The 141,149-nt window shown below is 44.9% G+C and overlaps 16 protein-coding genes across 19 annotated transcripts in view; 4 read left to right on the top strand and 12 right to left on the bottom strand.

Annotated features, from left to right (window-relative positions):
- Positions 1–1,442: 1,442 nt before the first annotated feature.
- Positions 1,443–2,375, top strand: LOC310801300 (odorant receptor 131-2-like; the record flags this gene model as incomplete). Its single annotated transcript, XM_083665295.1, has 1 exon — positions 1,443–2,375. The coding sequence occupies one exon, from the start codon at positions 1,443–1,445 to the stop codon at positions 2,373–2,375; it is 933 nt and encodes a 310-aa protein (XP_083521421.1).
- Positions 2,376–13,589: 11,214 nt separating this feature from the next.
- Positions 13,590–14,522, bottom strand: LOC310801301 (odorant receptor 131-2-like; the record flags this gene model as incomplete). Its single annotated transcript, XM_083665296.1, has 1 exon — positions 13,590–14,522. The coding sequence occupies one exon, from the start codon at positions 14,520–14,522 to the stop codon at positions 13,590–13,592; it is 933 nt and encodes a 310-aa protein (XP_083521422.1).
- Positions 14,523–20,935: 6,413 nt separating this feature from the next.
- LOC310801302 (odorant receptor 131-2-like) lies at positions 20,936–21,868 on the bottom strand (the record flags this gene model as incomplete). The annotated part of the gene is made up of 1 exon (XM_083665297.1): positions 20,936–21,868. The coding sequence occupies one exon, from the start codon at positions 21,866–21,868 to the stop codon at positions 20,936–20,938; it is 933 nt and encodes a 310-aa protein (XP_083521423.1).
- Positions 21,869–25,004: 3,136 nt separating this feature from the next.
- diablob (diablo, IAP-binding mitochondrial protein b) lies at positions 25,005–28,681 on the top strand. The gene is made up of 6 exons (XM_083665548.1): positions 25,005–25,046; positions 25,307–25,439; positions 25,600–25,725; positions 26,732–26,842; positions 27,120–27,216; positions 27,410–28,681. The coding sequence occupies exons 1-6, from the start codon at positions 25,006–25,008 to the stop codon at positions 27,610–27,612; spliced, it is 711 nt and encodes a 236-aa protein (XP_083521674.1). The 5' UTR covers position 25,005; the 3' UTR covers positions 27,613–28,681.
- A 5,153-nt stretch (positions 28,682–33,834) lies between these two features.
- Positions 33,835–52,899, top strand: nectin3b (nectin cell adhesion molecule 3b; the record flags this gene model as incomplete). The annotated part of the gene is made up of 7 exons (XM_083665298.1): positions 33,835–33,842; positions 34,003–34,187; positions 47,158–47,505; positions 48,328–48,627; positions 49,072–49,189; positions 49,452–49,603; positions 52,223–52,899. 7 exons carry the CDS (start codon positions 33,835–33,837, stop codon positions 52,897–52,899), a joined length of 1,788 nt encoding a protein of 595 aa, XP_083521424.1.
- A 17,587-nt stretch (positions 52,900–70,486) lies between these two features.
- On the bottom strand, positions 70,487–75,642 carry LOC310824082 (ras-related protein Rab-4B-like). Its single transcript, XM_083696960.1, has 8 exons — positions 75,488–75,642; positions 75,044–75,124; positions 74,661–74,775; positions 74,204–74,266; positions 73,821–73,975; positions 72,685–72,780; positions 72,258–72,424; positions 70,487–71,658 (listed from the first exon to the last, which is right to left on the bottom strand). Exons 1-7 carry the CDS (start codon positions 75,501–75,503, stop codon positions 72,306–72,308), a joined length of 645 nt encoding a protein of 214 aa, XP_083553086.1. The 5' UTR covers positions 75,504–75,642; the 3' UTR covers positions 70,487–71,658; positions 72,258–72,305.
- A 1,035-nt stretch (positions 75,643–76,677) lies between these two features.
- On the bottom strand, positions 76,678–80,940 carry rtn2b (reticulon 2b; the record flags this gene model as incomplete). Its single annotated transcript, XM_083665299.1, has 7 exons — positions 80,893–80,940; positions 78,154–78,364; positions 77,820–77,958; positions 77,505–77,574; positions 77,236–77,282; positions 76,993–77,051; positions 76,678–76,786 (listed from the first exon to the last, which is right to left on the bottom strand). The coding sequence occupies exons 1-7, from the start codon at positions 80,903–80,905 to the stop codon at positions 76,678–76,680; spliced, it is 648 nt and encodes a 215-aa protein (XP_083521425.1). The 5' UTR covers positions 80,906–80,940.
- Positions 80,941–83,131: 2,191 nt separating this feature from the next.
- Positions 83,132–89,048, top strand: ppm1nb (protein phosphatase, Mg2+/Mn2+ dependent, 1Nb (putative); the record flags this gene model as incomplete). The annotated part of the gene is made up of 6 exons (XM_083696947.1): positions 83,132–83,543; positions 84,054–84,625; positions 87,513–87,630; positions 88,314–88,425; positions 88,641–88,689; positions 88,801–89,048. 6 exons carry the CDS (start codon positions 83,132–83,134, stop codon positions 88,828–88,830), a joined length of 1,293 nt encoding a protein of 430 aa, XP_083553073.1. The 3' UTR covers positions 88,831–89,048.
- A 3,207-nt stretch (positions 89,049–92,255) lies between these two features.
- Positions 92,256–94,548, bottom strand: kcnk12l (potassium channel, subfamily K, member 12 like; the record flags this gene model as incomplete). The annotated part of the gene is made up of 2 exons (XM_083665301.1): positions 92,256–93,289; positions 94,215–94,548. The coding sequence occupies 2 exons, from the start codon at positions 94,546–94,548 to the stop codon at positions 92,256–92,258; spliced, it is 1,368 nt and encodes a 455-aa protein (XP_083521427.1).
- A 3,021-nt stretch (positions 94,549–97,569) lies between these two features.
- Positions 97,570–98,894, bottom strand: LOC310824093 (uncharacterized protein). Of its 2 annotated transcripts, XM_083696965.1 has the most exons (4): positions 98,626–98,894; positions 98,226–98,357; positions 97,839–98,012; positions 97,570–97,806 (listed from the first exon to the last, which is right to left on the bottom strand). In XM_083696965.1, the coding sequence occupies exons 1-3, from the start codon at positions 98,683–98,685 to the stop codon at positions 97,872–97,874; spliced, it is 333 nt and encodes a 110-aa protein (XP_083553091.1). In that variant the 5' UTR covers positions 98,686–98,894; the 3' UTR covers positions 97,570–97,806; positions 97,839–97,871. The 2 variants fall into 2 exon arrangements, with proteins under 2 accessions (XP_083553091.1, XP_083553090.1); XM_083696964.1 differs by having other exon boundaries at positions 97,570–98,012; positions 98,626–98,893.
- A 622-nt stretch (positions 98,895–99,516) lies between these two features.
- Positions 99,517–100,918, bottom strand: sdhaf1 (succinate dehydrogenase complex assembly factor 1). The gene is made up of 2 exons (XM_083696967.1): positions 100,738–100,918; positions 99,517–100,410 (listed from the first exon to the last, which is right to left on the bottom strand). The coding sequence occupies exon 2, from the start codon at positions 100,296–100,298 to the stop codon at positions 100,050–100,052; it is 249 nt and encodes an 82-aa protein (XP_083553093.1). The 5' UTR covers positions 100,299–100,410; positions 100,738–100,918; the 3' UTR covers positions 99,517–100,049.
- Positions 100,919–102,824: 1,906 nt separating this feature from the next.
- Positions 102,825–105,777, bottom strand: qpctlb (glutaminyl-peptide cyclotransferase-like b; the record flags this gene model as incomplete). Its single annotated transcript, XM_083665302.1, has 7 exons — positions 102,825–102,970; positions 103,326–103,442; positions 103,828–103,927; positions 104,044–104,205; positions 104,673–104,975; positions 105,162–105,308; positions 105,547–105,777. 7 exons carry the CDS (start codon positions 105,775–105,777, stop codon positions 102,825–102,827), a joined length of 1,206 nt encoding a protein of 401 aa, XP_083521428.1.
- Positions 105,778–123,304: 17,527 nt separating this feature from the next.
- On the bottom strand, positions 123,305–128,814 carry itpkca (inositol-trisphosphate 3-kinase Ca). The gene is made up of 7 exons (XM_083696942.1): positions 128,031–128,814; positions 126,920–127,019; positions 126,472–126,685; positions 126,159–126,363; positions 125,014–125,115; positions 124,831–124,902; positions 123,305–124,430 (listed from the first exon to the last, which is right to left on the bottom strand). The coding sequence occupies exons 1-7, from the start codon at positions 128,490–128,492 to the stop codon at positions 124,224–124,226; spliced, it is 1,362 nt and encodes a 453-aa protein (XP_083553068.1). The 5' UTR covers positions 128,493–128,814; the 3' UTR covers positions 123,305–124,223.
- An 817-nt stretch (positions 128,815–129,631) lies between these two features.
- On the bottom strand, positions 129,632–134,286 carry ccdc61 (coiled-coil domain containing 61). Of its 2 annotated transcripts, none has more exons than XM_083696928.1 (13): positions 134,065–134,286; positions 133,552–133,738; positions 133,380–133,462; positions 133,127–133,287; positions 132,754–132,906; positions 132,153–132,360; positions 131,830–131,912; positions 131,467–131,687; positions 131,124–131,202; positions 130,698–130,898; positions 130,560–130,593; positions 130,402–130,468; positions 129,632–130,168 (listed from the first exon to the last, which is right to left on the bottom strand). In XM_083696928.1, exons 2-13 carry the CDS (start codon positions 133,697–133,699, stop codon positions 130,074–130,076), a joined length of 1,533 nt encoding a protein of 510 aa, XP_083553054.1. In that variant the 5' UTR covers positions 133,700–133,738; positions 134,065–134,286; the 3' UTR covers positions 129,632–130,073. The 2 variants fall into 2 exon arrangements, with proteins under 2 accessions (XP_083553054.1, XP_083553053.1); XM_083696927.1 differs by having other exon boundaries at positions 131,467–131,690.
- Positions 134,287–134,810: 524 nt separating this feature from the next.
- LOC310824071 (cysteinyl leukotriene receptor 2-like) lies at positions 134,811–136,508 on the bottom strand. Its single transcript, XM_083696953.1, has 2 exons — positions 136,458–136,508; positions 134,811–136,017 (listed from the first exon to the last, which is right to left on the bottom strand). The coding sequence occupies exons 1-2, from the start codon at positions 136,483–136,485 to the stop codon at positions 135,011–135,013; spliced, it is 1,035 nt and encodes a 344-aa protein (XP_083553079.1). The 5' UTR covers positions 136,486–136,508; the 3' UTR covers positions 134,811–135,010.
- A 1,023-nt stretch (positions 136,509–137,531) lies between these two features.
- LOC310823991 (transcriptional regulator ATRX-like) overlaps positions 137,532–141,149 on the bottom strand; it is a 19,021-nt gene continuing 15,403 nt past the window's right edge. Inside the window, exons 26-35 of one of the 2 annotated variants that reach the window (XM_083696906.1) lie at positions 141,098–141,149; positions 140,874–140,974; positions 140,642–140,750; positions 139,944–140,121; positions 139,470–139,664; positions 138,853–138,996; positions 138,465–138,578; positions 138,250–138,345; positions 137,998–138,126; positions 137,532–137,892 (exon numbers count right to left, since the gene is read on the bottom strand). The exon at positions 141,098–141,149 is cut by the window's right edge and continues 105 nt beyond it. In XM_083696906.1, the coding sequence (XP_083553032.1) occupies positions 137,779–137,892; positions 137,998–138,126; positions 138,250–138,345; positions 138,465–138,578; positions 138,853–138,996; positions 139,470–139,664; positions 139,944–140,121; positions 140,642–140,750; positions 140,874–140,974; positions 141,098–141,149 (1,232 nt within the window). In that variant the 3' untranslated portion in view covers positions 137,532–137,778. Of the gene's footprint in view, positions 137,893–137,997; positions 138,130–138,249; positions 138,346–138,464; positions 138,579–138,852; positions 138,997–139,469; positions 139,665–139,943; positions 140,122–140,641; positions 140,751–140,873; positions 140,975–141,097 lie in introns of both variants that reach the window. The other variant, XM_083696905.1, reaches the window with a different exon arrangement.

A 141,149-nucleotide genomic window follows, 5' to 3' on the forward strand; every position in this document is an offset into this window, starting at 1 on the left:
ATCGTCCCCACAATAGATGTGACTGTGGGGTAGAGTAGCAATTGTAAACCTGCATAAACGGTCATTTAAATTGTTTATTGTTGTTACAGTGTGATGTATTTTTTGTTGGATTTGATTGGGGATGAGAGCTGCAAGTTCTGTTCCATATGTATAAGGGGACGCCAGACAAAACATTAACGTTAACAAAAATTGTTACCTGCAATGCCTAATTTCCATAAAGATAATACTTCCTGTTTGTTCATTCGTTTCTTTCCATCTTCTGATCTGTCTAGTGATGTATATGTTTGCTGTGACCAGAGTTTACCGTATTGTCCACATGCATTATTGCTTTGTCAATCATCACATTGATCACCTGTCTCAACCTGGCTGTGATGTAACTCCTACTCGAAACTTTCAGGTTTCCAGGTATACCACGTGACAAACACCAGCAATCACCCCTCTGGAGGCGGCCTTTAACAGCCCCAATACTGACAATGAATAGGCCACAAAACCTCAATTGTATCTGCTAAGAGGCAGTCCCAGACCACCCTGTTACTCTGTGATTGGTAGCTAGATTGAGACATGTGATGGTGTTATGAATCGTGGGTGTGTTGATGTTGATGTTGATGTTATATGAGGGTCAATCCTACAGCCATCTCTCTCCATTCCACACAAACTCAGAGAGACACACCAACGCAGAGACACAGAGCATGAGCCTCTGACTGTGAGTATGTCTGTAGACTCCTCATAAAATAATAATGTATTGATGATAGAATTAATCTTTGGAATGTATCTGTTTGTTTCAGAAATATGGCAATGTTTATGTTTGGAATTCTAGATCATCCATTCAGAGAGGGAAAAATTAGAGGGCAAAACCTAGTCCACAGTTGAAAAGGCTCCGGGTACATAGATGTATACAAGATAGAAGGTCTAGTCGATCTGGGGGTTCCTTGCATGTTGCATAACAATCCATTTTTAATTCACTTAAATGGTTGGCTGTCCACAATATCACAGAATACGATTATATTATACATCTAAAGAAGATTTGTTGTCTGTTCTACTTTTTCAAGATTCAAGATTCAAGATTCTTTATTTGTCACGTGCATACAAGTATACAGTGAAATGCAAAAGTGACAGTGCCACAGAGGAGTGCAACAATACGTTTTAAAATAGAATAAAATAAAATAGAAGTACTAAAAAATATAAACAGTATAAAGTATAAGGGGGAAGAAACTTTTACTTTTAACCATGACTGTAATAAGATAGGATTATCTAAAAAGGATTTGGTCTCTGTTCTTTTTTTATTTTTATTTTTTAAAAACATAATCAGTAAACCATGACTGACAAACCATTTTCCACCGCCCATTCTGTTTGAGTTATAAATGATATAGGCGTTAGGACATGGCAAATGGTCACTTCTCTGTCTTTATCAGTGTTGTTTCTTTACAGATTCCTGTGAGACCATGAATAACTCAACAGGAGTTACCCTCCTGAAGCTGTATGGGATGCCTATGAAGGCTGTCTTTTCCATGACACCATGTCTCCTCTTCCTCTATGTCAACGGGGTCATGCTATTCACCTTGATGAGTAAGCCAGTCTTTCAGGAGACTTGCCGCTACATCCTGTTTGCTCATTTGCTTTTCTCTGATTCGCTCCACCTTCTGATATGTATGGTGTTGTACCTGTTTGCTGTGACCCAGTTGAAAATGATTAGGTATGTGTGTGTGACTGTTGCTTTTCTTGCCGGAACCATCGCATCGGTCGCCCCTCTCAACCTGGCTGTGATGTCACTGGAGAGGTATGTGGCCATCTGTTACCCACTGAGGCATGCTCAGATTGCCATCAGTGGGAGGACAGGTGTGGCCATTGCTGTAGTGTGGGTACTGGGCTCCCTACACTCTCTCATTGAACTCATTGTGTTTGTCTCCATTGAGTCCACATCTGTCACTATGCAGGTCTTCTGCTCCTGGTACACACTTTTACAGTTAGAGATATATGCAGACCTGAATAAAGCCTTCAACACTATCTACTTTGTGACAGTAGGAGTAATCATTATCTACACATACATTGCCATTTTGGTAACAGCCAAGTCTGTTTCCTCTGAAAAAACTACTGCCAGTAAAGCCCATAAGACAGTGCTGCTGCACCTGATTCAGCTGGGCCTATGTCTGTCCTCCACCCTCTTTAACATGATTAACTCTGTGGTGCGCTGGCGGATGGACCCTTTGACTGTCTTACATATTCAGTATGTTCTGTTTTTAGGCCTAATCATCTTCCCCAGGTGTCTGAGCCCTCTTATATACGGCCTGAGAGATCAGACTTTCAGACACATTTTCAAATACTATTTTACCTTTGGCCTCAGAAACCCAGCGAAGCCAGTGGTGATTGTAACATGATATACTGAGCTTAAAGTTACATTTTGGAAAATTTTGCCTCGGGGATGCGCCTAAGCCAAAAGGGGTCCCCTAAATAGTCTGAAAATCCTAAATGCCCAGAAATTATCTCATTGGTCATAAAAAAGGCATACCTCCCAATGCCCAAGAACATACCAGTAAGCTTATTTTGCCAAGATTTGTAACAACGTTGTGGTTTAATGAGTAGGGCCCAGATAAATTCTTGACCACCTGTCATATCACTAACATGTAATTCAAAGCTTAGCCTCAAGGCACCGCTGCATGAGCTTCCTCAGTTCGACAGTTCCACAGTTTTCCTTCTGTGCATGCAGCGACACAAAAAACATAACATTCTATATAGACTGGGTGCGTGAATACAAACCTGTTACGTCTAACTCCTGTTTCTACCTGGTGTCTTGAAATGTTTTGAGACAGTGCTATATATGGAACGACCAGAGAAAAAACAAGTTGAGAATTTCTGTGGGCCTTATTAATGATGCAAGAAGTGTATTGATATTGTACATCATGGTAGTATAATGACTATACACTCAACACTCAGGCAAATATTTTAGGCAAACAATTAACAATTAAACTTCCTTATCTTTAATATATATATAATAACTGTTGCTTTTATAACTATTTGTGTAATTTTTCTCTGTGACCGTTTAAAATGTACAAATGAGATGTTGTTGCAAAAGGGGTAATGAGATTCACAAAAAACAACACAATATTATGGTTACGGTTAAGATGGTCAGGTGTATATTGCTTGCCTTCTCTGTTCACTAAACAGTACAGTAGGCCAGAGTTTAAAAGGTTCATGCTTGTGCGACGATATCACCAGTAAATCTGCATCGTCACTTGCCTAATTTGTGAGCTGATATTAATTTTATATTTTAATTGAATTATTTTTATTGGTTTTATTGGGGTTTTTTTCATTTTGAATTAACAATAATTGGAACCCTGGATGAATTATATGAATATGAGTAGTTTATGAGTTGTTGTTTCAATTTGGAAAAGGGCAAATTATTGTCTCGTCGGAAAAAGTCAAAATTATGTCCTTGGATAGCTCAAATCGTTTCCCATTAACCAAAAAAATGTATCTAGCCAATCGTCTTTTAGAGATGAATTTCAAATCCAGGCCCACTCCCCCCCTAGAACAGTAAAGTTCTTCATTTAACGAATTATGTTGACAACCATTGACTTTACTGTAGCCAAAATGTTGCGTAATGTCCCCAGTGATGAAAGAAAGATGTTTGATTGACCAGTATTTTACATTGAGTAGACGAGAGAAGGCTGCCCTTGCCCGCTGATGAAAATTCTGACATTCCCACCCTATTATGACATTTTTAATGATAACAACTGTAGGCTACTTTTCTATCCAGTTCCAGTCCCACTGAAACCCAACACCCTTACTCCTGTCTTGCATGAAAATCCCTCACTTCATTCTGTAATAAATACGCTGTGTTATGAAAGCAGACTCGCACTTATTCATGTCAGATTGCACAAAAACATTTTCCCCGCTTCTTTGCACTTTGAGAGAATGCGTGATGACGGTATGAGAGTAGATAGGAGTTGGTGCCATTGCTTGGTCCTCATTAAGATTATCTGATATTTAAACCACTTCCACTCTTCATCTCTATTATTCATGAGCTGGTATATATTAAACTCGACTTTGCCAATCTATCTGATAAGGCAAGCTGATAAGGCAAACTATCATTCTCTATCTCATTTTTATTTTAGTGATGAGACGGATGGATCTTTTCAAACATCATTCACAGCTCTTCAGAAGCACACGTCTTCACAACTTGTCTGCTGAGGCAGCAGCATTGAGGTAGACCACCGTTGCAATGGCAGTATGAACTATTTAAACACTGGCCTACTGTAGTAGTCAGGGAATTAAATTCAGTGGGAGAAGAAAAATAGATAGTTTATATAGCTAGAAGCTTTAAAATCTATTGCTATCGTACATTAACCTCACCAACAGTATTTGGTAAAAGTCAACTCATTGCTAGCCATGCTCACTTTAAAACAAACAACATGTGTGGATGTTCTCTGCATTAGGTGCGTAAAGTTAGATGCCATAAGTTTACTATTTATGACTGTATTTATATATATCTTTCATGACAGCATAATGAAAGCTGGAGAGTAAAATGTTACCAAACTAATTCATGTTTTCACTGTAAGAATAATGAAAACAATAACCCTCTTTGTCATTTTGAATATCCTATTAAAGCAATCATATTAAGCCAACATTTGTGGTTCATGTTATTGTCCCAGAACTGTATTGTTTTCCTATGGCAGACTAACCCAAGTGCACATGATCTTAAAAATAAATATCCAAAAATAATGGACATACATTTGAAAGGTTACACTTTTCAACAGGAAATGAATGACAACATCAACAAGACCTCCACCTATGACAATATGGTGTGTCAGTAGGCGTTATCGTCATTGACAGTAGAGATACAGTACTTGTGTTTGTTTTTCTGAAGTTAGGGGATGTAAAGCTTTTGCTTGTGTTAACTGAGCCCCCAATCACAACACTGTAAGATTTGTATAATGAGAACAATTGACTCCACAATACTCAACAATGATTAAAACAATACCCTTTCCAGCATCCCTGCACCAGCCTGTTTTGGTTTGAAACCAGCCATAGACTGTCTTCTTCTGTATTTTGCATCTTCTAAAGTCTGTTTGTGCATGATGAGTGAGTGAGTGTGTGAGTGTGTGCGTGCGTGCGTGCGTGCAGGCATCTAATACAATGCCCTGAGTAAGTAATGGAACAGCGAAGCATTTTTATACATAGTCACCCTATTTCAGGGCACCAAAAGTAATGGGACAATTGGCTTGACAGGTGTTTCTGGTGAGTCGGGTGTGTTCCGTCACATCATTTGTACAGGCATAAGAGAGTTGTCAATGTCTAGTATTGATTCTAGGCTTTGCATTTGCCTTTGGAGTCTGCTTTTTTAGAGAGTAAAGGGTAGACCCCGTCTCCTGTTTTCCATATTCAAATGGGATGAGTTTGCAGGGTACCTCAGGGATCAGATAACACAGAAAAGGCTGGGTATTAGTCAAAGAAGACTTGATGTTTGATGATATGTACCCTAGGCAACCATGCACAGGCACTATGGACTCATTTTCCCTGGTTGATACAAAAATGCCTGCCTCCTCAATCCTATCCCCACTGCATATCTGACAAAGAGCAACTAATTGTTAATCATTCCCTTTTTACAGTCACTTTCCCAACTGCACTTAAAGCTGCCATGGTGAAACCCCTGCTGAAGAAAAGTCATTAAGATTCTTCTGCTCTTAGCAATTTCTGGCCAATCTCCAACCTTCCCATTTTAAGCAAATTGGTATTCAAACAGCTTAATGATTTTCTTACTGTATTTTTGAGAAATTGCAATCTGTTTTTTGTGCTTACCATAGCACAGAGATGTCTTTAGTTACAGTGACAAATGACCTTTGAGTCAACACAGATGCCAACAAGCTTTCTGTCTTCCCCTTGGATTTGAGTGCAGCATTTGATACTGTTGACCAAGATGTCCTTCTGGACAGACTTGAGAAGTGGGTGGGCCTCTCCGGTTTGAATTAAGTTGGTTTACAACCTATTCAACCACCATTGGTGACCATAACTCTGAGAAAATATACTTCCAGCCGGCGCAAAAAGGACAGGTCCAAACGCAGGTGTATTGGCAATTTGTGTCGGTGGAAACAGGTGAAATGACCACAGCACTGGAGTGTTGCCTCACCTGCGCTCAGGTGGGTGGAGTAGCGGTAATAGAGACGTGTCTATAACACAACAAAACACATTTCACTGTACCAAGAATTATGCAGGGTACTGTATTTGTGTACAAAACTTCAGGAAAATACAAAATATTTTAATAATGGAATTGTTTTGTTTTACATATTTTGACTGTCATGTTGTGGTTTCACTCTTTAGGCCACATGAAAGTAGAGAAATGACATGAGAGATCTTCTTTTCATCCAACTACCCAGCCTTTTCTGTGTTATCTTATCCCTGAAGTATCCTGCAAACTCATCCCATTTGGATGTGGAAAACAGTTCACAAAGGTTTGCAGGGGTAGGATTTATCAGGCCATCAAACAGTAGATGGGGTATACCCATTACTTTCTAAAAAAACATATGGATTTGGATTGTTCTGAACTCATTCTTAGGCCTCAGTTACCAGCCTATAGTCCATCAGCACTTGTTCCAGAGGTAGTCAGTGTTTCAAGCAGAAACAAGAGGGAGCCCAGAGGAATAGTGACTCCTGTCATTAGCAGATACATTAATTATTAACACCAGGCCTGTCTGTCTTATTAAGCCTCTACCTATCCTGTTGTGTGTCACCTGTGCTCCTCTGTGTATAATATATGATCAGCTGTGTGCCAGCTGGGGGTTGATTCTGCTGACCTCTCTCATGGTTTTGAACAACATAACATAAACAGGGCCAAGACAGACAGGCAACCAAAATATTTACGATAGGACACATTTATTTATATCACTAATGTGTGTAGTTAATGAGGGGCAGGGGAGTATTGCAGCAGTAGCAGCTCCTTGCTCTCATGACACAGGCAGACACCAAGGCCTGCTGCAATACAGCCTCTCATGTGTCACCAATTGTGAAGTAAAGAGATTGCTGCATTTCCAGATCCTGTACTGGCCACTTACTGGTTATCCCATGCTGCCAGTTTTCCCAAGAGCTCTTTTCCAAGCTGAATGGCCTCCAAGACTCCAACTGAAGTGCATTTCTGAACTGGGATGAGTTCATTTTAAATGACTTGGGACAGAAACTGATGGCTGTGTTGTTAACAGCTTGACCACCACACTCCTATGATGAACTGTATTGAACCTTGAACTGTTCAAGTCATCGCCTGTTCGCCCCAGACTATTTAGCCAACTCCTATTCGGAAACACTGTGTGAATTGTGGGTTAAACATCACAATTTCATGACCTAGGAAAAACTATTGAAAAACTATGCAAAAGTTACTCCACTGTTTCGACTTGCTGAAAACAGAAGAGAGATCAAACAAACGGATAGTTCACTACTTTACACCTTATAGTCATATGGTTCCATACCCAAGGGCCAGGATAAACTGTAATCCATGGTACAGAGTTTAAATAGCCATTACTAAAAACTTCAGCCACCGCTAACAAAAAAAAACAATGGCAGTGATTGGAGAACAAAAAACAGGTTAAACACAACAGGACTCTACACTGAAGCTGTATGGGATGCCTGCGAAGGCTGTCTTTTCCATGACTCCTCTTCCTCCACCACTGGATATATCTGTGTTACTTTAGTCTACTAGTAAAGTTGATGACTGCAAACCTTTCATTGTTGATGACTGCAAACTCCTGCGTCCTTCTTCCACTTGGGTCCACACCATACTACCCCGTTACAGTGTTGTACCTGCTTGCTGTGACCCAGATGAAAATGATTAGCTATGTGTGTGTGACTGTTGCTGTTTTTTGTGGGAACCATCGCATTGATTGCCCCTCTCAACCTGGCTGTGATGTCACTGGAGAGGTATGTGGCCACCTGGAGTGGAACAGGTCCAGGAGAGATGGCAGGTTGCAGCCGATGACAGTTTAACCCTTTTAGACGTTTTCAAAAATAAAGTAAGATTATTGTTGCATTTACCTCTGTCTCTGTATCTGTGATGGTGTGGCCCAGGATCCTAGAACCTGTACAGTGGTACAATCCTGTGACATTGACAGACACCAATAGCAGCCTAGAATCAATACTAGACATTGACAGCTTTTCTATGCCTGCACAAATGATGTGATGGAACACACCTGACTTACCAGAAACACCTGTCAAGCCACTTGTCCCATTACTTTTGAAATAGGGGGACTATGCATAACAAGTGTTGTAGTTTCTGAATGGTGAAACCAATATATACACAAATACCATCAAATAAAAGCTCAGAATCTTTAACCTCACAGTGTTTGATTTCAATTCAAGCCTTTGGAATGTAGAGCCAAAATAAGAAAAAATCCTTCACTGTCCAATTACTTGTGCATGACTCACAAAATGAGTTTTAGAACAAGCATGATGTGGGGATCTGGGCACGATCCACCCAGGGATTGGCAGCGTCTTCAGCCCTCTTCAAGGGTGTCTGTGATATGTGCAGCTGGGCTTCTCCTCAGACCGTCCAAAGGTTCTACAGCCTAGCCGATACCTCCTTTAGCAATGGTTCGGAGACTGCGTGATGTAGAATGCGTACATTCTTTTGTCCGTACAGGTTTCCAATTCAGAAAAGGCAATATGGGAGTTTTGTAGGGTGAATGAAAGATAACTAAAGGTTCTCTGAAGTAGATGAGAGAGATCCCTCACCTCATTGCCCCTCTCGTGCTGAGCTTGTGAAGAGTAGTTCGCTGGATGAAATGGTGCGCTTGCTGTGTCCCTTCATCAGGGCGGATGATAAGTGGGTCCATCACTTGCAAGCGTCACCGGCCTACACCAGGTGTGATTGAATAGGGGTCTTCAGCGAAAGGTACCCAAGATTGCGTGTCCCATAGTGAGTGGTCTCATCTCCTTCAGAGAACCTGGGTTACATTTGTAACCTTTAGATTTGTGTGCATTAGTCTCCAAATACAGAGTATGATAGTTACTGATTTATCTATTCAAGAGGGTAATGAACAATTGGGGTGGTAAACTCAGTCTGAATATCAGTTCCCCTATGACCAGTTGAAATTAATAATCACTCCTTCTATTTACATTTATTAACACTATCATTGAACAATGGGACACAACACTTATATTCCCTAATGCCACTATTGTCAAAGTGGGGTACGTGTACCCCCGGGGGTACATGGATCGATCTAGGGGGTACGTGAAATAAATCATAGACCCCTATGGTGCTAGTTTGCATGGTTGAGTTCATGGCCTGAACCATGAATAAGGTGACATTTCACTGTCTTTTTGGAGCTACAAGACTTTTCTAAAGCATAGCTGCTGCTGAGGCAACCCAACACAGAACTAAGTGCTGAAATGTTGTGGCTACCTAATACTCACTGTCAAACATTCCACATAAGACACAGTCTCTCATACAGTCCTCTGATGGGTACTGTATGAAAGGGGCCCAATGTGGCGTTCATCACAGGAGTGTGGTGACACATGAGAGGCTGTATTGCAGCAGGCTTGTTGTCTGTCTGTGTCATGAGAGCAAGGAGCTGCCCCTGCTGAAGAGTTCCCCTCTGACCCACTCCCCTACCCCCTCATTAACTACACACATCAATATTTAATGTGATGATTCAACTTCTAATCCTAGGTTCTAAGCCAATGTTTACATCATTAGGCTATGATTGTCAACTGGGAATCCTGGCTAGTCTGTAGAGAAGGGGTGCTGTTTGCACTAAGGCTGGAACTGTGTACTGCTGACCTCTGTTGGGGCTCAGTGAGACAGGCAAATAGGCCTCTGTCACAGAGATTAGAGTTACCAGCAGTGACCCTCAATACCTTTAACTATGGACCTAACAATTCAACAATTTATCATACCCCAAGTAATGAGTGTCTGAGTTACAGTAATTACAACGTTGATTACCCCCAAGCGCAAACTGTCTCTCCTCACTGATGAAAATGCCATCGAACTCACATTGGAACCGTGAAAAAAAACATTGCACCAAACAAGGCAGAATAGCAAGGTGGGAAAGTTTGTTTTATGCGGCCCCGGTCTGGAAGTGTCTTACTAACAGGCTACTATTTAGGCGGACATAGGGAGATAAGGGCATGGATACCCTTCTCCCAACTTCAGCCATGCCCCCATTCTGTTTGTCATAAACATAGGCCAACTGTAACGCACGCACAATACCCAAAACTGACCAGCCTGTATTAATTCTAAGAAATTCGAGCCAACCCAAACACAATCTGTTGAAATATTGGAGCAGAAGGACCAGGAGGAGGATAGGCGCTGATGAACAAACACTGATGATAGTGTAAAGGCGCATAGCCAGCTTGGGGGTACAGTCCAATATGATAAAAAAATAACTTGTATCTGGTATGCATTTACACGTCTACACCTTGTAATTATTGCTTTACATTATTTTGAGCTAGTTGTCAAGCGTTATTGGAGCTTCTATCTGTGCCCTGGTTAGGTGAACATGCGGGTTGAGGTAGAAAACATTTGGACTTCTCTTTATAAAAAAAGCTTTGGCTATGCAGCGTGTAGAGAGCTGTTAGCAAGTGATAGTGCAGAGGACCCAAGTGCGGAGAGATACTCAGACGGACAGCGTAAAGTCAAATCAAGGAAGGTTTTAATAGGATAACTGCGCACGGCACACAAAACAAACACTGGGGGAAAAGGGGAAAATAAAGGTGGAGAAAACCAAGCTCCGTATAACAAAAGTACACACTTAACAAGTGGAATAACTTGAACTTTAGAAATACTAGTCTCGAAGTAGGGCAACGGGGTAAACAACTGGGATCGCGGAACCGACGGGCAGACAGGGTACTTACAGACATACAGGGAGAATCTCCGACAAAGACATGGGGAACACACAGGCTATATATAACAAACACGAGACAGAATACACAGGTGAAACGAATAATGATAGATTGGGAGGGCACTGGCTCCGTACCGCCAGAGGAGGGCACCAGAGTCACCAGAGAGCAACCTCAGGTGTGACAGAGAGCTGTGTAAAGGATGGCCACATATCGTTCTCCTCTTTCCCCTAACCCTAACCCTGCGCGGAGAAGGGCAGAAGTGGGACAGATTCGTTCCACCCCTCCCATTTTTGCTTGGTCACAGAATAATAGGGCACATTGCACTTGTTATCAAGCGTTATTGGCGCTTCTATTTGTGCCCTGGTCAGGTGAACTTCGGGGTCGGGCAGAGGAGGTCATAGGTCAACATCAGAGTTTGGTGCCCCCGCAGCCATTGAAAGTAAATAAAGACCTATAATATAGAAGCGTAGTAGTAGTGATCCTGAGCAATAGGCCACAAGCTGACAATGATAATTGTAATAGTGATAGATCACAAAAGCCACAGTGATGGACCAAATATAGCAATAAACCACACTGATTTGTCATGATTGATTGATGCTGTGTTATAACCTGATTATTGCAACACATCCTTGGAACACCATATACACATATACCCCTCTATGACCATATGATAATGAATCCTAACATTCCAATATTTTTACTTTGTCATATTCATGAATAACATGTTTGCTCACACAATGGGTCTCTGTCTTTTATCGTAGAAATGAAGCCACCAAGTGCATTCCCAAGTAAAGTCCCCTGGGAACAAAGGCCTCTGAAGGCCAGAGTGAGAAGGGTCCATTGTACAACTGTGTTATTAACAAGTTACTTTTTATCTGTTGGTTTATGGAATGCATTAACAAAACTGATGTTATTGGCTGTTATAAGGTTGTCACCAGGAAGTAGGGCCAAATATGGATTAACCGGTCAACTGAAATCGTATACAAAGGTGTTACAATAGGCAGAATTTGATAAGGATAAGCAATTATACTGTATTGCAAGGTACATTCTGGCAAAAATCTAAGTACATAAGGTAAGGCACAGGGACATTTTTGCTCTTTGAAAAAAGACTGAATACTTGTATGCTTGAATACTTGTCATAAAGAGTTTCTCCCGGACTTGTTTGATTAATAAACATCATCTATAGGAAATTAAAACGTGTCATTTTTGGCACCAAATATCGGATTTTTGCAGGATTTAAAAAAAAAAATGTTTATTCACCCAGTCAGCTGACAATTTAAGTAGAAAAAGAAGTTCCAAAAGAAACGTTGTCTTATTTTGGTCGTGGAAAAAGTTTAAAGATGGTTTGGATGATAGATTTGCTGGGTAGTTGAAAGAAAGTGAGATCGTAGGATGGATCAATAAAAGATGGTCAGAGGGTAGCATATGCAGATAGATGAGAGAAGGCTAGATAGATAGATAGATAGATAGATAGATAGATAGATAGATGAAAGATGGGATGTATAGATGAAAAAGGGGAGGGATAGATAGATCAATAAGTATGAGTTATACTGAGTTATATCTATCTATCTAACGTTAGCTGGAGGAAATCCTACCACTTTCCAGGTGTTTAGAGCCTTGTGGTAAACAGCAGGACGTTCTTTGTTCCAGGTGTTTAGAGCCTTGTGGTAAACAGCAGGACGTTCTTTGTTCCAGGTGTGATAGGAAGGTGGGGAATCTCCCAGAGCTGTCGAAGGCCTTTCAACAAAAACTGGGTTACATGTCTACTGGGGGATGTCTTGTGACGACCTGGATTTATAGACTTCATAAGTGGAGGTGACCTGGTGTTTATAACTCCAGATTTACCTTAATTGGTCAGATCAACTGGGCATCACATTCAACATTTCATTCTAATTGTCTCTATTATTGGTCATTCTGTGGAAAATGGTATCTTGTACTTTCATTTAATACATAAGATCATCTATCTCCGTATTTCTGTAACATTTAGATATCAGACAGTCATTTTGGAGTACATTGTATCACATTGTGTTCGTGGAAATATCCTAAAACATAACACACATTACACATACTTTCCAGAGTTCAGTTCTCAAGACCATGAGGTCTTTGGGGGACAACTTTCCTGTGTGAGGTTATCTACGAGGAAAGTGAGCTTGCTAGAGGTTTGAGGGGGGAAGGGGAAACTCAGATTTGGTTTCTCCCCCTTCACTTTAAACATTTATTACGTATAATGATACACTACAGAAGTTTGATTACTAATTGTTTACCTACATTTTTTTACTTGAGTTGTATACATTTCTATGGCCCGCAGAAATTCTTGACTTGTTTTTCTCCATTAGTTCCATACCTATGCACTAAGAGGCCGATATAGCACAGGCTCAAAACATTTGTAGACACAAGAGTTAGACATATGTATCATTATACTCACCACCCAGTCTATATAGAATGTTATGTTTTTTGTGTCGCTGCATGCACAGAAGGAAAACTGTGGAACTGTCGGACTGAGGAAGCTCATGCAGCGGTGCCTTGAGGCTAAGCTTTGAATTACATGTTCGTGATGTGACAGGTGGTCAAGACTTTATCTGGGCCCTACTCATTAAACCACAGAACGTTGTGACACACTTGGCAAAATAAGCTTGGTATTGGGAGGTGTGGCGTTTTTTTTATTTTTTTTACGAATTAGATTAGAGGGCATTATTTCTATTTAGGCGACCCCTTAAGTGCACCCTCAGAGGCTAAATCCTCCAAAATGTAACTTTAAGCTCAGTATGTCATGTTACAATCACCACTGGCTTCACTGGGTTTCTGAAGCCAAAGGTAAAATAGTATTTGAAGAAGTGTCTGAAAGTCTGATCTCTCAGGCCGTATATGAGAGGGCTCAGACACCTGGGGAAGATGATTAGGCCTAAAAACAGAACATACTGAATATGTAAGACAGTCAAAGGGTCCATCCGCCAGCGCACCACAGAGTTAATCATGTTAAAGAGGGTGGAGGACAGACATAGGCCCAGCTGAATCAGGTGCAGCAGCACTGTCTTATGGGCTTTACTGGCAGTAGTTTTTTCAGAGGAAACAGACTTGGCGGTTACCAAAATGGCAATGTATGTATAGGTAATGATTACTCCTACTGTCACAAAGTAGATAGTGTTGAAGGCTTTATTCAGGTCTGCATATATCTCTAACTGTAAAAGTGTGTACCAGGAGCAGAAGACCTGCATAGTAACAGATGTGGACTCAATGGAGACAAACACAATGAGTTCAATGAGAGAGTGTAGGGAGCCCAGTACCCACACCACAGCAATGGCCACACCTGTGTTCTTGTTGGTGGCAATCTGAGCATGCCTCAGTGGGTAACAGATGGCCACATACCTCTCCAGTGACATCACAGCCAGGTTGAGAGGGGCGACCGATGCGATGGTTCCGGCAAGAAAAGCAACAGTCACACACACATACCTAATCATTTTCAACTGGGTCACAGCAAACAGGTACAACACCATACATATCAGAAGGTGGAGCGAATCAGAGAAAAGCAAATGAGCAAACAGGATGTAGCGGCAAGTCTCCTGAAAGACTGGCTTACTCATCAAGGTGAATAGCATGACCCAGTTGACATAGAGGAAGAGGAGACATGGTGTCATGGAAAAGACAGCCTTCATAGGCATCCCATAGAGCTTCAGGGGGGTAACTCCTGTTGAATTATTCATGGTCTCACAGGAATCTGTAAAGAAACAACACTGATAAAGACAGAGAAGTGACCACAGTGATCTCCATTTGCCATGTCCAAACCCCTAATATACTGTAATTAATAACTCAAACAGTAAATGCGGTGGAAAATGTTGTCAGTCATGGTTTAAATAGAACAGAGACCAAATCCTTTTTCGATAATCCGATCTTATTCTGTGGTATTGTGGACAACTATTTATGTGAATTAGAAATGTATTGTTGGGGGCGCTTAGTGGCGTAACACGCTAATGCGCATACCACGTAATCGCAAGGTTCCTGGTTCGATTCCGACCCTTGACATATCTTGCATGTCATCCCTCCTCTCTCTCCCATCCTTCCTGTCAAGCTCTACTGTCTCTATCCCAATAAAGCAGAAATGCCCTAAAAACATATTTAACAAAAAAAGTATTGTTATGTAATCGACTAGACCTATTGTCTAGTATGTACATCTATATACCCAGAGCCTTCTCAACTGTGGACTTAGTTTTGCCCTCTAATTTTTCCCTCTCTGAACGGATGATCTAGAATTCCAAACATAAACATTGCCATATTTCTGAAACAGATACATTCCAAAGATTAATTCTATCATCAATACATTATTATTTTATGAGGAGTCTACAGACGTACTCACAGTCAGAGGCTCATGCTCTGTGTCTCTGCGTTGGTGTGTCTCTCTGAGTTTGTGTGGAATGGAGAGAGATGGCTGTAGGATTGACCCTCATATAACATCAACATCAACACACCCACGATTCATAACACTATCACATGTCTCAATCTAGCTACCAATCACAGAGTAACAGGGTGGTCTGGGACTGCCTCTTAGCAGATACAATTGAGGTTTTGTGGTCTATTCATTGTCAGTATTGGGTCTGTTAAAGGCCGCCTCCAGAGGGGTGATTGCTGGTCTTTGTCACATGGTATACCTGGAAACCTGAACATTTCGGGTAGGTGTTACATCACAGCCAAGTTTAGAGAGGTGATCAATGTGATGATTGACAAAGCAATGATCACAATAATACGCATGTGGACAATACGGTAAACTCTGTTCAAATCAGAAGTTGAGAGAATCAGAGGAGCAAGTAAGCAAAAAGATGTTGTGACAAGTTTCTCGAGAGACTGGCTTACTCATCAAGGTGAATGAGCATGACCCTGTTTACATACAGTAGAGGAATAATAATAATGACATGTAATAAAGTATAATTATACATACAGTGCCCTGCGTAATGGGACAGTGAAACATTTTCTCTTCTTTTGGCTCTACAGTCCAAAAAAGTTTGGATTTTAAATCCAACAATTACTATGAGGTTAAAGTAGATATACTCAAGTCAGGTGTGTTCCGTCACATAATTTGTGCAGGCATATGAGCAGCAGGGTGGGAATTTCACGACGGCCACGACGGCCATGGCCGTCGTTGCCCCGCACTTTGGCCTTGATGCCCTGTGAAAAAAATTTCAATTTACGGCCAAGGTGGCCTTTGTGCCCCTGTCAAAGTTCCAGTGTAAACAACGCTAGTGACGCGTGGTGGGCTTTTATGGAATTACAGCCACCCTAGTGCGCACAGTAGGCTAGTCCCGTGTCTGTGGATCAGAGCGATGCTTTGCTGTGATTGTTCCAAAATAGAATTTGCGCAACTTCGCGAGCCGCGCAGGTGAAGTATCAACATCACATGCAAGAAGAACGTCAACAAAGCCTCCTCCTCAGCCTCTCAAAACGGGAGCAAGACAAGCACAGCCTATTTAAAGTCGACTCGTTAACGTTACATTTTTTTTGCGTCATGAAAACTAGCGATAGCTAGCTAGTTGGGATAGCGCTAACGTCTTCCCTTCCTCAGGGAAAAGGGGTCGACATCTAGTGTTGCTTCTACTAGCAGATAGCTGTCAGCTTTGAATCTAGTATTTTTCTTGCTAAGCGGTTTTGATATAATACATGACTGACTTATGTGGTTTATGGCTGAACTTAACGTATACGTTTAAGAAACACTATTGCTATTCAGCCATTTGTAATCTTAAAACGACTGGTGTTGACGTTAGTGCTACACTTTTCTGTCATGTTGATTGACTAGCGATAGCTGGTGAGCTATCACTAGTTAAGATATGTCTCTTTTTGGAGGGAAAAAAAAGGTCGGCATCAAAAGTTACTTGAACCTGTGAATTTAGCCATTTCTCGCCAGTCCAAATACCCACAGTTGACCAAATAAATTTAATTGTAGCTCACTATTGTCACTCCAATATCTGACACTTGCAAAATGCCAAGAGGGTTACCTAGGCTACTGCATCTGACAGCTGACTGACTCCTGCTGTAAAGTAAACAATAGTTGCGTTCCCATCAAACATCTTAATGCACGCAGATGCACATTTTCTGTAGCCGAATTTTCACGAATGCAAGATAGAATACGTGAATGAGCTGGATGGAAACGCAACCAGTGTTGGGAAGTAACTGAATACATGTATTTGGGATTACGTATTCAGAATACAAAATTATGAGTAACTGTATTTTGTTATAGTTACATTTTCATTGAGTGGTATTTAGAATACAGTTACTTTGGTCAATTGTAGGGGTTACTTTTGGAATCCTTCTTATATGAATTTCTGGGCTTTTTGAACTCAAATTATGACATTTCTTTTGTTTTTCAATGTTTTTAAATTAAAACAAATGTTTTAATACATAATTAATGTTTCTTGGTGAATGAGAATGTTAAGGTATTAGTCTGAAAGGTAAAACCAGCGTAATTTAACCCAACGGCCTTTGTGCCCTGTCATGTGGCCTTTGTGCCCTTAAAAAAAATGTGAACGGGAAGGCCAAATGGCCTTGCCCCTAAAATGACGAAATTCCAAGCCTGATGAGCAGTCAATGACTAGTATTGATTTTAGGCTTTGGATTTGCTTTTGGAGTTTGCTATTGGTGTCTGTTAACATGAGGACCAAAGAGGTGTCAATGAAAGTCAAGGAAGCCATTATTAGGCTGACAAATCTGAAACATTAAGCAAAACGTTAGGCTTGCCAAAATCAGCAGTTTGTTTAAAAAATAAACAAAAGCACTGGTGAGCTTCCACAGTGGATGATCGAAGATTGCTCACCATAACTAATAATAACCACCAGTCAGAAGAAAGACGCTTCACTGCAAGGTGCAAACTCGTTATCCTAAAAAAGGATGGTCTGGAAAATGGTATCGTAGACAGATAAGATTAATATTAGTATAGTACAGAGTGATTGCAATTGGACATTTTCGAGAGAAAAAAGGATCTGCCCAGGATTTCCAGCATACCGCCTCATCTGTGAAACATGGTGCAGGGAGTGTTAGGTTTGGGCATGTATAGCTGCCACTAGAACTGTGTTTGTCTTATAAACAAAGTATATTTTGACTTTGGTGGTGGAACTTCTGTCTCGACTAGTAAAAAAAAAAAAAGATTCAAGCGTGTTGGTGAAGTCATTCTGCCAGAAGCCTATAGGCTGGAACTACTGCTAGTTTCTGTTGAGAGACTGTCATTTAAGCCAATCCCTGTAAAGTACTGGTTGTTAGGTGGGAGGGGCTGCAACTCTTCTAGGTCATCGGCAATTATAGTATCTGTACTTCTATCCTGACTGTCTAAGAGCGACAGCCTCTTCTAAGCCTCTTGACACGAAGACGCCAGACACAAAGACGGGGGGGTCTATCTGTGGGAGTCACAAAGTCTACCACCTGACGGGCTTGTGCTAGCGGGGAAAGAACAATGGGGAGAAAGAACAATGGGGAGACTTCCTATGATATCCTATTGATCAATCAGCGTTGAACATTTCACACCTATCCACCTTCCTGTCGGCAAGATGTGTCTGTTCTTTTGTTCTCTCTCCTCCACCACTTGTCCAGATAGATTGTTGAGTTGTTAGGTCCATAGTTAAAGGTATTGAGGGTCAGTGCTGGTAACTCTAATCTCTGTGACAGAGGCCTATTTGCCTGTCTCACTGAGCCCCAACAGAGGTCAGCCGTATACAGTTCCAGCCTTAGTGCAAACAGCATCCCTTCTCTACAGACTAGCCAGGAATCCCAGTTGACATAATCATAGCCTAATGATGTAAATATTGACTTAGAGCATTCATTAAGCCTAAGATTAGAAGTTGAATCATCACATTAAATATTGATGTGTGTAGTTAATGAGGGGGTAGGAGAGTGGGTCAGAGGGGAACTCCTCAGCCGTAGTGAAGAATTGGAAATAAAACACTGAAGAATAGAGGACGTGTTAAGAATAAGACATACATTCATTCCCAAGTACAACTTCAAACGGTTATAAACATGATGAAGAAAACTCAACAAGAGTGGTCACATGACCAATCAACACAAGTTAACATTACGTTATATCTGACTCCAAAATATATTTTATGGTTAATAATGATTCACAATGCTTTGCTCATCCCTGTGTGACAGACAATAGATCATATCGGTTGTTAAATGTTCTACATAAATACTGAATAACTTAGAGGTAAAACAAAAAGAGTTTGAGAATTTATTTATCTAAAAAAAAACTGGGCAAGCTGGATGGAGAATAGGGAAAAAGGTTGTTCCTGAACCTTCAAGATAGAATTGCTACCAAAAAAAGGATATACTGATTGAAGGAGCAAAATATATAATTGTTTCCATTTCAAGTTCCTCCAACTTCACTTGATAAAAAGTTTTGTGACAATTTGTTACCTAAAAACCATGTCAAACACAACACAAAATAGATAATAGAACTCTGGTAAGCAATTGACTCCTTTCAGACAGGGAAAACACCAGGCCTGGAGGGCATTCCAATAGAGGTATAACACATACTTTATGATTTAATCAAAGATCCACTATTAGCATGTTTTAATTAATCATAGCAGACAGGATTCCTACAAGGAAGATATATTAGAGATTACTTTAGACAACTACTAGAAACCTGCCTGGACTTTTTCAACTTCAGAGAATCTCTCAAAATATGGCTAAAAGTCATGTATTATGGAGAAAAAAAAAAGTTTCAGCATTCAGAAATTACAACACTTTTTTGATATTGTCCCCGTATTTTAGGCCACCAAAAGTAATGGGACAGGTAATTTTGCTTAAAATCTTATCATTTGGAAGTGAAATGCATGATAAATTGAATTTGATTGAAAAAAAGATTGACTTTACACTTTTTGGGTCATTGTCTTACTGTATGATGAAGCGCCATCTAATGAATTTGGAGGCATTTGCTTGTACTCCAGCAGACAAGATGTTTCTGTACACTTCAGAATACACTCTGCTACTGCCATGAGCAGTTACATACTCAATTAAGATTAGGATTAGTTATATATATATTAGTCAGCTAGCCAGTTCTTGTGGCAGATATACATACCCTAACATTAACACCCCCTCCACTACGTTTCACAGATGAGGTGGTATGCTGTTGACATTGGGCAGTTCCTTTTTTTCTCCACACTTTACTAACCCCCCTCCCCCCGAAAATTATTGCTTATTGATACTAATCAGGTAAACCGTTCCAAACTAAACTATAAAAACCTCAAAACTATTTGCCCCCCTACAAATAGAAGATCATTTACAACAGTATACAGTACATTTCTTCAGTATACATCTTTATTTTTTTATGAATTTGATATAATACACAACATGTTCCACTGTATGTTTAATTTATTTGCAAACTAACTGATATCTTTAAAGGGGCAATCTGGGTTTCAAACAACAACAAAGTGATCACCCAGCCACTTAAACAGCTACGGGCCGGAAATGCAAGCTCTCAAATTCGGACGGAGCTATGGACTGACCATCCATCCATGAGATCAAAATTATAGTTAAACCATGATTTTAAGCTAAACAGTGTTTGTTTAAATTTTTTGTTATTTACAAACAATGGAGTAAAACAAGCTTATATTTTGGGTTCTGATGGGGTAAAGCGGCATTGTTTTTCAATGGAGGATGTGGCTGCACTTACTAATCAGCTTCCCTAAGTGGCCGCAGAGGTTTGAGATGCTGTTGTGTTGAGTCCAGCGCATGCCTCTCATCATGTGTAGTCGCCATTAGACAGTAAACTAAGCTCATGAGGCATTCATAAGTCTTCAAGAGTCCATGGCTATGTAGTTTATTTATTTATACAGATCCCCCATTAGCTGTTGCGTACTTTTTGTTAAAAAAACAAAAAGTAAATATATATCATATATTTATAACATTAATATCATATGCACTGATTTGATTTAGATAGATGAGAGGTGTTGTGCTGCAAGATGTCTCCTGAGTAGTTTCTTAATTAATTTGCTTTTTTTTTTTAACACAGATGTTTCTCATAAATCAATCATTTCAAAGTCATAGAATTGATGTACCAATCCCCTTTATCCACAAAGAACAATAACACAACAAATAACAATCGCAAGAGCACCTGCAGTGGTCTATGTATCATAACAGTACATCATGATACACTGACTGCTGGCTTTACCTGGTTTCTGAGGCCAAAGGTAAAATAGTATAAGAAAATGTGTCTGAAAGTCTGATCTCTCAGGCCGTATATGAGAGGGCTCAGACACCTGGGGAAGATGATTAGGCCTAAAAACAGAACATACTGAATATGTAAGACAGTCAAAGGGTCCATCCGCCAGCGCACCATAGAGTTAATCATGTTAAAGAGGGTGGAGGACAGACATAGGCCCAGCTGAATCAGGTGCAGCAGCACTGTCTTATGGGCTTTACTGACTGTAGTTTTTTCAGAGGAAACAGACTTGGCTGTTACCAAAATGGCAATGTATGTGTAGATAATGATGACTCCAACTGTCACAAAGTAGATAGTGGTGAAGGCTTTGTTCATGTTTCTGAAAATGTTGAGCTGAAGGAGAGTGTATCTGGAACAGAAGACCTGCATAGTAACAGATCTGGACTCAATCGAGACAAACACAATGAGTTCAATGAGGTAGTTTAGGGAGCCCAGTACCCACACCACAGCAATGCCCACACCTGTGTTCTTGTTGGTGGCAATCTGAGCATGCCTCAGTGGGTAACAGATGGCCACATACCTCTCCAGTGACATCACAGCCAGGTTGAGAGGGGCGACCGATGCGATGGTTCCGGCAAGAAAAGCAACAGTCACACACACATAGCTAATCATTTTCACCCGGGTCACAGCAAGCAGGTACGACACCATACATATCACAAGGTGGAGCGAATCAGAGAAAAGCAAATGAGCAAACAGGATGTAGCGGCAAGTCTCCTGAAACACTGGCTTACTCATCAAGGTGAATAGCATGACCCCGTTGACATAGAGGAAGAGGAGACATGGTGTCATGGAAAAGACAGCCTTCATAGGCATCCCATACAGCTTCAGGAGGGTAACTCCTGTTGAATTATTCATGGTCTCACAGGAATCTGTAAAGAAACAACACTGATAAAGACAGAGAAGTGACCATTTGCCATGTCCTAACGCCTATATCATTTATAACTCAAACAGAATGGGCGGTGGAAAATGGTTTGTCAGTCATGGTTTACTGATTATGTTTTTAAAAAATAAAAATAAAAAAAGAACAGAGACCAAATCCTTTTTAGATAATCCTATCTTATTCTGTGATATTGTGGACAGGCAACCATTTATGTGAATTAAAAATGTATTGTTATGCAACAATGCAAGGAACCCCCAGATCGACTAGACCTTCTATCTTGTATACATCTATGTACCCGGAGCCTTCTCAACTGTGGACTTAGATTTGCCCTCTAATTTTTCCCTCTCTGAATGGATGATCTAGAATTCCAAACATAAACATTGCCATATTTCTGAAACAAACAGATATATTCCAAAGATTCATTATATAATCAATACATTATTGTTATGCAGAAATACTCACAGCACAGGGAGTCAGAGGCTCATGCTTTGTGTGTGTCTCTGAGTTTGTGTGGAATGGAGTGAGATGGCTGTAGGATTTGCCCTCATATAAGACATCAACACACCCACGAGTCATAACGCCATCACATGTCTCAATCTAGCTACCAATCACAGAGTAACAGGGTGTAACAGCCCCAAGAAGGGTGATTGCTGGTGTTTTTCACGTGGTATGCCTGGAAACCTGAATGTTTTCGGGTAGGACTTGGCTCAGAGGTAACTTGACTCTAAGCAAGACAGTGAGCCTAACATACAGTATGTGCTGCTTTTGTTATTGCAGTGTGTGAGTGCAGCTTTGAGCAGATTCTTGTCTGAATTAATAAACCTTGTGGTTATCCCATCTGTCTCATGCCCTCTTCACATACACCTGAGTTGACTAAGAGAATTTTGATGAATAACTGATAATGACACAATGACCGTAAAATGTATGACCAGGATGTAGGCTAAAATCCACTGACTGCAAATGTTTCGTTTTCGTTCATTCTGAACATTGTAACAGTGATGAATGGACCTGGGTGTTTGTATCTTTCTTACCCTAATCATGACAGGCCCACAGTACAGGGGGCTGTATATGAAAGGAATCAATTGCCAGCAACCTGTGGTCTCCTAAAAAATAAAGCAGACAAAAGATTTCAAAATCTCACAGAAACATAATTAATTTTTCCTTTCTGTGTTACTGTTTCAAACTTAAAATTGTTTTCTTTCAAGGAAGCTTCAAGGAATACTTCAAGGAAGCTCTGCACATCCTCCACGACCACACCCTGCTCAACGTCCACCAACAGCACAGCCAAGGCCTCCACCTGGACCCGGTCAGTCCTCTCTACATAAGGACAATAATGACATAGAACCACTTAATGTGTTGCTAACCCTAAGTCCAAAATGTACATTCCTTGCCAAAATGCATGGAGCTGGCTAGCAAGCTAGCTAGTTCAAGCTAAAGCTGGCGAGCTAACACTTAGCAACGCCTGTAGATACTGTCAGCGGGTTACTTAGCCACCTAGCAGCTAAACATGCTAGTATTGCTTCTAACTGGCAAAATAGTCATTGCAAAAACAAGTTGTTAGATATGCGTCTACTTTAATATGTAATTAAATGTCACATACCCTCTTCGAAGTCGCTGTCGCTTTCCTCTTCACGATCGCAAATTGCACTGACGTTGCTAAATGTAATCATCAGTCTAGTTAATTTTTCAGTACCTTTCGTTGCTAATGCTAATGGCTTAGTGATGCTAGCTCTCAGAACATCAGCTGGCTTGTGTCGATGTCAACATCAGCTGAAGTGTGTTGTTATCTGGAGCGTATTGAACATTCCATAGAATCAATAACAACATTCTATGGTGTGTTCGATCCAGCGCTACTTAGCAACACACTTCTGTTGACGTTTACGTTGACGTGACCCAGCTGATGTTCTGACAGCCAGCATCAGTAAGCCATTAGCATCAGTAAGCCATTAGCATTAGCAACGAAAGGCACTGAAAAATTAACTAGACTGATGATTACATTTAGCAACGTCATTGCAATTTGAAAAGGTGAAAAACAAATCAGAAAAGTGGGAAATATAGGATTGTTGCAAATGGGGCTCCATTAGCAACGAAAGGTACTGAAAAATGCCTCGGTGTTTTTCAGGATCGGCTGTTAGAGTGCTGGACTGCGGACTGCCGTTTCTACGACAGGTTGTTCGTGTTTTATTTTTTGCTCCCCCTCGTTGAGAGGGCGGCGACTTCGAAGCGGGTATTTAATTACGTTTTACAGTAGACACAGTCAACAAATGTATCTATAATGGCATGACTATTAGTCCATTAGTAGCAATGGTAGCATTGTTAGCTTTAGCTTGAACTAGCTCGCTTGCTAGTCTCCTACATGCATTTTTGGACATTTTTGGATGATCTAACTATGTTTCAGAGATAGTCCAACTATTGTTATTGCTCATATGTATTGTTTATTCGTATTAGTGGGCTTGCCTCAGCAAATGTTTCTGGCTATTTTTTGGCTATTCCAGCCGTACACTTCAGATAGATGCTATATGGCAGGAAATAGCAGTAAATAGATTCTGGAAGTGTTGAGGAGTAGAGTGATACCAGAGATGTACTGAAATATATAGCTCTGTACAATCCATTATTCTGGGGCAATACCATTTCATAGTAATAATTAGGATAGAAGATCAATTACAAACCCTTCTGGGGCAATACTATACCAAATATTATATGGTTATGATTGATATATATTTGTTATATATCATAACGGCGCTATATCATAAGGGCGCTTAGTGGCGTAGCAAGGTTCGTGGTTCGATTCGACCTATCTTGCATGTCATCCCTCCTCTCTCTCCCATCCTTCCTGTCAATCTCTACTGTCTCTATCCCAATAAAGCAGAAATGCCCTAAAAAAAGATTAGCATATGTTTTGTGGTTCCATGACCCCTTATTTTGAAGAAATCGTCATTTACATAAAATGTACATTGACGGGAAATAGACGGGCGGAGTTCCACTATTGGAGCTCAGAGAACAGAGATTCGGATATCCCTATTTCTCAAGACAGCAGGCCCAAAATCTTGCTGTCGCTTCTCCCGGGGTAGTTTTATGTCGTCGCACCAACTTCCACTTGTTCCAGGCCAATATGGCGGCGTTGGGGAGGGGTGTGTTTTGTTTTGGTTTGAGGTAACTTGACAAACTATCTCATCAGGATTTCAAGAACAAATATAACTTTCTTGATTATACGTGACAAGTGTTCCCTAACATACAGCTATGCCTGTAGGAAAGATTTTATCCAAAAGAGCTTTTCCTCTCGCCTGTGACAGCTAGCTAATGTTAGCCTGGTGTGGTTCTCATGTTTACTCGTCCCTAGCAAGTGCTAAAATGGAAGGTTATTATAATTATTCAGTCCGTTAGTGGTTTAACATTTCTGTCATATGCTCTAGGTACGCTTCAAATCTTATGAGCGTCGGCGGGGTGTTGGTGGGTCGCCAAGTCGCGAAATTCCCCACGACAATTCGAAAGAACTGGATTTCCCTGACTGCTACTGGCGGGCTCTGCGCAGTGCCCTTCGCACAGGTTGATGCTTTATCACACATTTCAACTAGTTATTGTCATTACAATCATGCGGCATAGCAAGCCAGCAGTAGATGCATGTATCTGTTTCATGGTCCTGTTCAGTGGAACATTAAACGAACGCAGCTAACCATCCAACTCCTTCCCTCTGGCCTCCTCTCAGAACCAGGAGGGCCTGTCCCATGAGGCCCTGATCCGCAGGGCCTCCTCTCTGGTCACGGACAGCACCAACACCTTCCTCTCTCAGACCACCCTGGCACTGGTGGACTCCTTCACGCACTATGTCAAGGTAACCAGCATTTCTCAGCTGCCATTAGCCTGGCAGACTGCCATGTCACTGCATATGAGTTGAATGACACTTAGTGAAACGATATACAGTAGATGGTGTTCCATGGCAAACTGCAGACTCTTCCATTCATGTGTGTTCCACACAGCTTTTTTGTAGCCCTGAACATGCCATAGAGAAAAAGCATCTCTGCATGTTGCCCCCACAAAATCCTCTCTTAAGCTAATATGCTTTACCAATCTAGAGAACTTCCTTGGACTGCTAGCACCCTCAACTCTGTATCGGGAGTATGTTATTGTCCAAAATTAAACAGCAAACTTTTACGAGTCTACGATTTTGTCAACCGCCTCCTCTGAAAAATTGCACTGTTATGCACACAAGATGCTTTCCTTCAACAAAAAAGAAAGAGGGGTGTTCTAAAGAGGTCTTGATCGTATCCTAGAGACCATTGAGTCCAGAGTCATATTCTTGCAGGGAGCTGGCTGCTCTCTCCATCATGTTTTAATAACTGGACAGTGCCACCGTACATGGATACGTGTAGCCACAGCCATGCCAACTCCCATCTGAAAGAGTTTGGTCCATCTTTTTTAGGAGTAATGCAAGCACTGTGGAGGATAATTCTCAATCTTACAGAATTAGAGATTGATATTAAAGGTTGTGTCCCATTGAGCTGTGGTGAGGGCTACGCCTAGATCTTGTTCCCATCTTAGCTGTGTTGGAATATTGCTGTTGGGGGAGGAAGAGACCATACCCCGCCCCAAGAGCAATGCTCCCACACTCACTGTCCTACGTAGATTGGCCAATAACAATGCCCTTGGAGGCTGTCCTGCCTATTACACACTTACATTGATTGCATGTCAAGAAGGATGGATTTATTTTACCGGGACCCCTGGGGAAACATGCCTTTTGGTGCCCAGGCTTCAAAATCTCAAGACAGCAATGCACGCCTGGTTTGTGTATGCCTGTGTTGTTGTGTTGTGTCTGTGTTAATGTTGCTTTTCATTTCTAGGCCATACACACACTCGTGTCCCTACAGAAGCACTATATTGCCTCAGCCAGCAGGCTGGCCCCTGCAGAGGAGGAGGCTGTGTGGCAGGTTATTGTCCGTCAGCGCCAGGAGGTATGTGTCGTCAGAGCTGGCAACCTCAAGTTTCAAGTTCATACACGAGTGCAGGGAGTAAAATTCTTGGGCTCGGTTCCTTGACAATGCAGCATACAAAATACAAATAATACAGATAATACATCCCTGGTTGAATGTCTCGCTGCCCCTGTAAACATCCACACTCAAGGGCTCTATGTGTATAGTCGTTTCTGTCACAGGAATGGGCACCAGGTGCACTATTGTCTACTGATGTTCACCTTGTAAATAAGTCCCTGTCGTGCCTTTCCTTCTCTAGCTGAGTGTTTTGCGGGAGGACTGTAAGAGGTTTGAGTCTAACTGGATGATGGCCATCAACCTCTCTGAGCTGGCTGCTGAGACGGCATACAACGCAGGTATGCACCTTCTGCACTATTGGATAAGATAGAATGGTGTGTGTGTGCGCATGTGTGCATTATCTTTTATCACATTTTTATTGTTGATTGATGTTGATGTTGAAGAGCTGCTCTGCCCCAAGCATTTCGTTGCATTGTATACTTGAATCCCATGTAATGATAAATATACTTGAAACTTGTGTGTTGTTTTCAGGTGCCGACCAGGCATGTGTGACATCACGCAGCAGTCTCCATGTGGCCCAGTCTCATGTTGAGCAGGTCCGGCAGCGCTCTCTCGAGGCAGAGAAGAACCTAAAGGAGTCCAATGCAGAAGACGGCCAAAGGATCACGTTGCCTTCTGCCACTGCAACAGAGGAGGAGGAGGACATCCCAGAGGCTTATCTACGAGAGGACTAGCCAATTACGCCCATCCCCCTTCTATTTACCAATTTACACTCAACTCCCTCATTCTGCTCATACGGTATGATCTGTACCAGCCCACGTGAACTGCACTGTGTGTACGGAGGCCTAGTGGGAAGCATCAAAATGCCTCTGGTGACTTGGAGGGAAAGAAATTTCGTTTGTATGATCATATGTTGATGTCAGAAGGTGTGCCTAAATCATGCTAACGTGAATATACAGCAGAGCCAGAGTCTAATTTCCTCTAATAGGAGAAGCGTTTTTCTCCTGTTGCCCCGCCCATTGAGTACTGTCAAACAATATCACCAGGGTACCAGTTTACAGTCAATCAGCATTCATGCACCAGTCCCTGTGTGCGATGTTCATATCCAGTACGTGAGAAAAGTGTCATTCAGAATAAAAAAAACTATGAACTTATATAGGCCTACTACTGGGCTCTTCAACTTGAAATAATTTATATTAATTAAAGGTTCTTTACACGAATATAGTGGTGTTTGTGCAAGGTTTTACAAGTGTATACAGTTCTTGGGAAGAATAATCGCATGCATATGGAAAATGTCTGGCCCCCCTGCAAATAACATTTTGAAAATCTGGGCCCCTTAAGAATATAGTTGAATAGCCCTGATATACATTATACTGCTGTCACATGTTTGTGTATATTTGAAGGTAGACTCTGGGATCTGACGTCAGTGGAAGAAGAACGGGGTGACGCTACCTGAGATCGTCTCCAAACGGAGGCGATCAACTCCGGTACGCATGCACCGACTTATGACTTCCTTCAAACATCTTTTGGTCAAAGATGCTGTGATTCCTGGCTTGACATAATTTCCCAGTCTGCTGTACCTGTGAGAAGTGTGAGGTTGCAGCTTTAAAGCTGTCTTTTTTGTATCATGCAATAGTGAGCATATTGCAGGTGTATGCCTTTTACAAGGTGGTTGATAAATAGTGAAAATAAAAATAAAACTTTTTATCACTGACATTTTTGATTGAAGCCTGCCTATTTTCATGTGTACCATTAATGTTGTCACTTTACATGTAAATAAAATGATTATGTATGAAATGATAAAATGTACATTATTTTGTTGTGTGTGTCTATCTGGAACATATAGGACATAGAACATATATGCCTTTTTGCTAATTGCAAAATCTTTATTCTTTGAATAAAATATAATTTTAATTTTATTCAATTCTGTCCCTGCCCCAACCCTCCCCTAAAAGGGAAATTGTAATTATTATTTTTTATATATTTTTGCCCAATCCACTCCCCCCCCCCCCCCCGATCAGAGGACCTAAGTACTTGGTTTGTTTTGTTTATTTTAACAGTTATTGCAAATATATTTCATCGACTAGGTACTTATTTATGGTATTTTCTTATTTCTTTATTTTTTAACATGGTAATTTATGTCCATTATGGTATATTTGGTATTTTTGCTGTTGTTTTTCCTGTACACGCGAAGATATATTCCATTTTAATTGGTATAGTTCTTTGGATTTCTTTTCTAATTCCACCTCAGCTGCTCCCACCTTTCTCGATATACCACCCTCTCTTGGATTCCTTGTGCCATATATTTTTCAATTGTGCATAGTTCCTCAAACTTTCAATTCTTAGAGCCTGCACAGATTTTAACCTAAAAATTAATACGTTTTCTAAGAGTAAACAAGTCACTCAGCAAGTTGAACTGAGTGCAAGGATAATAGTTAATGTGATTTCGAATGAATAGCTTTTGTTTTTATAGTCTCTGCTTTGCATAGGAATCGATTACACACTGTGGATTAGGCTGTCACTACCAACTCAGCAAATGTAATAATCTTCTCTTGATCCTGACAAACTCCCCAGTCCCTGCCGGTGACAAACATACCCATAACATGATGCAGCTACCACTATTCTTCACACGAGGGATGGTGCGGAAACTGCATTGCATGTGCTGGATTTGCACTAAACTTAATGCTTTGTAGTAAAAACCAGATAAACACATTTCTAGCCACTTTCTTTGCTGCATCATTTGAATTCATTGTTGCAAACATAATTATGGATGTGAGATAGATTATTTTCCATTAAGGGATTATTTTGGCCACATGGTTATAGACCAATTTTGTAGAGTGACTGATGATGTTTTTTCCTCTCCACCATTCAACTTAGTCTCCCTAGGCCTCAGGGTAGCATTTCTGAGCAGTTTTGTTCCTCTCCATTTGCTCAGTTTGTAATTGATTCCTATGCAAATCAGAGACTCTATAAAAACAAAGATATTTATTCCAAAATCACCTGAACTATTATCCTTGCATTAAGATGGACTCAATTCAACTTGTTGACAACATTTTTGCATTTGAGCTAATTTTAAGAGTGTCATAGCATAGAAAAGCGTCTGAATACTTGTACATGTAAATGAGGTATTTCTGTATTTCAATTTTAATACATTTGGAGGATCTAAAAATGTGTTTTCACTTTATCATTATGCGGTATTGTGTGTGGACTGATGGCAAAAGAATAATAATAATCCATTTTAAATTGAGTCTATAACACAATAAAATCTGGAAAAAGTGAAGGGGTCCGAATACTTTCCTTTCATAAACCTGATGTCATGGGATAGGTACGTCAAATATCTGTTCCCAGTATTCTTGTATCCTATATGGCGCAGCAGTCAGAGTTTTTGATCTTAAATGAAACTGGTATACTGCTCTGTTTATACTCCAGCCACTGTTATATATATTCAGCCACTTCTCCTTGTCCAATTGTCCTCTTCCACTGTTGCGGCACGGCTGCAATCAGTTGGTTGCCATTTTGCATTGTGCACACAATCCCTTTTTCTTTTATTCATTTATGTGACATAATGTTTCCTGTAGATACTGTAAACTGAACCAGAGTGTTGATTTAAGTCTGTCCTTGTCTATCGACTCCTTTCAGAGTATGGAACCAAATACACTAAGGCCCGGTTTCACAGACAAAGGCTTAAGCCTAGTCCTAGACTCAAAAGCATCTTCAGTGGCAATTTGCCCTTGAAAGTGTGAATTAGTCAAGCACTAGGCTTACGCCTTGTCTGTGAAAAGTGTAAGTGATTTTGTAATTTGGCAGTTCCCAACAAAATCACTTTAATGAGAGCCAAAATCAAAATAAAGATGTCTTTTAATTACAGACAATTACACTCGACTTGACTATGCTTGCGAGATAGTTTATGGCACTTTAGATCAGACTGGTAACTGCAAATTGAGCCCATGTTAATTCAGTTTATCTTCTTTGAATATATCATTAGCCAGCAGATGTCGCTGTAAATTCACGAATGGCCCTTAGATTCCCTGTATCATGTGCTCATGGTGAGGCGCGCACAACTGGATAGATAAATAAAGACATGCTCATTAAGGAGGCTCTAGCGAATAAATGCACAACTTTATGATGTATTCACATGTGCACACTTTTATTCAGCACAGTGCAAACAATAAGTCAGAGGGGCCATTTTATACTCCTGTTCTCACATTGTCTCTCTTTCAATCTCCCTCTCTCTCCGAAATTAATCAACTCAGCACATTTGACATGAAACAGAGACATGAAATGAAACAGAGACATGAAATGGAACGATCAAAGTATCGACATAGCCTATTTAGCATAGCACTTCCTGTTTTGAGATAAGCCTAGACTGTATGGCAGTCTAGATAAATTTCCTTGTCCCTAACCATGGTTCTGATAGGACTTTTCCTTCATGGGAAAAGCAGACTGAAATGGTAAAAAAAAAAAAAAAAAAAAGTAACTTTCGGAACAGAGTAGTTGTCTGTTTTCCTAACCCTAACCCTAACCCAAGAAATACATCTTGTTCTCAGGAGTCACCCACAGGCTGCAGAGCAGCGTGGTCTGTATATTGCAGCACCCCACTGTAAAACAGAATCCCTGTATCACCTTATGTTTTGAAAATTACCCTGGCCTGGGAGATTTTAGATGGGGGCATGAATTAAATGTATAGGCTCCCTTCTCCATCTCTAATGTCCACACCCTCTACTTCATGAGGACCATCCACCATAGACCATACCACAGGGAGGGGGAGAACTGCAGAATAAAAGAGGGGGTATGCACTAATTTCACTATTCATCACTCCACCATACACTTACCCCTCTCAAGTCCCCCCGTCCCACGGTGAATAGCCCTTGAGGACTTGCACAACATTCCTCAGGAAAAGTGTTTGGTGACAGAGAACAATGTGAGAGGGAGAGCAGGGGGGATATTGTGTCCTGGGTGCAGACAGCAGAGAACATTTTAAACAAATTAATTAAAATTCAACATCAAATACGTCAGTTGTTATCTGTCTGGTTTTCCAGTGAATGACAGATCCCCTCAGTTCCTTTGCTGTTGTACTCCTCAGCTCCAGTTAAGTGTTTTTGCATCAGTTGTGTCATGGTCCCTGAGGGAAATTTGTGAACAAATGTGCTCCCTTGTCTTTTGACAATAGTGCTGTTAATAGCATTACGGCTCTGCGTTATTTTAATTAATGGCAGTGTCTCTCCCAAAACAAACCATTCATTTTCCTGCTAACGATATGCAGATTATGGAAAGGAACTATTTGGTCTTTCATTAGCAAACCTTGTGGGTAAACTAATGACAAGATTATGCAATGCAAAAGGCAAAAGAAAAGGCCCTTGCTCTAAATTTGATTCCAGATTATTCACTTGACCATAGATGTATGTGTCTCTATGATGATATAGAGAAGTACATGCGAGCAGAAATATGACACCATATTGATTTCTGGTTACACATCGGTTCCACAGACTTATAACTGGAGTTAATTCAATAGATCATCTCAGATCAGTCAGTCACCAACAAGGCCAGACTGTCTTTAGAGATCTTCAGTTGGTGTAGCAGTGTAATATACACACATTTTGCATTGGAAGGAATACAGTGAGAGAGTACACAGTTTAAAAAGACAGTGTTGAGTTGGGCTGAATGATTGCCTCTGTGCTCAGGCAGATCAAGGGCCTCCCGGGGATGTTCGGGCCACTGAGAGGATGCTCTTGTCATGACAGGCACTTGTTGCCCCGCGACCAGGGGTGGTGGGAGAGTCTGTGAAGCTTTAAAGTCATTTTTTTGGACATGGTGTCCAGTAGTGTGGGATAGGCATAGATCATGCAATAAAACACATCTGGCCTACTTTCTCCAAAATCAAAACCATCCACCAGACACCCTAAACAATAATGCTTTATACCAACTGTAGCACATGGCTGCAAGGCTTAAACGTCTGTCTGGTGTCACAGCCACCCCCCACCCCCTGCTCTGCCCTGCCTCACACTGTGCCAGGGTGCCTGGGTGAATGGGGTAGCAGAGTCATTGTGTCCCTTGTGGCTCTCCAGAAGAAACTAAAGCTCTGACCTGGTTAGCTTCCAGCCAACAGGAGTGGTGCCCCCCACATTTGCTGTTTGCAACGATTAGTCCGTTAATTTGTACACGCCCCAATTAGACTTGGGGTGGGGTGTGGGGCGCTCTCGTTGTTGAAAGATGGCAGGGGGGCAGATGCACAGATTGGTCTACGAGGAGGGGTTATGGAGGAGATTAGCAGTGGGGAACAGGGGATTAAGGCTGATACTGTGTCTGAGTTAAAACGCCTTCAGAGACGACAGTGCATAGGCCAAAACATGGAGGAACAGGAAAGCATTCAGGCAAGGGGAGCAGCCACCCAAATGGAAATAGACACATTATGTGTAATACTCATGTGTCAATCTCTCCACATTTATCCACTGCAATAATAGAATGAATTTGCATGAAAACTCTCCACTGCAACTCAAATCATTATCAGACAACATGTTATCACATTAGACACAGGTAACGTCACCTCTCTTGCCAGACCAACTGTGGGCAGAGACCACTGATCTAACACTGATCTAGAGACTGGTGTCAGGGAGGGGGTTGAGCATCCCATTCCAAAAAATAGTGCTTGTTCCAAGCAGTTAAATTAACTGTGTGGGAGAGCATGAGGTTGTCATACCTGACTCTACCAGAAAAGCATTCGTTTTATTCATTTTAGTCATTCAGTCATTTTGGAAAGTATGTTGATTTTTAGCATAGAGGCACACTTTTTACTTATTCAAAAGGACATAAGGACCAGAAGCATGATATGCAGACAGCCTGCCATACCAATACATTAAATGTAAGTGTGTAGGCATATCATTTAAAAAAAATTGTTTTATTATTATTATTATTATTTCATTGGAAACAACCATTTTCACAAACATTTACAAATAACAATGGGGATGTAAGTATACAATGATTATGTGCAACAAGAATGACGTAATCTATGAATTGGACCATCTTTTTCGAGGGTGTAGTAGAACATTTCTCCCCTCATTTGCCTGAACCGCTTGAGTCAGGTGAGCCCCCCCCTCCTCCTCCCCCCCCCTCCCCTCCCCCTGCAGCGAGGCCACAGTGGTACAGTCCAAACGCAGTGTGGAGTGGTTGCCGAGGAGGTTTCATAGTCCGGCGGACACACTCACGATAGAGGACGACGTTACTTTGACAATGTTCCTGCCTCGCTTCTGGAATCACCCGCTTCACCGAGGACACAATGCTTTATTTCTCTTTCTTCTGTACAGCATGACAGGTAAGCGGTGCATTTGAAGCCCGGCGTGCTAAAGGGAATACTTGTGCGGGGCTGGCTGACTGTTGCTGTACAGTACATTCAGAATAGGTTCTCTTATATCTATCCTGTTAGAAAGGTTAGGACTCGATAGCTTAGTGTTGTTTCTGCAAGAAACTGCTTTGCTGTTTTGGAAATGTTCGTGCAAGGCAACAGGCTGCATCACTTTTGTTGGGAAGTCGTGTAGTTGGAAAGTTGTTTAGTTGTGTAGTTGGGTGGTTCTGTAGTTGGGTGGTTCTGTAGTTGGGTGGTTCTGTAGTTGGGTGGTTCTGTAGTTGGGTGGTTCTGTAGTTGGGTGGTTCTGTAGTTGGGTGCTAGAACGGTGCCGCGTCGAGGATGGCGCGATCCACGGGTGCCATGGAAACATTACTCACATAGTGTTGCTAGTTCGTGTCGGCCCGGGCCAACTTTTAATGCAACCCGTTTTTGATCTGTCTTGGATTCAAGTCTTCCTTCTAGTGATCCGAACTTTTGGAAACGACGGAGGTCCTTGTCCTTGTCATCTCCACTTTGGTGATAAACTTTAGTGTACTGGAGAGCTAGCAAATCTTTTTTTTTATTTAGCTTTACCTGTCAGTGGACTTAGCGCATTACATATACATAAAAACTGTGTGTATATTTCAACGGGTAGAGCATGCAAGAGTGGAGGGGGCAGAGATAGAACACTCTGGAGGGGTGGGCTAGTCCTTGTCCTACTCTGGTCCTAGAAGCATGCTAGAAGACACCATATATTTTACAACTGTTGTCACTGTCCCTATGTCGTCTTCTCCTGGAAGGGACTGTGCAGTGCAAGATCGTCGGTCGGCAGTTGATAGGATTTGAAGAATGAGACAGAAAGCGTCAATAGGAGCCTCTCCATCTGTTCTACTGGTGGACAATCTGCTCACCTTTTTTCATCCAAGGTTGCATTTTATTTAGATGTTGCATTGCTGAAGTGGTTGCCGTGGTGTATGTAGTTCGATCTGGACATCTGTCTCAGTATAGCGTCAAGATCAAATGACAAAATTAAGCTAGGAGTTCTAATGCCATAACATAACATGTGGATAACATGTCTCACCTGTCGCTGGTTGTGTTGGAACAGTTGCTGTCAGGCCAGGAGGGTCATTAGGTGGTTGATAACCCACCAAGGTCTGTGCAGGTTAACCAGTTTCTGTTTTGATCAAAGGGCACATGCTAAACTCACTGCTGAACTCCACACACAGAGCAAATCTGATCAAACTGGTTAAACAGTCAGTAAGGGCTAGTCGATGAGGATGAAGTAATGCAGAAGATCCTGCTGTTTAGGGGTCCACAATTTAGGGATCCATTTTCTCTTTCTCTCTCTCTCATTCATTCTGCTGTCTCTCTCTCTCTCTCTCTCTCTCTCTCTCTCTCTCACACACACACACTCTCGCACACACACTCACACACACTCACACACACACACACACACACACGCCTCACGTATAGTCACACACAGCCATCCCCAGCATGTGACCTTGGGTCCGGAGAGGTGGGCCACAGCCCCCCAGGTGGCTATGGCATGGTGGCCGTCAGCTGCTGTGTTGTGACTGACTGATGGCAACAGGGGGAGAGGGGAAGAGGAGGAACAGTTAAAATACCACAGGGGAGCGGGGGGGGGGGGGATGGATTACTCCCGACATTCCTCTACAATCACCGGCGTCTGCTGTATCTCCGTTCACTCTGCTCTGGCCAGGATCCTGAAGTCTTCTTCTCGCCTTGATTTCAGCCTGCTATGTCATCTTTCCCTCCCTGTCAGTTTCTGTGCCTGCTTGCCTCGGATCAATGGGGGCTACTGATGGGACTTGGGAATTGAAACATTAGTAGCTCAATCCTTTTACCGACTGTCTCTTTCTCCCCTCTCGCTCTCTCTCTCTCTCTATCTCTCTCTTTTTCAAAACCTCACTGTTACTACGTTGTTGGTGCATACACTGTGTGTAAAGAATGCATCAGATGATAGTTTGAACCTGTAACATTATGAGTGTGGATGTTTTTCAAAGTGCAATAAACCATGGTTGCCTCTTTCTGCAGTGCTGGGAATACAAGCCCCACAGATCCCAATGTGAGAAGGAGTGTGTGGATGTTTAGCTGTGCAGAGCAGGGCCTTGCAGGGAGAAGGAAAACTGAATAAATCATGTCCTCTTTACATGAAGCCTTTCATCTGTGTACGTGTCAATGTTCCTGCAAACATGCGCCCACAGAGACACACACACACACACACACACACACACACACACACACACTTGCATGCACATATTTACACTGGAGCAGAACACCGACTGTGGGGTTGTTTGTGAGGGTTGGGGTATTAAGTTTGTGGTTGCACCTTCAGCTGTTGGTGTCCTGTTGTTGCTCGTTGGCCTGTAACGGGCCGGTCTCTCCCAGGCCCGCTGGTCCTGCTCCATGTCAGTGTTCTGGCAGTCGGGCCATGGGATCACGGTGGTCCTGAAGAGAGCTCCACCATATCAGTCCAAAACCCAGAGCCGCTCTTTGATGCTGTGTTCGTTCTCCCCGCCCACCCGCTCCCCCACCACAAGCCCCCTCTCCCCCCTAGTCTCCCAGCGCAGCTCCACTGCCTCTCAACATCAAAGCCAACTGACATGGGAGTGTGGTCGACCCAGAGGGAGAGAGGGAAGAGAGGGGAGAGAGGGAGATCCCACTGCTGACTGTGTTAAACTCATTAGACTGCACTGCCTACCTGTGTTAAACCCATCAAGCTGTAGGCTCGCTGCTGTGTGCAGCCTGTTGTAGATCTCAACCTGACTGGGGTTTAAATCAGGAGGTCAAATCCACTCATTCATCCATAAGCAGCACTAATATAGACACATTCACTTGTGAGGTTGGGCCTATTTAAAGATGGTCTGAACGAGGAAGACTATCGCTGAATAGACAACCTGCTTTAGTCTTACTTCTGGGAATTTACTGCAGCCTCTGCATGTGTGTTGTTGTCACCCAATGTCAGTGCCACAGCCCTTTTGTCACAGGGTTTGTCAAAAGCACACACACACACACACACACACACACACACACACACACGGGGACACGCGGCCAACACATTTGTATTCTCTGGTGATCCCAGGTCGTCATCGCTCAATGCCACTACAATGTTGTGTAAAGATTGACAAAAGTGTTCAGTCAGCAAGCTGAAGGGCTGCAGCTTCTCTCCATCTTCCTCCTCTTCAACCTCACCCCTGCTTTTGACTCGCTGCTGTTGCTTCTGACCCGACCTTCACCCAGAGAGAGAGGGGTAGAGGCAGGGAGGCAGCATACGCATGCTCCCCCTCTCTCTCTGGGGAGGGCTGACAGTCATGACAGGATGGCTGTCTCCAGAAACACACACCTGCCTCATAGGAGACCACACACACACACACACACACACACGCACACACACACACACACTCTCAACACGTCAGCATGGCTCTTGGCTCTCTCTCTAACCTTGTATGCCTCTTTGCAGGCTTTGTGTTGGATGTCTGGTGTTGTTTTTGGTCACAGTTCTCTTTACCTATAATGGAAAGACTCTGTGAGTGTAGATAAATGGTTCAATTATATGAGTCAACTCTCAGTCTGGGAAAACAAGTCAGGCTTACACAGGGTTGTACATGGGTTTGGATTAAAAAACAAGCCTATTTTTTTTCACCAATCCGAAGTGACACTCATTGTAAGAAACTACAGTATGTGATTGTAATGGCCTATTCTGTCCATTGTCGCTGGTGGTGTCAAAGGTACTGTACGGAATGAACATGAAAAAAAACATACTCCCCACTACCATGACCAACACCACTAATCAGACTACTAGCACACAAACATGTTCTCCTGTCTCTTCTGCTGCTTCTCTTAGCCGACGTGTTGACTAGTTGAGTCGTGAGTGGGAGGGAGAGAAGGACTAGAAGTGTCTGCATGCAGACCCCATCTCATATTTGGCCTTGACTAAATCAAATTGTTGCAAAGACTTTCCCCTTATGAATTTCTATTACCATTTCAACATCTTACCTCTCTCTCTCTCAAAAAAAAAACTCAGGCTAAAAGCAGTTAAAGTAGAGAGCATGAATGGTTTATGTCTACAATTTATTATATATGCTATTTTCCGCTCTAATGTAGTTTGTGGTTTAGAAAACTGAGTTTTGCTGTTGTTTTTTAAGAGTGAAAAAAAGAGAGTGGTATTTAAGTATGCCCAACGTATTTTTATTTTTGATCACGTCGACCCGCAAAAGCATTTTAATAGGAAAAGCAGCCTTGGAAAATGACATCTTTAACCTCAGCTAAAAATGTGCAGCTAGATGAGGAAATCTATGACCAGGAGATGCTTAAAACATTCAGTTTGACCAAAGAAACAGTCCTGAGCGAACTACCACTCATCTTTTACCTCCTCTCCTAAGCTCCTTCTCCTCTGTCCATCTTTATACTGCCCCCCCCCCCCCTCTTTCCTCCTCCTCCCTCCTTTCCTTGTACATGACCTGTAGTGCTGATGGCAGGTACAGTAGCAGCACTTTGAATCTATTATTCATCATTGGTGACTGGCTCTGATGCAGAATTCTGTAGGCAGCAGTGACCTCTCCCCCCCCGGTCCCCACCCAGTGTGTATGTATGGAGGGGACTTTAGGCCGGCCCTAACCCTGCTACTCAAGCGACAAACTCAATAGAGTGGAGCCGAGATGTGTAGGCCTAGACCCCACATCTTCTCTACCTTTCCATCCAGCTCTCTTCCTGAGAATCTATTATCAAGCTCACAGTAGAACCACATGAAATGGTAATTGTGTACTGAATTATTGATGTATCCTGAAACAGGAATGGCAGATGGCAGGTGTTAAAATATCTCCAGGGTTTTCAGGTAGAGCTTGTGTGGGTGGGTGTGTGTGGGTGTGTGTGTGTGTGTGTGTGTGCGCAGACAGGAGTGTGAGTGACCTCTCTGTATACGGTGTGTCATTCATGCTTTGGGTGCACACCGGTAGGCTAGCTCCTCCGATTCTCCTAGATGAGCTCTGTGTGTTTGGGAACGGATTGATGCCGCCTAGTTAATGTGTGGGGAAGGAACTCCGGTGGGGACCGGAGGTTTTTGGGTTTGAGTCCCTCTGTGTGAGTACGAGGCCTATCCATTCTGCCCCCAGAGTACAATCACTTAGCCGTAGGCGGTGAGAGTTTTGGAGTTCCTGTGACAGAGGGTGGCTATGAGAAAGTAGGGCGCTCTCATAAATTTGTCCATTGGGAATGGTGGAGTCACACACAGCCTATGGAGAAGCTTCCCCTGCTTACTGATACACTCCTGCAGTGAGCCTGCCAATGTGTGTGTTTTAGGTATAGTAGGCATGTTAGGAGTTGTATTCAAACAGATTTGTCAGCACGCCTATATCGCGCACCATAGGGAACGTGTGCGTGCGTGCGTGCGTGTGTGTGTGTGCGCGCGTGCGCACGCTGGAATCATGTAATTGTACAGCATGGGGCACTTCTGTGATGTCATTTCCTGCCAGTGGCAGCTCTGTGCTAGTGAAGGTTATTTAGTGGCGGTATTCCCCTGGTCGGTCGGTCGTGTGTGTGTGTGTGTGTGTGTGTGTGTGTGTCTGTGTGTGTGTGTGTGTCTGTGTGTGTGTGGCTCACCGCTCCCTCACCCTCCCTTTGTGTCTGTCTGTGGCCCTGGAAGGCTTTAATGAGCTCTTATGGCCATGTGCTACTGGAGGAGCGGCTTAGTGTTGGTGGCTTTATCTGTGTTGTGTTGTGTTGTGTTGTGTTGTGTTGTGTGTGTGTGTGTGTGTGTGTGTGTGTGTGTGTGTGTGTGTGTGTGTTTACCGCGCGGTGTTTACCACATTGGCTTTAACTGCATTATCGAGGGTTTAGTCAGACTTTACGTTACGATTTTAAACCTCTACCTTGAGGAGGCTCGGCGAGGGCAGGCCAGACCTTGTGATCATGTTAGCCTACCATGATGGTGGAGGTCTACTGCAGGTATGGCTGGATGAGTTAGGCCTAGGCTGCACGCTAACCCCAGGGAGAGATGGTGTAGGTCAATTAGCTACGAGACCACCGATCTACATCATGAAGTCATTGGGTACAACAGATAAGGAGGAGAGAGCCCTGGTGTTTGGCTGTAGACAGGGGTGCGTCTGGGTCCCATGTTTTCCAAACGTCACAAACAATGACTTTGTTCAGAGACGACATGTCGAAGTTGGGAAAAGGAGGCTTTCTGGCTGGGTGGGTGGTATGGCTTTTTGAGTCACCACAGTTCAAAACAAAACGGGTTTATAGAACTCAGATGAGGAGCGAGACAACTATTACTATTCTAAGTTCTGTCCCTATGGTTCTAGCCTAGATCTGCCGGTGTCAGATCACTCTTTACATGCCAACAAAGCTTGTTTGAGTTAGACTTTGCTGTAAAGTGAAAGAGCCTGCGAGAGACTCAGAGTGTTGTGGGAGGGGAAACCTCCCAGTGACCCACAGAAGGCTGGTGTTGTGCCACATCCCACCAAACTACATTTAGCTTGTGTGAGGATTCTCTCTCTCTTCCTCTAGTGCTCCCTCTCTCGCTCTCTCTCTCTCTCTCTCTCGCTCTCTCTCTCTCTCTCTCTCTCTTCCTCTAGTGCTCCCTCTCCCTCTCTCGCTCTCTCTCTCTCTCTCTCTCTCTCTCTCTCGCTCTCTCTTTCTTTCACACACACACACACACACACACACACACACACACACACGCACTCACATTCACACACACACACACACACACACGCACTCACATTCACACATAATTACTGTGGCTCTCCTGGCGACAGGCGTCTCTCTGCCTCTCTGTTTAAACTAGCTCAAACCACAGCCAATCAGATCAACCCACTCACCTCCATATCCACCAATCAACCGCTCTCAGGGCCTGACGGTCATTGTGTCTTACATGAGCAGACTACTCTTCTTAGATTGCCTCTGTCTTTACTTTTGTTCTCGGACTTTCTTTCTCTAACTGTCTCTCTCTCTCTCCTACTGTTGTTTTCTCCCAATGAGAAAGAATGCACAGACGGGCATCGTCTCTCTCTCTTTAAGTTCTACTCCTTAATAAACAATTTGAGAGCGGCTTTGGATGGCATGTAAACAGAAATGGTGGGGGCGTGTGTGTGTGGTCTGTTTGTGTGTAAACAGGGTGTGTTATAGATGAAAGTATCACAGATCTGAAAATGTGGAAGCGGAAGCATCTAGGGGGAAGAAGTAATTATCCACCAGGGGCGTCCAAAACCCTCTGTGCCCACACACAAACACAAAGCCTGGGCATCATGCCCCCCCCCCCCCCCCCACTGATGTTTTATGCCGGAACGAGATGCAGAAAGATCGGAAAAAGCTTTCCTCATTAGCAGAGCCCTTTTCCCTGGGATTGGGTCATCATCAAGCCTGAAGCATGACTTCTGTTTCTTTCCCCTACGGAAAGACCCTCTCACCCTCCGCTTCTGCCTCTTTCTGCAGACTCTTTTTCTGACTTTCTCCTTACTGACGAAGCACATAAGCCTCAGCTGAGCATCATTTGGCCATAGATTTTTCCACAGATACTTTTCGTGTGTGTGTGTGTGTGTGTGTGTGTGTGTGTGTGTGTGTGTGTGTGTGTGTGTGTGTGTGTGTGTGTGTGTGTGTGTGTGTGTGTGTCTGAGAGTTATGTGGGAACGGTCTTTGAAGGGGATTTTCCCTTCATGCACACAGCCAGATATCCTAGACAGTTTTCTGTCTTTGGAGTTCGGTCTCTTAATGTGAGCAGGCCCGTCGTGTGTTTTTAAGCGAATTTGGCTTGTTCGGGACATTCCCTCTCTGAGCAGTGTGTGGATTTATCATTTGCTTCACACACTCCATCAGCCTGAGAGGACTGTAGATGTGTGATGGAGCTATACCCTATATCCCAGGGGAGGCTGGTGGAGGTAGAAATCGGAGGACGGGTTTATTGTAACGCATAGAATGAGGAATGGTGTCAAACATGATCGTGTTTTGATACCATTCCTCCTTCCAATCCGTGCATTACAATGAGCCTGTCCTCCAATTTCTACCTCCCCTGTCGTATCCCCACTCTAGTGGAATGGCCCGTCACCCTTTCCTCTTGTGTGGCATAGGGATGTGGTAATGTGGTGTAGTGGTTGTGTCATCTGTATGGTTAGGGTCAGGGATGTAGTGGTTGTGTCATCTGTATGGTTAGGGTCAGGGGTGTAGTGGTTGTGTCACCTGTATGGTTAGGGTCAGGGGTGTAGTGGTTGTGTCATCTGTATGGTTAGGGTCAGGGATGTAGTGGTTGTGTCATCTGTATGGTTAGGGTCAGGGGTGTAGTGGTTGTGTCATCTGCATGGTTAGGGTCAGGGGTGTAGTGGTTGTGTCACCTGTATGGTTAGGGTCAGGGGTGTAGTGGTTGTGTCATCTGTATGGTTAGGGTCAGGGGTGTAGTGGTTGTGTCACCCATAGCATTCGGTACAAGCCCTTCCAGGGTTCATAGTCCTGGTTTGCTGAAGTGCACAACATTTCTCTGATTTCCCCACGTCTTGACGTTTTCATAAGTTGGACAGCTGGACACTCTAGTATGCGTGTAGGCCTATTAGGCCAGGCCAAATTAATTAGTAGAGCAACATATTTAGTGTTGTAGTCCACCGGAAACAAATGTTTTATATTTTCCCCATGATTTCCCCACAGCAATCGCATGTGAATAGCCACTGGTTGGTAATTTAACTGTTGAATTCTCCCACAAACTCATGTCCAGCGCAACTCATTAACCCTGTGTGTGTGTGTGTGTGTGTGTGTGAAAGCAAACATACAAGCACACACACACCCTTAGACCCTTAGTTGTGTGTGTGTATGTGCGCGCGCGCATGGTGTCTGTGTTTGACAAGCGCAGATGCAGTCAGTGTTAAAACCCAGTCTGTTCTGTCTGTCTGGAACACCTGCTCTCTGCTAGCTGAAGTGGCTCTCCAACCATGTCACCCTTCACATCCAACTCTCCACCACGTGATGACACAGCATGCCCCACACACACAGCTGCTCCACACACCTAACACAGGGTTCTACGGAGCTGATTTCACATAGTAACACTAACACTAACACTCCATATTGATTAAATGAAAATAAATCTGGTCCTTAACTCTCTCCTAAGGTAAGCCGTGCTCATTGGCCTATCCACCCAGCACCTAGCTGTCATTGGTTGGAAGGGGGGGTCCTGTAGTAACGCTACTGACACACACCTTCTGTCTGCAGATACACATCTCGAGGAACAGGAACAAGGCTCTCTTCCCTCCATGTTGGCCACCCCCCCCCCCCCCGGGAGACCCATAGTGGATGTCATACGATGCACACACACCCACATACTGTACACTGACTGCCAAAGCCATTAGCTAACTCACACACACACACACACACACACACACACATTGTACACTGCCTGCCAAAGCTGCTAGCTAACACACACACACACACACACACACAAGAGGCCTTAGATTAATAGCAAAACTGAAGTCATCTTCACTGTTATTGCTAGGCTTAACCGCAGGCAGTATCATAGGGATGGTGTTAGGGCATTCAGAGATATTATCTACACACACACCTGCTGCCACGTGAGTGGTATGTGTGAAGGTAGCGCTGACTGAGGGACAAGGAGCGGCGGAGTCTCCTTTGGGAACGCTGTGTCCTTGCTGCCAGGACACACAGTGTGTGTGTGTGTGTGTGTGTGTGTGTGTGTGTGTGTGTGTGTGAGTGGGTGCCTGCTAACCACAGAGGCTACAGTAGCTGCTTCTCTCTGGGGAAGATGTGTACTGTACCTAGCTACTCCTCCTCAAGGCTGTTGATGCACTTTGAAGAAGGACATTGCATCATTTGTTTCCCTGTGAGTGCTTCTCTAACAGCAGTTTATTTAGGCATATGGTTTCATTAAACGTCTGATGAGGGGAAAAAAAATGGTTAGGTGATTATTGGAGGTGTCCAAAGAGGCTCTCTCTCTCTCTCCCTCCCTCCCTCTCTGTTGTTATTTTTAGTCTGGGCTGAAAAGCATGATAGGATGATGGCTCAGATAGAACATTCCTCTAGTGGTCTGGTTATTAATAGGCCTATCTACCAATCTACGGCAATTGAATCCCCTCCCCCCTGCACACCATTATAAAAACCTCCATTTAAATATTCAATTCCAGTAGATATGTGTGTGAACACCCACCAGCTAGCCCTTCCCATCTCTGGGACTACGGAGGACATCTTTCTTCCTGTGTCCCCTCCTCAGGTATTTCAGATTGGTCTTTAGTGGAAACCACAATGGACGCAATAGCTCTGTTAGTGAATGGTAATCGGGGGCGGGGGGGGGGGGGGGGGGGGCACAGACATAATAGCAGGTAGGTTCTCTCACAGTGCACCATGGCTGGGAAAGTTAAACTGCTTTACCCCCTAAAGACAGGTAAGCTTCCCGCTCTGAAACAAAACGGTTTTTGAACTGTTGCATTCTTGAATAAAAACCCTGTCTCTACTCTGTAATGAGTGGGGCACTCTCATTTATACTCTTACTATCTCTTCTCTCTTTCCTCTGACATTCTGACAGTCTCTCACTCGATCTCTGCTTAGGGCTCAGGTCGGGGGGGCGACGGGGCGACGGGGGTTCCAAGGGGGAATACAAAAAAAAAACGGTTGTTGGGGGGGATGGGGGGGGGGGGGGTTGTCAGCAAGACAACAACAGAATGTTTGGAGTCAGTTGCCAAGCAATGCGGCGGGTTTTGATTTATGATGACGTCTTTCTCACTGGCAGCTTGTTGCAATTAGTGATGTCATTGAGGGTCTGGCCAGGGAGCGTGGTATTATTATGTTTTGCGTTTATTTATCTGTGACTCTATCATTCCAAAGTTTTTTTAAAAAAAAAAATTTTTTATTACAGAATCTAATACATTTCCTCTCATCTGTGCTTCATGTTACCCTCTCCTTCCTTTTGCTTTTCCTCTCTTTTATTTTCTCATTCCTTCTCACTCGCACTTTCATCATGTCAGCACATCTCCTCCCTATCTCTCTCTCTCTCTCTTTCTTTCTCTCCCTCCCTCTCTCCCTCCCTCCCTCTCTCTCTCTGTAAGAGGAGCTGCTGATCTCAATGCTGTGTGGACAGGCCATGTACATGACTAGAGGAGATGACAGAAGTTGAAGGGTTAGGTCTGATTGGACAAAGTATAGCTTCACAAATGGCTGACTTTAATTCCTGGATTCAGGTCAGTACTAGCAGCTCTGCTCTCCTCTTGGGAACACACACACCGAGGATCACGCTTTGTTTCAGATCAGATCAGCACAGATGTCTGGCAATACTTAGTTTGATGGCACTAAGCTGGTGTTTGGTTTCAGAATGTCTTACTGTCATACTGACGTCAGTGTGTGTGACGTCAGTAGGAACCAAATTCAGTTCACAAACCACTCGCACATACTAACTCACTAAAACAGGATTAATGCTGGTTGATTGCGCCACACAAGATGAAGGGATGATCATTTTCATATGACATGTGTCAAAGAACTGCGGTTGATGTGGTCACCATTGCAGTATACAGTATGAGACAGGGTTACTTAAACATTTTTTGTAGTAGACCTACTGCAGTTTGACGTTGTTCCCATGACTGATCGGTGTGGGTGTGGGTGTGGGTGTGGGTGTGGGTGTGGGTGTGGGTGTGGGTGGTGTGTGTGTGTGTGTGTGTGTGTGTGTGTGTGTGTGTGTGTGTGTGTGTGTGTGTGTGTGTGTGTGTGTGTGTGTGTTAAGGTCATAAGTGACACTGCAGCTGTTCTGCCTGCTTGTTTTCTCCATGTCCTCCACCTCAACCCTTGACAAGCAGCATACTCTGGAACACACTCAAGCACGCCATGATGCTCTGCAATATTGTTTCATGTACATGTACAGTATGTGCACTACTAGTTACTAGTATACTTGGACATGAATGGTTTTGAGGGGAAGTTATGTGCTCTTTGAGAGAAAGAGATTGAGGGTATATGGATGGCAGAGTCTTGCCACAGTCTCTCTCATATATTTTACTGAACAATGTTATATTTTATATATATATATATATATATATATATATATATATATATATATATATATATATATATATATATATATAGTGCCCTGCGTAATTTGCTATTGTAATTTGCTATTGTTTTTTATGTCCCATGCACCAACCTCACCAAGTCAATTTCCTGTATGTGCAAATATACTAAGAATTCTGATTCAAGAACTTTACACTTTTTTGGCCTTGAAAAACTCTTTATGCTATGACGGTATATTTTTCGGTCATTGTCTTTCTTTAGGATGTATACCAATGAATTTGGATGCATTTGCTTGTACTTGAGCAGACAAGATATTTCTGTACACTTCAGAATACATTCTGCTGCTACTGTCATCAGTTACAATCATCAATTAAGACAAGTTAGCCAGTTCTAGTGGCAGCTATACATAACCTAACATTAACACCCCCTCCACAATGTTTCACAGATGAGGTGGGTAAGTCTGTCAAGTTTTTGGCTATGTTTCTATTTTTCAGATTTTTCAGACTTAATAATGGCTTCTTTCACTTTCATTGACACCTCTTTGGTCCTTATAGTGCCTTCGGAAAATATTCAGACCCCTTCACTTTTTCCACATTTTGTTGTGTTATAGACTAAATTTAAAATGGATTAAATTAAAAGAATTTGCCATCAATCCACACACAATACCCCAGAATGACAAAGCGAAAACACATTTTCTTTTTTTCTTTTTTATTTCAGTAAATTTATTAAAATTAAAATATAGAAATACCTCATGTACATAAGTATTCACACCCTTTGCTATGACATGGAATATAGAGCCAAAAGAAGAAAAAAATGCTTCACTGTCCCATTACTTACGCAGGGTTATTACTGTATATATATTTGAATAATTGTCCCCATCCTCCTGCTTACACAGTAGGCTAATATATAATAAGGAAGCAAGTCAAATGGTCTTTGTTTTTCTCTGTGGTAGGCTTGTGGGCCAGTCAGGTGGTGGTGCCCAAGAAGGTGAGTGCCGTGCTGGGGAAGAATGTGACTCTGGGCTGCCGGGTGGAGGTGGGGACCAACCTGAGCCTGACCCAGAGTTCCTGGGAGCGGCGGCTCCCGAGCGGCTCGCTCACCGTGGCCGTGTACAACCCCGTGTTCGGCATCTCCATCCCCCCGGAATACGTCCGCCGCCTGTCCTTCCGCTCGCCCTCCTCCCACGACGCCACCATCGTACTGGAGGACGTGGGCTTCGCCGACATCGGAATCTACACCTGCAAGGTGGCCACCTTCCCCCTGGGCAACACTCAGGCCTCCACCACAGTCAGTGTGCTGGGTAAGTGTGTGGCTGGGCGGGTGTTTAAGCTCACAACATGCAAACACAGTGCTTCACCTCTAAAGTGTGTGTTTGTGTGGTTGATTGTGTAAGATTGTGAATGTAATTCTGTGTCTTTTGTGAAGTGCCTCCTGAAGAGATGAATTAATAATGCATGATGATATTGTGGGGGAGAGACATCCCACTTGCGTCACTGGGGCCGGAGGGAGAGTGGTAAGACAAAGTAGTGGAGGAAGAGAAGAGAAAGGGAGAGAAGGAAGTGGCTAGAAAGAGATGGGGAGAGATTGAGAGAGAGGCGAATGACAGACAGAGAATTGTAAAGAACATAAAGGAATGCAAAGGACATGAACACAGTGATTATTTAGGTACTTTTAAAAGAAATGGAAACGGGAGACTGTGAGGAGGGGAGCAGGAATGGCAGCCAGGGAGTGGTGCAGAGGAACAGGGTGCTATAATTAGAGCAGGAGGAATGCGGTGTGTGTGTGTGTGTGTGTGTGTGTGTGTTCGTGTGTTCGTGTGTGTGTGGGTGTGTGTGTGTGGATATACCCCTCTATTTTAAGGGATCTCCTGGGAGTGGGGGTCAGGGTTACATAGATGTATCATTTCAGGCAGAGCCATTGCTTACACACACACACTACACACACACACACACACACACACACACACACACACTTGGTTGGTTACAGGAAGTCCCTTAGCTACTGCTAAAAGGAAAAAAGAAAGTGGTGGCAAGAGGGGAAAAAAAGAGGGGTGGTCTACTCTAGAACTGACTAACATACACACTACCTCCCCCCCCCCCCCCCCCTCTCTCTCTCTCCTCAGTGGAGCCCAAGGTGTACGTGTCGGCGGGCTCCGTGGCTCTGGTGGACGGCGGTAACGAGACGACGGTGGCCACCTGCATCGCCGAGCGGGCCCGCCCCCCCGCCGACGTCTCCTGGGAGACGGACCTGTTCGGCCAATCAGAGGTCCAGCTTCAGGACGAGGCCAACGGCACCACCAGCACCCAGGTGCGCTACCTGTGGCCGCCCACGCGCCACGGCCAGGGCCACAGCCTCACCTGCGTGGTGCGCCACCCCGCCCTGCACACGGACTTCAGGATCCCCTACCAGCTCAACGTGCAGTGTGAGTGTCTGACAGGGCTTTTACACACGCAGTCACAGAAGCAGTCACAGAAGCAGTCATAGAAGCAGTCACAGAAGCAGTCACAGAAGCAGGACATTGTAAAGAAAGGACTGTCAGCTGAAACGCTGCTCCCAGTGATTTAATCAAGACGGGGACACAAACGCTGGAGCAGAATGTGTCTGTGTGTCTGTGTCTGTGGATTAAACACGAGTACCATGTTGCAATGTGTCTCCATGAGTCTCCATCCAACACATGTAAATCAGCCCATCCAGCGGTGTCACAGTGGAGGCATGCTCATCGTAATGGACTCACTGAACAATGAGTGAAACTGATTGATTGAAAAACTAATCGGTTTGGCTCTTAAAGTGTTGAGGTGTTTTGAATGTCTTTCTGAAGCCGTACCTGTGTGTTCTGAGTTGAACTCTGCCTGGCCTCTCTCTGCAGACGCTCCAGACATCACGGTGGTAGGCTACGACGGTGACTGGTACGTGGGCCGGGAGAACGTCCAACTGACCTGCAAAGCCAACGCAAACCCACCAGCCCACCACTTCAGATGGATCAGGTGTGTGTGTGTGTGTGTGTGTGCGTGTGTGCGTACATCTCTGCGTGTGTGTCTCTCTCTGCATGTGTGTCTCTCTCTGCGTGTGTGTGTGTCTTTCTGCGTGCATGTGTGTGTCTCTGTGTGTGTGTCTTTGCGTGTGTGTATCTCTGCATGTGCCGGCTGTGTCTGTGTCCACGGCAGATCGAGCATGTTGTTTATTGCTTCATCATGTGTGTTGTTTGTGTGTAATTGTGTACTGTGTGTGTGTGTGTGTGTCTCCTAGACTGGACGGGGACATGGCAGAGGGGGTGGAAGTGGTCAACAATACGCTGCTTTTCCAAAGGCCCCTCCTGAGGAACGACTCTGGGGTGTACAGATGTGAGGTGGCCAATGACATCAACCTCAGCAGCAGGGACATACACATACGCATACAAGGTGAGAGGAGAACTCTACCAGGCACACAGCCTCCTTCTATTCCACACCTGTTCTCTCGCTCTCTCTCTGTCTCTCTCTCTCTCTCTCTCTCTCTCCAGCTATCCTTGATGACTCACACTAAAAACCTCAGTGACTTTGTTGCTTGAGGAACAATGGCATACATGTAAGAGGAAGAATCACACACACACACACACACACACACCGTCTCTCTGTCTGTTCAGCATTTCATCATTCTAAATCCGAGTCTTTAAGCTCAGGCTGGCATGTCTGTTTGAACCGGAGTGAGGTAACATGCTGTATCAGAGCAGATTATTTGCGGTCCTCAGATGTTAAAGAGTCTTAATTACAGGCTCATTAGCCTTGATTAGGTCTCCAGATGTTCAACAGGAGAGCTCCACTGACCAAACCCATCTGCTCCTCCCTGACCGCAAACTCACTGTCACGCATCTACATGTATCTGCTCTGGAATCACGAGCGTGTCCCTTAAGGTTTTGTTAACCCCCACTCCCCCTAAACTTCTCTCTTCCTGAATAGAGCTGTGTGTCATACCGACCACATTTCTCTGGTCTTTCTTCGTGCTTCATGCTGTGAAAGGCAAAATCATGCAGCCTTGACTGAGGGGAGGAGGAGGAGGAGATGATGATGATGTCCCAGATTCATAAAACATTCACCAGCTCTTTTAAACTCACATTCATTATTTATTTCTATTTTCTTTTCCCTCTGAGAGGAGCTGTGTGTGTGTGTGTGTGTGTGTGTGTGTGTGTGTGTGTGTGTGTGTGTGTGTGTGTGTGTGTGTGTGTGTGTGTGTGTGTGTGTGTGTGTGTGTGTGTGTGTGTGTGTGTGTGTGTGTGTGTGTGTGTGACTCTGTGTGTCTCTGTGTGTGTGTGTGTGTGTTTTACTGTGTGTGTGTGTGTGTGTGTGTGTGTGTGTGTGTGTGTGTGTGTGCCCCTTGGTGTGTGTGTGTGTGTGTGTGTCACTGTGTGTGTGCACCCCTTGGTGGGTGTATGTGTGTGCACTCACACGTTCATGCAGCATCTCTGCATGGTGTCGCATAATTAATGTAATTCAACGGGAATTCATGGAGGCCGCGATGATGTCATCCTGTTGGATGTGAGAATGGGATCTCGTTGCCAGATGATCCTTTACTGCACATCTTTCCTGCCCCGCCTCTGTGAACCGGCTGTCATTTCACCTGAGGGTCTAAACATCTTCGCCTCAGAGCACATTGAGGAAGGACCTAACGTTACATCACCATTTATTTAAATCCGCAACCATAACGGTTAAATACAGAATCAGCGATGAATTAGTGACAGGGATGGTAGCAGATGGGTGAAGGGGAGGGCAGATTGACTGGAGTAGTGAGGTAATGTCCCCCATCTGTGACTGTAAGCTGTAGAGGACAAGTGTTCGATCGCGGCCTAAAGAACACACCGTGACCGTGTGAAGGTCTGGATCCGGTTGAAGGAAAGTCATTGACATGGCCATTTACAGCCGCTGTCTAAAACGGCTGGCCGATTGGCTCATTTACCCACATCTTGACCTGACTATTCCCTGCCCAGTCCCTGGCATCCTAGTAGCTCCCCCACCCTCTCCTCCAACCAACCCTCTCCTCCAACCAACCCCCTCCCCTCATCTCTCAAGTCCCTTCCATTAGCGCTTCCTGTCTTAGAGACACCCCCTTCTTCTTACCCATCTGTGGCCCTCTTGCATTCTCAGTGACAATGACGTATGTATCTCTTCATTTGAAATGGTAATCCATCTAAGCTGTTCCTAATGCCCTCATAAACTTATGATGCGTAACGGTTAGTTTATTAGAAACATAGCATGTCGTTGTTGTACGGCATTCTAAAAACCTGAACACCAGCTATTGTCATGGCAGCACAAATGTTATTTTCTTTGTGTGAATCAGTTTGAGGAAAGATTTGTCTCTGATCCATGATGAACAGTTAACTGGGCGTCGTGCAGAGGCAGTCTCTCTATTTGTTGTAGAATTGGGCATTGTTCACAGCTTCTATCACTTCAAATAAGGTGGAACGTACTGTACTGTACTGTACTGTACTGTGCACTTAACAAAAATGCTGTCAGACCTCAATGAATTGTTTTGAGAATGGGTTAGGGGCGATATTACTGCTCAGCCATCTTTGGTTCCTACTAGACTAGTAGCACATCCCTCTGCTCCCCCCCTGCCTTTCCACAACTGTGGGATTTGTGTACAGTATGCTCACTCCAACAGTCTCTGGTTTGCTGTTGCTCAGTCTAGAGTCTCGTTGCTAAGGACACTTTGTGTAGGTTTCCATTACCTCAATCCCTAATACATCATATCTTGAATTACCACATCTTCATATATATATATATATATATATGTGGTAATGGTTACGACATTTTAAGAATATCAGAAGCTTTTTTCAGACTTATTGTCAAAGCAAACCTGAGGCTGTTGAGAGCGTATACAGTCATTTTTAGATTTAGAAATGTAGTAGTTTCTTCATGTCAACCAATCCCTTTTTTAGTAATATGCTGATATAGTTGGCATTGACATTCTCTACTTTTCTGTCTGTCCATCCCTCCTCCCCTGACCCTCTATCCCCCCCCCCTCCTCCTCCTCCCTTCCTCCATTAGATCCTCCCACCACCTCCATGCCCTCCACCACCCCTGCGCCCGTCCTAACCGCTGCCTCCTCCTCCTCCACCTCTGTGGGTGACAAGCGGCGGGTCCCTTTCACCTCCCCCACGCTGGCCGCCCTCCCCGACAGCCACCTGGGCGCCATCGTGGGAGGGGCTGTGGGCGGGGCCTTGTTCCTCCTCCTGCTCCTGGTGCTGGGCGGGGTCTGTTACCTGCGGCAACAGCAGACGTTCCGCGGGGACTACTACACCAAGCAGTACCTGGGGCCCTCGGACATGCAGAAAGCACCGCAACAGCAGCACGAGCTCCATCCCACCAAGCCCGGCGGCAACCCCGTCTACCAAGACAGGGACCGCGAGGAGTGGGGCGACCGCGAGCGCAACCACGAGCGCGACCGCGAGCGCCAACACCTGCAGAACAACCACGACCACAGCCGTGAGCAGGAACGCAAGCACAACGGCCACACCAGGGCCATGAGGGAGGGCAACCATCACCACGACCACGTGCGCTACCCCAGCCCACAGCAGAGAAGCCACGCCCGGTACGCCCCCCCCGCACCGCTAACCAACGGCTCCCCCTACCTGTCGGATGACTGCTACGACAGTGGGGCGGAGGGGGACTACGTCTCCCACACGGACGGCTCCGTCATCTCACGCAGGGAGTGGTATGTCTGACCCGCGGTGCTCGCAAGCCTGCCAAGAGACTCCTCCGTCAGGGAGAAATCAGAGGGGGTTTATCCATTATTTAAGAAATGAGAACGCACTCTCACTTTCTGCCTCTCTTGCTCTCTCTTTTCTGTCTCTCTCTCTCTCTCTCTCTCTCTCTCTCGCTCTCTCATATGTTTGAACATGCTTGTGATCCTTCTACTGTACTTCCCTCTCATAGGCCTTTAGTTTTTTTTTTTGAGAAAGGATGTATGTTGTTTCTGTTGTTTCTCCCCACCACAGAGGCTGTGTGGATTAGCCTAGCCACACTCACAGACTGTGGACCTGCCTTCATTCTGCACTGGAGGACAAATGTGTGTCGTTTTGCTACTGTCAGTTAATGTGGTGGTTGAAAGCTTGAGTTCACAACATACTTGCAGTATGGCTTCGGCAGTAGCCAAAGCCCAAGCCAAGCCAAGCAAAGTGTGCACGCCATTTCAGTTTCACTTCTTTTCAAAAGAAATGTAAGAAAATTTTGGGTTTTTTATTTTTTAAGAGAAATTGAGAAAATGAACTATCCACATCAATGTGGTTTTGCCATCTACATCTACAGTAGTCAGGATTACAGAATATCAGCTTTGTGTTGCAACTCTCACCACCACTGCTTTGATCCTAAGAGGGCTTCTTGAGAGAGAGAGAGAGAGAGACCCCCCCCCCCCAGAGAGTACATGTAAGATGGACTGAAATGGAAGAAGAGAGACATCCAACATCTAGGGATGGAGGGTAATAATTTCCACGTCATTCCAGATTTAATTTCTGTTTGTCTGTGGTTTTGTACCCACAGAGAGGGGAAAAAAACATGGATTTCTGGCACATACTATGTTTTTGTTGCAGGAGAGCATGGATAACAGATTCACAGCATTTGTCATTTTTTTACTGTTCCACATGCGTGTGTATTTTGAGTGCCAAGTTCTTTAGTATTGTCAGGTATTAGATGCTGTCTTCGCAGCAGGATGTCATACGTTAGTCTATAATTGTATTATATGTATTGGTGAGGCAGTCACACTTTCAGATAATGGTATTGACTAATGAATAGTCATTGATTTATTAGTTACTTAACTTGTATATCATATTTTCATACAGAGATCTGCAGCTCTAAATTGATTGACAACGCATACATAATAGATCTCCCCATGCAATGCTGAGTTAAATACACAGGCACCTACCCCTGTTTATTTATTTGTGCTTTCGTGTTTGTTGTAATATAGCTGAAATGCCCAAGGTGAGATATATATATATATATTTTGAAGGCCATTTGGCAAGCAGTGAATAGGCCCAAAATACTTGTTTGACTGGACTTGTTATTCCATCCTTCATGTACTTGAAGTATGAAGAATTATAGTCATCATTCTTCCTGGCTTTGTGAGATGTCCATCACTGCTTTGGGTTCAGTCATGTGACCGGTGCCTTATGCCAAGTAAAGCAGTCAAGGAATTAGAAACTCTGTTAGCTATGTTATTATTTATCATTGCCATCACCTTTTTACAGACAGAAGTGCAAGGACTGGTCTGGTCCCCTACTGAAGGAAAGAGATTTGTTTGTTTTGCCTTTTTCTTTTCTTCTTTTCACACCTTATCTTGATTGTTGAGGGTTTGTCTTTCTGTGCCATATCCTCTTCTCTGTCTCAGCCATGGAACGTTTGACGATAGCATTATTTTTGCTCACACAATGACATTTGCAACGTCTCGAGTTGCAAAACACCCGAACAAAGTAATTTTGTACATGGTATGTAAGAGCAGTGGGGATTTTGGGGATTTCCAGATGATGAATATTGGTTTTGTTCTTGTATAAAGTCTGAACAGTGGAGAGCACTAGAGCACCCCACCCCACCCCACCCCACCACACGAGTGTCGACCTCCCGACCGACTCTTCACATTTTCCTTGCAAGCACCTTTCCCTTGTGTTCTTGTTTGTTTTGTACATAAGAAAAAGAGCTACTGTAAGTTAAAGTGATTTAATGCAAGAAGAAAAAAAATGAGAAAACAATCACATGCTGTATCAATGACAACAAGCATTATTTTGTAAATCTTTTTGAGATACTTTTGTTTTCAATAAAGCACCTTTTTTCTGTGAGCTGCATTTTGGGACTGTTTTTAGCTTCTGGACAGAAACCACATCACAGGCTTCCTCAGACGACGACTTGGACCGATCGGTCTCTTCTTATGCTCCTTAAGGTGATGTCATCTGTAACTCCTTCACTGATCATACAGCATGCTCCTCTGAATCATCGCTGAGCACACAGACGAATTACCTCACTGCTGCGACTAGTCCTCTGCCAACCAATATTGCGATGATATTTCATTTGATCTGGCCAGTTGGTCTTAGCCTTAGTGTTTTTTTTTGTTCTATTTGAATGTGTGTGTCCTATTCCTGTCCAGCCTTTCTCCACCTGCTTTTGTAAGAGATCAAGTAGAGATCAGGGAACCTTCCTCTCTAGTCTTGTCCTTCTCCGTCTCCACTGGTTCTCTTGTCCTCTGTTGGTTGGCTCTGTGACAGAACAGAAATTGCCCCTCGCTCTCCTCTACAGCTGGTCTCCTTTGTGAGTTCCCCCCCCATGCTTCTCTCCCCCAGTCTCTCTCTCAGCTGGTGAAATCAAACGCTCAGTGTTTGTCTGCCCCCGAGTCCCCACTCTCCAGGCCATTGACTCTGTCCCCATGGCAACAGTCTCATCTGGAGCTGGTGACAGAGGCAGTCTCCCTCAGGGCTCCACTGTCTCTACCTGCAGACAGAGAGAGAGAGAGAGAGAGAGAGAGAGAGAGAGACAGCAAGGGGGGGGGGGAGGCTGGGAGAGCAAGGTTAAAGGGGCTGTTGAAGGACAGGAAAATGAGAGAATCAGCCATTTGACTTGAAATGGCCCATTATAATCTGCTGCTCGATGGAGAGGTCTCACAGGAATAAATCACATGATGTCATTGTGACCTTGGCATTGTTTAGAGAGAATGTCATCATGACGTGTTATTTTCCAAAAACTATTTGCCTCTGCTCTTTCTTCAGTGCGACTCTCTTTGTCTCTTTTCAAGTTTTCCAAGGTCTCATTCCTTGTTCCTCATTTGCCCAGGAAAAGAAGCACAACAACAGCTCTCCAGCAGTAATGATTTTCAGTCAGTTATGCTTGAATTACTTTAAAAAACAACTCAATTTAGAGATCAATTCATTGATTTGACTTCTCTTTCTCCTTCAACACAAATTAACAGATTTGTAAGGACGAACCATAGAAAAAAAGGAAAAAAACCTTCAGTGAAGACAGCAGTATAGGGCACAATCTCAGTTAAAGTGTAAGGAAATACTTATTCTGTATATCAATTTCACAGTTGATTAAATGGAGCTGGATGGTAACAAGTATTGAGGACCCCCAGGTTTGGGGTTCTCCACTGTGCTGGTGTCTGATAGAGACAGAGGGTGATGTGATGGACACCCTGCCCCTGTCATTCTATCTCAGCTGCCCCCCTACATGAACATCTGCCCCTTCAGGGGGGTATGTGTTTGTCAGGGCAACGCTGCGACCCTTGACCTTGCGTTTTCAGGTTTTAGGGTGGATAAATGGCTGTCTCCTCCCACCCTCTGTTTGACCTCTGCAGGCCAGTCTGACCTGACCTGACCTGACCTGGATTAGGAACGGGAGTGGTCATAAACCTCTGCCTGCCTCTGTCCATTCAAGGGGGATTAGGATTGGGCTATGTCTGTTAGCTCTGTTCTGAGACCAGTGGATTAGAAGACAGAGGGGTCGGTGAGCCACTGAGACCCCTAGAAAGGACTAACCCTTCTATCTGGATCAGATTCCAGTTTAGGGGGCACCACCAGGGTGGGCCCTGTCCCCTATGTGTTTATTCACCTGCACTCCTCTGTTGGTGATTGTATAGTGGAGTTAAAGCATGGGCTCAGGACAGCAGGAAACCAGATCTCCATAATCACCCCTGGAGAGCTTTTCCTCTCTACCTTCTCAGACCTGTCATCACTAAACCTCCCCCAGCTCAGACGATGGACAGAGTCTGTGGTCAGGAGTGACCAGACACTGTTTTTAGGGTCATGCTGCTTGACTCATTTGAGAGGCTGTTGCCAAGGCTATCAAAGGGAGAGGTTATTGCGGCCCCTTAGAAGACTATCTGACTTAATAGCCTGCCTTTTGACTCCTCTGTCTAACTCAAGAGTGTCTGTTTTGCTCACTGTGAAGTGTGATCCCCTTCTGAGCTACAGCTAAGTCCAATACCCCCTACGATTGGTCATGTGACGAGTGCGGAGGGAGGGGGGGAGGGAGCGAGCAGGAGGAGGGGTTCCGGGGTCGCCCCAAGGTCCCAGGCTGTTTGTTCTGCATCGTAATTGAGATGTTACTTTGGATTCTCGTCTCAGTGTGTTATTGATTTTTCTACAGCTCAAGAACTAAGCAACTGGACTTGGCTGCCTCACTGGCCTTTCTCTCTCTCTCTCTCTCTCTCACACATTCTTACCCCTCTCTCATTCTTACCCCTCTCTCCCTGTCTCTAAAACATGGTTCTCCCAATGCCTTTTCACAACCACGGTATTACATCCCGCCTCGCCCTCATAAGGGTTGTGTGAATGCCACTGAGTTGTGTAACCGCCCCTGACTGGTTAGTTTGATTAATCTTAATTAATCTTGATTATTGCTAATCCCCTCTCTGGACCCCCGACGTGGAGGATAAGGAGCATGGGATCTAACCAACAGAGTCAACACGGAGGCTGCCAAATCACCTTGAGCGCAACATAGAGGGAGGGAGGGAGAGAGGGAGGGAGAGAGGGAGAGATGGAGGGAGGGAGGCTGAGGTGAAAAGTGAATGATGCCCAATGAAGTATGAGGAACCTGCAGGGGAGAGCCTCTAGCAGCAGGGCCTTAAGAGGAGCAGCATGGAGCACGTAATTACACTGAGTTAGTGCTGCGAGACAGAGCTAGCAACCTGCTACCATGGCCAACACACACACACACACACACACACACACACACTCTTACACACACACACACACTCACAGGCTCTAACTCTACCCTGAGAATGGTCCTGGATGCGTGAAGTGTGGTTCTCAGGGTTGCGTCTGTGTTGTCTTTGGTTCCCACTCTGCTCTGTGGTGCTGTGCTGTTCAGTGCTGTTTTATTGCTCTGCGTTTCTGTTCCAGAACAATCCCAGGAGCAGAGGTCCTCCTCTGTTGCCGTGGCGGGGGCCGTGATGGGGGCGGTTCTCGCCCTCTTCCTCATCGCAATCTTCACCATCGTCATCCTCACGGCTCGGAGAGCGCCGGTGGCAGCCTTCACGGACAAAGTGTGAGTCTCAAAGAAGTGGCGCTTGCTGCGACAGAATCTGAGCAATGAATCAGTCAGTTATTCAACGTCATAAACTGGTACTGTCTGTGACTGTCTTATCAGCATGTATACAGTAGGAACCCAAAGGTCAAACGACACACAGTGAGCTCTGAGTCATTTCTCTGCAGTACAAGGAACAAGGAATGGAGGATGTTGATGGTGGGGGTGGGGTGGGGTTACAAGGTTGAGTGGTGACAGGTAATTGCAGTCTTGGCAGGACTGTCTTGTCTTGTTTTGCTGAGTATGTTTTCTATGGGTAGACCTGCAGTCATGGTAACATTCAGGACAAGGAGACAGTACTTTTAGATTAAATTATTTACATGTCTTTGGTCACACCCTGCCCAAGAGGCCTTTGACTGACACAGAGTGCGTGAATGTGTGCGGTCTGTGGTGTGTGTTACCTATGCGTGTGTGTGTGTGGTCTGTGAGTGCGTGAGTGCGTAGGTGGATTCTAGCAATTGGAGTGCTCCAAATAAAAGGGCTAATATAATATTTTTCCTCCCGTATCTGTATCCTCCTTTCTCCTCTTCAGGATGCGGTTTTGAGTCAGACATACACACTCACACACACACACAAACACAATGGAAACTGAGATTTGGTCGATTCTCCATTCGAAAAGACATTTTCCCCAAACAGAACGCAAAGCATAACAACAGCATGTGGTTCTCATTGCTCTGTCCTCCTATTACACCATCGATACTGAGCCTCCATCCGGCAACATTATTCCCAAGAGGATTACATCACTGTTTTTCCTTTTGTTCTTCCAAGGCCTCTCCAATCCCACACCTCCCCTGTCTGTCTTCATTTCCTCACCATCCATTCACAGATTCACATTCTGAACCGATGATGAGCTGCCCAATCAGCCTCTCCCATGCACACAGTACCGGTGGGCAGCCACATCCAATCCTGCGCGGCGCTCATAGATGGTGTTCCTCATGAGGGAGACAGAGACGCACTAAAGGATGTCTGTTGTGGGAACAGTTTGTGGTTACTACAGCATTTATTGCCTTACAGACTGCTGTTACTGCAGGCAGGGGAGCCTTACGTTACAAAAAGAGAGAATGTTCTAGTATGTTGTTCTGCTAAGAGCCTCTTGTTTAGCCGTCATGGAAGCTGTTTCCTCAGCTTGCAGAAGCTGTGGGGTCGGGATGAAAGCATTTTAGGCGTGTGCGTGTGCGCCTGCTTGCCTTGCCTGTCGTGCGTGCCTCTGCTTGCGTTTCCATGTGCGCACAGTATAAGGCTGATCATTATTAGAGATATTATCTCTATCACCATACCTGTGTTATTGCCGCTTCTGATCAAGAGGACTGCAGTTAAGCCTGGCAATAAGAGCCAAGAGATCGTTTGTTTGGTTTTGTCTCTAAATCGAAGGTCTTTTCAGCCACTAAGGTAGCGGTCTTGTCGGTTTCGTACGTCTTTGACCTTGATTCCATGGCTCTCTTCTCACTGTCGTTTCGCATTTGGATTCCGCAGCCGTTTGTCCCCACGGCCTTGGAGTCTGTGAGAGCAGGTTCTCAGACTGACTGTGAGCCTGGACTCTAGTCCTTGACAGTCGGGCCAAAAGAAACAACCCTGATTTGAATCCAAGTATCAAACAGCTGTGTGTGAATAGAAAAAGACTTTCCGTGCGTCCCTGCATGCGTGTGCCTTACACTCAAACACACATACGCACGTACACACACACACACACACGCACACACACACACACACACACACACACACACACACGCACGCACGCGCACACACAGGTCCAGAGGGGTGTGTCTGGTCTTTCCTCGTCTGTATTCGATGCCAAGTCAAACCTGGGCGTCCTGTGTGTGAGTCTGGCTGTGTGTCCCTTAGGACGGCCCCGTGAGGCTCTCTGAACGGATCCCGGCCTCATCCTTCTCTGTCATCATACAGACATTACAGCCCTGTCTCCTAATGGATCAGGTGCACTCCCTGTCCCACAGCCTTCTGTGGGACACGCAGGCCTGAGCTCATTAAGAATACATCAGCCGAGTGGAGCCTCTCCCCCTATGTCTTATCCCAGAAGGAGAGGAGGGGGAAAGAGACGTGCATGAAGGGTGGAATGTTAACTAGAGATCTGTGCACGTAACTCCAATCGTGGCGTAAATTTCGTTAAATAAATGCGGGAATTCAGGTTTTTGGCCAATGCGAGAATGAACTCTGACCTTAGCTGCAGTCTGGCTCTCTGGAGAGAGGGGTTACACTACCCGTGATAGGGTGTCATTCTGGATATGTGGTTAGGAAGAGCAGAGAAGAGGAGAACATAGTACAGAAGAAGAAGAGAAATGAAAATAGCATGTTTTCTAGCACTGTGACTGCTTGTAGCACATATTCTTCTAGAAAGTCTTACTTGCGATGACTGGGATGTATTGTTTCACTTATTTTATCTACTTATTGTACGTTGCTCTGAATAAGAGCTTCTGCTAAATCACTCAAATGTAAAATGTTAAAAATTTGTTTATTTTGTTATAGGGGCTATAGATTGCAGTGTGGCATTAGTATGGGCTTGGTCTGTGTGTGTGTGTGTGTGTGTGTTTTGGTCAGAAGAGAACTGTGAAGTGGTTTCTGGAAGATGTGGGAGGAGATTAGGTCGATTGGCAGGTCAAGCGTGAGTTGAGCCTTGATGAGGGGACGGTTATTACGTTAATCACTCGATATAGCATGGCTTAGGGGCTGTCCATTTTAGCCTGTAATTGATTTTACTCAGTATAAACCATCCCTAATACAATTGTATTAATTTTGTTAAACCAGTGAGCAATTTTAGGACATGCTGTTGCATGCAACTTAGCAATGGTCAGCATGGAGGAATAAATGTGTTGTGTCTTTTCTCCCTTATCCCACTGCAGGATTGATCTCCCTCCGACACACAAGCCTCCTCCTCCCTACACAGAGAGACCCCAAGCCATCCCCCTGGCTAGCCTGGCTGGCCTGGCCCCACAGGTGGCCTCACTGTCTCAGGTAAATAACGCCCTATACACTACCCAGAATGTGGAACCAGGTTGAGATGGTAAACGTACTCCTCTAGTTGAAGTACCCCCAGCCGTGCCGTTGAATGACTAGCTTTTCCGTGGCATGGCTGGGTTAACATTTTAGGTATTTTAGTGTGTTGGCAATACAGATGACGCACGTTGGAGACTCATTTGAGCTCGCAGTGCTCAAATGAAGCTCGCAGTGGCAACGTGAAGCCTGTTACATATGCCACTTTATCCAAAGCGAATTTCAATAAGTGAGTGCATACGTCTTTTGTATATGTGGTCCCAGCGGGAATTGAACCCACAACATTAGCGTTGCTAGCACCATGCACTACAAACAAGACCACCATGCCGTGCTCTCAACAGGTCAAAGTTTCCATGAACCTTCTATCACCCAAAGCTCTGTCGCTGGTCTGGAGAAAACTAGCCAAATGGGGGTAAAGATTCAGTTGTGTAGCCAGAGTCAGTAAGCGGAAAGAGAAAGGCTTTCTTTAGAAGCTTGCTTGAATGATTCATAGCTCTGTCTTTGTGATCCCCACCCACCCATGCATTTTCTCTCTCTCTCTCTCTCGTCCTCTCTCTCTCTCGTCCTCTCTCTGTCTCTCCTCTGTTAGTGTTTCATCTCATTTACCGGTTAATTTAAGAGTGTTTATTAGTATTCAGGTCCATGAAAGGTCTGTAATGACTTTGGCAGTGTAGCCACAGATGCAGGGTTGGGTTGAGGTTGGGCTCAGTGGAGAGGGTTAGGGTCTCTCACCACAGCTGCTAATTGGATAGAAATGACTATTATCCCAGTAGCAGCAGTGAGACGGCAGCCATTGTTGGAACAACTAGACCCTGTAGGCCTACACACACACACACACACACACACACACACATACACACACACACACACCATACTGTAACCATTCTCTGTAAACTGTATTCTCTCCCTGCTGAGTACAGTATAGAGAGTGTGTGTGTGTGTGTGTGTGTGTGTGTGTGTGTGTAGGCCTACAGGGTCTAGTTGTTCCAACAATGGCTGCCGTCTCACTGCTGCTACTGGGATAATAGTCATTTCTATCCAATTAGCAGCTGTGGTGAGAGACCCTAACCCTCTCCACTGAGCCCAACCTCAACCCAACCCTGCCACTCTAGCTGCACATTAAATGTTGAACACTGACAGTAAATAAAGTTGATTCTCAGTGTTTGTATGTGATGGGAGGGGTTCAAACCCGGGTTTCTCATGCGGAGGGCACAAGCGTCTGCCATTAGGCCAGGAGGACATCCTCAAGGTCCCGAGGGCGGCACTTGAGTTTATATACGTCTCAGACAGGGCTACGTCATCACGAGAGCGTGATTCCAAATCACCTCTGCTACATCTACTGTCCCTCACTAACAAAAAGTCATGTGATCACGCCCTCCTCTGTGTTGTCGTGTTGTAGGCTCGCAGGGCTGAGCGCAGGCTGGAGATGGCTGAGAGGACAGCAGCCAGGCCCACGCAGGGGGCGGGGACACGAAGCCCCACTCACAACCAGCCTCTGTCTTATCAGGAGTGGGTCTGTCACCAGAACGGGGCCGAACGCGTTTACATCAACCACCGGGAACACTACGTGTGACAGAAACGTCCTGAGCAGAGCCCTACCACGCCAACACATCTGTCAATCGTACACCCTATCAAATGCCAAGCTCGCCGAGTCCACTCTATTCATCGTGAAGACCCCAGACAGAGAAACAGCAGACACACACACACACACACACACACACACACACACTCATCCTTAGTTCCCCAACACCTTTCTCCTAAACCACACGCACCTGTTCGAAACCACATGAATGAACAGAGGCAAACCACTACGCATGAGGATGAACCACACACCTGGAGCCACAAATAAACGATTGAAAGCACCACCACTAAGCTCTGTGATGTAGGCGGAGTCATTACTAATGGCTATAGTGATGTAATGATATGCTATTATCTTATCAACGGTATATATCTTTTATGGTCATATCATTGTTAGATGATAGTTATTCTAATTATGTGGCTATAGTTAACACTGGAGTCCAATTGAAGTGATAGGGTGATATTGTTCTTGCTTAGTCTATTGATTTATTGACTTCAATGCACGGCCAGCCCCAACGTTTCGGTGCTGCCTTTTTCAAGGGAAAACACTAGACGATAATGATACAGTTTTGTAGGACGCTAATTTGTTGTTTGCAAGATCAGAGAAGGTGACATCGAAGTAGAAGTGTTACCACGGGAATAACCCTTTCAGTGCGTATGAATCAGAAACGAAGGACTCTGTCGTTTCATTGAAATGTTCAGAAATGATGAATGTTAGTAGTGTCGTCCAGGCGCTTGGACAAGACACTGTAACTGAGTAATAAACAAGGGAAATACTCTGTACCTGAAATTGAAATGTGAATGACCCTTTTTTGTCATTGAGAAAATCATATTTTTTGTTATTTCATTGCAATGCTCTAGAGAGCCTTTCCAATTGTTTTCATGTGCCATGTTCATTTTTTTTATGTTTTTTTTTTTATGTTTTTTTTTTTTGGAGGGGGGCGTTCTCCCACTGTAGATACGATCAACTTTTATATTCTCATTCTTCCATTGTGAATTTTCTTGTTCAGTTTTTATATTAAACATGTTGTTTGTTCCACATGGATCAGTGTTGGGTCCTCATTATTGTCATTGTCATTGTCATGGTGGTGTGGCCCTGAGCGGCTCCATGGTCACACTGTCACATGGAGGCTAGGCGGCTCAGCGCCCAGCAGGCAGGCAGAGATCTACTAAGCTAGCTCACCCAGGGGGAGCTCCGTGTTAATGAGGTAGGCCTCACAAGGGGCCTCCATGGCTCTCCTGGCCTGGCTGGTAGGGCAACCAGTCTCTAGCATAGCTCACACTCACAATAAGGCCATTGTTTGTCTCCCTGTCACTGGTGAATAAGCTCTTAGGAATGTGTTAACTATTGAAATATAAAAATGTGTCAGTTCCCGGGCAATGTCCCTCTGTTTCCATCAGCTAACAAACTGCCCTGCTAGTCCAAGAAGTGTGTGTGTGTGTGTGTGTGTGTGTGTGTGTGTGTGTGTGTGTGTGTGTGTGTGTGTGTGTGTGTGTGTGTGTGTGTGTGTGTGTGTGTGTGTGTGTGTGTGTGTGTGTGTGTGTGTGTGTGTGTGTGTGTGTGTGTGTAAGAGATTTGAGTGATGTGGGTGATATGGACTGGATGAGTACTTTTTTGGACTGTATTGAACTGTTATGAGCTGTTGTGTCATACATTCTATTGGTCTGTTAGGGGGAGTGAGGTTACAATTGGACAGTAAAAAGTTTTACTGGTGAGGTTTACATTTTCTGAATGTTAAGTTATACAGTCTGTCTGTCTGTCTGTATTTTTCCTAAATAACCGAGACATGGCATTTGTAGGGTTAAGCATTGGTGGTTTGGGAGCTTGGTCTCAGCACATTTATGAAGACTGTGCTTAAGGATGTCAGCTCATTCATAGTTCAACATAATGTTTAATTTAGAATGGTCTTAAAGGGCGATGAGACATTTTTGGAATAAAACACAGACATTTGAACATTTGAAGCCTGCGAATGGTCACAGGGGGTATCTCCTCAGGTCAGTACGGGTGGACTGTGGAGTGAGTCACTCCTCGCACGCACGGTGCGGGGGAAATATCCTTCACTTCCTAATGTCTGCTCAGACACCTGAGGGAGAGCTGTGTGGAGAAGGCGGCCAGTGATGTGACCTCATCGGTCTCATCCAGGACACTTCCAGGCCACGGAGGGACTCACTCAAGCTGTCTGGAACGCAGAAACACAGCAGTAAAACGGTGACGCTGATTGTGCCCCGTAGTATTGGGCTGGACCTGTGAGGTGTTGTAAAACTAATGCTGTCGACATCTCCTTGCCAATGACTGGACTTGAGCTGTTGATGGCGTAATGTTGGATGGCCAATACTTCACTTCATGATGATTCAATTACAGAGCAGTTATCCCAACGCATTAACATTTAAACCCTAGTGGAAAATCCCTCTCTCTCTCTCTCTCCCTCTGTCTCTGTCTCTCTTTCCCTCTGCCTCTAGGCTGAGACATTGTCCTTAGTGGCTAGGTTGGCCACCTGCCATCCTTTTCTCCCTGTCAGACTGTTAGTCTGTGTGTGGGACAGTGGGCAAGGGGGAGGGGATTTAGTGCACTGTGGTGGTGGTGGTGGGGGGGGGGGCGGCGGCACAGGCAGATTTACTGGCCTGAAGAGGGGGGGCTGGGTCTTTTCTTCTTCCCCAGAGCTATTTGTCACATCGTTTATTTTCTGGGTGGAAAAGGTGGATGAAGAAGTGCAGTGCCATGGAGACGGGGAAGGGCCATGGAGTAATGAACAGCTCTGTGGTGAAACGGTGTGAAGACGGAACTGAGGAGGGGGAGGAGATGAGGGACACGACTTCACGCGGCCATTCAGGGGTGATCAGGGGCACCTTACACCACCAGATGGCACATCACAAAGTGTGTGTATGTGTGTGTGTCTGAGGGTCTGTGTGTGTATGTGTTTATGTGTCTGAGGATGTGTCTGAGGGTGTGTGTGTGTGTGTATGAGTGTGTGCCTCATTAAATGTATTGAAGTATTTCTGTTCCTGCTCTCTGGATGTCTCAATCACTTGAGCTCAGAGGCAGCAAAGCTCTGCCATCAGCGTACTGTACTACACCGTGCAGCTATAAATCCTACTAAGAAGAATGCAAACATGATATCACTGATGAATCCATCTCACTATTGATCTCTGTCCCTTTCCAGAGCAGCAGCAACAGGGAGCGGATTCTTCACAGAGTAGCAGGGAGACAAACAGCATTAGCCAAGTTCAGCCAATGACATCTCAACGCAAGAGAGAAGGGTATTGTCTCTGAGAGCTTATCTGTGAAACGCAGATAAGACACACACACACACACACACACATTCAAGCTGACACACCAAATCAAAGCTTCTCTTGGTCATAAAGTTAATATGATTTTCACTCAACAAGCCTTAATTAGCATGTTCTGTATAGAGTTTGACATTGTGAGTGGATGTTTATCCAATATGTTCATAGCTAAATAAACATAAAATGTTTCTTTTAATTTAGGGACAAAGAGTGTTGTATTTTGTGTCCTATGTAGGGTGCTGCTACTAACCTGTGACCTTATGAGAGGTCATGCTGAAAGTTTAAGGACAGACTGCCCCCGCCCACCTCTGATCCTGAAGTTAGGCGTGTAAATGTATGAGACATGTTTCAAACCCTCCCAGTGTAGGAATGAAACGTTTTTGCCCAGCCTTTTCCCCCTAATCATTATTTATGAGTCTGAAGCCTAGACTCATTCTGTACAGTGAGAAAAAGTACAACATTGCTTCGCAGGAGTACAAAAATAGCTGCCATTATTCTTAGTTAGTGTACGTCTAGACATTTGCAGGCTCTAAGCTACACCCTTTTGAGGCTCTGTGTGTGTGTGTGTGTGTGTGTGTGTGTGTGTGTGTGTGTGTGTGTGTGTGTGTGTGTGTGTGTCACACAGGGAAAAGCTTTTATGAAGGATTGATGCTTTCCAGTTTGACCATCCATCACCCTCATCTTACTTCGACCTGTCTCCCCCCCCATCCTCTCTTTACTTTCTTTCTGTCTCGTTCTCATCCCCTCCCATTTCCTCCTCCTCGGCTTTGTTCTTGTTTCCCCTCCCATGTACTTTTCCTCAGAGAGGAGCACACTGCTGACACTCTAAACATACAGTTTGTGATTGGATGGATTCGAACCCAGGTCTCCCACGTAAAAGACCCAAGTGTGAAGGTGACCGTTATGGTAGCATTAGGCCAAGAGGTTACCTTCAACATCTGGGGGTGACACTTGAGTTTCTATGTCTCAGACAGGGCTTCCTCCACTACACCATACGTCAACAGTGGGCATCGACATTAAACAAGGACAACGTGACGCTCAGCTCTTTTACATCCGCTTCTGTTGAGCTATTGTACCAGAGTCGCTAACCCCAGAGAATGGGAGAGGAAATATGTGTGTCGTTGCTTCAACCCATTTGTTCTTCCTTGAGAGCTCATCTTACATGATAGCCACTCTCCCCGCGTCGACCAGCGCGGCGCCATTTCTCCTTCCCGGCGACGTGGCTGTGGCGGCGTGGCGATTAGAGCTGGATTGGTGCGGCTCTGCTCAGACATGTCCATACATCAGAGTGAGAGAGTGGGGTTTCCTGCCCTCAGATTCTGTCTGACTGTCTACCGGACCCTCATCTGTCTGTCTCCGTGCTACAGCCACAGGACTGAAACATCTCCTCGCCGTCTCGTACTGCGGGCGTGCGTGCGGCGTGTGTGGGCGCCTGTCTACTTTTTGCTTATGTGTGTGTGTGTGTAAAAAGTGATGATGCGTGGACTGTTTGTTTGTGTCTTATTTATTGTGGTTTCGGTGGAGGCCCAAGTTGGCGCATTTTAGACACTGTTTAAATGTTATGTTTACACAACCATAGACAGAGACACATCTGAAGTAAAATTATACTTTTGATAATTAGTGTTCCTCTATTGGACATTTCTAGGTCATCAGACATCTAGCCAACATTCCTCAAACAAAGGAGACCAAGGCCTTCATGAAAATTGGCGAGACAAAATGATGAATATGAATTAACAACACCCAGACATAAGACGTCTCGATTTCAAAGAAACATTAAGATACAGCATCAACTGAACAGTCAGGAACCAACAACCTCCCACTGTGGGGATCTTTGAAGTCAAACAGAGACAGAGCCTGTGTCCAGGTGGCCAGACCTTAACAGATTTTCACTTAAACCATTTGTATGAAACTGGAGTTTCCCACCACAATTGCATACAATAACATTTTAGCAACAGAGTTTTCTCATTGCTTTCACACAAGATGCAAATGATAAGCACCCTTTTGCAAAACAGCTAACACAACTCACTACATAAGACGCAACAAACACTCAAGTAAGTGTTGACAAACTAATCAGGATTATTTCCATACAGCATATAGCTATTTCTTATAGCTGATAGTTCTTATTTAGTGTGTCATTATGAAATGAATGGTGGAATCTTTCATTGGACGACAAATGATACTGTTTCGATGCACTGATTTGCTTTCGTGACTTGTAGTCACTGTTTTGAGAGTTGTCGTGCATTTTGCAAAAGAAATGTTCTGTTTTGGCAAACGTGTTAAATGTTAGGGGGAACATGTTAACTGTTTTGAAAAGTTGAATACCTTCAAGAAATGTGCTCAAGCAATCGAGACCAACTGTAATATGTGCTCATCCTTTAGCAGCAGTGTTGGGGAGCAGTTCAACTGCATGTAGTTCAACTGTCAGTTTAACTGCATTGTGCAGTAGCTTGGTGGTAGTTAAACTAAATTTGAATCCTAGTATTTTTTCCTGTAGTTAACTACTTTTTTGCCATGTAGCGGTGTAGTAAGCTACTGTCACTACTCACTAAATTTTTCCAAAAGAAAACAAAAAAAACTTTCAAATGTAACTATTATTCCAGCCCTTGAACTTCAATTTCCCTACTATTTCTTCTCTTACTGCCTCCGGTCTCCGCTTTGCTCAACCTCACAATTATCTTCCATGGACTGGTCATCTTTCACTGACTGACTGTTGTGTGTTGGGTGAGGTAGTTTCGATGCAGTGAACTACTTTTTCAAAGTAGCTTTAATTTGACCAACTATATTTCTCTCAAGGGTAGCTTTAGTGTAGTTCAACTTCTTTCAGTAATTGTTAATCTAGTTAAATACATTTTCAGAGCAGCTTCCCCAACACTGTTTTGCGGTCATCCTTTGGTGAGTGGGTGCAGTATCCACCCTCAGCAACAGTGACTCACCCTAGCGGGATCCAGCTGTGTGTGTATCCGTCTGTGGACATCAGAGAGAGCCAAGCAGGGCCTACAGAGTAAAGGACAGGAAAATGAACACATCAGGAGAGCAAAGGAGAGTGTGTATATATGAACCCACTATAAACATGATCTGTGTTAGGTTTTCTAACGTTGAATGCATTTCTCTTTGTTAAGTCTTAGACAACTCAGCAGTGCTCTTTGCTTTAATGTGGAAATATTCATTTTCAGAGGGACAGAATTACGTAAAATGATGAAATCTAGATATTGAGATATTGTTGAATCACACTGTTTACCTGAATTGAAATGATTAAGGTCAGGGTTAGGAGATGGGTTGTGGATGACTTGGGGAAGGCAGCGAGGTCCTGTAGGGTTAAGGACGGTATGCTTCTCATAACACACACTGCCTTCTCTGAGCAGCTGACATTCAGCACATTAAGTGACACACATAACAAGAAACACATACAGAAAACAAGCATGTGCTTTACAGATGTATGCATACAGTACATACTCAGTCATACAAATGATTACTCCTACATAAGTTCCACCAATTCAAGATCGACCAACTACACAGGGGAGGTTGGTGGAGGCAGAAATCGGAGGACGGGCTCATTGTAATGCATGGAATGAGGAATGGTATCAAACACGTCATTTGTATTTACGTGTGTTTGATACCATTTCTTATTCCATTCCATCGCATTGCAATGAGCCCGTCCTCCGATTTCTACCTCCATCAGCCTCCCCTGGCCTTCTGAAACACACTAGCCAGCAGTTAACATACAGAAGTAGAGCAAATGTCATTAAGACATTATTAAAGGTTGTCCTTCAAATGATGCTGGTGCTGGGGGTGATGATGATGAAGATGATGATGATGATGATGGCCCCTCCCCTCCACTGGAGAGTCTGCGGCGGAGGCTGACTCGGCAGAACAATGGCCCAGCTGTCGTCTAGCCGACCACGGCCAGCCCATTCAGGTCAGAGGTCATGATAGCAGCCCTGGGCATTCCTTGTGCTTCTTAGGCCTCTCATGTTTGTTCTAGATCAGTCAGTGTGTCGTTACTGAGTTACTGACTTGTCAGATTTTGTAGGTTTCTAAAAAATAGCAATATGCAAATATTATATTTAATAGAATTGGCTTGTTATAAATGTACAGTCAAAAGTAAACCCACTAGAAAACAATCTTGCATGCTGTAAACACAATTTTGTCCCACCTGTAGCTTGTGGACTGGAGTACAACAGTGGTCTCACTACACCCCCTTGTGGTGGTCCAAGCACAACAACATGACTGTACTCTCCCAAGTGTTGGATGTTGTCAAGACAGAACGTATTCAAGACTGATCCTAATTCTCATCTGAACTACTACAAGCTATTCATGTATACACATATCAAAAGCTATTGAGAAAGTCAGAAACAAGACAGGTGTAAAGAAAACTTTGTTTAATAATTTATTCATTCAAGGTCACAGGCTTTGCAATGAGGGGCAGTTCTTCAGTTCAACAATTACATCTAGCACACACACAATGATGCATTTTATAGATACAGTTCACATGTAAGATCATAGTCAAGATATATGCATCTAGTAAAACATACACAAAAACAACTTTAAAAACAGTTATTCACATTTGTGCTTTACATCACGTAAATACACCAATACCATTCAACCACAGGAGTGCATATCTAAATGATATCATATACTTCCAGTTAGCATAGATTTATATGGCCTATAGTACCCTTCCATGATCACTGCACAACACCTCCCACATAAAAGATGGAACATTGGTTTGACCCCACTTGAAGTTAGTGATAGTCACCCAGACCGTTCATACATACATTTGCTCAAACACTTTGTCTGACTTTGTCTGCAAACACCTATCTATATATAATAAATTGCATCTCCAGCTCATGGTAATTCAGTCATAGCAATATAACAATTTTCACTCATTCTCTCCCTCACAAACACACACACACACACACTCAGACACACACACACTACTCTGTATTCATAATAACCACAGTACATGGGTCAGCTTCTTTTTGTAGTCTCTTAAAACATTATACATCAATACCACATCAATGTTATATTTACTTTTGATATATATACACTATTTTACAGTTTTCAGCACAATCAAGGAGATAGGGCTGCCCTTTTTATAGAAATTGCACACCAATGACAATCTAATATTTGTTTACTTTGACTAGACTTAGAGCAGTGTTGCTGTATTACCATCAGAACTTGAACAGTGAGAGCTGTGTGTGATCTGCTGACAGTGAAGACATCCAAGAACAAACTCCTGATGTGTGTGTGTGTCCATAGGCCTGGCTCAGAGGGGTCAGGAATCTCTGCTGATGTCACTTGTTCCTAGGTGAGGCAGAGGGATAGTGGGAGAACGCCTGGGCGAGAGTACCTTCATGACTGGACCCAGACACAGAGCCCACTACAGCTTCATGACTGGACCCAGACACAGAGACCACCGGCAGTTCCTGGTCAAGATGCTAACCCAGCCCACAGTTCCACAGTGTTGTCAGGGGTTCAAAGTCAAAGGGAAGTCCTTCAGAGGCCTGAGTGTGCAGAGACAGGAAAGAGAGCTGCGCACCAGGCCCTGTCCAGGGCTAGAGAGGAAAACAATAGTTGGAGTTAGATTTCAAGAGAGAAAAACAAGCTTCTAGTTTGAAGTGCACATCATTATTATATAGAAACATTAAACATTAAAGGGGCACTTCACCACTTTTATATGTATCATTCATTCTCTCCAGCTGCGCACCAGTGTTAACAGATGTGTGTTCTACATTCTGCAGTCAGAAAGATGAAAACTAAGAGGAAAGAGGAAAACTAACCTCTACGTCATCAGGGGTAGTGGAAAAATAAATCAGGGATTTTCAAAAACTACAAACGCAAACACCTCCCCTGGACTCATTGTCGTTTTTGTAATTAACCGATTTTTTTTTCTTTTTATTACCCCCGATGACATCATAGAATGTCATTTTCTTGGGACCTTTCCTTCTTATCTTGTTTAAAAAAAATCGCTATTTTAACATCTGTAAACAAGAAGCTGGAGAGAATGAACACGAGGTTAAAACGTGTCAAAAAGCCCCTATAATGATCACTCTGGTAGAATATTCATGGCAAGGATGTAAACACTTCTGATTGCAAGGAGCATAGAGCTGATGAATCTCACCATCGGTACGACTCGGTGCTACGATGACCTTACCTGGAGACTGGGGTACTGTGTGTCTTTTAGCTGGGTTAGCATTAGCCTTTAACAGTTGCACTGTTCTCTGGCCTGTGCTGACCCACTCTGCGGCGACTGGCGAAGCTGCCTCACTGTCGTGTCTCCGTACTGGATCCCTGAGCCCATCCGCTCCGGGTCCAACTCACCTGCAGCGGACACACGCGCGCACATCAAACGTGAGAACATTCAGAAAGACTTTCAAGATACAGTATATAGTACACTCAATGTAAATGCACACACATCAACACGTGTCGGTTGCAGTGTGTGTGTGTGTGTGTGTGTGTGTGTGTGTGCGTGTGTGTGTGTCTGTGTTGTGTTACCTGACTCTATCTTGGTGAGGATGGTGTATTAGCGTTAAGTCTCTGTGTGTGTGTGTGTGTGTGTGTCTGTGTGTGTGTGGCGTTACCTGACTCTATCTTGGTGAGGATGGTGCGAGCACATTTGAGGAACGCCTCCTCCACGTTCTCTCCGGTGAGGGCACTCGTCTCCAGGAACATGAGCTCTATTTTGTTAACAACAAAGAGGAACAACATTGGTATAAAAGTGATCCCATAAGTCACAAACACTTCAGTCATCATGAGCTATCTACTCTGCAGGTCATGTGGAGTAGTTGGCGGGTAAATGCTTAGTGGGATGCTTGGGACAGCTCAGCTCTACAAACATTGGGTACAGTAGGCCAGTGTTCGAAAGGTTCATACTGCCAACGCAGCGGTGGGCTAACCCAATGCCGACTACGACGGCAGACACGAGTTGTGAAGACGCGTGAAGTGCTGCCGAAAGCCACCACAAGGTGGTGACAAGAGCTGTGAGGGATGTTTGAAAAGATCCCTCCTTCTGTATTATTTACTGACAGTGCTGACATTATCGGTGTTCCCTCCGAATAAACACTCAAATAAAAATGAGAGAGAGAATGGTTTGTGATGGTTTGCCTTATCAGCTTACCTTATCAGATAGATTGGCAAAATCAAGTTTATTATAGCATAATAAAACAACGTAAAATAATAACACTACTATTTTTGCACTACTAACCGTCGTTACGACTGTCGCAATGACACGATCAGTTCAATATATGTTATATACTCTAGCTCTGAACTCCACAAATGAAATAACTAAAACTAAAAATGCTTCACTGTATTGGGGAACAATACATACATGTTTAGGAAGGTACCCAGACATACATGTTGAGTCAGGATAGCCTATAGTTAATTTTGTTTTCTACAGCCCACAGGCAGCAATGTTTGTACACACTGAAAGAGGTCTATAACACATTGTAAGCCTATCCATTAGAACTGCTGACTGATGCCCCCTGGTGGTTGTTTTGCTGAGGTGAAATACGTCAAATAAAACATGAATGCCATGCTACCACACTATCATTGCTTAACCATGAACCTTTTTAACTCTGACTCTACTGTACTGTCATCCCAAGGTACTGTAGTGTCATCCCAAGGTACTGTAGTGTCATCCCAAGGTACTGTAGTGTCATCCCAAGGTACTGTAGTGTCATCCCATTATGTAATCACATGACATGGTGTGTTACGTTACCATTTTCCTGAGCAAAGCGGGATGCCTCCAGGAAAGTTACTTCCCGATCAGCTTCCAGGTCCTTCTTGTTCCCACAAAGGATGATAACGATGTTGGGACTAGCCAACGTCCGAGCATCTGTCAGCCAGTTGGTCAAGGCATTGTACGTTTCCCGACTTGGGTACGTACAGACAGACAGACAGACAGGCAGGCAGGCAGGCAGACAGACAGACAGACAGACAGACAGACAGGCAGACAGGCAGACAGGCAGGTAGAGGTTGAGAGGTATATTCACTAGGGCTGAGGCAGCAGGTTTAGAGCTGGTCACCATGTGAGGGAATGGCGAGTGCAGGGTCAAAAGGACATGTTACTGCCCACATTTCTGATTCAAATCAGGGTCTTACCTTGTGATGTCATAAACCAGTAGCGCTCCTGCTGCCCCTCTGTAATAACTGCGTGTGACTGACCTGAGAACAGCAGAAAATAACATGTCCTACATCATGAAATAATAATAATAATAATAGTGTACGCTAATACATAAATCATTCCTCATGATCTAATGATTATTGAATGTCCCTAAAATGTCCCACAATGCCTTGTCTCTGATCAATGAACTTTTACATTTTACATTTATGGCATTTAGCAGACGCCTTTATCCAAAGCGACTTACAACAATTACTTTTTTTTTTTTATTAACAGGAGAGAACTTGTACAGGGGGGTAGTGGGGGTGAAGAGGTCTCTAGGGTAGGGGTTAGGGTTAGTATAGGGGGGGTAGTGGGGGTGAAGAGGTCTTTAGGAGGGACTGTTAAGATGTAGCCTGAAGAGATGGGTTTTCATGCTGATGTGACATTAAACACTACCGGAATCGTTCTTGTCCAGCCGTGTCCCAGATCTGCAGCTTGACCGTCTTGCCAGCGACCATCACCACCCGGGAGCCAAACTCCACCCCGATGGTGTGGCTGGAGTCCTGCTTGACTACATGAGACAGAGAGGAGGACCATAGGACGCCATGTTACACACTTCCTCTTCCACCTGCTGGAAATGAGCTTCACTCTTAGTGGCGTGCGATGTGTGGCAATGTTAACGCGCAGTCACCTGTTTGTGTTGGTCACAGATATAGTCTAGCAACGTTCACAAGATCTTAAAGTGACAGAGTAATGGTGAATGATATGGATTAATAGCCAAGCTAACTGTGGCCGTGTTGGGCCATTAAAAACAGAAGTGTTTGGGGATGTTTGCTTACACTTGCTCTCTATAAACTGGTGGAGAAGACAGGATTTCCCTGACCCCGCACTTCCAATCACCAGGAATTTAAAAAGGAAATCTGAGAAAGAAAGGGAGAGTCGGGTTAGATAGTTACGGTCCATGCTTAGCGAAAACACAAACAGTCAACAACACTGTTGTTGTTAGCGAATAGTTGGGGGGGGGAGAACAAGATTCAACATAAACTTACGGTACACGGGTACAGTGGTTATATTGCAGACGATCGGTAGGCCTACATATCTACTTAGCTAGCAATCTAGCTGGCTTACAAAATAGATGGTTGACAGACTGACAACAACTTGTCACACACACACACACAATCAGGTAGCTAACGAGCTAGCTAGCTAGCTACAGTCGTTATTATAGCTTGCTGGTCGACTCGGAGTAGACGAGCCAGAAATAGCTTGTTTGTTTCAAGGCTTACCATACGTTTCTGTCATTTCCTTTGATGGCTTCGAGCTCTTCAGGTACTGATATGTGAATGCCTTATTACGGGCTTATCAAAAATGGAAAATATATGTACTAAAATGGCACAAATCCCACTTAATCAGACAGATTCATCCACATCTCTTTTACCATTCAAGACGCACGAACCTGACTCGACGTGATGACGATGATCGTGACGTTGAACGGCAGAGCTAAGACAGATCTGTCCCCTCCTGGCCTGTTGGACCACTTCACAAATGCATCCTTTCTTCCTCCCCGCCTTGTGAAAACCACTGATCTGAGATGACTTGATATGTCAAAGCAACGCAATGAAAAGTTTGCATGGGCCAATCCGCTCAAGTTAGATCAGTGAGTACTTCACGGAAGGGAGGAAGGGAGGGTGTGTATTGAGGGCCCACTGACAGGCTGATAGGTGATAGCTAGCTGTACATCTTCAATGATACCAACATGAATTCAGTTATTATGGAGATGCAGCAGAACATACTGCAAAGCATAGCAAACCTAGTCCTAGTGTGTGTGTGTGTGTGTGTGTGTGTGTGTGTGTGTGTGTGTGTGTGTGTGTGTGTGTGTGTGTGTGTGTGTGTGTGTGTGTGTGTGTGTGTGTGTGTGTATTGCACATCTAAGCACTGTCCCTTTGACAGCATACTGTAATGTTAAAAAAGGATTACATGGTATTAGTCCTTTAGAAATGGTCAAACATTTATTCAAGTTAGAATGGTTTAAGCAAAGATTCAATAAAAGACATTGCAGTTTAATGACACATTTGAGTAAGCAGACTTTCAGTATACTCTACTACTCCCAATGTTAATTGTAGGGCATGTTGTCAGATATGTATCCTGTACTGTGAATACAAGTGTTCTGTGGTGTAAAAAGCTGCCCCATGATGAGGTGAGTCTTTTGGATTTGACTGAATGCCCTCAGATCCAAATAGCGTCTGCTTTGCATTCATCTAAATTATGTACCAAGACCAAAAGCTGGATATGAAATCCTGCTCCCATAAACAGCCACCACAGTGTATAAAAACACTTGGAGCCTCCTAAAGAACCACATAGCCCCCATGATCTGGTCCTTGTATCCCCATCCCAGAGTTGCCCAGATCCTCATCCCAGGAGGGCTGGTAAGACGTTTGAGTGACCCCCCTCTTTTCCCATTGCTCCCTCTCTCTCATCACTTTGTCTTGAGTTTGGTTTTGGGGGCAGGTGTCGGGGCGGGGGTGGGGGCAGGTGCAGGCGCAGCCGCAGGAGAGGGTTTGAGCTTACTATACAAGTTTTTAAACCTGCAATGACAAAAGTATGACAGGAATTCAATTTCACACTGCTCCGAAAAAGGACATCAATCAAGAGATATTTGTGGTCAGCATAGTTGTTGGAGGTTATTTTGATCTGAATTATTTAAGAACAGAATATGAAATGTCCCTAAAGAGTTTAGTGCAAAAACTAAAACAATCTTCTTCTTTTTTCACCAGGCCCGTGCTGTGCTTACATGTTTCTGATTCTCTTCAGGAAAGCCTTGGACGCTTTAACAAGCTTCTTCATCCTTCCCTGTCACACAACACAAGTACAGGTTTAGCCACACAGTCTTTTAATTGCTAAAACTTTGATCACGTTAAAGTGATTCACATAAATAGATCTTGTTAATTTCCTCTGATTAGGGACCCTGCTGAGAATCCCAGAGTAAGTCCTTAGAGGGATGAAGCCCATGAGGGCTAGGAGCTCACTGCCTTACCTGCTGCTGTTTGTAAAACACAGGAACAGAGAATAGACATATCACACCTGCAAAAGAGACAGAAGGAAGTAAGACAACATCAGAAAGTATTCGTATTAGTCCTAACATTTTAGGGTTATGGTTAGGGTTAGGGTTAGGGGTTAGGGTTAGAATTTACCATGTGAGGTAATAATCAGATGTACTGTATGAGAAGAGTGTGTGTGCTCTGGGTGACTAGGTAGCGTGAGGAGGTGGATAGACAGGTGTGGCGTGGATCAGCAGGGTCTCACCAGCTATCACCAGGGTCAGTCCATTGGCCACGAGCCCCACGTAGGTCAACAGGTACAGCAGCACAGCAAACTGACAACCAGAGAAGAAAATCATTTGACTTTCGTTGTTTGTACCAGCAGTGGTAGTTTTAGTTATAGACCAATGGTTTTGTTTAGTTGTTGTGTGACATTACATCTTTGCTTTATAAAATATGATAAGATTTAAGGCCTATATTGTATGTGCTAGTGGGTATGTGACTTTGACCTTCTTCTTCCTACATTCTCATGAACACTAACATTCTGAGGTAGATTCTGTATGTTCCATTGGTCTCAGACCTTGATTGAGTCCACCATACTGCCAATGAAGAGCAGATGTTTGATCTCTGTGAAAGCGAAGGCTATCAGCAGCACCAAATCCTCCACCAGTACCACTGTCTCCTCATCTGTCAGAGAGCTGTCCTCAGCCAGGTAAGACCTGAGACACACACACACACACACACACACACACACACACACAGTTACATCAACAGACATATTTCCACAAAAAGACCCTTGCGATTTCACATATAGGCTTCAGTTATATGATCTATGTCTATATATAAAGTAAACTAGAGCATGGTGAATATCTCACCATAGAGAGTGATGTGGTCTATTCTGTTCTCTTACTCACTGGAAGGGGTGCAGGGTGTCAGGGTTCCAGCGCAGCCACTCTAAGAGCTTGTAGTAGATGCGCAGGGGGAAGGTGAGACACATGACGCCCAGGCAGAGGTAAGACAGCACAGTGATGGCACTGAGCTGGAACAGGCTGGCCAGGACCACCACCAGCCCAGTGAACACCACCCCAGTCTGCCCCACATCCCGCCAGTAGACCAGATCCACTACTGCAAAGGGAGAGGGGAAAGAACAGGCATAGATATAAAAAAAAAAAAAAAAAAAGGTATCAGTGGTGGAAGGGAGATGAGTAATTGTGCATGTGTTTTGGCATGTGTGTGTCTTGTGTAGTTGTGTGTGTGTAAGAGAGAGAAGTCTGTATCAAATATGTTGTGTGTATTCCTATTCAGCAGGGCTGTAATGATGATAGTTGTGCAGTTGTGGTCAAACAGGTGGAATATACACAACATGTCTCGTAATTCTGTAACTACAGTGCACTACAGAAAAACGTTTTCCAAAATGGTTATTTGTCTGTCCCGTGGAATAACCCTTTGAAGAACCCTTGTTGGTTCCATGTAGAACCCTTCTGGGTTCCATTTAGAACATTCTGTGGAAAGGTTTCTACATGGAACCCAAAAGGGTTCTTTAAAGGGTTCCCTCACAGGGACAGCCAAAGAACCCTTTATGGTTCTATGTAGCACCTTTTTACAGTGTAGAAGGAGTTACAGTACATCATTTGGCATTGATGTCATTGCATCAGCACCACCTGATAATTACTTTAATTATAATTATAATTATAATTACTTTATCTTACTGTATGTCCTACTTTGCGTTTCAAGGTCTAAGCATTTTAGTTTGCAGATGAGTAAGTAAACTTAATTCCACTGATGAGTAAACTTAATTTGCAGATGAGTAAGTAAACTTAATTCCACTGATGACGGTAGCAAGCCAGTAAGGGCTCCTTGTTAGAGTGTGTGCCTACAGCACTGGTCATGTATTGAGGATCCTGTGTGTCTATTATTTACCACAGCACATGTTTCCCAGGAAAGGTAAACCAGGAAAGTCGACAACTATGTTGATCAGATAATATCCTACCTCTCCAGAGGCACCACACTTACACAAGCTTGCAGAAACATGTACAGTAAACACACACACACACACACACACACACACACACACACACACACACACACAAAGATGCCCACAACCATATTGGACATTATTATTATTAGGATTACAGAGTATCCTCAGAAAGAAGCTTGTAGACGGAGCCAGGAAACGAACTGCCTTCATAGGCAATCCCTTTGGCTTCACGAAACAGCTGCTAGGGCAGAAGAAACACCTGCTGTAGGTGGCTCGAAAGAGGGGATCCAGACCACATACAGTGACAACACCAGTGACTGCACCAGGGAGGAGGAGTTGGGTCAGTGCAACATCTTGATAGACCCACCAGCACCTGTCACAGAGTTGGACACCAGGGAGCCACTCCTGATGGAGGTGCAGGATGTTGTGAAGAGAGCAAGGTCTAGTCCCTTGCCAGGTCTACAGGCACTGCCCACAGTTACTCAAGCAGCTCTGGAGTCTGGTTCCTCTCATGGGAGTTTTTCCTTTTTTGCATAGGAAAACCCTAACCCTGACCCTAACCCTAACCCAGGGATCCTAACGACTGCGCAGGACTGGCAGCTAACAGCAGACCTGGAGAAACAACTTCCCACAGCACATCGTGACCACACTGAGACCATACTGAGAACAGACATAACCCAGGTCTCGGAGTCTACAAAGAACAGCGGCTGGAGGAGGTGCATGCCTCCATGCATCGTTTTGCTTGGTAATCCCCCTACAAAGCTTGCAGCGCACTGGGCATCACTGGAGCGAGGAGAAGGAGAGCCATCAGTAACACCACCAAGGCAGCTGAAAAAGCATCAAGATGGCTCTGGGTCAATACAGGAGATCGATGGGGATCAATGCAATGCCACTTGGACACAAGCTGAGTTCTGGTGAGGGTGTCTGATGTTGTAAGACCCAAAACACCCGATGACCTCAGGTTACATCACTGATGGTGTGTCTGAGAGCATCAAGAGATGTGTACATATGCAATAATGTATGCGCGCACACACACACACACACACACACACACACAGACACACAGACACACACAGACACACACATCCATAGCGAGTGTAAGGCTAGAGTCTTGTTAGAGCTGTTATGGTCCTGTCTGCGACAGTTTTAAATGAGCTCACTAACATTTAGAGAGGTCATTATCTGATTAAAACCCATATCCAGGAATCTTACACACACATTCACTCTAGTTCCTCCCTACAGCTAACCTTTCACCCTAAATACACAACAGCTGTACTGATGATGATTCACCAACATGGCCAAGACAGATTAAATCTCATAGGACTCATCAGTTTTCCCAAGCCGGTTTAGGAGAAAGAGCATTGTATGCTGCAATATTCAATATGCAATATTCTGTCGGCAACACATTTTGTTTTTGTTGTACATCTACCACCAACTCTAACCCTCTATGTTGACCTATATTAGACACCAGTTTGAGCCCATCGCGGCACTGATCCTCCAATCCCTATCCTATTCCATTTCCACCTGCCCAGGAGACCCCTTCAGATGGGCATGGCCATAACACTGTAACCCCCACCTTCAGGCTCCACAGCCAACTGGACAGCTCCATCCTTACCACAGTCTCTATCATGGTTAACTCTACCTGGGGTAGGTCACACACCATTTACTCTCTTACCTTTGGTGGCCATGTCAGCAGCTGCTCCCTCTGCAAACCACCCCTCTCTTCTTGCTGCTTGCCTCTCTCCTAGCTCCTCTGAGCTTTTTTTGGCCTCCCCAGCCCCGTCAGCAGTATAGTGCCTGGCCCGCCTGGCTGGCCTAATTTTATCTTGCCAATTGGATACCCTGTCTTTGAGGGCACTGACACACTCACACACACATGCGCTCCCGCTCGCACACACACACACACACGCGCGCACACACACACATATACACACACACAAGCAGGCATGTGCATACACACACACACACACACACACAGACACACACACACACACACACACACACACACACACAAACACACACACACACACACACACAGAAGCGTAACTTGGGGAACCTGAGACGTCAGCATGTGTTGAAGTGCAGACAGTTCCTTCGTTTCCAAAGAGACCCCTGGTTTCTTGGTCTGTGATAGGTCTATTATCCAAAACATGCTTCCAGAGGCCCTCTTTGCCCAATCAGACAGAGGAACATGTTTTCAATATAAAGTACAGTATTACTCTCATTCCAGGTAAATCAGACTGGGATTGAGTATATCTATTCATTTATTCAACATGTATACTGTATAAACATACTTGAATCCTTACTGGATGGACACGTTATATATTTTCTTGAATAAAATGCCCACTGTTGTTATTTTCATATAGAAAAGATAGATAGATAGATAGATAGATACTTTATTGATCCCCGAGGGGAAATAAAGGCATTACAGCAGATAATCCAAATATAAAACTAAAAACGAAAGGATCTGAAACAAACCCGGTTTGCCCCTGCATCCCCACCACATTATTTTATAAAACAAATGTTCTATCATTTACAACATTCTGCTCTCTTGTTCTCTGAATGACGCAGACAGTAGGGTATATATTTTATGCATATGCTGCGAGTGTCCGATTTTTATCTGGGTTTCCAAACAAATTTGTCTTTGCAGAGATTGAAACAGTTGTCATGACTACAGTACCAGCTGAAATTAGGTCAGACTTTGAGTGAGAGGGGCTTACATCACTTTATTTTATTTACTCAGTTTATTTATTTACCACTTACACTGTATCACTGATTAAGAAAGACCAATTACTTACACAGCTAGTAATCAATAATTGCAACCCCTTCATAATAGGATGTGTTTTATTTGCACATGAATTATGAATATAGATATTGTTGGGCTGATTGTTCTAAATGAATTCTCGCTGAGACCACAGCTAAATGCGTCATTCACAGATTCAGCTCTAGGCAAACACATGAGATGCACCACCACATGACTCATGATGGCTTTCAATGAGAGCATCCGTGTGCATGATGTGGATCAGCCTGCCTCTCTCTCTCTCTCTCTCTCTCTCTCTGCCTCTCTGCCTCTCTCTCTCTCTCTCTCTCTCTCTCTCTCTCTCTCTCTCTCTTTCTCCATCCTCCCACATGCAGTACTATGTGTTGTATACCTGCTGTTATAAAAACATATCTGTCTGTCTGTGTGTGTGTCTCTCTCTCTCTCTCCTCTCTATCTCTCTCCTCTCTCTCTCTCTCTCTCTCTCTCTCTCTCTCTCTCTCATATCAGACATGCAGTACTATGTGCTGTTATGAAACGCTGACGCTCCTCTAATCCGTCAGAGTAGATGCCCAGTAATCCAGACTCATCAAAGGTGGAGATTTACAGAGAGCTGAAAGGGGAGGGATGGAAAACAAAGCTGCAGATTGGAAGAGAGAGAGAGAGGGAGGGGAGAAGGAGAGTGAGAGTGCATGCATGACAGGGGTGAGCCATGCTGCTCATGGATTGGTCCACAGAAATAGCCAGCCAATCACGCCAAGGGCAGGGGAAATAACAAGACGAGGGGAGAGCTGGGGAACGAGAGAAGCGCTATGAAAAAGAGAGGGAGAAGGTGCAATCACAGCACGAAAGAGGGGAGGCGGAACAAAAGAGAGGGATGAAAAATCATTGAGATCTCCAGAGAGACTGTGGAGAGATAGAGAGAGGACGGACAGAGAGAGAGGAGGAGATGGGCAGAGGGAGGTGGGGGAGCAGCCAGCACAGACAACATCCATCCCACAGAAGAACAGCCTCAAACTGGGCAGGCATGCTCTGAGGCCTGGAGCAACCAAGACACGCTACAGGCCCAGCCACAGGCCTACAGGCCCACAGGCCCACAGACAACCCCGCCGGAGGACACAAGACACCCAAAGCCACACGCCGCTGTAGCGCAGCCATGAGAACAACGCGGAAGGGTAGTTCTGTGGAGATGCCTGCCTTCGTCCGGCAGCTGGTGAAGGAGACGGAGAAGAGGGTCAGCTCTTTCTTCAAAGGGAGTCGCGGAGGAGGGGCAGAGCCCACAGAGGGGGAGGGGGAGGGGGAGGGGGAGGAGGTCCTCCCCAGCCCCTACCTGGACCGGCCGGTCCTGGACAAGTTGACCGAGGAGGGCTGTTCCCGCTGGGGTCTGACCTATGCCTTGGGCAGCATGCAGGGCTGGAGGGCCAACATGGAGGACTACCACAACTGTGTGCCGCAGCTGGGAGGCAGCATGGCGGACTGGAGCTTCTTCGCGGTGTTCGACGGCCACGCGGGAAACTGTGCGGCGCAGCACTGCTCCCAGCATCTCCTGAACCAGATCCTGTGCACAGGTGACCCCTCACAGAGAGCGTTACGATCACAGAAATATCAGATACAGTATATCTACGGTCGTGATACTGGGTCTCACTTGTCATGTGACTAACCAGCCCCATTTCTTCTTAGCTTAAAAAAGACATGTGAGAAGATGTTAATGTGTATGACTGTATGACTGTATGACTCATGAGAACAGATCATTGTATGGAGCAGAGAACGCTCATCGGGGTAAAGCATGTGACTCTTCAGTTATGTATTGAATTGCAGCCAGTTAGTATTATTTAGAGTGAGGTTGCTGATCAAATGTCACTACAACTGTTTTTTTAGGATGGAGATGAGTTCTTCTGGTTGATGAAAGCTATTTTATCCTGCTGATGCTGGTGTGTGATAGCGATGACATTTGTATCATTGATGTTCCTGAAAGTACTGTGAAGTATCAACAAGTTGTTTTTTTCATCCACTGTCTCTCCCCCTCTCCCTCCCCCTGTCCCTCCCCCTCTCCCTCCCCCTGTCTGTGTGTGCTGTAGGAGCCATCGGCCCGGAGGATGACCCAGAGCGAGTGAGAGGAGGCCTCACAGAGGCCTTCCTGAACACAGACAAACACCTGCTCACCGCGGCCCGTAGGGAGGGCTGGGAGCGCGGCGGGACCACCGTGGTGGCCACCCTCATCTCCCCTCAGTACGTCTACTTTGCCAACTGCGGCGACTCGCGGGCCATGCTGTGCCGCGGGGGCCAGGTGTGCTTCTCCACCGAGGACCACAAACCTTCCAACCCCCTGGAAAGGGAGCGGATCGAGAGTGCCGGAGGCTCCGTGTCCCTGCAGCGCATCAACGGCTCCCTGGCCGTCTCCCGAGCCCTCGGAGACTTCAGCTACAAGGGGGCAGAAAACCGGTTGCCTGCCCAGCAGATGGTCTCCCCGGAGCCAGAGGTGTGCGTGCTGGAGCGCTCGCCGGCCGACGAGTTCCTGGTGCTGGCCTGCGATGGCGTGTGGGACACGGTCAGCAACGAAGAGCTGTGTGCCTTCGTCCGCAGCCGGCTGCGCGTCTGCACTGATCTCAGGGACGTGTGCTCACAGGTCATCGACCTGTGTCTCTACAAGGTCAGTACCTTTGTCATTCACGATAGATCAGGAGCCACTGTACGGACGACATCAGTTACTTATCTGTGAAAATGGTTCATATGATCAGTGGAGGGTAAAGCTATCGATGGTCTATTATTTCAACTTGAAATATAGCAGCCGAAATGTTAATGGGGCATAAATCTCTGGATGTACACTGACTACATAAGCCATGTCCAAAAAAAAAAAACACGTGCAGGTATTTTTTTTTGGGGACAGGACTTTGTGTTCTATTACATCACAGTAATAATATAATCCCCTAAAACAAGCTTGTGTTGAGATACAGTACCTCCCAGCAATAAGCAGAAACCATACACGTGTGGACACACACGTGTGGACACATACAGTGCGGCTTGAAAGTTTGTGAACCCTACAGGGATGGTCATTATTTTTGTATAAAATATTAAAATGAACTTATAAAATCTTTGTCTAAACCCCTATTCGTAATAAAGACATTCCAAATAAAGGACACAAACAAAAATATCTAATATATTTTCATTGTTTATTTAACAAAAGTGGTTTATTTAACAAAAACTCGGTGATGGCTTGATCTTCTGTTCAAGAATCTCCTGGTATACCTCAGAATTCATGGTTCCCTTAATGATGTGGAGTCGTCCAGGTCCAGAGGAGGAAAAGCAGCCCCAGATCTTGACATTCCTACCACCATGCTTGACTGTTGGGATAAGGTTATTTTGGTGGTAGGCAGTGTTGGGTTTTCACCAAACATAGTGCTTTTGATTGTGATCAAAAAGGTCAATTTTGGACTCATCTGTCCATAGAACGGATTTCCAGAAACCTTCAGGCTTGTCCAGGTGGTCTATGGCAAAGTTAAGGTGGGCAGTTTGGTTCTTTTTTGACAGCAGAGGATTCATCCTAGCAACCCTCCCATGAATGCCATTTCAATTCAGTGTTCTTCTTATTGTTGAAGCATGCACAGTTACCTGAGATGAAGCAAGGGAGGTCTGCAAATCTCTAGATGTTATGTTTGGGTTGGCTTTTACCTGATTTATTATTTTTCTTGTGGCTTTTGGGGATATTTTGGAAGGGCGTCCACTTCTAGGTCGAGTTGCTGTCATGTTAAATGCTCTCCATTTGTAAATGATTTGCCTCACAGTGGACTGATGGAGCTCAAATCTTGTTGAGATGATTTTATAGCTTTCCCCAGACTGATGTGTTCTCACTACCCTCTTCCTGATGTCCTCTGACATCTCCTTTCCGGCATGGTGTGTTTTGCATTCACCTGTATGGGTAACACAAAACTGACCAGGTTTCTTATCTCTATTTATCAGAGTCCCGCCCAAACTCTTTCCTTTGATCCTTTCCCCAAAGATCTCTCCTTTGATTGGTTCATTTGGTACCCAATTATTTACCCACCTGATTCTACTTATCTACTTGATTTAACCAATGCAACTTGGGGTTCACTTATTTTTGCACCTGCACTAATTTCTTTACTCGTGATTTCTTTTTTCTTTTTTTCTATTACTCGTGATTTCCTCTAAACCAACATATGGAATTGGTAAAAAATAAACCTGTTATGTCAGATAAAAAAAGACTTCATGGTAAAAACTAAAAAAATCTATAATTGAACAAGGGGTTCACATACTTTCAAGCAGCACTGTATACATATACACACTTTCCACAGACAAAGCAGACACAAACCCACGTGTATACACACAGGCACATTGAGCTGAGCTGGGCAGGCTTTAACTGTGTCATGTCATGGTCTTAGTGTGGCCTGGCTGTTGTATAACTGCACTCCAGCTTAATGACAGTCAACCACCTGAAACTGTCACGGTTTCTCACTCTCTCACACACTTCACCATTCTAGTTTCCGGGGTTAGGGTTAGGGTTAGGGTTAGGGTTAGGGTTAGTTCAGTTGAGCATGAAGGAAATATTCCTGTTCCTGTGGAGTGGAGACAGAGTGGTGTAAACATCTTACACCACTCTGTCTCCACTCCACAGGAACAGGAATAGGAATAGCAGGGTGGGTAGTCAGTGGTCCACAAAGGCTAAAGTGTCACTATTTGCATTCATGTTTGACATCACACTCCTTTCATTAGCCTATCCAGGTCAGTGAGACGACTGCTACTTCCTAACACATACTGCACACACATCTTAAGGATGCTCAGGTAACCCTACTGCCAACACGACAAACTCCAAGCATGGAAAACCGCCACCCGTGATGTAATGCTGCAAGGATCACACACACACAACAGAGAGAATTTGAGGGCAGAGGTCATTACTACTTACAGCCTGCTTGACCTGAGGGCAGTGAACAGTAATCCTAATAGTACCTCATTGGCAGTAAGCTTTACTAAGCATGTAGTCAGTGTCCTGGAAAAACCTTGTATCTCCAAAAAGAGCATTTTTCAGGACTTAAAAAAAAAGAAGACAGGTTTGTTCTCTGATTTATTTGCATTTAATGTTGCAATGTCAAAAACCATTTTAATTCATTTGGTTGATTTTTATTTAACTTGCTCAGCACATGGAGGAGAATGGCAGCTTTAAATGAATGTAGAAACATCAAAAAGTGCAAAAATTTAGATACAGTACAAGGTTGCTGAGAGATGGACCAGCACACACACATCAACTGAACAAGACGTTCTCACTACCATCATCATCATCATCATCATCATCATCATTGTCAACATCATCATCATGGAAAAAATCATCCTATTTCTCTCTCTGTTCAGAGTACAGCATCATTTTTGCATTGCTAACATCAGTCAAGCCTGTTTACAAACTTCAGATCTGTGTACTAATGTCAGGTCAATCAACATTTTCCCCAACATTTTCCCCAAGACCAGTGTCAAGAGGAACTTCATCATCCTCCATAACGTCACTGACCGTGGTTGCCTCTCCTTTGCAGGGCAGTCTGGACAACATCAGCATCATCCTGCTCTGCTTCCCTGGTGCCCCCCAGCTCTCAGCAGAGGCATTACACCAAGAAGCAGAGCTTGAGGACCTGCTGGAGTCCAAAGTGGCAGGTGCAGAGACACAGGGGTCACTGTGGGGACACTGTAGAGTCAGGACGCAATCCCCCAAAATCAACTGGGATTAAATGGAGGGTGCCATGAAGTCAACGTTCTCCATCTTCTGTGATTTGAGTGGGTGTAAATCAAATGTTGGTGAATCACTGCCTCCTACTGTGCTGGAGTGTAGTATCACCTCCGCTCCAGCGTCTCAGGTCATTTATTTATTGGCACCAGTAGATGGCGCCATGCACCTGCAAGTCCATTTACAATTTGTAGAGAAACCTATTGAAAAAGAAGGCCATGCTTTGATCCCAATTGCGTTGATAGGAAGTCCTACCCTAGTTGACTACATGGTGCCCCTCAATTCAATGAATGGGAAAGATAGCATGTGGCTACTCTACAGGGGACACTCTCAGACACCCACTCTCAACACGGCTGTGATCGTATTGCTCCTTTGAATTTGGAGAATGAACACAGAAAAGTGCAAATGACCATTTACTAATCAATTTACAACAGGACTGTTGCATGGCCAAGAGTTTTTCCTGACTCTGTGACCTGACTAGGAAAAACTCTGGGTCCTATGTATAGGCACTGATAGAGAGCAAGCGATGTGCATATCAAATGACAAATGGATGTAATGTTAAAATCATCGATTTTTCTGGTGAGCATTTTTAAAATGTCTCTGCCCCCTACAGAGATCTTTGAGGAGCTGAGTGGCAGAGGGGAGCCTGATCTGCTGTCTGTCCTCACCGTCCTGGCTTCTGCTGTCATCCCAGGCTTACCACCAGGGGGCGGTCTGCAGAGCAAGTACGGGAGAGTGTGTGACATTGTGTGTGTGTGTGTGTGTGTGTGTGTGTGTGTGTGTGTGTGTGTGTGTGTGTGTGTGTGTGTGTGTGTGTGTGAGCGTATGTGTGTGTGTGTGTGTGTGTGTGTGTGTGTGTGTGTGTGTGTGTGTGTGTGTGAGCTTGCAGAGGAGATGAGATCCACTGCTTGTCATCAAACCCATGTCTTGTCTGTTGCAGAAGGAACTGCATCATCTCTGCCTACTACCAACAGAAAGAGGCCCACAACGTAAGTGTGTCAATGAAACTCTCTCAGTTATCTTCCTCTGGTCTGTATGCAGCTATGCGTACCAGTCATGTCGTTTCCTACATAATCTCACAGCAGTCTTATTTCTTCCAGGATGGCGGTGGTCCGGAGAGTCCCGTCTAGGCTTTGTCTTGTGAGGAAGAGGTGTCAGGAAGATGACCAATGCCAAAACAAAAACAATATTTACCATATTCTGGCAAATCAACCAATCACAACAGGGGAACTGAGGAAGGAATTGTTTGATCTCTCACCACCCCAGTCAAGCAACATCCTGATAAGTTACAAATACAATGCAATTTGGTAAAAGTATTATACAATATGACAGATTTTATATTTCTACAACAGGGTGACATGCCAGAAGACTTATTGATACTCAAGAGATTCCAGCGCAGAAACATGATCCAGTCATTGAAAAATCATCTGCCATCTGAAATTGTAATGTTGCATTGAGGTTACCCATTTGAAAACACAATTGAGGTAAAAATGGGGAACAGCACTCTTTCAGGATGGATTTCAGGTTGATGTTTTAAGCTTAGTGTTAAGAGTCCTAAAACCTCTATCTGAGTCCTGTATTTGGTTTGCATGAACTGTTACTGTGCTGCCTTACTGACTTCTATGAGAGTAGATTTAACATGTTACGACCAATTCAGGTTCCAGAGTGGTCCAAGAATGGTCAGTAGATTCATCAACGTGTTACTGTATTATCATATGTGATTTAAATGAGTATGTATTTTACTTATATACTGTGTATAGACATTAAATGTAGAAGTGATGACTGTTTTCAGCCAAAATAAAGATTATTTGACTGACTAAGAGCAAACCTTCAAGCATTTACAGAGAACACACAACCACGACCAGACAACCACAACCAAATACAGAAATACCTCATGTACATAAGTATTCAGACCCTTTGCTATGATACTCTTAAAATGAGCTAAAATGCAAAAATGTCATCAACAAATCACTCAATAAGTTGAATTGAGTCCATCTTAATGCATGGATAATTTTGGAATTAATATCTTTGCAGACCAGATGTTTCTGTACACTTCAGAATACATTCTGCTGCTGCCGTAAGCAGTAAGCATCATCAATTAAGATTAGATTAGTTACTTAGTCAGTTAGCCAGTTCTAGTGGCAGCTATACATGCCCTAACATTAACACCCCCTCCACCATGTTTTACAGATGAGGTGGTATGCTCTAAATCTTGGGCAGATCCTTTTTTCTCCAAATTTCCTCTTGCAATTACTCTGGTACATGATAATATTCATCTTATCTGTCCATGAAACCTTTTTCTCGACCTCTGTAGGCTTTTTAGGTACTTTTTAGCAAACTGAAAGTGACCATCCTTTTTGAGGATAACTAGTGGTTTGTACCTTGCAGTGAAGCGTCTGCAGTTTGGCTGGTGACATATTCTGCGGATGGTAGTCTCTGACACATTCACACTTACCTCCTGGAGAGTGTTCCTGATCAGTGGGGTAGGGTTAGGGTTAAACTACCAGTTGTTTTGGGGGTTTTCTTAATTATGGTGAGCATTCTTCGGTTATCCACTGTAGAAGTCTGCCTTGGCCCACCAGCCCATTCGTGATTGCTGAGGTCACCAGTGCTTTTTTTAATTTTATTGATGTTCTAAACTGTTGATTTTGGCATGCCTAAGGTTTTAGCTATGAAGATTTTTCAGCCTAATAAAGGCTTCCTTCACTTTCATTGACACCACTTTGGTCCTGATGTTGGCAGACACCAATAGCAGACTCCAAAGGCAAATGCAAAGCCTCGAATCAAATCCAAACTTTAAGAGTGTAGAGCCAAAAGAAAATCCATAAAATATATAAATGTTTTCATAGTTAATATAGTTAACAGATTAACAGATATGCAAAACCAAAAATAATTTACATTGATTCACAGAGATGGATAACACTGCACTATTCGTCCATTGTCCACTAGGAGAAGGTGTCTCTCAGAATGATACAGTCTGCCTATTGGTCATGGTGGCCGTTTTCTTTCCTACTTTCTCATTTTGTGTAAATTGTAACATGCAATGTCTTGGTGGGGATAATATAACACTGAATATTGGAAAGAGTTAAGCGACCATGAATATCTGCGTAGGAGAGAATCAACAGTGGGGTTATACTAGGTACTGTAACATTGTGAACACTGTGAAGTCTAATGACTGATAGTATCACACTTTCTGGAGTGCTCATTAACATGAGGACCCTTTCAACAGGCTTTATTGGATTAGATGTCCTTTATTTCAGAATCTAATTACTCAAGGGATATCATGATTGCACTGAACTATAGTTTGGTCCATTTTAGTAATCAGAGTATGAAGACATTGTGTCCCTTTACGCAGCTCTCATGAACTTATGCTGCGTCTGTGAGGTCTTTATATTTAATCAAGCAACACATCTACATATCTGTGATACATATTCATGTACATATTGTATAACAGGTTCTCTAGCGCAGTGGTTCGTTTTAATGCCATGGACTCCATATATATATAATATATATACCATCATATATATACCATATATAATATAAGATGCTGGTTGAGGACCCCCATTTCAAATAAGTTTTGACTCATTCCAAGTTCATTCATTTGCCTTCTGCTCACAAAGAGGAGCAAAAAAAGGCTGTTCTGTTTTGACAGCAGGCCTCATCAATACACTCTCAATACATTTTCACAACTTAACTTTTGAGTGAGTGAAATGTAAGTGAAAGTGAACTATTTCCTTCATCAATCTTTCTTCTTCACCTGGTACCCCTTCACGGACCTCTGGGGGTCACCTGACCTCTCTTTGACAATAACCGCTCAGAGCCCTGGACATAATTGGTGACTGAAGATGCAAATACAAAATATGGATACCTATCTTTGTTCACTGATTCCAGATACCGCCTCACAAAAATCCACTGTGTTTTTGAGGAGCTCATGGGGACATCTGCCACACTGGTAAATCAGGCTGTTCTCCTGGAGTGGCCCCTCCACTCCTCCTCCACTCCTCCTCCACCCCTCCACTCCTCCTCCAACTCCCGCTGCCTGATTGCTTTCGGCACGAGCGAATCACTTCAGCGTCCTTCAGCCTCTCCAGACCGATGCTGTCTAAATGAGACGCGTCTGTCCACTGCTTGTCTCCGTGGAACCAAATGGGAACTTTCAAGCACCGTCTTGATGGGAGATCTAATATTGATGAACGCCTGGAATTCTGAGAACATGTCAGTGTTCTGCCATGGGCTATCATCATCCTTCAAACTACAGACTTCCCCTGTAAACGATTTGATTGAAAATAAATGAGGCATTCATATGAGTGAACACTGGCATCTATACATTTGGCAAAACAATGAAGGGGAGCTATTGATTGGTGTTAATGAGCAAGTAAGTGATTCTGAGGATGGAAGGGGCAAATTACTTGTTTTTAAGTTTTCTCACGAAAAGATCCAGCATGCAGTGTACAAAAGCATTCCTCTGTCTCTCATGAAACAATGCTTTTCTACAAATGAAATTGTTTGTTTCAGCAGGCGAGTGTGACTAACTGAAGTACGGAGCACTTGAGTCTCACTTGAGTCCTTGGTGTGACTGCCAGTCCACACTGGTCTCCTGCAGGCGGTTGTTCATGATGGCGAAGGCGCCCACCCCTCCTGAGAAGCCGTTTTGTCGGGGGACGTGGCTCTGACGGGGGCCCTGGTGAGCCGTCTCACACAGCTGCTTCTGCAGCAGCGCCAGAGACACCTTATTGGACGCCGTGAAGTCGTTCACCGAGATCATCTCCCCAGAGAGACGCCGTCCCGCGGCATGCCCCCCGTCGGCCCCCGTCCCGGCATCCATCTCGCTGTCACACACCGTCTCCACCGAGGCGTCTGTGTAGCGCTGTCTGCCGTGGCGGGGCGGGGCGGGCTGCACGGCATTGCGTTTGACACGCTGCTGGCGGTGGCGTGCAGGCGGAGGCCTGAGGCTGAGGTGTTTGTTGGGGAGGCAGGGGCAGCAGACCAGCCGGCGCCCTCTCCGCAGGCAGGAACCGTGGCAGTGGCTCCCGGGGCACGCCAGCTTGGCCAGGATCCAGTTGAGCGTCTGCTTGATGACGATGGAGATGACGTTGAAGAGGGAGTAGATGCAGCACACGCCCATGAGGACGAAGAGACAGTTGCCAAGGCGGTACGCGTCCTGGGCCTCGTAGCGGTCCCTCTGGCTGCTCACCAGGTCCCCGAAGCCGATGGTGCTGAAGGCCACGAAGCAGAAGTAGAGGGAGTCCACGTAGCTCCAGTCCTCCATGGAGCTGTACAGGGTAGAGGCGCTGCAGGCAATCAGCACAGACGCCACGCCCAGGATCAGCATCACGTAGTAGACGGAGGGCTTCCAGCCTTCCAGACTGTCCTCTTCACTGGGGGGGTCCTCTCCACCCAACGACCCCCCCACCCCCCCTGAACGCCTCAGCCTGCGCTCGTAGCACCAGCGCATGATGTAAGCCAGCATGGTGATGATTCTCTCCAAGAAGAGGTTGAAGAAGAGGATGGTGGAGGCACAGCCGATGAGACCGTAGAAGATGAGGAATATTTTACCAGCTATGGTGGCTGGGGTGGTCATACCGAAGCCTGGTGAGAGTAAAACAAATACAAAGAAGAGAAGAGTCAGTAGGCTTAAAATAATTAGACCCATATTTATACTGGATTGGCACTTGTAGATGTCAAGATGACAAAAGTGGGGAGGCCAATTTACATTCACATTTTTACTTCTAGGAACTGTCTCATGCTACCTCTTCATGGCAAGAATACACCCCTGATAGTGAGGTATCATCAGCACTTTAGGCTGATTTTCACAAAACCCCAAAAATAAGGATGTCTGAATAAGGAGTCATAAGGACAGGAGCTGGGAGAGAGAGGGAGTGCTGTTGTCTGGATATAAGACGAGTTCAGTGAAGAGTAACGATCACATTGGCATCACCTTGAAACAGCATGTGATGAACCTCTCGTATGCCCTGGAATGAGCCCATTTGAAAAAACTCCTCCGAGACTTTCCCCTGATCCTGCCTCTGACTGCTTCACAGCATCCTTTCCATTTTCAATTCTCTCTCAATCCTCAATCCTCACTGAATCTTCATTTTACCCTAAAAACATAATACTCACAGTGTGCGTCTGTCATCCTAACATCAGGTTGATCTGAACATATGTATCTGAACCCCCTATCCCTTTGGTGGCTCTACTGTATGAGGGACATTTACATTTACATTTATGACATTTAGCAGACGCCTTTATCCAAAGCAACTTACAACAAATACATTTGTTTAAGTAAGTGAATCATCTATCCATCAGTCATCATAAGACAAAGTAATCAATGCTCACACCAGGAGCCATTGGCAGTCGTAATGCCAGAAGCCTTTTTTTTAAATTATTATTATTATTATTATTATTATTATTATTATTAACAGGAGAGAACTTGTACAGGGGGGTAGTGGGGGTGAAGAGGTCTCTAGGGTTGGGCTTATGGTTAGTACAGGGGGAGAGCAGCGGCCCCACTCACCGATGGTGGACACCACCGTGCCGACAAAGTAGAAGGCTCCGGAGAAGTCCCAGCGAGGCCTGAGGGCGTCCACTCTGATCCCCGCCCCGTTGGCCTCCTCGTACTGCCGCAGCAGCGTGTGCAGGGCGCCTAAGCTCACCCCGTGGCTCAGGGTGAAATTCCCCAGCCGCTGGTCCCAGAGGAGATGGGCGCGGAGCTCCGAGGGACGCTCCAGGGCGGAGAAGACGGCCGCCCCACACAGCAGGTAGACCAGGATGAGCCCCGCCAGCAGGCAGAAGCGGGCGTTGTCCTGGTTCAGGTGTGACCGGGGGCAGCAGCCCTGCCTACCAGCCATGACTGCAGACGGCCCGGCACAGATACACCACCACCGCACAAGCATGCACCGCCTGGGTCTGCCTTAGCACTGCACACACTACACACACACACACACACACACACACACACACACACACACACACACACACACACACACACACACACCCACACACACACACACACACACACACACACACACACACACACACACACGAGATTCTCAATACACTACACCGTCACATACTGTAGAACACCTATGAAGCTGAGCAGAATGTTTGTCCAAAGTTCATTCAATGATGGTATACAGTACTGTATATGGAAGGTGCTGGCCTCCATAGCCACAACCAATGTACAGGCAGAAGAGATGAAAGGCCAGGGATAGTTCCAGTCACAGAGCTAGTGCATTGGATAGTCCCAGACACAAACACAAGTAGTACTCTATCTTGGCAAGGGAGCCAGAATCCCCCCAGATCAGGGGATGGTGATGGTTGGTGAAGCCTGTGCCCTCTGTAATGTAATGTCTATAGAGCTGAGTGATCATATACGTTCTCTATAGCAATATACTTTGCCAGTACCTCGATGGACAACTGAGGTCTACAATATGCCGACTACAGGATCTGTGTGGTCGTAGTGTATGACTTCAGAATCCTAGTCTGTGAACAAGATTATTCACCTCATTGATATTGGCATTAGACAACGTTTGATAATAGGCTGATAGTAGAAAAAAGACTGATAATAAGTAATTCGATTTTTTTACAAATCTTTTCCAATGTACAGTTCTATTAATTTACTGAAATGTATGTACAATGAGTCTTCACAAACACGGATCACAATTACACATCACATTAATTATAAACCAAAGGCACACATGTATGCATATGCTCATACGTGACATTTTCAAAAGTAGCTCACGATTCTTTCTTTCATGAAGTTTTTAAATGTTAATTTGTTTAAAACGCGATATAATCGCTGATTTGAGATCAATGGATAATTTCAGTATTCTAGAATTATTAAATTAGCTTATAAAACGAGGTCAAAACAAACCTGATTTTAGCGACCCTGATAATTCCATTCAGTATCAAAAACCTTTTTTGCAATCGCCAAACACCGAGACGGGATCCAGTGTATGAAGTAGATACCCGCAGGGAGGGTGAAGCAATCTGATGAGCACTGATCACAGATCGGGGGGAGGCTTCGAGTTTTTCAAAAAAGTGGGGCACTCTGATTGTTGATAATGTGGACATCACATTCATATATTCCTACTTTATAATCAGTTTCGCGTCCATGCATAGAGCGCCTATGTGTGCAAACATACCTGGATTGGAGGAATCATTTCTTGATTTTAGGAGCATTTCTATTCAGATCCTCCAACCTGTAATCAGTGCTCAATCTAACTTTTCTAGTGGTCTTCAATGTATAATGCTAAAATCAAAACACTACAGATTGCCATCCAGTTAATTTCATTGAAAGTTTTGTATCGTGTTCATCGTCGTGTGTCTCCGAGTCAGACCCCCTCATATCCCTATGTGCAAGTTGGTCCATTAAAAAATCAGCAATAATGCATGTATTGTAAGGGAGTCTTTTATTTTCTTTGCATTGGCTAATGGGTTTTTCAAAGTTTGATTGCAGCATTTAGATCGGCAGCTTCATGATTATAATCACAACAAATGACAGCATGACAAGACAGTGACTTCTACAAAAACCTACATTTAGACAATCAGCACCAAGACTTGTCCTCTCTTGTCTTGTTGGTCTCTGTATGCAATGTCCTCTCCATTGTAGAGTGAGTGGGAGGACTGGCTTTGTTCTCCCTGTCAGTTCTCTGTCTGTCTGTCTCTGCCTTTAATCTTGGTTGGGGGCTGAGGGGCAGAGGGTAGGCCTACCTCATGCTAGGACACTAACTAAGTGCCCAGGTGTGGAAGAAAGAGATCCTGTATGAAAGTGACTGACACCTGCTTGTACCCAACCTGACAGGTATAGCCTAAATCTGACATGTCTCAGATCAATGTGTGTCTATTTTTGGTTTGACTGATACTGAATAGACCTGAATATATGAATAGCCCTGTTGCACAGTTGTGTTGGAACGAGTTGTGTTCCCACTGCTGTCATGACTGCAGAGTCAGTACCTGTCTTCCGCCGTAGACTGAAGAGGCATCTCTTCAGGCTACATCTTAACTGTCCCTCCTAAACATCTCTTCACCCTCCTGTACAGTTCCTCAACTGTAAAAAAAATAATAATAATAAAAAAAAAAGTAATCCTTCCTTCTTCTAGCATTGCGACTGCCAATGGCCCCTGGTCCTAGCATAGATTTTTTTATTACTATTATGACTGATGATTCACTTACTTTAGACAAAAAATTGTTGTAAGTTGCTTTGGATAAAAGCGTCTGCTAAATGTCAAAAATGTCAAAGTGTAAATGTAAATGTGTTGCACTCTTTGTGTTTATACTGTACGTTGTTTCACCATAGCATTCCTACTTTCCCTCTTTAATCTTCCATGAAACACTTACCACAACATAACAGCGATGCTTTATCACCCAACATCCTTTAAAGGGCCACTCTGGGACTAGTACATACATTTTTTAAAGAGTATAACTAATTCATGCCTCATGAGCTTAGTTCAATTGTCTTACCCCATCAGAACCCCAAATATAAGCATGTTTTACTCCATTGTTTGTAGACAATGTAATTGGAAACAAACATTCTATAGCTTCAAAACATGGTTAAAACTATTTTTTTTATCTCATGGATGGTCAGTTCTCTCACCTATAGCGTCTTTTATGAATTTGAGAGTGGTTTCTTCATCCAGCCTTATCCATCAGCTGTTTACCAACATAAGTGACAAGTGACCACTTTGTTGTTGTTTGAATCCCAGATTGCCCTTTAAATGTCAAGTCAATGTCCTTAAATCCCACCACTCCTTTGTCCTATTGCCAGTAGCACATGATGATGTATTTAAAATAATATTATCTAATCAATATGAATTTCTCTCATAGTTTGACCATTCTATGGTGGAAAACAGTGAATCCATTTGAGAACAAAACATATCAAACATATTTCTCAAATTATCTCCTTTTTATTATATATTTATGACAACTATCACCCAGGCTACAGCATGAGACTGTAGACAGAGACAACATGTTGAGGAATGATAACAAGTACATTAATACGCTATACAAAGCACAATGAAAAGAATATCAAAATCACATGAATTAATCAATATTTCACATTTCTCCTATAGTTCAAAATCAATGTACTATAAGAAAGAGACAGAGACACAGAGAGAGAGAGGGAGAGAGAGAGAGAGAGAGAGAGAGAGAGAGAGAGAGGCGGTGGTCTCTGTCAGAGAAGGGGGGCTGACTCCAGGGCCTCTACACGAGCAGCAAACAGCAAGACCTGCTTCTCAACCTCTGCATTGATCTCCTCCACAGAAGCACCTGGATTCTGCTGCACAAAGGCTGCAATGCTCTGGATACATTCCCCCTGTTTGAAGAGATATTCCAAAATCAAGATTTCTCTGTCTCAACACACACACACACACACACACACACACACACACACACACACACACTTCAACACTTGAAAGAAACGTTTCTCTAGAACTTGGCCAGCTTGCAGGCTGATTATACGGAGTTTAACCTCCCAATACAGACTTTTACCAACAAGCTACTACAGTACAGGAGACAAAGAGCACACCTTGAAAGCATCCACTTTCCCTCGTCCGGTGAGTCGGTTCATCAGCTCCCGTGCCACCTGAACGCCGGTGACAGCTGTCAAGATGTCCTTATCTTTGTCACTGCCCGACCGGAGCCACCCGAGAAAGGCCAGCTGGGACACGATAAGAGAACCACAGTAATGCATGTTACAACAACCGTATGGTCTGAACAGAAAGGAAATATCTTTAAATCAATAACATGAACATTTGTCGGTGGTTCTTATTACAGGCAAACATAATATACAAAGAGAGCAGATCGAATCTGGTCTTCACAATTCCGGTGGACATTCATTTATTGTACTGCTAGCTGGAATAAATTAAAGTATTTTAAATGTGATAATAACAATAATAATAATAATAAATACATCGCTATTGGCCCACCTGCTGAAATAACTGCGAATTGGACATTTGGCCTCCTCCAGCACTGGTAGATTCCGACATGTTGCTATTGAGTTAGCTACGTCACTAGTAACCGTAAAGCTCTTGAAGTGAAGCTACTTGAATTGTCTATTTGAAAACATGAGTGTGTCGATCCACAAAGAAAGGACTTCTATAACCTTTGGTTTCAAAATAAAGGCCAAGATCCACTCCCAGGTGTAAATAAAAGACAGTGCCCAGTTCCTGTTTACGCTGTGTCTTCTTCTTCGTGTCCTCTGCTGAGCTGGGCTGAGATCTGGACGCGCCTCCACGGTACCGCCACCACAGTTAAAGCTACTCTGACCATGTGGTTAGGGTTAGGGGTTAGGGTTACGGTTGATCAATGATCAATGTGAGCCACAGAGGACTACTATGTAATTGTAAACAATGCAATTGTAAACAAACTGTATAGCTTCAAAACATGGTTAAAACTTTTTTTTTTTCTCATGGATGGTCAGTCCTGGCATCCACAGCTATGTCTATTTGAGAGTGGTTACATTTCTAAACCGTAGTAAAAATGTATAAACATGAAAGGACGTTTTGTAGAAGCCTTTCCAGCCTACAGCTTCCACCAATACGTTCTAGTTAAACTATCTCTACAGTATGCTTTCTTATTGTTTAAATCCAAGATTGCCCTTTTAAAAATATGTGGGTCTGGGAGATGTCAGGACTCCACATAGAGTCCAGCCATATACATAGTCAGTTCAATGATCCAATCATATTACAGACAGTCTGAGTGCATCACCTTGCCTCAGCACATTCATTTTGGGCACATGGCAAAGGAAGGGTAGTATAATATTTAGCATGATATGAAATAAATCAGAACACCTTTAGTCTTTTATGTGTTCATTTGATTTGGTCTCGCCAATGTTCTCAGAGGTGTCGACATCACACAGGGGTTACAAATATGACACAGTATTAACATGATAGAACGCCATGATCCGACCTGCTTATCAAACATGCATTAGCGATGAGGAATACCTTCAAAATAATAGTCAAATTCATTCTGTACTAATGACAGTCTTTAATCCTAATACAGAATTATAAATGTTGCGAAACACAAGTCATTTACAACAATGAACAAAGCAGCCACAATCTCAATTGATATCATCAAAACCCCAATGGCCAGAGTGAGTAGAAGCTGACATGTTAATGATCAGTCGTGTCAGTCTCTCTGGTACTTCGTGTCAGTCTCTCTGGAACAGTGCTTAGGACACTGACTGCCTTTACTCAGCCAAACACTTCAAATGATAGGTGCACCCACCCATCCAAAGTAAGCAGTGAGTATGTTTTAAAGTCAATTAAAAGGGGACCATAATTTAATATAAAACCTACAATAAACCATTCACCACACTGTTAAGTTTCAGATGTGTGTGGAAAAAACAATGTCAGCTTTCCCTCTTGGGTTTGGAAAAAGAGCCAAGTTGCTTTGTGTTGACGTCTTTCAGCTGTTCCAGCTGCCTCTGTCCACGTCGGTACAGGTACTCTATGTGCATGACGTCGCTCTTCTTGATGCTGGACTGCTCCCGGAACTCGTCCCGGATCCTGGGCAGGAAGCCTGGCTTGCCCTGTCCGGCCCGCAGGAACTGGCGATACAGAGACAGCACCTGTTTCTGGAGCTTACTGTGGCGCGCCATTGTGTGGGGCACAGATGACAAAGGGAGGACCCACCAGAGGACGGATAAAGCAGTCTGACTGTTGAGACGTGTCACCACACATGCATCAGTCTAGGTGAGCTGTCTCCTAAACCTACGGGAGAAAGACGTACCATTTTAGTGTGTGAGATGTTCAAATGGACAGCTGAGGGCAAGCAGGTGGGACAACAGACTTGAGGATAAAGGCAGCTTTTATGGAGATATGAAGTTAATTCTCTTCTGAAAAACAACTGAAGCAACATCTGAGGAGTCCTGGTTTCCTGGCTGACCAGACAAAACTAGGAAAGACACCACCTGAGAGGCTGATGATGCACTTTCATTTGTAATATCAATTAGCCAAGTCTATTGTATTTAGATAGGTGGTCAATACAAGGTCCTTCCTAGTGTGTGGCTAGCTAGCTAGCTACAGTAGTTTACCTACCTTAGGACAGCCAGTCTGTGTCATCTTCTAAATCTGGATCGTTTGTCTTTGACAGTGTGTGAGTGTGTCTCATATCAAACGGGAGGTCTCCATTCATAATGATCCATTCTATACTGTCAAGAAAGAGACCATTTTACGATAAGCAGTTTTCTACAGCAGCAACTGCGACAGACTACACGACCTCAACATGTTGATGTGTTATGAGGCAAAGACGATGAAGCTGTTGTGGATGTTCCACTGCCATCTAGCGACTTGGCTGACTTGTCTTACGTTTACATTTACATTTTATAATTACATTTACGGCATTTAGCAGACGCCTTTATCCAAAACGACTTACAACAAATACATTTGTTAAAGTAAGTGAATCATCTATCCACCAGTCATCATAAGATAAAATAATCAATGCTCAGACCATTGGCAGTCACAATGCTAGAAGAAGATTATTTATTATTGATTATTAGATTTTTATTTTTATTATTAACAGGAGAGAAACGTGTACAGGGTAGTGGGGGTGTGTGCTTGTACTGAGCCCACATATAAGACGGAATGAAAGACACAAAACTAGTTTTGCAGTTTTATTATAGAAAATATCCTCTATATTCTATTCCATCTATCATTCATTTGACATTAATTTCACATACATACAGTACATAAACGTTTCTTTGAGAAGAGCTAGTGCAATATGGGTTTCACAGGCCTGTCACATAGAGATATGACTCTGTACTCCAACTGAAGTCATTAGTAACAGGTTTAACACACCTTCCATTTCAAAAGTACAAATGGTTATCAACAAGCCTGGATGGCTGACAGGGTCTGTATTCAACAACACTCCTGTGACTTTAGCGGGTGAGTTTTCTGACCAGCACCCTAACCTTAACCAAACCCTTAACCATAACCACATTTTAACCAGTTTGAAAATTCAACACGGGTTTGCTGGTCAGTGACGTCCCCCTTTCAGAACGTGGGAACCGCAGAAAAAGACGGGCACCCAGACTACGTACTAACACTCTGATAACAACTGCTTGGCTAACTGTATACTTGACACAGACTTTAACCCTAGGGTTCATACAGAATAGATATAATGTTAGTACTGAGTTAAGTGTGCATAGAATAGTTAACTAATATGCATATTGTTTGCTTCTCTCGTAAAAGCCTTTTTGTGCTGTAGTGGATACAGTACGTTTGGATTTAGGAAGCTCATTGATAACTGGTTGAAGCAACTCTTTTTTGCTAGGCTTATGTTAGTTGTAGAGTACACAAGTGTAATGATCATTTCAGTATACAAGAAATATGCAAAGCTTCGCCAACTGAGCTTTGCTTAGATAAATCATTCTAAACATTTGTATGCTCCATATCCAAAGTTCTACCGGTTTATTTGTTGTTTTTTTCACCCTGAGGTCGGCTGTTGGGTCTGTGTAATATTGGTAGCATTACTTCCAATGAGCTGCCCTAGCTACATGCACAGTTGTATTCTATATAATTTAGCATTTAGCTGTAGCACATACTGTATTTATTGCTATGTTATTAACTGTCCTGAACATAGAAGTGACTTGGGTAACAAATATGCCCTGTTAGATCTCTTGTTTTTCCCTCATGTGATTTCCCATTAGATACGTCCCTGTTCACAACCTACTGAATGTATTTGAAAAGGCACATACAGTAATCAAGTTTAGCATTCTGATTTTTTACAAGCGTAAGATCACGTAAATCCTAGTAATGTAGATCCTAGTAATGAGATGGATAGTGTATGTAAAATGGCTCTAGAACCAGGATCCTAAACCAATTTCTGCTATTGTGGCAACAGAATGGATAAAGCAACTAAAAGTGACCTGGTCAAAGAATGTCAGAGTTTGGGGGATATATATTAAAGTAATGGGGTTAATAGGGGGTGTATGGGGTAAACAACATGTAATGATGGAATAGTGTTTTGTAAATTGACGATGTAAAAAAAGTTAGTTTTAAAATAAATAAATAAGTGAATGACTTGACAATAAATCGCTAACTGTACGTAACGGGGGAGAGTGGCTGGTGTAGAGTATTTTAAAACAACGGTAGCATCACTTGTACAGGGTCTGTGGATGTGTCTGTCAGAGGCCCAGGTACTCAGCCAGGAACACCACCAGCACCTTGGTGAGGTTCTCTACGGTCTCAGAGTGAACGTGCTGAATCGTGTCCTCCAGAGTGTGCCAGAAGGTGGGGAAAGGCGTTGCGATCATGTGTAGCACTGGAACACCTGCGGGGCGAGGGACGGGAGAGGGTGGGAAGGGCGAAGAGAGAGGGAGGGAGGGAGGGGGAGAAGACAAATGAGATAGGGGGTAGGTAGGGGACAGAGAGGGGGTACAGAGAGAGAAAAAGACAGTTCATCCATTTAAACCTGCTGGGGTAGAATTGAAGTAGAGAGAGGGGACTGCTCTAGATACAGTACAGTCATGGGACCACAGTGTTACTCTGCTATTTAAAAATTTACAGTTTTAATATCAATCATTTTTATGTAGTCTATCTATCTTCCCCTCTGTCAATTCGTCTTTCTTGGTGCTTGTGAGTGTGTGAGTACGTGTGTGTGTGTGAGTGTGTGAGTGGTCCGTCACCTCGTTGGAGGAAGGGTGTGTGGTCATCATCCACAGGGCCCAGGCGTATGTCCTTCCTGAAGTAGCTCTGCTCCCGGGGATGGGAGGACAGCAGACCCAGTTTATGAAGCTTCTTCTCTGGCGGCAGTCATGAGAGGCACCACAGGGTCACAGCCAATGACAGAGAGAGTAACGGGTGTGTGTGTGTGTGTGTGGGGGGGGGGGGGGGGCAAGCAAAGTAGCGATAGAACAGGTGTCATGTTACTCTGAGTCTGAGTAAAATTACAGTCAAATCAGCAGGAGTCATCCATCTGTCAACACCCCTCCCAGACTCTTGGTATCATTCTAGTGCTCCCTCTTTTCTTCTGCCTCACTCTCTCCTTATGGGGAAAGGTTCCATTACATCCTGTTTTGCTCTACCATGGTTTCAGTTTGCAGGATTTATTGTGAATATAATTCAAACAATGCAGGAATGTTTGTGCAAACAATGCAGGAGTGTTTGTGTTCTAGTAGGAGGTCTTACCTATAGATATGAGCTGATCAAACCAACGAACGGTGTTGTCAAAGTGGTTGACAAACGTAGGTTCAGGGGCACCAATGAGATCCAACAGAACAAAGAGGTCCTGAGAATCAAAGCCACAACTGAGAATAAGAACTCTTCCAACAAAGACTCTTCAGTCAGCCAAGATACGCTACATATCACAAAACATTGGAACAACAAACACTCTCACAGCCTCACCAAAGCATGTAATAGAGTGGTGTGTTTGATTCCTGCTGGGTGGGGGGTGAGGAACATCTGGTCAGCGAGGTGACGTGAGCCGTACAGAGAATCCGACGGGGTCCACTCCTCAAACGCCTCCTGACCGTCAAAGAAGACCAACTGCAATGTCACCTGAGACATCTTTAAGAGAGAGAAAAAACACCAACATTATACAATACTTGCACTGATAACGCCACTATATATAACGTTAGTGATGATGAGCATTAATAACAGCAACAGATTAATCTCTGTGGTATTTAAATTGGATAGAACTGTGAATAATTAATCTGAGCATGGGTCAGAGAATCTATAAATGGATTGGCATCTCAGGAGAGAGGCCCACACTTCAGAGCGCCGCCTACACACTAAAGTCACATCCTGTCATCAGTTTTCCTGCAGCTTTCCGCAAATAGGACATCCAATATTCCCACTGCAGACAGGCACTACTGTCAAGTCATCGTTTTTTTCTGGTTTGCCCTCTAAAACTCACGCACAGTACTCTCTAGAATCAAACCGCAGTGTGACAACACAGAGACAAACACCAGACACTGCCCGGTCCACACGTCTCTCAATGCTTTCGCTAGCTCCAGCAAGTCGTCACACTGTACCTGTTGTTTGAGCACTTTGAGGTGGATATCCAGAGCGGTGACCAGCTCCAGTATCATGGCACAGGGGACGGCTGAGTCGCTGGCCCCCAGGAACCTCCTCAGGGGACCGTCAGGGGTTTTGGAGGTGGCGGGCATGGCCTTGGAGTCGTAGTGACAGGCCAACAGCAGGCGGCGCGGGGCGGAGGGGTCCAGGACCGCCACGATGTTGGAGAAGGTGACTGGTCCCTTCGGGGTGGGCGAGGTGAATGTGTCGACATCCAGCGACCAACCGGCTTGCAGGAACTCCAAATGGGAGTAGATGTGCTAGGAACAGTCACAGGAAAACAAGTAGGGTGTCATTTCATCCACAGAAGAAGTCATTCATCAGAAATCGCTACGGCATAGATTATCATACAGTAACGACCTATGAACTCATAAAACTGAAATCAAGAGATAGAACAATAAGAGCCTTTGCAAAGTGAGTTAAGTGGAGTCTGTAGTATTTCTAACCTGGCGCACCATACGGCTGCCCCTGGACCCTGGCTGCCTCTCAACAAGGATGGGCCTCAGAAGAGAGTACAACAGTCTCCCTTCGTTCACCAGGGCCACCAAGCGCTTGACCTGGGCCACCGTAGGCCTGCTGGGCTTGTGACTCAGCTGTACAGTGGAGAAGGACTTTTTTTTTTTAGGAGATCACTTCAATACAATTATATATTAATTACACTTGTAAACTTTCTGTCATCAAGTTCTTGTTCTTGTTCTGTTATGAATCAATGAACCATCATCAAATGGTATTCCAGCAGGTTGGTACAGCCTGCACCACCCGCGGAAAAAGTACTCCCTCCTTAACTGCAATAATACTGTATCGTCAACTCAAAAACCATATAATACCTACCTTATCCCTCACTAGGTCCGGCACACGGAAATGGATAAAATCGTCGCTATGAATATGATCGTCAGGGGCTGGACGATCATGAGCTGAGAGAGTAAATCCGAGAGTCAGAGCCATGGCCAGCATCCCCCACAGGCAGAAGAGAAGCACCCGGACTCGGGACATCCGAAGCCGGGTGCAGGATCCGCCGGAGAGCCTCGCCGCTACCTTGTGTCTCCGGATGGTCCTGATCATGACTTGCTATTGAAGATTCGCACAATGAACTCTGGCACAGTAATGATGTACACTGATGCCCCTAGATTCTGCCCGTGTGGATCACAGAGCGCTGATGATTAATGTCACTAAAATGAACACCATACATTCATAAATGAGGACTGGACTGAGAAAAAAAAAAAAACATCACAACAGCGTTTATGTAATTAATTAGGGCACTGGGCTGATGTTGCCTAGTGCGTGGTCAAATCATGCAAATCAACAACGCAAAACAACACTACACAGATTTTATTCGACAGCACCTCAGCAGATGAATTCTGTTGGAGTTTTACCTGAATGGAGTGGAAACGCGGCCGTATTGGGTCGACATAGCTGCAGGTATGGACAGAGAATTATGCGGCGTATCTAAAATCAAATCTATCAACGTCGACACTATCACAAATTGCAGTTGGTGAAAATACGGAGCTCCTTATTTCACCGGTAGAGACGTGATCTGGACCGCTGACAAGAGAGACGGGGACCGCTCTGTGAAACAGCAGCTCGATGGATGGATATCCTCCTCCCGGCGAAAGTTATAAGGGAGGGGAAGTGCCAATGTTAAATTATGATATTATTATCATTCTCAAATAATGATCAAATCATTCATAACTATAAATAATATATGGCTAAATATTATGAGCTAGCTGGTAGAGTGTTTGTACCTGAGCAAATACATTTATGAGAAATGCTGTCATTTTGTAGAATTGAATTATTTCTACAACTATTATTGTAATTATTGTTATTGTTATTAATAATAATAATTATTATTATTATTATTATTATTAATAATTATAATTATAATAATTATAATTATAATAATTATAATAATAATCAATTAAAAACATTTATTCATTTATATGTGGACACCATAGAGCTATTTCCGCAATGCAACCGTATGGTAACGTTCGAAACCAATGGACTTCGCGTAAAGTTTATAGAACGTTCAATATGATCCGATCAGAGCCAGGATTGGTCTCCTCCAGCCAATCACCTGCCCCGGGCCATGGGATTGGTCTCCTGACTGCAGCTTTTCTACATTTTTCAGCACTAACTCTCGCATTTGTTTCATAGCTGGAGCAAAGACCCTGAATGCGAAGTTGCGGTTATTATCTCTGGCACTAATAGAAGAACCATTTGTCACGTTTCCAGATTTTCTATATTGGTAAGTGGCAAATAAACGAACAGTTACTGTCATACATATTCAATTATATTGAGAATTAGTCAGCTATATTCATTGATATGAATGCAGACATGTTTTAAAAGAGGTAGCTAACTTTCCCCCCACCCCCCCAACTTCAACTAGTCTAAAGTTGTATATGAAAGGTTTCTAACTAGCATACTATAGTGCAACGTGTTTTTTTTAAAGGCTTAAATGTGAAAACGGGAGCCTAGGGTGTGATATAAAAATGTAAAATACGGCTTTTATGAATATGCTAGCTATGCACATGGCGTGGTGTGAACGTTAACTGGTCCTGCAGGTTCCTCGGACGCCCCCTGGTGACAGACTGCACCATGGCACCAGGACCCACCGGTGGGAGAGACACGGCTCGCAGGGGAAGGTAGAGATGATAACTGTCTGTTGTAGGTGACTTACCAGTGTCCAATTGAAATAAGAACATAGGTACATATTCTTCCAAGTTGTAGTTATACAATATCATGATTGATAGTGCAAGTCACGTAAGGGGTGGTATGAACCTTTTCTTCCAGTAAGGATCCTCTTGACTGGAGCAACAGTCTGAAGGAGATAGCTGGCCTCCTGCCCATCTCTGAGCCCCAGAATGGTCGAGGAATCACTAAGGTTTTGTGCACTGTTGTTTTGGAGATCTTCTGGCATATTTGGAGCGACTCTCTGCGGAAGTAATAGGACAGTGACGCATGTTTGTTTTTTTTGGCTCTACACTTTGGATTTGAAATCAAACAGTTACCATGAGGTTAAAGTGGAGATTATCTGCTTTTATTTGAGGGTATTTGTGTACACATTGGTTTCACCATTTAGATATGACAACACTTTTTCGACATATATGCTCATTTTGGTGCCCTGAAATAGAGTGACTATGCACAGCATAAAAAGTGTTGTCATTTCTAAATGGTGAAACCAACATGTACGAACATTGAGAGTGTAGAGCCAAAAGAAGAAAAAAGCTTCACTGTCCCATTACTTACGCAGGGCACTGTGTGTGGATGTTTAGAGTGTGTATCTGTTTGCATGTACAATATGTGGCTGCAGTATGCTTGAACAAGGTGTCAGTTCTGTAGTGGTAGATACACAATGATTAAGCATGACAGTTCCGTGTGTGTGTGTGTGTGTGTGTTTGTGTCTTAGGTGTGTGTTCTTTTTCTATCTCTCTTCAGAAGGAGACTCTGGTCCACATGCTGCGCTATTTTGACTTCCTTCAGGGTAAAATCCAGAGCCTGCAGAGCCGCCTCCCCCTCCACTGCCTGCCCCAGGACCCCCCTGACACAGGTACGACCTCTCCTAGTTCCAACATCAGCCTAAATCTTACATTGATGTCGATGGGAAATTTCTGTGATGATTGACAAGTTATGCGGAGGTCTGGAGAGAGGATTTCTCCCTTAGACAACACCACAAGGTCATAGGGAGAGAGAATCTAAAAGAGAAGCCCTCGTTGGTGGTTGACTGTGTGTGTGTGTGTGTGTGTGTGTGTGTGTGCGCGCGCAGGGTCAGAGAGCGAGGAGTACCCCCCCTCAGAGCCCTGCAGCCCCCCGCTCACCACTCTGAAGTCCAAACGGAAGTACATCCGCAAGAGACCAGCCCCCACCACAGGTAGGATACTGACTCCCCCACTACAGGTAGGATACAGACCCCCCCCCCTCCCATGGCATATGACTGTATGTCCACTACTGGCCATAGCATTTCAAACTGCAGCTTTGTATTCAGTGACATCCTACCCAGCAGAATGCAGCTCTTCTGTCTACCTTACCTAGAGGTGCAGGCAGAGGTTCAGGACAAGAGGTGGAAACCTGACCAAGAGGAAGCCAGCGGGAAGAGAGGCTTAACCCAGGACCAGTCTCCCCTCATGTGGGGCGGCATGCACACCGATTGGTCAGAGCTCCAGCCTGCTGGTAGGCGCGGGGAGCTGTCCTTGTACGACAGCGACTCTCTGCCCAGCTCCATGGACTCAGCCTTGAGTCTCAGTCAGCCTCTGGAAGGTGAGTGGGCTAGGAGAGGTCCTCTCTGGTGTCAAGGCTACACAACGTCAGTTTTGGACCGAGGTTTTACAGAGTCAGTGCCTCTCTCTTCAAACAGCAGCATTTAAATCATATATGACAAAGGACGTAGAAATCATCAACAATCTACTCTAGTCCAAATCCTTTCTCTGTCCACTCAAGAGTCCTCTCCCTAGACAATAACCTCTCCCTATTAATTAAAATCTCACTGACCCTCACTGTCTCTGTCTCTCTCTCTCTCTCTCTCTCTCTCTCTCTCAGGGAGCAGTGGGATCCTGTGGTCTCCGTCCCAGCTGCAGGGAGGTCATTGCTCTGTGTGTGAGGATCAAACTGGCAGCGAGAGCAGCCCAGGGAGCACCGTCTTCCACACCCCACCAACAGGGTTGGTTCACATCCATATCCACTCTGTCTTTGAACAAGTGTGTGTGTGTGTGTGTGTGTGTGTGTGTGTAGTATGTCTTTAGATTCTGATACACCGTGTACGTGTTTCAAGGCCAGGGTCGCTCCTCCTGAAGGAACGCGTGCTTCGGATCATTCCGTCGTCGGGAGGGAGAAGGGAGCCCCCCCCCAGCCCTGCCGCCACGCCCAGACGCCCCCCCCTGCTGCTGCCCTGGTTAGGGACAGGGCCCAGTCTGAACCTCAGCCCTTCCCTCCTCACCTCCCCCGCCCGGGGCCTCAGCCACTGCCTTCTGCTTCCCGAGGGCCAGGAGGAGCTCCAGGGTAACCTAAAAAAAACTGGCAGTGACTCTTGGACCAGGGCCATTAGCTGCAATACGATCAATATGCTCTACCGTTCACCCCGAAGCTAAGCCTTGTGTTTAGAGTTTGGAGCACCACTGCATAGCAAACACACTCCAAGTGGCTGCAGCTTCAATCATCCACTCATTCTGCTGAGGGCAGAACACACTCTCACAGTCTTTTATCTTCTTTCAGCTCTCTTTGAGGATGTTTGGGTCACCCCTAAAACGAGCAGTACCAGAGTGTCCGGCCGACCCAACCATGACCCCACTGACTCAGTAAGGCTCTCAAAAATACCCAGAGTTCCATTCCAAAACAGGGTTTCTTTTTTTCTTTTCTTTTTTGGTCACTTTACATTTATCATAAGAAATCTAAATATTTAAGTTTCATTACAACTTGAAGAATATGATTATTATGTAAGCAAATAACATACAGCTTCTGTCCTTTCCAGTGTGTCATAAGGGGGTTTTGTGTCATGACAGCAATCATTTTATAAGAAGGAAAGTACATTTTTTAAAATTGTAAATCTAAAGTTTTGCGATGAAACTCTATGAGTGTATTTTGTGTGTATTTTATGATTTATGTTCAGTGTTTGGTTTTAATGCATACCAAGTCGTATGTTAGGATTTCTGATGAACTCACTGCTCCCCTAGCCGTCGGAGGGGGAAGCTGCGGTCAGGCGGGGCAGTGGAGGATGGCTGTCCTCCCAGAGCGAGGGGGAGGAGGGGGACGTCACCTGGACCCCCAATCAGCAGGTCCCTCTGAAGAAGGCCAGTGCAGGCCGGCGGCGCCGCAGAGCCAAGGCCACCAGGGGGCTCCCCAGAGCTCTGCCCACCCAGAAGAAGAAGTGTGTCAACGGCTTTATCATGTTCTGCCGCATCAACAGGAAGACCTACCTCCGGTGAGACACCGTCACCTCATTGTCTTTCGCTCCAGTAGTCCTCCCTCTCTCCTCACGGCCTCCTCCAAACACACTGGAGGAGAAGATCTGAGGGGAGGAACCTTCTCTTCTTGTGTGTGTGTGTGTGTGTGTTAACATGGCTGCCGTGTCTCTGAACAGCACCCACCCTGGCACCCCGTCCACCGTGGTCACCAAGGAGCTGGCCAGCCTCTGGCATGTGATGCCCAAGCAGGAGAGACGTGTGTACTGGTCAGTATCCTCTGTGTGTACTGGTCTGTATCCTCTGTGTGTACTGGTCTGTATCCTCTGTGTGTACTGGTCTGTATCCTCTGTGTGTACTGGTCAGTATCTTCTGTGTGTACTGGTTAGTATCCTCTATGTGTACTGGTCAGTATCCTCTGTGTACTGGTCAGTGTCCTCTGTGTGTACTGGTTAGTATCCTCTATGTGTACTGGTCAGTATCCTCTGTGTACTGGTCAGTGTCCTCTGTGTGTACTGGTTAGTATCCTCTGTGTGTGTCTGTATTCTCATTCTGTTATTCCAGAGAGTACTGTGTGATCTGTCAGTTGTACATAGGAGTGTTTGTTCTCTCTCTCTCTCTCTCTCGACCCATCAGTCTGAAGGCTCGCCACTTCAGTCGCCAGCAGAATCGTAACGTGAAGAGCGAGGAAGTGGAAGGAGAGGAGGAGGAGGATGGGGGGGAGGACTGTGTGCCCAGCCCCCTCCACATGCTGCTGGCCCAGAGAGACCTGTGTGCTGCGGCCAGAGGCGGGCCCTAGAAGAGCCTCCACACACACACTATTGTGACAAATGACCCACACACACGCACAACAATGCACACGTGACTTTATTGAAATGATCTCTGAATTCTACACTTACGAGACGTTCTTCTCACGGTGCACATAGGCCAAGCTTACGCACTCAGCTGTTGTCGTGTGATGTTTGTGTCCATAATCAAATCAACGACAGTGTCTGGTTTATTTATGAGTCACTTCTGAGTTATTTCGGAAATTAAATCAACCAACATCAATCTGCGGAACATGTTTTAAAACACAAGGCACTATTGTTTGTGTTCACAGCAAATTTGGAATTGTTTGTTAGTAGTTAGTTGATGTGTTATTTTGTGGGTTATTCGTACAAAATGTTCACCCTTGATTTGACAGATATTATTGAGGAGCATTTCATCAAGGAGGGGCTTTAATAGTTTGTCAGTCCTTCCATGTTTTTTAATGGCATCCCCATTCCTTTGGAGGATGTTTTTTTTACAGTAATTCAAAGCCAGAATGTTACCAGTCATGTCATCCTTTAGTTTACTTAATCAAAATGTTTATTTATAATGCAAAGTACTAAAGAAATGCCAGACTACACATTATTTTACACCATGGATTTATTTTAAGTTTATTTATTACTTATTTATACACTGCATGTGTTCATATTGCAGAATGTCTGTGTTTCTATATTAAGCATTGTATAAACTAGTTTCCTTACTAATTACTTGCTAGTTTTCCATTCTACTTTAAGTAAGAACTGAGCTCTCAGTTTTTCAAATTGTGAACTAATGCTTTTACTTTTTATCCATAGTGTCATTAAGTGTGGTATAAATGTTCTGTAAATAAAAGTTGTTAAATTGTTAAAGGTTTGAGCCCTTGTAGAGTATCTGTGAGCATGACATACTCTGTTGATGAGTTACTTGCAGAGATGGGTGACGCACACACGAAAGATTTATTTTTATGAAAATCTAAAAATACTGTATTGTGCGTTAAGATATAACAATCATTAATTCTGTGAACATATCAGGAAAAAAACAACACTTTACACCTGCTTCTCATCACCAAAAGATCAGTGCACTATGTAATGTCAAATGACAATACATAGTACTTTTTAAACTTAACTTTCAGCAACTCAGGTTACAGATTACCTGATACAACTGGTGATATCATAGCCTCTGCATGCACTTTTATTATTTATTATGGCAACGTTCTTATCTAAAAAACAAGGAGGGATATTAACAGGTTAATTACAACGCGACCCGACAAAGCCAAAGTGCAGTGACGGAACATTTTCAACTGAAAATAAGCTCTCAACAAATGTTCAATTGTCCAACCAAATAAATAGTTTGCGGATTATTGGAGATGTAGTGTGCTGTCTAACTTTGTGGTTACAATCCTTATTCATATCAATGCTGCGCTGCCAGTCTCTCTTCAGGTCTCTGTACATTTAGCTTTTTGTTGTGTTTGTAGGTAAAGACAAAAATTATGAGGACCATTTATCATGTCATAGTGGATTAGCACTGGAAAGAAGCTTCTGCCATGTATTCATCTATTCATAATCCTGATTCACTGGAAACATTCTGCAGACAGAACACCATACCCCTCTGTTTCCCCTCCTCTATTCAGGTTCTCCCTCTCTCTTCTTGGTGCCCTTGGTCACTCCCTCTCTCCCTTTGGCATCATCCCTGGGGCCACGTTGAACAGCAGGGTGAGCTGATGGAGCTGTTGATTGGCTGTGAGAGACTTCTCCCACAGACGCTGGTTGGTCTCCCTCAGGATGGTCACCTCCTCCAGCAAGGCCACCTTGTCCTGCCTCTCCTGATGGAACATAGACAAGTCCACACAGAGAGGAGTGAGACTCAGAGGTGCGACACATGGATTTAGTCACGAAGGTCAAGTTGTCTCTGGCCAAATCTCCAAAGTCTTTCCTTTATTCCTCACGTCCTCTATCCTCGCCTCCTTCTCAAAACTCATTGGAGCAGAGGGTCCGAGGTCCCTCCTCTCAAGCCTTCTCCTCCAATGCATTTTGAGAAGGAGGGCGAGGAGAGAAGATGCGAGGAATCATGGAAAGACTTTGTGATATCCTGTGTCTAAGTCTCACCTTCTCCAAGTTGCTCTCCAGGTGTCTCAGCAGCGCCTCAAGGTGTTGGAGTCGTTCAGAGAGATCGCTGGAGATTTCCCTGAGGAGAAGCAAGAGAACATCCTCAACACAAGCATACATATCTAAACAGGAAATAAATACATTGAATAACAGCGCTCCAATGGCTCCCCAGTTGCATACCCTCTATAGTATTCCCCTGAGTACATTTACCACTACCTCAGTCAATCATTCTTACTGAAAGGCAGAACCATTAGCATCTGTGTGTAATAGTGTCCTGTAGGCTTGGAATGGGACCACAGTATGTGCGTGTGTCTGTGTGTGCGGGCGGGGGGGTGGTGGTGCTGGGTGTGTGTGTGTGGGGGTGGTGTCTGTATATGTGTGTGTGTGTGTGTGTGTGTGGGGGGGGGGGTGTCTGTATGTGTGTGTGTGTGTGGGGGGGGGGTACCTTCTTAGTGTTGGCTGGGCATTTAAGCTCTGAGGAGCGTAGTGATTGGTAGGCCATAGACAAGCCCCGCCCTCTGCTCCAGATGTCTTGGTCTTGATGGGAGGTAGGAGGTCCTCTGTCCTCCGTGCTACAATCAAAAAGAAACAAGGACACACACTTTAGACATCACCATTACTGAGCATGCAGATTCAGTCAAAACAGTCTCTCTCCACAGACTCAGGGTCTATACACTCCACACTCCAGAGTCTGTCAGACACAGCTTGTTCAACAGTTACTGAGCATTCAGAAGTGGGTGTTGATGTTCAAAATGAAATGACTGACAGGTCATAGCACCAATCAGATATGTCAGGTAAGCACATCCTCATACCTCCAGGGTTACTGAGTCAAGCCCACAGTCGGACATCTCCATCTCTAAGTTCTAGCTGGCTAACCAGTTTCCGTATCCATAAACAACTCTACTGTAGGTGGGGGTGAGGGAAAGTAAAAACACAAACTAACGCTCATCGACAAACAAAGGCTCATAGACACGATGACACCTTTCTCTCTCCCTCTATCTCTCTCACCCTCATAGGCCTTGGCAGCGTTGACCAGGTTGCTCCACTCCAGGCTCCAGGCGGGGTCAGGCGGGGGGACTAGTCCAGGATGGCAGCCCTCTGTCAGGGAGAGGTCAGAGGCAGACAGGCCTCTCAGCTCTGGGCAGTCAGACACAGGGGAGCCTGCCAGACTGGAGCCCAGCAGACCACTGCCTCCACTCACCTCTGTGGAGGGGCTTCCTGCACTCTGGTCACAGGACTAGGGGAGAGAGAGGAAAGTCACTCAACATGTCTTCATGGCCATGCTTAAACTGCATACATGCTTAAACATACATTATATGTTTATTAAAAAGATCCAGGTTGTAGACTTGAGCTTTAAACATTGTGCTAAGACGCTGGTTGGTCTCCCTCAGGATGGTCACCTCCTCCAGCAAGGCCACCCTGTCCTGTCCTGATCGGTAGTGATCAAGGAATGAGATCACATGATAAACATCTTCACATGTTTGGTTGGGCCTGAGACGGCAGCAAAGTGCAAAACAACACGCTTCACCATTAACTATGTTCAGGATGTGTGTCTATCTGTATGAATGTGTGTTGTTCATGCTGTAGAAGGTGTGTGACTCACTGCCTCCCCCTGGTGGTCTGACGTGATGTCCAGTATGATGAGCCTCCTCAGATCCTCCTCCAGGGTGCTCCTGTGGGTCAGGCGTGGAGAAGGGGGGTCTCTCAGAGAGGCCAGGACCCTGGGCCGACCAAACACGTTCTGGGAGGCCATATCCACCTGCTGTGGGCTTCAAACAGCAGCGTTTAAATCACTTGCATATCAATCATCAACAATCTACTCAGAGTCCTCTCTCTAGACAAAAACCTCTCCCACTGCTAATTTGTAATTGACGATGTCTCAATAAAGAGCATCCAAAGTATCTCTCTCTCTCTCTCTCTCTCTGTGTGTAAGCACACACGATGCTCTCTCGCAAAAACATACCCTCTCATACACCCTGAAACGTCCACGTCCCCTCAACTCAGTTAAATGCACACCTCTTGATGTTGTTGCTGTGAGTAACGTTGTTTGTCTTGGCAGAGTTGATGTCTGTATTGGTGTGGTCTTTGTGCTGCAAGGTAGTGGGTCTCTTGGGGTAGACGGGTTTGGGTCTGGGCTGGTCCTGCTGGTTCTGTCTGGGCTTGTCCTGGTCCTGGAGAAGCTGGCTCTGGTTCTGTCTGAGCTGGTCCTGGAGAAGCTGGCTCTGGTTCTGTCTGGGCTGGTCCTGGTCCTGGAAGAGCTGGCTCTGGTTCTGTCTGGGCTGGCCCTGGTCCTGGAAGAGCTGGCTCTGGTTCTGTCTGAGCTGGTCCTGGAAGAGATGGCTCTGGTTCTGTCTGAGCTGGTCCTGGAAGAGATGGCTCTGGTTCTGTCTGGGCTGGTCCCGGTCCTGGAAGAGCTGGTTCTGGTGCTGCTGGGTTGGGTCCGAGGGGCTAGACGTGATGGTGGCCCTGAGCAATCGCGGTTTGTCCACTGTGGACGTCTTATAACCCTGAGGGGTGCTGTAGACACTGCAGCAGGCAAACCAAACACACACATACCAGAGCCACGGGTACAGCACACACACAGACACACACAAACACACACCGCAAACAAACACACAGCACCAACAGACACACACCAAAGAAATGCACAGTTGATAACAAACGTGACACAAAATCACACCACATTTCACGCCATGCAGTCAGAGAACATTTTCACTCCAAACTTGAACGTCGTTGAGACTCAACGAAATAATTATCCCACAATAATTAAAGAGTCCTCTACTGGCATCACCACGCCCCACCCAGTGTGTGTGTGTGTGTGTGTGTGTGTGTGTGTGTCACACGGTCAGTGTGTTGGAGGAGGGGGGTGAGTGTCCCACATTCCCCATAACCCCCCCCCCCCCCCCGTGGGACCCTGGAGCCTGTCAGCTAACCTCAATTCCTTCTGTACATCACACTATACACCAGCAGTTAAACTCATCAGGGTCTCCATTCTTAAACCCATCCCGTCTTAAACTCACCAGGGTCTCCATTCTTAAACCCATCCCGTCTTAAACTCACCAGGGTCTGAAGACAGCCAGGGCTCTGCGGGGAGGCAGAGGCAGAGTGTGGCTGTGGTAGCCTTGGCCCTGGTGGAGGGAGGCAGGCTTAGCAAAGGAGGAGGCCCCCCCTCTGCTCTCAGTGCTAGGGCTGGGTCTCTGTGGAGGGGGGCTGTATGTGCCCCAGCCATGCTGGGATCTCAGGGGGGTCCTGGGGCAAGCGTAGTGGGATTGGCCCTCAACGCGTCGAGTGTCATTCGGAGCGTACGCAGCGGGAGCGTGGAAGCCCTCGGGACACAGGAGGATGGAGTCCAGCCTGACCTCCTGGCTGACCACCCCCCCGTCACTAAACCACCCGGGGGGGTGACGGGAGGTCACGACGGAGAGAGAGTCACTTCCGGAGGGGGGGGAGCACAGCACCTCCAACGGAGAGAGAGAGTTTGGAGGATAGAGGTGATCGGCGTGTTCCATATTGACTTTGGGAGTGCGGGGAGAAGAACCACCAGTGTGAACATGGGAGAGAGAGAGAGAGAGAGAGAGAGGGGAGGGGGAGGAGGAGGAGGAGGAGGAGGAGGAAGGAAATGTGTAAGTAAATGTCAACAGCAACACATGTATAGCCCAGCGACAGTGTGTAGGGTTGGTACCAGGCATCTTTGTCCAACACCCTAACCTCATAGTCCAGTCATCTCATAGAACACCATAAACTAAGAGTGCAGGGTCAGCTGATCTGAGCGGAGGGTCCCATATGATAGGGTGAGCTGTCCAGAACAGAGACCCAGGCTGTACACTCCGGGCCTGGGCATAGAGGGCCGATTGTTGCCTCTGAGAGCCTGTGTGTAGTCACTAGTCTCCTTGTTCACACCAAGCAGCATTGTGCTACGCCGTGATTCGTTGCTCTGGATTCCACCGAATAACAGGTTGAACTGTGAATGTGTATAAAAGTATGTGTTCATAAAAATGTCAACACACCTGGTACACTCTATATCCCTGGTGTCAATCAATCATCAATCGGTGAATCACATCGTTTCCAAGTCCTAACCATAAAGCATGTATCTATGAAATGAATTGGGGGGAAAAACACTTTTTCTGGAAGACAGATTGTAAACATGATAGTGTGTCTAATATGTCTTCAACACAAGCCTAAGTGTTCTTACAGCCAAGAGGTGTCATGGACACACATTATGAATGGAGATTTCTGACTGTGGCGAAGGCTATCTGCAGCCGTCACATAACTGCTTCATCTGAAGATTACAGGCTGGAAGTGAATCCCAATATAACTTATTCATTTAAGACAACAAACATTCCAGCAATCACAAACCCTCAAGAGGCATAAATAAAAGCACCACTTACCTCCTAGCAGTATCAATAATCCAGACTGACTGTCTTCAACGCACAGTTGAGTTCAGGGGTGCTCTCTGCTTCAGTTCATTAAGATGTGTGTGTGATTCTGCGTGCGTGCGTGCGTGTCTGTGTGATATTTTACGTTTTAATACGTTTATTTACTTGTATTACTACGAATTCTGAATTCATAATGCTCAAAGTTTAATTATACAATAACTGTATTTTTTACCGTGAGGGAGTGGGAGTGGCTGCAAACAAGGTGTCAGCAGCACTACCCAGTACTATGGTACTATACCACACCACATGTACTGTATCACACTCGCCACTTCTATCAATAAAAAAAATGACTGACAGGCTTGTGTGGTGATCATTTATTTATTTACCTTCGTATTAACATGTTTTCAAAGTACTGCAGACAAATCATATATTCCGATTATTGCAATACATTGTAATGGACACATATGATGTTTGTAAAATACTATTTTGAAGGTTGTACTGACCATAGTGCGCTAATGATGCGTACTTGTTTGTTTGTTTGTTTGTTTTAATTTCTCATCATTCAATGCATTCTGGGTGTAACGTAAAGACCAAAGATATCTTAGCGAAATGAGGTGAGTAGATGGTTCACTTGTGTGTCGGGAAATCCAAAGCAAAAAAAAGACATGAAATGAATGATTGGAGTGACTCATCTTTTCATCTCGTTTCATCTTTAGTTGGATGCGGAAAAAACAACAAAAATCTCTGCGTGCATTAACAATGGCAATCGTCTGATTACTCTCAACTTTTAAAAAGTGTTTTAGTAAATTATTTCGATCACTAGTAAACTCATTTGTGCTGGGATACACTGTAAATTGTAATCGCTATAAACTCATTTAGATTATGGTTTCTGTTAGCCCAAAATTGGCTCAATTAGACTGCTTGTAAACTCACTTTCCCCAGAGCTAGACTTTTATTTTCTAATTTTGATGAGACCTGTGTTATATGCTGTTGCTACTTCTGTGCAAGTCTACATTAATAAAATAAATTGCTCACATTGAGGACATCCAGTTGTAAAGCAAAATGTTTCTGTGAAAATAACAGTGCGACAGGCCAAACAAAAAAACGAACAATTATTTTAGCAGCGCGCAGACACAATAACCACCATCGGATTGTTTTAAACTTCTTTAAAGTGTTTTTGTGAATTATTTTGATCACTGGTAAGATCATTCGTGATGTCATACATTGTAAATTATAATCGCTATTATCTAAATTATATTATGGTTTCTGTCAGCCGAGAGGTGGCTCAATTAGACTGTTCACTATAAGTTAAAAAGTTCAGGAGTTAAAGAGTTAAATAAGTTTTGTAGATGCTACCAACCAATGTAAACTCAAGGCACTATTACATGTGAATCATACTGCAGATTACACACTGTATTTCAGAATCAACCCTACATTCACCAAGAAAGAGCTGAATGCACTGCTGAAACAACTGAACGGCGACTTGGAGCTCTTGGTGCACAAAAAGTCTGACCCAAAGAAGATTAAGAAAGCAGAGCATCCCCTGCCTACTCAGAGCAGACGTAAGTTTATCGCGAACAATTTGAACACCTGAATACACACGCACACGCACACGCACAGTCCAGAGTTCACTACAGAACTAAAATCAGTTTGGCCATTTCTTTCAAATTCCAATCTCTTCCTCTTGCAGGCAAGACCGTCACACAGGAACTGTCTCTATGCCTGTTAAGGATCAAGGTCATTTGAATTTTATATTCAACCATGATGCACTGGGGAAAGCAATAGAGGAAGCCTGAGATGAAGGTAGTTATTATTAGGTGCAGTAAACAGAAAAGTGTCCCAGAAAAGTGTCCCAGAAATTGTCAGTTCTAAGAGCATTGTTTTGTTTAAAAGAGAATTGTGCCAATTTGTCAATTTCATTCTCCATAAGAAATACATCAGAAGTGGATACCCAAGCCTGTCGGTACTAGAAGAGAGTCTGTCAAAAGAAAGGAATCCCTTCCGATTGAGAGGTGTCGGAAAAGAGCATCATTGTGGATATAACAGAAGTCCTCAGAGAGAAGAGGAAACCCTGTCTCCTTCCCCCAGTCACCACGCTCCACCCAGTGCCCCCAGACAGCGTGTCAAGCCTTTCAAGCCACAGCTGGCCGGACGGAGCAGCATGGTGAGAAATACCAAGAAACATGAAGCACTGGTGTTTGATGACCCTGTAATGTATGTCTATAAAAAGGCCTGTGGACTCAGTGTCGCGCCCCCCCTCCCCCCCTGCCCGCCCTCTAGCCCTCCCCTGGGGCCAAGAGTCACCCTCTGCAGGTCCAGCCCACTGACTCAGGCCTGGGCTCCCACCTCAGCCAGGAGGCGTCCTCACTACAGACCCATGACGCCCCACCACCACACCCTGAATACTGCCGCCTCCAGCCCAGACGGGGCGAGGGGGGTGCCACTGGAGGGAGAGCCTCCACAAGCTAGTCTCCCTCTACAGAGATTCCGCTCTTGGAAAACATCCAAGGCTTTCCCGCCTTACTTGTCATTCTGTGGGGGTCTCTCTGGCTGCCTCAGAGCCTAGGGCTGCGGCCCCCACACTGCCCCAGCTCCCATCCAGGCCCGTGGGGCACTGTGCGCTGGGTGGGAGGGTGCTGAGGTGGACCCAGCTGAGGGAGGCCAGGGAGAAACCTCTGTCTCAGTTCCACTATGAGCTCCCCCTGCCCTGGCAGCTACACTCTGTGTCCACATGGACAGAGCTGTTTCAGGAGGCTGGAGCTGGACTGGGCCAGGAGCCCAGAGGAAGACATCTCTGCTGTACACACACTGACTACCTGCCTGCCCGCCTGCCTGCCTTTTTTTACCGTGAGGGAATTTTTATGTGGAGTGGCTCCAAACAAATGTCAGCAGCACTACCCATAATATGGTACTATACCACACCACATGTACTGTATCAGTATATAAACGACAATCATCTAACTTAAGGTTAACTTTAATTATAGGCATAATTTGCTTATAGTTGTCGAATGTGAAATCATAAAGGCTATTTGCTGCGGCCCAACAGAGATTTTGGGTCCAACGTCCAAATTTGACGTTCTTGTCAATGATGATGTTCTTTTATGTCAAAGTTCTTTTATGACCATAACGCCGCAAAATCCAAATGACCACAGGAAAGGCGTGAGAGTGCTCGAATTACTGCCAATATGGGACCAATTAGAAGAATTATACAAGGCTGGACAACGTTTTCAACACAACTGGAACAAACCATAGAGGTAAAGGCCTTCATAATAAGAGTTCGGGACTTCGAAAATCTACGTTTTTGTCTAATAATAGCCTAGATGTTTATGATGAAATCATTACATTTCAAAGGATAAGGAGCAGGAGAATTAGGAATCTCAGACCCATTCTTTTATAAGATCTGAAGATGAGCACCAAGAAGCCTGACTGTATTTGGATGCATTCCCAAGTACACAATTCCACTACACCTGTTTCCCGCAACTACCTGCATTGCCTTACAACATTCTCCGGCTGCAGTGGCACAATGGTGGTGGGCTTCAGATGGGGACAGACAATGCTTCAGCAGAAGTTGAGTTGAGTTATCTGGTGAGACTGACTAAAGGGGTTGTGTCTTCACAATGAGGGAGTTCAGAAGTGATATCAGTGTCATTGTAGTCTCTCTCTCTTCCCACTCTCTGCCGAACCTTACACCCACCCTGTTTTACCGCTCTCTCTACTCTCTCCCTCCACCCCTCCGCTTCTCATGCTCAGGGCAGGGCCAGCTGAGGCATTACCAGAGCGTGCCCACGGAGAGGAAGTGTTGTGTGGATCACCTGGTGTTTGTGGCGAGCCAGCATGTGCTGGTGGGCACCTGCAGCGACCTGTCCCTGTGAGTCTACGCCCCTCAGGAGATGACTGTGCTGCATCGAGCCACCTGCCCAGCCTTCGTGGCTTGTATTGCACTTCTGTATGCCCAGAGACCAATGAGCTCCTGACGGGCAGCATAGGCTTCAGCGCTTTCTGGGTGTTCTGGACGTACCCTCAGACCCCTCTGGAGCTGGTGCGGGTGCTGGACTGGACCTGCCGCTCCCTGCGCAGGACAACCCCGGTGGGGGCGCTGGTGTCCGAGAGCCGGGCCTCCACTGTCTACGCCCTCTGTAACACACATATCAAGCACTTTGAGCATGCGGGCCGGAGGGAGCTGCCGCACTCCCGGCACAGCCGGGCCATGCTGAGCTGCATCGCTACCTCTACACGGGTGACGCCAGCCTGAGAGCTCTGTGCTGCTGCGCTCCAACACGGGCAGCCTGCTGACGGCCTCGGCGGGCGGCCGGGTGAAGGAGTGGAGCCGCGGGGGCGACCTGCTGTTCTATACACCTGCTGCTGCTGGGCCAGAACAGTATCCTGTGCCAGTCTCCCTCATCCCTGACCGTGTGGAGTCTCCACGGCCTGTACCTGCTCTTCAACCGCACAGGCTGTGGCCTGCGGGAGCTGCGGAGGGTGGAGTGCGGCCGTGGCCGGGCACGACTGCTGGCTGTTACGCAAGACGGTGTGGCCGAGGCCCCGCCGCTCTGTCTGGTGTTCAGTGGCCATTGCAGCGGGAAGCTGCAGCTACTGTCCCTGTGTGAGCTACAGTGCCAGGTCCACGGGGCCCACGCATGGGCCACCCTCCAGACCAGCAGCCTCTTGGGCCGGGCGCCCCTCCTCTGCTGCTACGGCACAGACAACCAGTTCAGCGTGTGGTCGGTCAGCGTAGGGGCGAGCAGGGTGGAGCTGATCCTGAACACCAGAGTGAGCTGTGGTTTCACCCATGCTCTCCCGCCTGCTCCCTGGCCTGGTGTGTGCCATCTCCCCCATCCACAGTCTCCTGCTGCCCGGAACGTGCCGTTGCCTCTGCCCGGAGGAGAGAGCCTGGAGAAGAGGAACCCTGCAGAGCTCATCTCCTGTCCTGGACTACTGCCCCCAGCTGGGCCTGCTGGCTCTGGGCCCGGAGGGAACGAGGAGATCTGGGACCGCCACGGCAACATGCTGAGGGAGGTGAGGCTGGGCTCGGCCATGAGCCAGGTGTGCTTCACTAACGCTCAGGGGGACGTCCTGGACTGCTTCTCAGACAGCATGTCCCTCGTCCCCAGCCTGTCCTTCCTGCCCGTCAGACTTCTGAGGACAGTACTGGAGCAGGCCTCAGTAGACGACCACCTGGAGGACCCTGTGCCGTTCCTCCCCTGCTCCCCTGAGAGCTAAAACATCGCCCTGGTCCCCAGGATCTGAGAGGACTGTGCCAGAAGAACTGATCCCTGTGGTGGTCAGAGTGAGTGAGGGGAGAAAGGTTCCAAATAAACAAACAAACAATGATCAGCAACTGCTATTCACTAAGCCTTTGTCATGGTGGGCGACTGATGAGACTGACCAATAACACAGCACAACCATCGCCAAGAAACAAGAGGAGTGAGTTGGTCCACATTTTAATGGCATCCATTTGAATAGCTTGGTCTATGTAACCAGAGGAAACCTGGCTCGACATACCACAGAACAACTCAGTTCTTAGATCCAGGCTCTTAAAATGCACCAATTTGATTAACTGCTACTCACATAACACTAGTAAATCGATTAACACACTTAGTTGTACATATGCTCTGCACCTTCATATCTTTGTTGTATGGCAAAGGGGGAAAATAACATAATTGTCATCATAGAAAAAGAATTGTGCAGTCACACCTCTTAAATAAAAATGTATTTACATTTATAGCAAATTGAGAAGAAAAAACATTTTAGAAAATTACAGGGACTGGGGCATTGTGCCACATCTCTTGCAAAAAGGGGGTCCTTTATCATATTACAGGATTTTTTATATTCCCAAAGTCATTGTTCCACTATGCAGCATGACCCTCTAAACTCTTTATCACCAAAACCAGGAGGATGTCTGTCCCTCAGATGAGACTATCCCCTTACAGGAACATGAGATCCTGTTTCTCTCCCACAGAAAGGGGATACATGCTAAAGTCCAGGACAGTGTTCCTTAATACAGGTCATAGTGGGCTGTCAGGTCTTACCACTCCTAGGTGGTCTTGTACTAAATGGCTTCAACCCTACAACCTGAATTAAGACCACTGTCTACTGGTAAGCTTTGAATTAGGGGATGGAGCGTTTTGGGGGATTAAACAAAAAGGCAGAAAAGTAAGGGCAGTGTTTCATTTTGCATGGTTGTTGTATAGTTGTCAGGTAGCTGTGCTCTTCATTTTCCATCACTCTGTATGCCTCCCCATTTACTGCAGTCACATATGGACGTCCAGTCTCTCTTAAACACAAGTCTGACATGGTGTGACCATCCAGAGATGTTGAACAGAACAAGGTCCTGTGTCTGTCAAAGTGGGGCTTCAGGTGAGAGGCAGCATGTTGTTGAGGATGTCAATGAGGTTGTCCAGCCCCCACAGGTAGCCGTCCTCCCTGTTCCCCTCTACCCAGGGGGTCCGGTGGTCCAGGGTGAGAGGGGGCGGCAAGGGCACCGTCTTCCCAAAATCAATCATCCAGACCCCCGTCTTTCCTGTCCCGTCATGAACAAACAGCAGGGAGCTGCCCACCACCTGGGGAGAGGGGTATTAGTACTATTACAGTCCATTTTAAGTGATTTCACTGTTCAAATCATTTCATGAAATGTTCTCTTGGAAAATTTGGCGCCGGACAAGCAGAAACAATTATATTTGCTGGACAATTGAGAAATGTTGTGACCATCACATTCCTTGCATGCGTAACACAATAGGGCATCCAGCTCAGCATGCCAAAAATCACATTTAGATGATGAAAACTGAAAATACATCCAATAATAGCGGTGTCAGCATTTAACCAGTTAATACGAATACTCACACAGGATCGAATACTAACCTCCGTTTGAATATTCAATTATTCAAAAAACCATCCAGACTGCCCATCTCTCCATCAGACCAGTACCCACTACTACGATCACATGTAAAACATCCATCATACCTCATGGGTTCTGAAGAAGTGTGATGTCTCCAAGACCAGTCGAAGCTCCTTCAGCCGTCTCAGATAGCCCTTCTGAAATAGGAGAGGGGAGGACAAACACAGAGAAACAAGTCTCTCGTGAGAGAAGGCACACATAAAAAGGGTGTGATCAAATGAAAAAGAAAAAAAAGCCACACAGCTCACCAGAGTGTGAGGGTTGTAGCCCACAAAGTCCCCCAGGGCCTGCATCACTTGCTCTCTGCCTTTGGTCCTTTTGAAGTTAGTATTGCAGACACCATCAGCCTTCTACACAAGGAGTTGAAAACTATTTATTTTAATGAAGATACAGTGTCCTGCGTAAGTAATGAAGTAAGTGAAGTCTTTTTTCCTCTTTTGGCTCTACACTCCAAAAGTTTGGATTGTGTACATATTGGTTTCACTATTCAGAAATGACAACACTTTTTAAACATAGTCTCCCTATTTCATGGCTTGGTATGCTGTTAATCTTGGGCAGATCCTTTTTTCTCTGAACTTTCCACTTGCAATCACTCTGGTCCATGATAAGATCTGTCCACAAGACCTTTTTCCAGACCTCTGCAGGCTTTTTAGGTACTTAGCAAACTGTAACCTGACATTCCTTTTTGAGGATAACAAGTGGTTTGCACCTTGCAGTGAAGCCTCTGTAGTTGGCTGGTGACGTATTCTGCGCACGGTAGTCTGACACATTCACGCCTACCTCCTGGAGAGTGTCTGATCTGTGGGACAGTGTTTTTTTTTTTTTTTTTTTTTTTTTTTAATTATGGTGAGCATTCTTCGGTCCTCCAATGTAGAAGTCTTCCTTGGCCTACCAGCCTGTTTGAAATTGTTGAACTCACCAGTGCTTTTTTGCCTTCTTAATGGTTTTCCAAAGTGTTGATTTTGGCAAGTGTCATTTCTAAATGGTGAAACCAATATGTACACAAATATCCTAAAATGAAAACTGAGAATCTCTACTTTAACCTCATAGTAATTGTTTGATTTCAAATCCAAACCTTTGGAGTGTAGCGCTAAAAGAAGTACTGTCCCATTACTTACACAGGGCACTGTATATCCCTTATGCTACAACACTAGGCTGGGGTTTTGGATGCAAATGGACAACCTGTGAAACCCCCCCCAAAAAACTACTCTGTAGAAGCAACAGTATGAGGAAGTATTCAAAAGGTGCAATGCAAGTTTACAGACATTTCTGTTCCAAAGACCTTGGCTCTATCTCTCAAGCCATGGAATCATGCTGGATCAATACATCTGACAAATGATTGCCTCTATGTTTGTCAATGTGTGTTTGAGTTTGTGCGCGTGTTCTTCCGTACCTTGACTCCCTCGATGCGGAAGCCCAGGGTGGTGGTGGAGCTCAGGGTCTCTCTCCACTGCATGTACCTGGTCTTGAGGAGCGCCTGCTGGGCTCTCTCCTGGGCGGTGGGGGCCTCTGGGTCCACGGCCACCATCTTCTCATACATGTCCTGACGCAGCTGGGGCCGCTCCTGAGCCTTCACCAGCTCCTCCTCCAGGTAGGTGCTGCAAGAGCAGGGAACTCAATCTTACACACACACACACACACACACACACCACACACACACACCACACACACACCACCCCCCCACCCAGCCAGCCACACTCACTCACCGGCTGCCCATCTTACAGTCCATGATGGCGGGCGAGGTGAAGTGTGTGAGCAGGTCCTCCATCATGTTGTAGTCGTGCTCGGCCCGCTGCACCACGCCGTGGTAGGCCGGCACGAAGGGCCTCAGAGAGTCCTCCATCAGCCTCCGCAGACACAGCTGCTCCCCCTCGCAGAAGCGCTTCAGCAGAGTCCCATGGTCCCCCGCGTGGAAGCTTCCTGGAGGACCCCGCACCAGAGGGAGGAGAAGAAGAAAGAGGGAAAAAAAAGAGACTAGACCTGTTAGACTCCCTGAAAACTATTTAGAACAGCTGGAATCTTCAGTTGAAAAACAAGACGACAAAAAAAACACTTCAAATACTGTAGGTAGGGACTGAAACACAGAAATAGATTAACATGAAGGTAGACAGTGAGAGAGAGAGACAGCCAGGTAGGTAGGTAGAAAGAACAAACCTGCGTGTCCTACGACTTGAACCCATTGCTGTGGTTTCTTCGGGGCCACCGAGAGGGGAGAGGAGGTCCCTGTGCTTTTGGGTTTCTTCCATATGACGCTCTGCATGGGGAGAGCGACCGTGCACATTACTCCACCTCAGAGCCCCATGACTCCAGCCTACACACACACCTCCGGCTCATACTCAACTCTTCTGTTAGCCCTGGGACTCCACTAAGACACAACCTCAGACTTCAGACTCTGTCACACAAACTTCCTGACCTGCGGGTGAGTGTCTCCATGGAAACAGTCATTGACCACTAGTCTGAGCCGTGAGACATGTAGAGGAGAGGTTGGGCAACAGCTGCACACATTCATCAAACATTTACAGGCCCGACTCGTTTTGTACAATGCTGTTGTAAAACAGTCTAGACCACACCCATGCACACATTAAAACACCCCAGTGAGTATGCGTGCCGTGCAACACTGTTGACTTTGTGTTTGTTTCTACATCTCTGTTATTTGACAATACTTAAACACGCATGTCCCCTGACTGTATTGACAGATAGATAGATTCATTGTCAACCAGCAGGCTGACAGCCATAAAAGGCATGCCAAGGGAGAGGTGTCCTGCACATTGTCAGAGAACTGAGGCTTCTTGTAGACATGCAACTCCTAGGTACCCTTGAGACGTTCTGTCATAATCCCTTAATACTGGTCTGAGCTCTAAGGAGCTGTGTGTGCTAGGACTATGCTATTCCCTGCTCTGAAGTAACTAGCTCTGAGCCTTTGTGCATACAGAGGGGTAGGGACATGGGCCTTGGCCATTCCAATGTTTAAAGTTGATGTCCTGTGGTGTGAAACCTCTTACCTCCACACACTGTATTCCTAAATCCACCCTGTATTAGCACTCCCATGGTTAGAAAAGCCATAAGCTGTGAGTGTTGCAGAAATGACACATTTTATCCTCATGAAGAGGAACTTGCTCACTGATTAGCTCATTCCAGTAGGTGCTCTCTCACTCACGTGCTTTTATCGACCTTTGGCAATAATTATTGGCTGACAAGTCAATACTCTTGTTTACAAGGAGATTAAAACAGACAGAAACACACACACAATCACACACTCACTCACTCTGGGAGCCTCGTCGGTACAGCCGCAGACATGTGTCACGTTGATGTTATTTTCAATACTGCAACTTGCACCGTCGTCCTCATACTCTTCAAAAGACGAGGCGGGGGACAGTCTGGATGAGGAGGCGTTGGACAGCTTTCTGAGCAGGGAGGACGCAGGGGAGCCCCCGAACCCGCTGTCCGAACACACAGACTCCTCGTCTGGATGGGAGCCGGCCGACAAAACGCTAACCCTCATGGCCTTCAGTTCCAGTTGGCATGGGCTAGAATCACAAGTAATCACCAGCTGTGGAACATGTTCCTGTGTGATTTCGCCAATGGAGGTGAAATCGTCCTCGTGATGTTTTGTAGAGTCAGCCTTGCCTTCTGTGGACCACGGATCCCCTGTAGCGTTGGGATGGTCCATGTCCCCCATGCTCCCCGGGCCGGGAGCGGTAGAGACGGGCGTTTTGGTCATCCTCATTGAAACTGTGCGGTAAATGGAGGGCGACAAATAGTGTCGATGTGAGCTGTAGCTGGCACCGAGCTAAAAGGCCAGGGTGCGTTCACCATCGCCTCCCATGTACGAGGGAAACAATAACCTGGCTGATCTCAGCAACCTCGATGCCCCTCTGGACCATCCGACCAATCAAACACGGAGGTTCGGTGTGACCGTCCGCCTATCCCCTTCAGTTCACTTGTCTATACGTAAATTGTACATGATGTGAAAGCATAGATAAGAGTTTCTATCTGCATAGATAGGCTAAATGTTTAGGTCCAGGTGTTGTTGGTAGCTCTCCACTCCATGTCTTCTTCACCACGTGGGGGCGCTAGAGGTGCATCTCTGAGTTTGTCTTTAGCCCCGCCCTCTGACCTTTCACCCCTAGCTGCATCAAAACATGACACTGGTCCAAACTCCTCATCTAAATCTTTCACAAATACTTTATAGTGTAGTATTTTCCAGGTTATTTAATTTTCTGGTGCATGATTAATTACCAATGCATGGGCATGTTAAGAACAGGCTAACCCTATTATTAAAAACCAGAGTAAAAAATAAAGCCTGTCAGCTCAGCATCCAAGTACAAAGACGGAGCAGCTGTTCCAGCCCTCCAGATGTTCCCCAGAGAGGAGGGTCCATGCTCACAAGGTTAGCTGTTAATTAATGAAGCCCAGCCAGCTGGAGCAGCAGCTGCCCCTTAAGTAGAGCTGTAGGGACAAACCAGCCCAATGAACCAACACTAACACTACTGCAGTAGGACAGGACACTATGCAGCTGCACCACTGACCATAGAAAGCTGCATGGGAACATATGGAATTTACACCATATTTGTAAATGTCAAAACTGAAAGTGAGCGTTCCGCCACAGCTAGGCATTCAGAAAAGCATTGGAAAAAAAAAAAATGATGAGCACAGAAAACAACACCAGCCCACCTTGGGGAAAACAAACTGTGTTTGAGCAAAATGGCAAAAGTCAACAGAAATCATTATGCCACTTGAGACATCCATCTCTGCCCTCAGCAAACCCTGTCAAAACAGACTTCACATGACCCCCCCCCCCCCCCCCCCCCAGCTCTGGCTCCAGTGACAATGAAATGGAAGTGGGAATAAACAGATGAAGAGACAGACACTCATGGTTTCCTTTATATAAAAATCAACACTGAAAAAAAAAAAGATTAAAATAAAGTTATATTATTTACAGACTCAAATGTGTCAAATTACAACAAGACTTGCGTTCATTCGTTCAACGCTACTCCTCTTCAGGTCAAAACACACAATCCATTACAAGTTACAAAAAAAACAGTATAAAACCAATGACTCCTTGGAGTCCAATACACTAACAGTGGCTTTCATATTCTTCACAGTGGTAGCTACCATTGGCTACAGATCATTGACTCCCAGAGTCACCAGAGTTGAGGTGTGTGAGAGTATCCGTTTGTGCTTGTAGGAGGCTGGCGCTGTGCGCTGACGTATCGTTGTGCCGTGGTCTTGTCACAGCACTGACACAAGTCCCTAGGTCACAGGAGTGCCGTGTCTCAGGCCTGAGTTTCCAGCAGAGCGGGTGCGTTTAGTGTCCTGTGTCCAGATCCCTCATGTAGTCCTGGAGGGCCTGCAGCCGGGCATCAATCTCTGACAGGTCCGCCCCAGTGTCCATACAGCTCTCTAGGCACAACAACAACAACAAGTGGGGAACAAAAGAGAGTGAGGAGTGCAAGAGAGAGGATTTGCAACACGTACAGTAAACACAACACTGGTCCCAACTTTGTTTTTTTCCCAAAGAGAAGTCGTCAAGTCAAACGCAGGCACTTGACTGGTAACTGGCTTCAATGTGGGCCTCGGGATCATTTTAGAAATACCATTGGTTTATGATGTTTTGAATGAGAGTGACTGCCTACCCTTGTCTGATCTTCTGTACGTGGGGGTGCTACATAGGGGCTTCTTGGTCAGTTGTCTTCCTCTGGGCTGAAAACACAAATCACAAAAATGTTCACTTGGCACAGTAGTTTGTAAATCAGGGTCTATAAGCAGCTTTAGAAAGAAGGGCCTCACTCACCATGGTTGGACCGTTGTACGACTGCTTCCTTCCTCTGAAACACACACAAGGGAGAATGAGGCGATCCAGGAAAGCAACACAACGTGTGTCCGTCTCCCTCCCTGTCTCCTTCCCGTGGAAGTCATAGACTGATCTTACCTGGATGTCAAGTGCTTGTCCAACTCCATGTCCACCAATGAGTTTTCAGACGACTGTCGGCTCCTCCTGCTCTCCACGGAGAGGCTCCTCCCCCTGCCTGCGCTGCCGGCCCTGGTCAGCTGGGAGTAGGCCTCTCTGGAGCGAGACCTCCCTCTCTCCAGAACGGGCGATGCTAACATGTCCCTCCGGACCTTCCTCTGACTAATGTAAAGTGAGACCATGCAGGCTAAGTCTTGATTCAAACAGCTACAATGGCACTCAAAATGGGTTTCCTCATTACAAAATAAGCTATAATGGGTTATCACTTGAAATCCTTGATTGTTATTATTTTTTTTTTCAAATGAAATTTTAAACACACTAACAGGTCACATAAAGCATTGCACTGCAGGGACAGCATTATGAATGAGAGGGAGATATGCAACTGACTTCTTGAGATCTGCCTCTCTCTGTCTGAGCTGTCTGTCCTGGATGTATGCTGTGGGGTCAAAGCGTTGCCCCCGCAACCCTGGAAAACAGAAGGTAGAAGAAACGGACTTCTCTTAGAACACACCAAGCAGATGTGTGAGTTCTCATGGTATCATCCAGATTACCCGAAGAATACCAAAATCACACCTGATTAAATGAAGCCAATCAAAGCAACAATGAAGCTCCTGACTATCCAATCAGGTTCTTGACAATATTTCTGTCTGTTTAGGGGTCCCGCCTAGCTCAAGGGCTTAAGAGCCCCCAGAGGTCAAAAGTTGTAAATAGTGACTTTAAAAGGTGGTACCTGTAGGAGAAGGTGAGGGCCTGGGGATGTGGCTGCGTGGCCCTGAGGAGTCGGACCTCCGCCCTCTGTCCTCGGCCTTTCGCCCCCGGTCTTCCATCCTCTCCCGGGAGCCCGAGCGAGCCCGGACCACCACGCGTCCCAGGCTACGTTCACGGGACAGTGAGCGCCGGATTTCACTGTCTCCCCTGGAGCCACTGCGCCCAGAGAGGACAGGAGTCACCCTGCTGAAGACGGACGGACGGACGGACACACACACACATTAGCTACAGGGAGTGTGCTGACCGAGGACAACAAGTGTGAGTTAAACGACTGAAAAAGAAAGAGAGAGAAAAGGGAAAGATATACATGCTTAAAATCTCTAACCCTCGCCGCAGCAGTGCCAACTCATTGGTCAAACTCTTGACGCGGATCCGAAGAGCTCGCTCTGAGGCCCTCAGCTCCTCCACCTGGGAGGGACAGCAGCAGGTGAGGATTGATATGCACCAGGGATGTGATGTGTTACGAGAAGCTCTAAACTAACGGCCAGTCCTGACGAATGACTATTTACCAAACACTTTGAATATGTTCACTGAAGTCACACCAGTATCCAGAGATGGGTCTGAAGTCGAAGTATTGTACATAGTATAGACTACTACTGTACCGTAAGATTATAACCCCTTTTAAGAGAAAATGCAGCCAGGGCCAACCTGCTCCAGTAGGAGGCGCTGCTCCTGGCCCCTCTTGCTTGTCGAGCGCTGAGTCTTGGCCCTTTCTCGGAGGAGCTGCTCCTCCAGACTCCTCACCACGTCTCTGAGCCCCCGCGCCGCTCCTCCAGGGGTAGGGCCAACCCCGGCCACCTGCAGCCGCTCCAGAGCCTTGGACAGGGCCTCCTTCTCCTCCCTCACCAGAGCCAGTCTGAAAACAGGTTCCAGAACAGGCTAATGGAATCATACAATCAACAGCCCCCATGATTCCTGCCAGGATTTGCTGTGCTATCCATGATGTTGACACTGACATGTGACGTTATGTTTCTTGTCTATCTGTAACAACAGGCTATGAACCACATGTTGCTGCCTGAGGACAATAGAGTATCCATCTATACTGACTGTCATACAAGTATCCATCTATACTGACTGTCATAAGTATACATCTATACTATTTGCTATACAAGTATCCATCTATACAGACTGTCATATAAGTATCCATCTATACAGACTGTCATATAAGTATCCATCTATACAGACTGTCATATAAGTATCCATCTATGCTGATGTCCTGGTCAATGCAGTGATGTAAAACATAACTAACTCTGCCCGGAGCCTCCGTATCTCCGGCTCAGCTGGTTTGTGAGCTCCGTGGTTGGTGAGGGCGTTCAGCTCCGTCCGCAGGGCTCTGATCTCCTTCTGTAGGGCGGCGGGGTCTGGTTTGCCCTGGTAAGGCAGGGGCAGGGGGTAGTGGATCCTACAGACACGTTAACCTTGTCCATCATTCCACTCAACAAATAGAAAAACAAAGACTGAGGGGAAAGCGGAGATGCAATGACATGATCACAAAACACAGAACGGCATCTGTCGTCTGAAGGTTGTTCCCATCGAAATAGGAGTACATCGACATACTTTAGTCGAGTTGTTAAGCGTGTGTTTACATACAGGATGTCATGCAAAAGAGACACCCAGCGCACCTGTCAAACTCTACAGTGTAGATGAGGATGAGGTATCTTTTGGAGCTGAGGGCAGAAGACTGTTGCTGGGCTCGCGGGCGACCAACCACCCCTGCCTTCCGGTTACGGAGGAGCTCCAGGTCAGCATAGGTCAGGAGGTCCAGAGTAACAGACTCACTAGTCTGCAGAGAAAAGCACATGTCTCAGATTGGTTGGCATGACTACCAATATCACTGTACACACTTTTGTTTACTCAGTGTACCTGCAGACTGACCTTACTGACAGCAGACTCCAACATGTTGCAGAAGATAGGAAACTGCTTGAAGTTGCCCGTTTTGCGGGTGAGGTCCTCAATGTCTGGGAAACAAGATAACAACAAGATAATACTGTATTCATGCGTAATGATCGCAATGTAAATCCATGACCTAGTATACTTGTTAACTTACATGCAGGGTCAAACTCTCCCCTCCACTGATCAGCTGTCATTGAGTCAGAGATTTCGACAATGAGCAATCTCTCTTCTAGCTCAATCTTCACTGTAAACTCCACTCCTCGAAACGCCATGTCCTCCTGAATCACTGAACCCACCTCCATCGCTACACCGTCAGTCGCACCGTCCACAGGCAGGGTGGTCTAACAGAAAAGGCACCGTCAATCACAGTAGCTGACACATACCTGGTCAAACAGTAGCAGCAGAGCAGGTTACGTTAGTTTCACAAAGTAAATTGAGTAACGTTAGCTGGTTAGCATATTACCTGCCCCGGATCGTAATAGCTAACACAGTGAATTCTGTTAGGCTGACGTTGTACTAGCTAAGGTCGGTAGTTACACAAACTCTGGCCATCTAGCTAACTACATGGCTATCAAATAGCGAACGGCTAGCTAGATACCACCGCTAAGAGCTAGCTAAATAGATGACTTGCTCTGTCTGTGTCTGTGTTGGTGGGGAGGTAGCTTACGTTTCTGATCCACTGCTAGCTGGCTCGCTAGCATCAAACAAGAAGAGATAGGCTACCCGTCGAAGAATGGTGATGATGTGCTCCAAAAACTCCAAACGGCTACAACTTGAAGAGCATTGTGTTGCTTAGAATAAATACAAAATATCGTTGATTTAAAAGTAAAATAGCTAGTTATCTCCAGGCTGGGCATGAGAGATCCCACCTCTTCATCGGTTACCATCAGTTCGGAGCCACCGCCACTGTTGAATGTAGCGGTTCACTAACCGGGAAACCAAAACACCCGCCCCCTACACAATGTCAAGCGGACCTATTGGTCCAAAGAAAGATGTACCGAACTATGATTGTGTGCTGCTGTAGTCAATCAAGTGAAAATAAATCAACCTGTGACGTGACGGTATCGCATCTTGGGCCCTCTAGTGAAAGTGATGCGCGGAGAATGGCTTTGTGGAGAACTGGCTTTGCAGAGCTGTGGCTTAATCCTCAACTCAACCAGCTAAATAAACACATCAAGAACCATACCACGGGCAGCATCATCAATAAAATGGCAATTCCAAATACATTGAGGGTGAGTGACATAATTATCATTGCATCCTAATGCAATTAAAGGCAGTGTCAATTAAATAAGTTGGGGGAACAGTTGTGAGGTTCAGAATAAACAAGTAATTGAGAATTTCTTTGAAGGTAATGTGCAGTTAACTGATGATACCTTTCAGATCATACTCAGATGGAAGCCTTGATGAACACAACAACTTATTTGATGTCAAGCTCAATTATTCATAATAATGCAATACCAGAAAAAGTAACTGAAATGCAAAAAGAGAAAAAGTTACTGAAATGTGATTTAAATATCAAAGTGGATGCAGAATCTTCACCAAAACTATATCCCCAAATATAAAATTGATTCAACAAAAAAAAACACATAACATATTCATTATTAATTGGTCATTCATTTTATGGGCTGCAGCTCTTGAACCGCTGGCCGCTGTCTCCCTAAGTTGTCAACAACCATCCTCTGTCTTCCACCGATTTTCATGCAAAAATCCTTGAAGTTTTCTCCTACAAAAAAGAACAGGAAAGGGTCCAGGCAGCTGTTCCCAGTGGCCAGACAGAGGGTCACCACGGCAGCCTTCCGCATCCCCAGGATGTAGCTGCAAGAATCATGGCAGCCATTTTCTTGAATGTGTTTCTCTGCTTCCAGGAACAGCGTCCGCACCACGTGATAGGGCAGGAAGCAGACCATGAAGATGCAGAGACCGAGAACGACCAGGGCACAGGACTTCCTCCTGGAGGGTCTCTTCATCCCCTCCACCCCCGCCCTGCGCTGTTGTAGACTGAGGATCACACACATGTAGCAGACAGAGATGACAGCGAAAGGCATGATGAAGCCCACTGTCAAGGCCAGGTAGTTTAAGGGCAAGACAATGCTCAGGCCGAGGCCTACCTCCAGGCACCGTGTCCGTCCTGCCTCCTGGTCAGTCCCGGTACTCAGTATGGGTGCACAGGTCAGGAACACAAAGAGCCAGATGACAACACACACCCCCCAGCCACAGAACCCACCCTCCTCCAGACTCAGGTACCTATAGGGGTGGGACACAGCCAGGTAGCGGATGACACTCAGCGCCAACAGAAAGTAGACAGAGCCATACATGTTGATATAGAACACATAGGAGACAACCCGGCAAGTCAGGTCCCCAAACGGCCAGTTAGATTCCAACAGGTAGTATGTTGCCCTGAGGGGCAGGGAGCACACAAGCATGAGGTCAGACACCAGCAGGTTGACCATGTACAGGTTGACAGTGGTGAGGCTCCTCCTTCTCCTGTACATGCTCACAAACACCCAGAGGGAGGCGCTGTTGGCCACCAGGCCCAGGATGAAGATGAGCAGGAAGGCAGCAGGGAAGACACGGCGTTTGAAGCTGTCAATGGGACAGTCACACGTCACGTTCCCAGTGTCTCTAGTGAGGCCTGGGGAGAGGGTGAGAGACACAGGTATGGAGAAGGCACTGTATGTACGGCATGGAAAAGATAGTAGATAACAGAGAGAAACTGACAAAAAAAAGCAGAAGTCGTTAGTGATGCATTTTATTACAGGCCTCTCCTCCAATGCTGCATCTACACAACCTGTGTCCATTTCCCACAATAGAGAGGACAGTCACTTTGAAGGTAGAGAAGACAACAATTACCAAAAACACAATGTCTAGTTATCTATCATCAGATCTAAAGATCATTTTCAAAAGTACATTAATCTTTGAAAAGGATTTATTTGAAAATATATTATTTATTTATCATTTTGACTGGGCAACAATAAGGAAGGGAAAACACAAATTATATAACATTTAGGCATGACGTGAAAAAAAGCTGATTTACTGAATGTGTACAAACATTAAGTTTACCTTTCTCTGTGGTCCACTCCTTTTGCATAATTATGCTCAGTCCAGTAATTATAATAAGACCTGTTGAATCAATCCAGTGTCTACAGAGAGGTGTGTGGTAATATATATGTTTAAAAGATGTCTTGGGCAAGGCAGAAAAGGAAGACGTTTGAGACAAAATAATCTAAGAAGATCTTGCTGAATGACTTCCTTTGCTCTTATCACTTCTCTGCTTCTGCGTTCTAAGTTCTGTTCCACCTCATTAAGATCAGTTTGCTGCTGCACTACACCACAACAATATCAAAACTGCTGAGCTCAAACACTTTTCTTGAACTGCATCACTCTCCAACCCTAACCGTTACTTGATTCTCATGACCTGAATCAACGCGATCACAAAGCCAAAGGATACAGCGCAATCAAACAGGATGTTTCTCAATGGGTTTTTTTCAGTCATCATAAGGCACATCGGAAACTAGTTTACACATTTGGATGATAAAGCGCTGGTCTTCTCATGCAGCAAAGAGGCTAAAATAATAATTTAAGAATAGACAAAGCAAAATTAACTCACTTGTCAAATCAAAGACGGTGAAGAAGAAAATGTAAATATGAACTCTTGTACAAAATATATTCTAACAACCATATTAGAGCACAAGGAATACAAAATACATCAATATACCGAAAACACCTTTCAAACAAGTACACTGCTTCACTAGCAATGACATTTACTTAGGAGTACATAGTAGTCTTCTTGGAATAAGTCAGACGTACCTTTTAATGGGAGTTAATTGTTGCTGACTTTGCTAAATTGTTGAATTTCATTTGTATGTATGGTTAAGCATATACAGTACATCATATGAATGAGTGGTTAGCTAATTAAACCACAATATGCTTAGTTTTAGGGTATCACATTTTCAAAATGAGCCTGCAATTTCTCCTGCAGGCTCATGGGCGGTGGAGAGGTCTGTCTGATATCCAATTAAAGACACGTTAGTGGACATGTACTCGTAAGGACCTCATCATTACAATACATTTTTGGTGTAAGTACTGTACCACCTCAAGAGCAACCAAAACAGTCCTACATGACATGAAACAGCATAAGATTTCAAACAACAGTACTTTACTTTATTACAGTGACAAAATAATAACAAAGAAACTTCAAGATTCAGTATGATGCAATTATTCACAAAGCAGAACGCTCCCCAAACATTTGAAGGCAGGACAATACAAATATAAACATATGTATTTGACTAATTTTGCCATACATAACATTTGTTTGACAGGTACCACTGTGAAACAAAGGACATTCATTCTATAGTCTGGGGTTAGAGACTTCCCTCTTGCCTTATCCTGTGGTTTTCTTGGCTGGGTCTGTCACCGTTGGTGCAATAGTAATGGCTTCAGCCACCTCTTGTTCAGTTTTTCTATTGGTCAGAATGGTTTGGATGCAGACGGTAAGCTGTAAAGGGGAAACAGGGGGAAGATGCTACCTTAAGTAATCACAATTAAGAAATGTCGAAACCAGAAAAAAAGAAGGAAAAGTGGACGAGAGTTTTTGGCTTACCGACTTTTGTTTTGCGAGAACATCTTGATAATAGGCCCATCTACGAACCCTCTCCTGGTCATTGCTGATCTTCCACCTCTCGGCCATGCCTCTGACCTCCACCTCATTCCGGTTTGGGTCGTCTTTCCACTGCTTAACAGGAGGCACATGTCACACAGATGGACATTCATCTTGTTTCACATCGTTAACCCCTTATTGCTTCCAGTACAGGAGGTAAGGATCAGTGTTAACACATCACTCCAGGTCACTCACCAAGCGCACCATGTACTCATCCAGGGTGAGGATCTCTAAGGAGTGCAACGACTTGATGGCTTCGCTCACTTTGGCACGGGTGTCATTGATCATGTTCTGTCATTTGGAAAGATAGTGGGGGGGAGTGTGACACATTCATGTAAGGAGCTATATCTACTTAAACAATCTCTTACAAACAGGATGTCAGGCAGACTGTGGTGATATGGGTCTGGTACCTTCAGCTGCTCGTTGGTCTTCTTGTACAGGGCGTTTACACTGTCTGGCTGCCGTGGGGTTGAGGGGGCACCACTGGTCATGCTGGTTGACTGCTTGTTCAAGAAGAAGGCCCCCTTTGTAGTCAAGAGACAGATATCAACCGACTGTCATTTATATCAAGTCATGGGAAATGAACTCTACCACTATCTCGCTCTCCAACCAAGGTGCAAGAATTGATGAGCAAACTGAACTCTTGGAGGACAATGGAACTTGATAAAAATGCTTATTTATAAAAACCAACATGTTTCAGCCTGTAGCCTTAATCTGACCAGGATGTATCGCTAGTACTTTTCTGAACCGCAGAAGTTTGTAAGGAGTTTGTGTAAGGAGTGTGCGGTTCCTCTTTACCTCAGCCTCGTACTCGGCCCAGGCGGCTTTGCGGTCAGCCTCGCTCAGCTCCTCCTCCTCTTTGTGATCCAGTAGGGTGTCATGCTCGTGATAGCGAACTATCTGTTCTTTGCAGCTTTGGAGCAGCTCAGCCAGAATCATGTCCTGAGAAACATGGACACACAAAGGTTACTCCTCCATGCTGTAAACTCCCTTATATCCATGGTCCTGTACCCCAATATCGGTTGTGACGGTGCCACCCCACACACCGATTTTCAGCGTGTGCACCATTTCAATGTTCAGAAATTTGAGAACAACAAGAGGACTATCTCAGTGCTATGGGGTGGAACCGGTCGTGACGTGTATTACAAGGGTCTATGTAGCCTCTTGCCTGAGACAAAAGACAATTTGAGATTATAACACTCTCTGTGTTGGCACAGTAACAGGCGTCACTCAGAGCAAACACAAGTCACCAACCTGCATCCTCTGCCAGTCAAGTGACCATCATCGGAATACCCCATGTTCACCAGTTATGCCACCCAAAAGCTAGCAATTCAATGGCGTGGTTGATGATATTTCAATTTGAGGAGTGAGTTTACCATCTCAACTGGGTTACAGCAGCTGAGGTCAGCGTTCACCTTAGGCAGCACTGGGGTGGTCCTCTTGCTCTTCTTCTCAGAGTTGGGGTCATCCAGCAGGTCTGGCTCAAACAAGTAGAGCTCTGTCAGTTCAAACAAGGTGAAGTGCCTCTCTATCTGCTGCTGGTCCACCACCCGGAAAGACAGGGACTGCTTTGCTATCTGTCGGTCATAGATCTTCTCCTCCATGGTGCCCTGAAAACACAACGACCAACTCAATATCAGCAATGTCTACACCAGTGTTTCACTCAGTCCTCCAAAGTCACATCCAGGATTGCCATTACTAACACTTTCTATTGAGTTGTATGTAAGCCAAAACATTTAAGGCAGGGCAAAACAGATCCAGGCGGGGGACGGGGGAACAACCCCACGTATTTAATGGTAAGAGGAACACTGGAACATTTCTCAACGTGCAATGTGTCCCACTACAATACAACAGGAATTACTGTACCATAGACTGTATGTCATAATTACCTGGGCCAGAAAGCGGTAGACGAACACCGTCTTCAGCTGGCCAAAGCGGTAAACCCTGAAGATGCTCTGGATGTCATAGGACGGGTTCCAGGACGCGTCAAAGATAATGACCCTGTTAGCCGCCACCAGGTTGATCCCCAGCGACCCGGCTCTCGTCGAGATGAGAAACAAGCGGCCCCTGAGAGACGAGGCGGTTAAAGGAACGATACATCTGGTCCCTTGTGGCTACTAGGCCAAATTGCAGTTACAATGAGCTGTTTTATAACTAGTCTAGTACTAGCTAGCTCAGATCGCAAAACCGGCTATCCAGACCACTGAGATAAGATCCCGACATGTCATGTGAACAGGTACTGTAACAGAAAATATTTTCAATGGAGAGTTTTGATTTGCCTACTTTCTGCAACAAGCTATGATTGGACAACAGAGTGGAGAATTCAATACGCTAATAGCCAATCAAAACATGCGTGGGGATCTATTACTAAAACTATCACAAAACTCCACAATCCCTGCAGATGTTTCAAGGCCATTATACAGCATGCTGTAGGACAGAGAAGATATTCTGTAGCTCCTCCTCTAAAACTAAACGAAAGGAATTCAATCACAGACCAAAAACAGACCACACTGTTATATCCTCACAGACTGAGGTTCGGCACAGTGAAATCTGAGATGACAGGAGCAACAGTCTGACTGCGACATACCGGTCGTTGGTGGCATCGTTGAACTCCTCTGCCCATTTCTGCCTCAGAGTGGCACTGGTGGAGCCGTCAAGACGATAATAGTCTGAGTTTCTGATCCAGCTACCGTTTCCTACAGTTTGAAACATGGAAACAGAGGAATGACTACATGATTAAACTTAAATCTCTGAAATACTGTACCGTTGTTTTGTTACACTATTGTCAGAACATTTCAACAGCATAAAGGCAACGGTACCTTTGTATGGGGAGGATTGTTGGTTGATTTTGGCTTTATTCGCGAGTTCCAAGAAATCTTCAATCAAGTCTAACGAGATCAAGGACTGACTGAACACCAACCTGAGAATACACAATGGATCATGAAAGAAACGCAACTCTTGTCTGACAACCTGTCAGCATAACTTATCTCTCACACAGACAGACACACACACACAATCTGTATCCACTGCTAAGTAGACTTACACTTTGTCCTCCAGTTCCTCTGCCATTCGAAGAATCTCTAACAGAAGCACCA

The sequence above is a fragment of the Argentina silus genome (genome assembly GCF_951799395.1).
Source record: "Argentina silus genome assembly, chromosome: 2".
Lineage (NCBI taxonomy): Eukaryota > Metazoa > Chordata > Actinopteri > Argentiniformes > Argentinidae > Argentina > Argentina silus.

Coding starts and splice junctions, on each gene's coding strand:
- diablob (XM_083665548.1), top strand. CDS start 25,006: ATGGCGGCGTTGGGGAGGGGTGTGTTTTGTTTTGGTTTGAG. Junction 26,843..27,119: donor TTGTCCGTCAGCGCCAGGAG/GTATGTGTCGTC, acceptor TTCCTTCTCTAG/CTGAGTGTTTTGCGGGAGGA. Junction 27,217..27,409: donor TGAGACGGCATACAACGCAG/GTATGCACCTTC, acceptor TGTTGTTTTCAG/GTGCCGACCAGGCATGTGTG.
- LOC310824082 (XM_083696960.1), bottom strand. Junction 74,267..74,660: donor GCTGGACAAGAACGATTCCG/GTAGTGTTTAAT, acceptor TGCTGTTCTCAG/GTCAGTCACACGCAGTTATT. Junction 73,976..74,203: donor CTGGTTTATGACATCACAAG/GTAAGACCCTGA, acceptor TACGTACCCAAG/TCGGGAAACGTACAATGCCT.
- LOC310824093 (XM_083696965.1), bottom strand. CDS start 98,685: ATGTCGGAATCTACCAGTGCTGGAGGAGGCCAAATGTCCAATTCGCAG. Junction 98,358..98,625: donor ATTCGCAGTTATTTCAGCAG/GTGGGCCAATAG, acceptor ATCGTGTCCCAG/CTGGCCTTTCTCGGGTGGCT. Junction 98,013..98,225: donor GGAAAGTGGATGCTTTCAAG/GTGTGCTCTTTG, acceptor CTCTTCAAACAG/GGGGAATGTATCCAGAGCAT.
- sdhaf1 (XM_083696967.1), bottom strand. CDS start 100,298: ATGGCGCGCCACAGTAAGCTCCAGAAACAGGTGCTGTCTCTGTATCGC.
- itpkca (XM_083696942.1), bottom strand. CDS start 128,492: ATGAGGATGACCAAAACGCCCGTCTCTACCGCTCCCGGCCCGGGGAGC. Junction 126,364..126,471: donor GACTGTAAGATGGGCAGCCG/GTGAGTGAGTGT, acceptor CTGCTCTTGCAG/CACCTACCTGGAGGAGGAGC. Junction 125,116..126,158: donor TCCGCATCGAGGGAGTCAAG/GTACGGAAGAAC, acceptor CTCCTTGTGTAG/AAGGCTGATGGTGTCTGCAA.
- ccdc61 (XM_083696927.1), bottom strand. CDS start 133,699: ATGGAGGTGGGTTCAGTGATTCAGGAGGACATGGCGTTTCGAGGAGTG. Junction 132,361..132,753: donor ATACGGAGGCTCCGGGCAGA/GTTAGTTATGTT, acceptor ACCTGTTTTCAG/ACTGGCTCTGGTGAGGGAGG. Junction 130,169..130,401: donor GTACAGAAGATCAGACAAGG/GTAGGCAGTCAC, acceptor TGTTGTGCCTAG/AGAGCTGTATGGACACTGGG.
- LOC310824071 (XM_083696953.1), bottom strand. CDS start 136,485: ATGCAAAAGGAGTGGACCACAGAGAAAG. Junction 136,018..136,457: donor GGAGTGGACCACAGAGAAAG/GTAAACTTAATG, acceptor GCCTCACTAGAG/ACACTGGGAACGTGACGTGT.